General features: G+C 41.8%; 2 protein-coding genes and 2 long non-coding RNA genes across 4 annotated transcripts in view; 2 read left to right on the forward strand and 2 right to left on the reverse strand.

The window, feature by feature from the left end:
- Window positions 1–37,651, forward strand: part of ZNF407 (zinc finger protein 407) — a 456,924-nt gene extending 419,273 nt beyond the window's left edge. The window contains exon 9 of the mRNA XM_006121401.5: window positions 35,052–37,651. Within this exon, the coding sequence (XP_006121463.4) occupies window positions 35,052–36,265 (1,214 nt within the window). The 3' untranslated portion in view covers window positions 36,266–37,651. The remainder of the gene's footprint in view (window positions 1–35,051) is intronic.
- Window positions 37,652–75,343: 37,692 nt separating this feature from the next.
- LOC142827139 (uncharacterized) lies at window positions 75,344–112,467 on the forward strand. The gene is made up of 5 exons (XR_012901591.2): window positions 75,344–75,415; window positions 98,420–98,733; window positions 103,336–103,432; window positions 110,536–110,650; window positions 112,219–112,467. It is a non-coding gene; the product is annotated as an uncharacterized LOC142827139 (long non-coding RNA).
- LOC142827140 (uncharacterized) lies at window positions 98,586–103,157 on the reverse strand. The gene is made up of 3 exons (XR_012901592.2): window positions 103,013–103,157; window positions 101,131–101,211; window positions 98,586–98,722 (listed from the first exon to the last, which is right to left on the reverse strand). It is a non-coding gene; the product is annotated as an uncharacterized LOC142827140 (long non-coding RNA).
- Window positions 112,468–144,160: 31,693 nt separating the features above from the next.
- PTGR3 (prostaglandin reductase 3) overlaps window positions 144,161–144,179 on the reverse strand; it is a 9,405-nt gene continuing 9,386 nt past the window's right edge. The window contains exon 2 of the mRNA XM_006121399.5: window positions 144,161–144,179. This exon is cut by the window's right edge and continues 1,773 nt beyond it. The gene's annotated coding sequence lies outside the window, so the exon portion shown is untranslated.

The following is a 144,179-nucleotide window of genomic DNA, read 5'->3' on the forward strand; positions in this document are numbered from 1 at the left end:
ATGCTCCATCTTAGGATTTGCTTCGTATAATATATTTTACTTTATGTTTCTTTTATGTTACATCATTTAAAAGAGAAAACATTGTTATACCTCTTAACGTTTAGTTTTATTTTACAAAACATCAACAATCAGTAATACAAGCAATATATCCCAATTCCAAATATTTGGTCTGAGGGCTTGTCTACATGGCACAACAATGTGCAGTGGTTGGGTGTGAATTCTAAATCACTCCAATGTGCTGTGCACTAATTGGCCTGTGTTGCCTTCTGTTGGAGGGCATAAAAAGTTCCTGATGTATGTTAGAGAGCTTATAGTGTACACTAGCACAGTCTACACAAGTCAGTTAGTGAACAATATGTTGGTATGCCTTAAAATTCATATCCATTGACTGTGTGTTGCTCTGCTGCATATTTGGAATCTTGATATCTTAGGATTTGCTTTGTATAATATTTTGTACTTTGTTTCTTCTCACTAGGAAGAAAAGTATTCATGTTTTATCATTTAAAAGAAATTCATTACACCACTTAGTGTTTCATTTTATTTTTTTAAAATCTCACTAATGTAAGCTGGGGGATCAGAACAGTGTCCAATCTGTACAGTTTTGAGTGATTTGTTTAGATTACAAGCTAATTATTTTTCTCATATTCAGTAACAAAGACCTTAAAATAATTTGTGTGAAATTCAACATGCTGAAAAACAAATTTATCTGATGCCCTGTCATTTTCTCTCATTCTAGTGCTCTTTTTTAAATGCTTTTAAAGTCTGCGTTATTTCTTTTTATCACCTTTCTAGTCTATCAACCTGAATAAATGCCCTTTATTCCAGAAGTAGCTGGCTTCTTAATCTTGAAGCCATTGATTGGCTATTTTACCTTCCAATCTCTTGCTTCCTTTCCGGCTTACACTTAGGTGTTTTATGCTATGGTAGGTTGTACTGCATAACCCCTCCTACACAATCACTGTTCTCCACTAAGTACCAATTTGGAAAGGTTAATAGAGGTTTAAAATAGTGTATGTGATTGTCTAGTCTATGCTGGGGGAAAAAACAGTATTCAGTAACTAAGACTGTCTCAGAAAGCTCCTTCACATACATACTCGTGCTTCACATCTTAGCCCATATTCAGCAACTTTGTTTGTGTTTTCTCTTGGGCAAAAAATTTACTGTATCAGTGCTTTTATGTCACAAGAATGAATTGAATTCGTACCCTTTAGTGCAAACAACAATAGACAGAGTGGTAACCTAGTGGAAAACAAATAGACGCCCCGTCCCTTTTGGGGATTCAGAGAGGTTCAGAAAGATGGAGCTGACGGTAGAGAGGTGGCAGATAAAAACAGGCCGAAGCAGGAAAGAATCCTGCGGTCATTTATTACCATGCCATCTTCATAGTGTTTGCTGAACCAAGGTGCAGAGTAATGATTCAGACAAATGATGTTAATAATAATAGCTGGCCCTTTGGCAAAAATGGAATACCTAGCATTGCAGCATGAGACCTAATCAGATTCTCCAAAACTTGCTACAAAAGGATAGAATTTTATATCTTCTGTTTTTCTGTCAATTGATTCCCCTTGGATATGTCATCTTTAAAAGAAACAAAGTAATAAGAAATTCTTTTGAAACAAAGGAGACCGAGATTTTAAACTTTATTATATTTTTGCCTGTAACAAAACGATAGGCTTAAGGTATCTTAGTTATGAATATACTTTGATATAAATAATTATGGCTACTAGAAATACCATATTTTTAGTTATCAGTGACTACAGCATAGTAAGACATTTTCTGAAATTTTATTACAATTTTTTTCATCTTTCAATATTTGATTCTGTTTATATACAGTTCGCATATTTATTTGTATGTGTTTATATTTGGGAGGGGGAGAGAGAGTGAGAGAGAGACTCTTATGCAGAAAAATACTGTAAGTGAAAATGAAAGCCACAGAAATCATGGCTATGGATATTTAACAAGCATTTGTTGCTAATGCTGTTGACCTGGTTAATTATTTTGATCCCTTGCTACATATTTGTACATAAATGAAAGCTTTCACCAGAAGAATTTATAAACTGTTTTTATTTTGTCTGGCAAATTATACTGTTGTTTCATTTAAAATCATACCTGTATATTTGAGGAGTATAGGATGCAATTATTTTTGTAATAGCTGCAGTTCCATTAACAACATAGCCAGCATCTGTTTTACTCTAAACATCATCAGACTTATTAATTAGGTACATTTTGGCATCAATTTATCACACATGCTTTGACACTTTAGATACTTGAAGCATAAGCCATTGTGTATAATGCAAAAATAAATAAATAAATATGACTTGGAGTCACTGTTATACATCATCTGTAGGGGACAATTAAGTTGGCATGTGGGAGGTTAATGTACACACTTTAGTTTTCTTTGCTTGATTTGCTGTTTTCTTCTTCATAACTCTAGGTAAACAGTTTGTGCTGCCATTTAATGCACAGGTTAAGTGTAGTTGCAGGCTATTATACATCATTAGAGTAAGTAATATTCAGCTGTGGAAGAAAGATGGAAGCTTTTCACTTGTAGCCACTTGGACATTTCATTTTTCATCCTGTACGCCATTGCAAAAATTAGTTGTGGCAGGCCTGTTATAATTTATAGCCCGGTACCCTGAAATTAAGCAATGAATCACACCATTTTGGCTGATTAAATTTAATGCTTTTTCTGATGACATATTTTCTAAAACAATGCAGTTTATTCTAAACTTTGCCTTATCGGACCTAGTCATTTTTCACTTAAACCTGTGCAATGGATTGTACCAAATACAGTGCACTCTATCACTCGGCATCCTTTCTGCTGTCATGTGTTAGTTGTCTTCTAGATTAAAGAAACGGCCTTTTGTCACTCTTGCACCTTTTTCATTACAAAACACCTCCCATCATCCAGCCAAACAATTCAGAAACAAAACAAAGAGTAAACTGATTCAATGCAGCTTGACTGAGAGTGCAGTGCGTAATGATCGAGTGAGTAGAGACCATTGGATTGTGCCTCAAGCCTAGCATTCTATATCTGGTCAATAACAAATTTATTACTAATCAGATCCAATAAATAGAAAGCAGCATACATTTATTTTTATTTGGCAGCTTGCAGGTCAGAGCATAACAATAAAAAAGGTAAGTCAGAAACTGCCATACAAAAGAATATACTGTAGCTGATGTGTGCTGCCCTTAAAAGCTACTGTACATTACAACTAGACAGCTGGTCCCAATGAAACCTTGTTGTGTATGTCTGATTACCAGTGGGCATTGTATCCCACTTGCCTGTGGAATATATTAAGAATGCCAGTTCTTGAGTTTTGAGAATTCTGTTAGCTGAGATTTTTTGTGATGGGGAGCAGCATCACACTAGAATGGGATCTATAGGTATTAGTGTCAAGAAGAAGAATGTCTTGCTTGCCCTTTCTCCTGAATTATTGCATGGGTTATACAAAGACTGGGATGAGTTAATAGAAAACAAAGAAAACTAAAGGGGGGAAATCAGCAACAATATTGAGTTACGTGAATTTTAGTGCTGCCAAAAATAATATTTGGCTGTTTTCTCCCCTTCATCTCCACTCCAAGCACTAACATACGTAAAAGCACATGCCATAATTATTGCAGACATCTTACACCATGTAAAATTGAGACAGATAAATAGTGCATAGCTAATGTAAAGCTGACATTCGCCATCCAACAAAAAAAATGTACAAAGGAATTTTAGCAAAAACTTGATATTGCAGTTCATTACATGGATACAGTATGGATTACATGGTGGGGACCAGAGACAGGTAGTAATTAAAATGGGTGGGCATGTTTGATTGTGTCTAGAGTACAGTTCGCATCAATTGAAAACAATGGAATACATACATTTATTTGTCTGAGCCACAGTAGTCTTCATTATTATTGTATGGTTTCAGCTGATGGGGGAGGGGGGGACAATTTGCGACATGTAGAGGAAAAAAGAAACATACCTGCAGGAATCTGATCTACCTTTTTCACACTCAGGATAGGGAAAAATGATTTATTGTCTGTCCCTTGAATTTCTCTGAGCATTCTGTCTAAACTTTAAAAGTAGATTACATTTGCGATTAAACCTTAACAAATGTTGTTTTAACTAGACTGCAATAGATGTTATTGACAACAGGCTTTTTTTCCCCCCTCTCTCTCTGAAAATAACATTGGTGCTTAGGCATGCAATTTACAAAAATGACAAGAAAGGGTGGTACTTTTCCCAAGGTGAATGCAAGTTGACTGATTAGCTGGTATTTTAACTTAGATTCTTGCAAATTACAGACATAAGAAACCCTGCAATTTATATGTACTTTAGAAGTGAAAGCTTTAATCCCATGATTCATGAAAGTAAAGTGGTAATAATTTAAGTACCATATTTTATTTATCCCTTTGAGTTGTCAGCTGATACCAGAAGTATTTTCACTATTTTTGGGTTGCTGCCTTTGGCCACCTAATTGCTTCTTAGGAAGTAAGAGGGAAATTGCTTATATAACTACATGGATTGTCTTTGGCAACGTCAAACCAAGGCATCAATCAGTCCATCTGGGTAAAATCACAAGCTGACTCCGATATTGCTAAATATTTATACTGTCAAATACACACAGACATCCAGATGAAAAGAGGCATTCATTAGGAATTCTCCAGCTTGTCAGTTTAAAGATGTAGATTAGAGCAAAACCTCCCACTATGGTACTGAGTGCTCAGGAAAAGTCTATATTTAGCCATTCTGAGCAATAAATATCATCATATTGCCTCATTTAGGTAAATAGAGAATAAATATTGTCAAGATGATCTAGAGATAATGTAAACAGATCCCTGTTCAGAGTCTGTGTTACTAGGGTAAATTCCAGGACATTGATGTGCTGCTGATGCATTTTGGTTTAACCCTTTTCCTTAACCACATCCCCCTCCTTTTGTGATAACATTAAGATATCATTCCTCAGAGATTAGAAGTAAAAGAAGAAAAGCATTTTTAAATAACAGTGATTTCATGCAATAAGTGAATTATTACACTAATGAGTAGTTTCGCTTTAATATTTCCTTGGCATTGCTGAAGGCTGTTGCTGTTGGAAAATAAAGATATCTGTAGCAACACGGAGGTTCATTCCAGAGTTTAACATGGGAACTGACAAAGCCCATCAATCAGAAGAGAACATTGCAGTTCTAAGGTTAAGACATGATGTCGACAGTACACCAACTTAAGACTCAGAATGGAATTTCTTTTATAGCAATTTTACTGAGATAAGATGAGGCATATTGTAAGAATATGCTATGAAAGATCTGAACCCTGACAAAATCAAGTTTCTGTCCTTGCTTCAAAGTGGGTGGCACACACCAACTATTTAAGAATAAAATTTGTTCACTATACCGGATACGCAAAGAAAGCGGGGTGTGAGAATTTGTACATTTTTTAGAAGGCTCTTACTCTTTTTCATACAATTGATATCTTGGAAGTTACACAGAAAGCAAGTGGTAGCTGACATCAAAGTTTTAGTTAATTATACTAGATGATTTTTGAGATTAATAATTACCATCTCTTTTTATAACTAAATATCCATAATTAATCAGCAAATCGTAACGTGAAGACTAATTAACTTCAAACTCAAATCTTAACAGAAAATCCATATTACTATCCACCATCATTAATTACTATAGTAATCAAACTTACCCCACATGGGATTTGACATAAAGCTTTGTAGGTTTATAAACTAAGCTATTATCACAAAAAACATTTTGAAAGTAGCTTCAAAAAGCATTACAGATAACCACAGTATTTGATTGGATATTTAAGCAAATTTTCATTTCCTCTGTATTACATTATCAATAATCCACTCGTTAAACCTGGATAAGTAACTTCTATTTTCCCTTATAGAATCTACACTCGGGTTTTTCTCTTGTGAGATTACTGCCGTGATTTCTGTCAAAAGGATACATTTTTCAGTGTTTCTTAAAAGATGCTTCTTTTCTTTCTTTTTCTACAGTGCTAAGAGAGCTAGTTAGCTGTTTAAAAAATGAATTAGAAAAAGTGTGTACAGTGGTATTATTCACAAAGAGAGAGGAAAAATGAGGCTTTGTACTGCAAGAAACAGAGAAATCTAGGTCTATTTGATCCATCAGTGTTAAATGAGAAAATAAGGACAAAAATAGGGTTGTTATGCCAAAAAACACTCCATACAAATCTTATTTTAATTAGCATGGACATCACAATTGGAAAGATTTGAAATAGATTCGCTTTAATTTTTAATCAACGTGAAAGCCAATGGTACCATTGTAACAAAATGAAATCCCTTAGCTGTATTTCATTTAGAAAGTTAGGAGTTAAAATTGTGTCTAAAATCCACATTTCAATTATTTTATCACCAAGGATGCACATCCAATACTGTTCTTTTGTGTGGCAGCTGTAAAAATCCTAAGCAATTTTTACTGTCAAGAAAACTCTGAATAAATAGGGGCTGTTAACTTAGGCAGATATCTGAGGTTATTTGGTGGCAATCAAGAACTCACAGCACTTCAACTAATGGGTTATGATCAGAAACTGTTCCTAATAGCCAGCTAGACGGATCTGAATATGAAGATTTCTATAATTTTGTTGTCAGCTTGTGATGTACTCTAGTGCTAATTATTTGGAACAATTATGTTTTCCTAATAACAAAAGAAGAAGCAGTGAATTAAGCAGGCTTACCTTCAGATCTTTAGCTAACAGTTTAAATGCACTTGCCATTAAGAAATAACATTTCTTTTTCCTGTATTGAACCCTAATTATTTAAGATGCTTGTCTTTTAAAATCTATTTCTTCTACTTCTTTTAAGCCTGTTCAATGTGTCAGTTTACACTGATGACTTCAGTAACTAGTATTTTCTCAGTCTTAGGTTTATGCCTGTACCTCCCATAGACTGCTTACTTCATTTGGTTATTCAAAAACCATAATTAGTGCAGTAATTAACATGTGGATCCTTCAAAGGAAGACTGCTAGAAACATGGGACGTCTCTCATCATTCTTACTGATGTATGGATGATAAAGAGACTGAGGTTGAGGTGACAACAGGATTTGTATTATTGCACATTAACTGAGCTGCAGGGAAATTCAGACAAGACCTTGGTCCACAGAGTCTTTCCTTTTGAAAAAAAGTAATTATCCACACTGTTTCTATAATGCAACTAGGTGTTATCCTGCATTTGCAGCTGTCAAATCATTTGTTTTAAAACGTTTTTTATGTCTTACGATTACTTGAAAGTTTTGAGTTTTGCACATTATCTCTTAACCAATTACAGAAATGAGGTGCCAAGATGTTAAAAAAAGATATAATCCAGAGAACCATAACAGAGAGATTCTTTCTTGACAACTGATTTCAGACAATTTGCTGGTAATTTTGGATTGACGCAGTTTACAGTCTTAAAATTACAGTAATAAAGAAAAGGGCCAATTTTATTCAATTCCCTAGAGGATTTTTTTTTAATTTCAGTTTTCCAATAAGATGAATTTGTTGAGCTTTCAAGCCATAGTAAGCAAGTTGTTCTGCATTTAACCAGGATGTGCCTGACATAAAAGTGAACTAAATGCATTTCTGATATACCTATAGCTGATCGCTTCAGCTTCAATATATAATCATTTAAATTGGCGCATTATAGATATTCATATTTTTTTCATTTGGACTTTAACTTTCCATAACTAATGGTTCTCTTTTTCACACCGTTTCACTCACAGGCATATGCCAGAAAAATTCCATATTTTAACCTATAGGCTGCCCTTGGGAAAAGACCTCTATACATAGGTTATGACTTTATTTGCTAAAGAGGTCATTTGAAAAAGCCCTTAGGGTGCTGCTGACCTTTTGTCCCTCAAACTAGTAGGGGGGGAAACATAAAAGCAACTGCACAATAATCCCTGTTAGACAGGTGACCTTAAACCAATTCTATACTGTAAAGATTGCCTCCATTTAAACTCAAAATAGACCAAGAGAAAGCAAATTACAGGTCTTAATCTGTAACCCGGACAGTGTGAAAGATTACAGCACAATTATTTGACTGTAAATGAAAGTTTAATATATACAGGCTTTATTGCAAATGCAGATTTTCTAATATGGTCATTTAATTTAATTTAGTGTTAAATTATGTAGATTGTCCAAGTCTAAGGTACTAACAAAAAAAAAGTTCCAGGGCCAAAGTAAATCATTGCAGTTCGCTTTTATTTCAGTTACATTATGCTGATTTTCAATGTATTATGCTGATTTGCAAGAGTTGAAGATCTAGCCCTAGTTATTAACACCCCAAATTTGTAAATACTCATGTGTATAATTTTCTGGAAGCAAGCAGACCCACTCATTGAATGGCAATACTCATATGGGCGTGAATGTGTGTGTGAATATTTGCAGAATCAAGTCCTCAAATACAATGTTGAAAATTCTTTCTGGACAGATGTCTCCTTTAAAAAGCTAATTTGTCTGTCCTACTTAGAATTTTCTATTGGTTGATGTAGCAGATGGAATTGAGCAGCTATACTCAACACAAGATGTGGTTATATTGGATAATCATATCCTCTATAGCATATCCATTGTGAGTTATTCCAACAGTAGCTAAGAAATGTGATTTTCTTTATTGTTGTACAAATAGAACCTCTCTGCCAATCAGAATAAAGAGCTACTAGACTGTTCCCCCAAACAGTATAATACACACAATCTGCATGTACAGTAGATACTATTAAATATATACTAATCCCTTTAGATTTTGCTAATCAGTAGAAATACATTATGTAGCCTTCAAAATACCATTATAATTTATGAGTTGCAGTTTTGAACATATTTTTGAAGGTATCATCTCATAATTCAGAAGTGTGACATCATTGAGCACTGTTAATAATGGGTATTATGTCATACCCATGAATGATGAGTTTTTCAGAGGTTTTTAATTACTTTTGATTTTAAGCCATTCTGCCAGAATTTGGAACAAATTCTGATGGCAATGTATTGTGAACGGAGCTGCTCTGGTGACATTCAGAAAAAGCATGTACTCTGGTGGGTGAAGGAAAATATTTCAACCATTCTTCACGCCTGGTGGTCTAAAGGGAGGTTAAAGGAAACAGTTTCTGCTGACTGCTGCAGGCATTTAGTTACAGCTTTCCTTTTCTGCATCTAGGGAGGAGCTGTAAAAATTGTGGTCAGATCCATATACATTATATAAAAGAGAAGAAAAAAAGAAGGAAAACCAAGTCCATAATGGCCTTAGAGGGTTATCATGATGTCATTAAACTAATTTTAGGCAGATAAGTAAAAGCCACTATTTTAAAAATTGGTTTTTTACTAATAAACCAGTAAAATAAAAAGAAAGTAAAAAAGAATTTTAAATGACAACAATTAGACTCCATCAAAAAAAGGTACTAAATCAACACTCCCAAATTATTTTTTAAAAAACTATCCATTTGGGAGGGAATCATTTCAATGTCAAAATCCAAATAGCACAAGAATAATCATTTAAAATGTAACCTAATGTTCCCCACCTGCAAATATTAGGTTAAGCCAGGTGTAAACTTCCTGTGCTCTGTAAATGCATTAGGTTTCATATCATTATTTATATGCACAGAACACATATATTCCCTCATACTTAGACATTATGTTGCAATTATCATCAAAGTATTTCCTGTTCTATAGATAATTTCTTGTTATTTTTTTTTTTACTTATGCAAGGCAAATAAAATCCAGTGTATGTAAACCAATTATTTAACCAATTACTTCTATCATTGTAATCTGACAATTAGTGTTACTGCATCTTAACAGTGAAATCCATACATTACAGCAGTCTGATATTCTACACTGCAATACAAGTGAATAGATTAAATTTATTTTCAGTAGCAAGCAGAGAGAGAAAGAGAAAGGCAGAGGATGAGTAAAGTCCAATTTGTTCAACTATTTTCTTACTCTGTATTTATTCAGCATGTTATGTTAATTGTTTAATTCTGATAGTTAATGTTTTGTGACAGCTCTCTTGACAAAGCCCTGGATGAATAATGTTAGTTCTTAGAAAGTATGCACCAGGGAACCAGCTGATCAGTTAATCAATGCCTGTGTTAGACTCTTGCCAAGCTACCAGCTGTAATTTTGATCACTGTTAGGTGCTGATCAAGTGCAAGTTGATCTGGTTACCTATAATGTATAGTATACTTTTTCTTTTAATACACACTTTTGGGGAAAAGTTAAAGCACACACAAGTCTGCCCACATGATCAGGTTTATTTTGAAAGCTTAAACATGTCAGTTCTTCCAAGATATAGCTGTGAGCTGGAAGAGCATTCTGGGTATTGTCATGCAAATGAGAGCACCGAATATACCACTTTGCTTCAAAATTGCATTGCAGAGAAAAAAATCTTTTAAAACCGAAGCAGAATTATCCAGGCTAAATGGGCAAGCCCCATACAAGTTGTGGGCTCAGTTTTCAAAGATGTAAAGACCTATATGTAAAGTCCTAATTCAACATTTCAGTGTTCAGATTAGCATTTAGTACATTTATGCACTTAAATGCCAATATGAGCGTTTGAAAACAGGATGAGAATATTCCGTTAAACTTGAAAATTGGCCTTGTTATGTCTTCCTATGTTTTTCTATGTACCTGCCATAATGGGCCCCAAATCTGGGAGTGCTAGAAATTCAGTACCTCTGAAAGTCAGGCCCTTCTTATATTTTTATTGATTTATTTCAGTATAAACCATAAAAAAATGCATGGTTATACAAGATTGTAGGCATCCTAACACTCTATTAACATTACAGGAGCCGCACCCATATCCCAGGAGCATTCAACAGTTAGTTGGACAGAAACTGAGCCAATTGGTCATGAGAGAAAAAACACTTTTAACTCCTTTGTTGTTCTAGAGAACGTATTCTCAGTGCTCTCCAAAACCTCACCAAAAGTCCTTTGCTGCATGCCCCAAAGTCATCAAGCTCAGGCTATTTGGACTAAGATCCATAATGCTGGAGCCTTTATAGAACATACTTGGCCAGCAACCCTTCTCTTTTGTAAGGAGAAGGATCCAGCTTAAGCACATCTGTTGATAATAACCATTAACTCTGGCCTGGCAGAGAGGCCATCCCTCAGGTGGGCCAGTCTCAAATTATTTAGGTCTTTGTAAGTCAACCAAGGCTGTAAGGGTATGTCTACCCTAGCTCGTTAATTCGAGCTAGGTAGGCAAATCAGGCAACCAGAGTTGCAAATGAAGCCCGGGATTTAAATATCCCGGGCTTTATTTGCATGTTCCCGCCCGGTCTCCATTTTGAAATTTCACTAGCCCGAACTCATTGCTGCGTGTCTACACGCGGCAGTGAAACATTAATTCGAACTAACTCCTTAGTTCGAATTAACTGTTACTCTTCATGGAATGAGATGTAACAGTTTATTCGAACTAAGGACTTAGTTCGAATTACTGTTTCACTGCCGCGTGTAGCCGCGCGGCAGTAAGTTCAGGCTAGTGAAATTTCAAAATGGCAACCGGACGGGAACATGCAAATAAAGCCCGGGATATTTAAATCCTGGGCTTCATTTGCAACTCCGGTCGCCTGATTTGCCTAGCTAGCTCGAATTAATGAGCTAGTGTAGACATACCCTAAATGCCTTGCACAGGCCAGTAAGCAGCCAGCACGCATCCCAGAGAACTAGTATATTGTGCAACCTACAAGATGCCTTGCTCAGTAAGGGCACATTTACACTATGAGATAAGGTCGGATCTGACATGGTCGATTTCTGGATACCTGATTTGGAAATGTCAAAGGCCCGTGTCCTCACAACGGGGAAGAACTGAATGTTATCTGAAGTAGTGCGTTCCCATTAGTGAGCCTGCCGTCCAGTGCCCAATGGATTCAATACTCTGCTGTGATTGATTACAGGGGCTCATGTTAGCTGTATCCCATGAGGCACTCCTCTAGTCCCTTCTCTGTCGTGCAAGAGAAGGGGACACAGTATGCTCACTCCTTTTGGTGCCCGGGTTGCCCACACAGATGCCAGAGCACTGTGATCATGGAGCCCGGTGCACTGAAAAGCATCATCATGCTCATCGGTGTCGTGGTGAGCCCCATAGTGCTGTACTTCAAGAGCACATGCATGATGCTCCCCAGAATAGGACGAAAACAAAGCTTGGCATGGCATGGAGCTCCTGCTCAGGCAAGACCTGGTGCTCCTGCTAGCGCAGCCAATAGTCAATGCTCTGGACACAGTACAACACTGGTTCTGGCATCTTGAGACAAGCTCAGACTGGTGGGACCGCATCATGATGCAGAGATGAGACAATCAGCAGTGGTTGCAGAACTTCCACATGCACAAAGCGACTTTTCTGGAACTCTGCGAATGGCTTGCCTCTGCCCCGAGGTGCCAGGATACCTGCATGATCCCCTTCTGACCATGCAGAAATGCATGGCAATTGCGCTATGGAGCTTGCCATGTCAGATGGCTACCAGTTAGTCAGGAATAAATTTGGGGTGAGGAAATCTATAGTCGGGGCTGTTCTTGTACAAGTAGCCAATCAATAACATCCTGCTACAGAGGGTTGTGACTCTGGGGAACGTGGATATCATACTGGATAGCTTTGCCACCATAGGTTTCCCTAACTGTGCTGGGGCTACAGATGGGACACACATCACCATCCTGGCCCCTAAACACTACACCTCAGGGTACATCAGTAACAAGGGGTAATTCTCCATGGTGCTGCAGGTGCTTCTGGATCACAACGGCCGTTTCACCGACAGCAACGTGGTGATGCCCACATCTTTAGGAATGCCTGCCTCTTCTGAAAGATGCACATGGGCACTCTTTTCCCAGACCGGAGCATCAGAGTCAGAGAGGTGGAGATGCATATAGTGATCCCCTGGCTCATGAAGCCCTACACAGGGAGCCTGGACCCCAGCAAGGGGGAGCTGAGTAACAGGCTGAGCAGTTGCAGAATGGTGGTAGAATGTGTGTTTGGATATTTGGACATTTAAAGGGGAGATTCAGGAGTCTCCTGACCTGGTTGGACCTGAGCAAATGCAACATTCCTTTTATGGTGTTGGCCTGTTGTGTGCTCCATAACCTGTGCAAGAACAAAAGGGAAACTTCTGTTAGGGTGGAGGGGCTAACGCAGAGCACGTAGCCAGAGAGTTTGAGCATCTGGACACCAGCGCCATTAGGAGAGCACAGCAAGGTGCAGTAAAAATCAGACACACCTTGGAGGACAGTTTTATGTAAGGACAGCTTTGAGACTCTTCCCCGTGGCTCTCAACACGTTGCCCCTATATTCCTTGTGTTTCACTTTAATCCCCCACCCACCCCATCCCGGTAGTTCAACCAATAAAGTTATTCAATTAAAAGGAGTTTTTATTTGGAGAAAACAGCAGGGAAAGGACGGAACTAGGAACTGGAAAAGGAAAGGGGAGCTCAAGAATGAGAGTGGGACTGTCTCCCACCTCCCAAGGGCCTGGAGGCTCCACTCGTCTTGAGTCCCACCCCCCATGTCCTGAGGCCTGACTCCCCATGGGGATCTTTGGGGTGGAAGCCATGGGGCGGGAGAAGAGACCGGGGGGCCTCATTGGGGCAGCAGGGTTCTGGGAGGTGGTCCATTCAAGGCAGGTTGCAATGCACTCCATGACACTGGTCAGGGAGACAAACATTTTCTTGTGCTCCTTGACAGCTCTCCTCTCCTGCTGCTTGACAATCTGGTCGTGCCATAAATCTCGGCATTCATGCTGCTGCTTCTAAGCTCATTCTGGATGGTTTCATCCCCCCCACACCTCGATGAGATCCAAGGTCTCCTGGACACTCCAGACTGGTGCTCTTCTGGGCCCCTGGCAACTGGAGCTCATGGGAGCAGAAGTACTCGCCATCATCACAGTGTCCTACAGAATTTTGGAGGAACTCATATCCATGTGTGCCGTGGCATGGTGCTCACTTGCAACACTGGCCATCTGGGACAGGCCATTCTACTTTTCCTGGGGCTTTTTTGATCTTAGCGGGAGAGCAGTAGAGGCGGAAGCTGCGGTCAGAATGGACAGCTGCAGGAAGCCTCCCAAAAGCCAATAGCATCGAATTTTTGGCAATGCTGCGTCTACACTAGCATCACTTCGACCATGCAAGGTCAGAAATAGCGTTACTTCTGGTGAAAAGCAGGAGTACAGAAATTGACTTTAGCGGTCCCTGGTGGCGACACAACCGGCGTAGTAGTGTGAACGCAACATTTAGGAAATTGACCATAGGCAGCTAAATTTGATGTAAAGTCCTAATGTAGAGCAGGCCTATCTGAGGTGCTGCATTCTAAACCAGCTTCTGGGTGATATCCTGCCTCATTGAAGCCAAGAGGAATTTTGCCATTGACTTTAGTGAGGCAATGTGTGACAGGTGCTGAGTAAGAATTGCTGACTCTGCCCTCTCTCATACCAGTTCCCACAAAGGGGAGCAACTTGGAGCTGGCTAGGGAGAACAATTGGTAAATGGGATACAGATGTCTGTCCAATTAGCCAGGAGCTTTATAAAAGTCTGGGAGGACGTAAGCTGGGGAAGGGAGAGCGACAGCAGAGTGATAGCTCTTCCCTCTTGGGAGCAGTGTATGGTAAAAAGGTGGTGGGAGCACAACCTATAAATAAATGACACCAGAGGTTACTGTTGCCCAGGATCTTCAAGTGGCTTTTGTCAGCATAGCAGTGACAGGAGCCAACTGGGACTTGCAGCGCCCCACTACACCAGGATTTTGCCCTGGGTCTCTGGGTAACGTATTCCCACTATAAAAGGCATCTGACCTTTGAGGTAACAAAAGCATGGCTAGCAGTGGCACGGTCTGCATCGAAAAGAAAAGTTCACACACCCACAGCCAGACAAGTTTGATAAAAAGCTGTCGGGGCACTTTGCCATGCCATGTAGACAAGTTCTCAGATGTCCCGTAGGTACTTAAGTATGGATTTACGTGCCTAGCTTTAGGCATTCACAGCTGAAAATTTTGGCCTAATATTTGAAAGACAGAAGGGCTTCGTGCACCAGGATCCTCTCACTACACAGTCTGTGTCACAGTAACCATCCCTGCAGCCAAAGAAAGATGAATGTGACCACCTTCAGAACTGAAGCAGCCCATTCCTCAGTTGGCTAGAGGAAGTTACACAACTAGCTATGTTTCCTTTACCGTGTTCCCGTCATCTACCTGGGCTTCTAAAAGTACATATACACTACGGTTTAATGCCTGCAGCTGGGCTGTATCAGCTGACTCAGGCTATGGGAAATCTTTAATTGCAAGGTTGACGTTTGGGCTCAGGTTGAAGCTCAGGTGCTGGACCTTTCCCTCCCTTCCCGAGTTTAGGCTGCAGGCTGACCTGAACATCTAAGCAGCAGTCCTACAGAAAAGGACCTGGAGATTACCGTGGATGAGAAGCTGGATATGAGTTAACAGGGTGCCCTTATTATGCAAACGGCATTAGTAGGAGCATTTCCAGCAGACTGAGGGAAGTGATTATTACCCTTTATTTGGCATTGGTGAGACCACATCTGGAGTATTGCATCCAATTCTGAGCCCCCTTCCACTTCCCTCCCCCCCCCATTACAGAAAGGATGTAAATGCATTGGGGAGAGTCCAGTGGAGGGCAACAAAATAATTAGGGGATTGGAGCACATGACTTATGAGGAGAGGCTGAGAGATTTGGGCCTATTTAGTCTGCAGAAGACTTGACAGCAGCCTTCAACAACTTGAATGGGGGTTCCAAGAGGATGGGCAGAGGCTGTTCTCAGTGTGACAGAATGAGGAGCAATGATCTCAAGTTGCAATGGAGGAGGTCGAGGTTGGATATTAGAAACAACTATTTCACTAGGAGGGTGGTGAAGCACTGGAATGGGCTACCTAGGGAGGTGGTGGAATCTCCATCCCTAGAGGTTTTTAAGTCCCTGCTTGATAAAGTTGGGATTGGTCCTGTTTTTAGCAGAGAGTTGGACTCGATGACCCCCTAAGCTCTCCTCCAACCCTATGGTTCTATGATTTTACCACCCTGTAGCCCAAGTCTTGCCAGCCCTAATCAGCCCAGGCAGGCCAGACATGGGTATTAAATTGCAATAGAAACATACCTTAATATAGGATGGGCTGAGCATTGGACCACAGCATTTAACTCTTACCCAGTCTAAAAATCTCACTGACAGGTATGACTCCTCTATTTTAAAGTATGTTCGTTGTCAACAGACATGAAACAATCCAACATAGTGATATTTATTAAATAAAAGCTACTGCAATGTCCTTTGTATTTTGTTGCATGTTAGCCACTTATTAACTGCAAACTTTTGTAGAAATTAGGAAATCCATCTCCTTTTATTACACATTCAACAGCTACACCAGTTGGGGCAGATCATGCTGCATCAAAGAACTTGTTATACTGCATTGATTGAGTAGCAACATAGCACATTATCATCAATACATGCTTACGTAAGGAATATAGTCTTGTTCTCAGTCTGACCATGGAGAGGAATTTAATGCACTGGTATGACGATTTCATTAAAAAAACTTTTGTGCTAGAATGACATCATTTGACTGAAAATAAAAACTTGTTCATTGTAATTGGATAATGGGGGTTAATGGGAGAACTATCAATATATATTATTTAGATACAACTCCAGGCATCCAGTATATCAGACAGAACATAGTTTGATTCATTTTGCTGGCTGAGTTTGGGACATTCGCAGAAGTAATTGGCAATCCATTGCCCTGCTGCACTTAAACCCCTTGACTGCAAAAATGATGCAAAGTGAAGGTGGTTGAGGTTTCATAAAAACGAAGCATGGAGTGTGACAGACCCATCTGTGCTAGCTTTATAAAACAAAAGTGCCCAATTTTATCATCATTGCCTTTTGTTCTGCACAGTGCTATTATGAAGTTTTATGAATGCTTGCTGGTAAGAGTCTGTAAGCCTTGCTTTATCTAACTGCTTCATCTTCCCTGCTCCTTGTTCTCAGCTGTTCTTGCTTCCCCCACTCCCTCCCTGCCTTTTTTATATCCAACTCTTCTCCCCCCAAATTTTGACTGTGAACCCCTTGGCAATACTGTCTTAGCGCTCTGGGCTCAAAGGCTAACGTGATTTGTTTTTGAATTACAGCTCAAAAGTAAATCGCAAAGAAACATTTAATCAGATAGAAGAATCAAGGGTATGGCTTGTTTAAGTCCCAGAACCTGTAATGATTTTATTATATTGATGTCAGTTTTTATTATTTTCATGAATGGGTATTCCCTGCTTAATACACAATATTTGCATCTGATGAACCAATGAGTTTAAACATGGTTTGTATTAATGCTTTGTGAATTTGCATTCAAATTCATCAGAAGTAATTTTATTTGAAATCATACAGGCCTAAATGCAGTTGTTGTAAATCCATTTGGGTTGAAATGCCAGGATCAGCCCATTAATCTACTGAATTACAGTATAATTTTTGTTGTTTTGGGGTGGGGGAAGGCTGAAGGGAGTAGTATTTTTTGTGCAAATTGGCCAGAGCTTCCAAGCATAGGCTTTTCATTATAGAAACAGCCCCTTGAAGGGAGAATACCAAGGGAGGGTGGCAGTAGCTTGAGTGTGTCTGCTGATCCCAGCTGTGGTACTGTTGCAGGAGTCAAGGCAATCTCTCAGGCTACATCTAGACTGCAGGCTTCTTTCGGAAGAAGCTTTTCCGGAAGAGATCTTCCGAAAAAACATCTTCCGAAAGAGAGCATCTACATAGCAAAAGTGCATTGAAAAAGTGATCTACTTTTTTGAAAGATAGCATCCACGCTGAATGAACACTATCTCGCATTTAAGCTGTTATTACTATGAACAAAATGTCCACCAGGGCACCTGAGCTTTTTCCTCTTTGCTCTTCTTTCCAAAGAACTCCCTCTTTCCTGTCCACACACACTTTTTTCTAAAAGAGCTCTTTTGGGAAAAGGCTTCTTCCTCGTAGAAAGGGGTTTATCAATGTTGGAAAAACCCCTCCGTTCTTTCAATTTTTTTTTCAAAAGAACACGATTGCAGTGTGGACATAATTGAAGTTTTTTTCGGAAAAACGGCCATTTTTCTGAAAAAACTCCGCAGTGTAATCCTATTCTCAGATAACCAGATCTCAGACCATTTAGGGCTGTATAGGTTAAAACCAACCATTTAAATTCTACCTATAAATTACCAGGCAGTCTATGTAGATCATGGAGCAGCACTGTTAAATGCAACAGCACTTGATAAGCTAACAGCTACACTCTACTCTCACAGCCAAAAGAAATTGCATATAAATATTTGGTGGGAAGAAAGGAGAAAATGTTTTAACATCCAATAGAGCTCTTCACTGCAGGATTTTTAGTCTCTGAAGAACTTTTGATGCTTACGGGACCATTTCATTTCCATCAAGGTCAATACATTGAACAGGTTAAATTACCTTTAAGATCTTTCCTTTGGCATTATGGTTACCTGATTTGAAGGTGCAAATACCCAGTTTTGTGAGTGTAAAACTAAAGGGGGGTTTTGAAACTTTGACCCTTTACCATACTTGACTGATGTGGCATTTTCCATGTTACTATAAACTCTTCTTAAATGTAGTACTATAAATTGTAAATGTACTATAAACTTTTTTTATATGTTACATAGAGATATTTTCATTGGACAAAGTTACATTACTGAATAAGTCAATGTAATTTACTTTAACCCTTTTTAAAATGAATAAACCATTTGTCATTATTTAGAATAGATGACATTTCACATGGTATTGAATGGATGTATTTATAATGTATTCATTTAGTCACTCCACATGCTTAGGGCCAGGTTCTCTAGTCTGGATGATCTGCACAGGGCAAAAGCTACTTTATACCACATTTTTTGGTTACCTCACTCTACAGCAAGTCAAGGCTGGCCTGGCTTCTTGCTGAAGTTAAGCTGCCTCAGCCACCTGTTTGATATGCCCCAAGTTTACATATTCTCTGAGGTTCCAGTTCAGAAAATACTTAAACTCTTGTTTAGCTATAAATGTAAGCATTGAAGTCAGTGCAACTTAAGCACATGCCAGATCCCAATTCAGCAGTCCATCCCTTTCTTGAACACTTCACTGAAAAGGAATGAACTGCTGCATTGGGGTCTGACAATCTTTACCACTTGACTTGGTGGACTTGGACCATTTTTTTTCCCAGTTACACAGATGGTGTGATGGACACAGAGATGCCAACTTTATTTTTTTTTTTCATTTAGGGCTCATCTAGACTATGTGTAACAGTCGAAAGAGGATATGCAAATTCCACGGATATGCAAATTTGCATATCTTCTTCCGATTGCAAGAAAGTGAAAGTAGTTAAGACACAGCTTTTTTCAGCCGCCTTGTCCAAAAGCCACGTAAACCTCATTTTTTGAGGAAGAGCGGCTTTTTGACAAAGGGAGGGGGAGGTTCACCAAAAAAGCCGCATCTAAACTACTTTCACTTTTGAAAGCTCCGCTTTCGAAACTGTGATCGGAAGAAGGTATGCAAATTCCTACAGAATTTGCATATCCTCTTTCGACTATTCTGCATAGTCTAGATGAGCCCTTAGACAGAGATGAACATTGAACTACTCTCTCTTCGTAAAAACAGGATGGGGTCACTGTCAGGAAATCTGCACGGATACTTGGCCAGTGAAAAATTGGAGTACTTCAGTTCCTAGGACTGACAATCTAGCTCCTTTGTGAAAGAATGGTCTTATGGATAATACACAGAACTGGGGCTTGGTAGATTGAACTGGGACTTGATTTTCCTGTCTCTAATCCTTCCTGTGTGACCATGGAAAAGACACCCTTTATGTATTTCAGTCCCTTACATATTAAAGGAGGGTAATGCTTTCACAGGTGACAGAATAGTTTGAGGATAAAATCATTATTGACTATGAGCTGCACTGGTAGTATGGTGAAAGAGGCCATATAACTTGAAAGATAAATAGCACTATTTTTTTTAATGCACAGCTTTTCATTAGAGACGCATGTGCTCAGCACCTTTGAAAAGCAGACCAGTTTTTTTAGATGTCTGTGTATTTAGGAGCCTTGCCTTAAGTATACAAGTATTAATATTTTGGCATAAAACAGCATTCTGTTGTGAGAGCAGAACGTAGGCACAAAGGCGTGATGAAGACAAAATTATTTGACTTAAAACTGGATTTCCTCAGACTTGTCATTTTAGGTTACCCGTACGGTTACTTGTGTGTAAATGTCTGCATATATAATTTCTTTTTTCCTTTTTATAAAGAAATGTAATGTCATTGAGATAACTGTTCCTTTAGAGTCTTCCTGATTTCAGTGGAAGTATCTGAGGGGATGCCTGGGGTGTTTTAAGGATGCTTCAAGGTACACTGTAGTGCATCAAGCATAGTGAACCTCAGCAAATTTTGAAGTAGTGCAATATGCACTGAAAGGTATAGTTAGGAAATCTCCAAGTAACTCAGCCTAGTATTCATAATTGTTGCTGCGATGTCAATGTATGCTCAGAAAGGCTTGAATGTATAGATGATTGTTATGACAATACAGAGGCTTCTTTTGTGCATTTTGTCCATCTCTAATAGGACTAAGGAAACCACTAATTCACAGAATTGTACATGCTCTAGAAGACATTACTAAAACACCTCCTCAATTATTTTATGAACTGCAGTTTCCATTCTAGAACAACACTTGCTTTTGTGAATAAGATAATGTATTGTTTTAAATTTAAGAATAAAAACATTACATGGAAGCCATAGGTAAATTATAAATGAAACTCCTACAATAATGGATTATTTTAAAAAACTAATTTTCAGTTTGAAGGAGGCCAAAAAAAATGCTGAAACTGGAAGTCTTTAACAGGTTACATTTTCTTTAGAATCTTGTCTCTTTTTAGCACTAGTTTTGGAAATTTTTAGGCAAATGTATATATTTTCCTCTAAATCCTTATCTGTTCCATAGATCAATTTTTGTACCATATACCAGCAACAGTTCCACATGTTTTCATAGCTTAGCAATAAAAACACCTGAGTCCTTTATACATTACCACTAGTGATATAGTTTGCACTGGTTCAGCTGCACTGATATTGCGTAGAGTGACTGCATGTTTTCTACCATAGGTACATCATACAGCCCTTTAAGGGTTGGTACAGACAAAAAAAAAAAGGTAGTATTTCAATATGTGCTACAGGTTGGATCTCCCTGATCTGGTACCCTCGAGACCTGGCCAGTCCCAAATGAGGGAATTTGCTGGGCCAGGGGAGGTCCCCTACCACCAACCTCCCAGGACACTGCTTTTCCCTTCTGCTGGCTCCACTCCAACCCTGGTGCTACAGGTCTTGGGGCTTGGCTCTGGAGTGCTTCTGCTAGGTGGCTGGGGCTCTCCGAGGATGGAGCTCCCCAGCCACTGCAGCCCGCTTCTGTCCCACCTGGCTGGGATTTCCCAGGGTTGGGGCACCATGGCTGCCCTGCTGCTGCCACACCGGGTCAGGACTCCATGGCTGCCCCACTGCGCTGCACCCAGCTGGGGCTCCCCGGGACAGGACTCACCAGTCCCAATGGGCGGGCTCTCTCACCGCTGGACTCTTGGCCAGCCTGCATTCCCAGGTGCTGGTGTTCTCTGGTTCAGCAACATCCATGATCCTGCCAGACCAGAGAGTCTGGATTTAGGACCAGGGATTTAGGAAGTTCAACCTGTAGCTAAAATGCTTTAATTAACATGTTTTTAAGCACTAGGTAGTGCTTCATGTACACAGGGTTTGACATCATAACACAGGGCTAGCTACTCTAGGAGCTAAGTGGTGTTTAATAATGGGTAAGTAAAACATGTTTGCTAATATTAAAACACCACCTGTTTTCCTTGTCTAAGTAGGCTCTAGAAAGGGCCAGAAAAATGACATGACAGGGGTAGCAAGGATTGCTTGTCAATGGAAGTTGGCAGTTGGAAGTCTTGGGCAGATGACTGGCAGCCATTGTGTAGTCTTTGTCATGTGAGAAAGCAAGGCAGTCAGGCACCATATTCAAAGGGTATGTTTTAGTTCAGAGGTATATTGAAGATAAAGGTTAATTGGGTAGTTACTGAAAAGTAACATACCTTGTTTTACAGTGAAGGAAAATAAGGGATTTTATAGACCTACTCTGGAGGCAATGATAATCATCTCCTAGCTCCTGTGCAAATAACTTCATACCAACAGAGAACTAGTCCCAAATTGGCAGCTGGAGGGTCTAGACCACCAAATAGTCCTTCTCTTGCTCTGGTTTCCATTATACATTCTGTTCACATTTTCCTTCAGCTTCTCAACTGGAATTCTTTAGTGCCTCTCTAAAATCTGATTGTGTTCACACTCTATAAGGGAAGAAAATAATCCCATTCTCTCTTCAGGGTTTACACCCTTCAAAAACTCCAGGCTGTTACCACATCTGCATGATCCTTGGTCATCAGTTTGATGAGTAACATATATTTAGATCTTTTAACCTTTCCATGTAAGTCAGCCCTCTAATTATTTTCTGCTCTTTTCTGAATACGTGTCTCCAATTTGTCCATATCTTTTTAGTAAACAGATGCTGAGAAATGAATGGTATATTTCAAAATTACACTGGCCTTTTTTGCTGCCATATCTTGTTACAAACTCCAGTCTAATTTGCTGTCCACTGTCACCCTTAGGTCTCTTTCAGCATTATAGTTTTCTAAGTTTTTTGCTTGTTTTTGTTCTTTTGTTCTTTTCCCCTTCCAACTGACTATCTGTGTTTCAGACTGAGTATCATATTACTGTGTTATACTCTTGTTTCTGATTTATTTAGGTTCCTTCTATGTCCTTAATGGTGTTGGTAACCCTTCCAAATTTGGAGTAATGAACTAACGTAAATGCCTCTTCTCGCTCATCAATGACTAGAGTCATTTTATGTACAATGTTGCATGAAAATTCTTCCGAGCCACAATTCTGCAGCTTTGGAGCTGAGTAGAGAGGCAGCTAGGAGTAATAGCCACCTCGACCAGTGTCCCTGTGCACATCTTTGCAGATGCTGTAGTGAAAGGAAAGAACCCTTTCTTTACCTTCCACACAGCCACTGCATATGATGTTAAAAAATCCATTTCACCATCTGTCAGATTCAGCCTAAGATTTCCCACTCTGGCACCTAGCTCTGTGCACACTCTTTTGCTTAACTTGCTACAGTTCACAGTGCCTTGTGAGATTGAATAAGGCTTTTAGGGGCCATTGTAACTATAGCACAGAAAAAAATATAATGTCCTACCAAATCATCAGCAGACTGGTCAATCAGATTAACAAAATTTTCCTTGAAGGCTGCCAAGAAACTCACTGGTTTCATCCATCTCCAACAGTTGATCATCAAAATAGATTTTTCCCCTTTGAGATCTCACTTCATCTCATACTGAACCAAATACCTACCCATTCAGGACACAACTGTGTAGCATTGGGTCCTGCATTTTGGTTACAGATGCAGGGTTAATGGGTTTGTCCTTTTTTCAAATCATGGGAGGGTATCAACTTTGACTGTCAGACTGGATGATTGTACTGATGTGTTCTGGCTTTAAAATCTATGAATTATAAATGTATTAGCCACAGGCCTTGCACTGAGCACTAAGAAAGAAAAGAACTGAATCTTTGCACCCTTTGTTTCTGGGAATTGTTGCAAGCTAAAACCAAAGGAACCAAGATTCAACATCTTGGCCTTTGTTGTCACCTATTATAGTAATTAGTGCATGGTGTCATCTTTTTCTTGCTTTGTCTTTCCCTGTCCATTACCATAGAAACAGAAGTGTGATGAAATCCATTCTCCCCAGCAGGTGGGAGTATGAAAGGGTCATCTGCTGCATCTGGTATTGAAGATAAGAACCTTCGGCCCAGACTATAAAGTTTATCCTAACTAGCAACCTCCCACCAAATCTCAAATACCTTTGCCCAACAGTCACCCACAACATAGCTTCTCCTTCCCCACAGGTCGCCTCCAACATCTAAGTGGATGCTTTTGCCCGTACAATGTTGGTGAAGTCTGTAATGCTGAATGACAGTCACTGTGCATTCCCGTATTCAAATAATTCAAATATTTGAAATGAGACAGTTTGCTTAACTAGATAATGCTTTACATTGCTACTGTTGCTTTGAGTTTCTAATTTCTAGAACTATCCATCCTTTAAACTCCTGACAATGTAAATTCTGAGGAGTCTTGTCCTTGAAGTTACTACAGAGCACAATGATCAAAACTTATTGCTGATGTTTTTTGTTAACATTCACTGGTAACATCTTGGCAGAAGGTGACCTCTAGTACTGTCTCTAAACATTTTCAATTTACAGACTCAAGTATTTTTGCTGTCTTTGGCTCTCATTCTTTTGAAGAGGTCAGCCCTTTATGAATTTTCCACAAGAAAGAAGTTCAAAATGCCCTATAGACATAAGCAGCTTAATAGGAATATAGCTGTGATGAACTCACAACATACGATTCATTTTAATATTTATAGAAGAAATTCACATTGTTTTAAGTGTACACAAGCAGCTGCTGTCATTTGGCTATGAGCAGATGTTAGACCTCCGAAAGCTTCGCTGATAATTAAAATACTAACAGCTAGTGTTTTACCCCAGCTGCAGGTTCTGTTTACTGTAAATTTGATTTTAATGGTGCCTCTGTGCAGTTATTGAATAGCGGTTTGTTTTGTACCGTACATGCAAAAGCGTCTACAATGAAGACAAATGGGTTATTTCCTGCAATTTACTCCGGAAAGATATGACAATACTCTGTAACATAGTTGCATTTATAAATGAAACACAAATATGACTACCAACCAGTAAGTGATTGTTTCTGTTGCCTTACCTAGAAAAAATAATTAGGGAAAGTTACTGTTCTGTTTAGCACCCAACAGTCTCACCTACAACAGCTAGGCTTTTTAAGTGTGTCAAGCAGCACCCTCAAGCAATGAACAGGTGTTCCTGTTTTACTGAATGAGTGTGCAAATCAAAAGAAAGAAAGAAAAATCAATAATACTTATTGTTCAGTGATCTGCTAGAGTTGTCCTTTTCATCATTTAATGTTAAAAATATACTAATTCTTTTGAGATGTTTTATGTCGTGTATTGTGTGTCAGGATTTTTTCAGTTATATACATGTGCATCAAATACTAGAAGAGGCTATTCAGTCTGAGAAATTCGTAATCCTCAGGGCCAACATGACACATTGTGTAAGCTACCTGGTTAGTCCTTTTGGCCACTGAGACTAGTCATTGCAGTAAGCACTAACTTTGGCTATGTCTACACAGCATACCGTACAACAGTGTGGTTGTGCTACTATAGCCACGTACTTGTAAGTTACGCAGTGTAGCTGCTCTTTGTTGCCAGGAAACAGCTCTCCCAGTATCAAAATAAAACCACCTTCAACAAGGGACCATCCTCCAGGAAAGCATTTCCTGCTGACAAATTGCTGTGCGCACAGGTGCTTTTCATCTTTTTATACAATTGTCATTCAGGAGGGTGATTTTTTTCACACTCCCAAGTGACAAAAGTTTTAATGATGAAAGTGCAGTATAGACATAGCTTTTGATAAATAAATGTTTACAAGACTGCGCTCAAAGTGTATATGTACCTGAAAACCCATAAAATCCTGTTAAAATACTAATGATCGACAATGATCCATAATTCTGGGTTATTAAATAAATAAGATCTGGAATTAGGTCTACAAAAAAGCTGGATGGATGTACCAGTCACTTGCTACCCAAACACAGGACAGCAAGTCAAATTGTTTTAATACTTTTGGGTATGTCTAGACTACATGGCTCCGTCGATGGAGCCATGTAAACTAGTTTACCCGGCATAGGCAAAGAAGCGGGGATTTAAATAATCCCCGCTTCATTAAAATAAACATGGCCGCCACGCTGTGCCGACGATCAACTGATCCGGCACAGCGCAGCAGTCTAGACATGGATCTGTCAGCTGGGGAAGCCTTTGCCGACTGATCTCTTATGCCTCATGAAACGAGGTTTACAGAATCTGTCGGCAAAGCCTTCCCCAGCTGACAGATCCATGTCTAGACTGCCACGCTGTGCCGGATCAGCTGATCATCAGCACAGCGCGGCGGCCATGTTTATTTTAATGAAGTGGGGATTATACCGGGTAAACTAGTTTGCCTGGCTCCGTCAACGGAGCCATGTAGTCTAGACATATTCTTTGCTGCTGCCTGACATGCTAACTATGTCCACAAAATATCGTCCTCCAATTTGATCAAGCATAGGTAGTACAGTCTAAAATTTGGATTATGGTTTAAAAGTGCTGTTGAGACAAATGCATATCCCAGCTGCAGTTAAGGGATTGAAGCAGAAAAACTAGTTAGTCACTATGTCATTTGTTCTCAAACTGTGGCTAGTGTATGGAGGTTGTCTGCAAAGATCTGGCTGTGCTGACTCTCCTGCCTTGTTTCCAGCTGTTACATTGCATTGAAAGAGATAGCATGAACGCAATTGCAGCAGTTGCCACAAGAATGTAATATGGTCACAAATCCAAGTGGAGAGGATAACTTGCGAACTCATAAATGGGATGGAAAGAGTTGGTTTGCTCAATCTGAGAACAGTATGGAAAGTGGTCCACAAACATGTTATTATCAGACCAGTGTTATGTGAGATTCTTCTTTTTAGAACAGTATATTCATGTCATGATCAATGGAGGTTCTTTTGTGCATAATTGCCATTGTTTAGACCAGAGTGTGAAGATGTAAGATGGTGTGTAAAGGATTTTTAATTTAAAAACTGGATTTGTGTCCTTATTGTTTCTGAAAAGTTGGTTTTGTTTTCTCCTCAATTTGGTGAAGAACATCAAAGTAGTCTCAAAAAATGTGTACATAAAATGTGTATTCTCTCTCAAACTTTAAGGCTGTGTCTACACTGGCCACTTAATCCAGAAAATCAGCCGCTTTTCCGGAATAACTTGCCAGCTGTCTACACTGGCCCCTTGAATTTCCAGAAAAGCACTGACGATCTACTGTAAAATCATCAGTGCTTTTCCGGAAAAACTATGCTGCTCCCGTTCGGGCAAAAGTCCTTTTCCGGAAAACTGTTCTGGAAAAGGGCCAGTGTAGACAGCACAGATTTCTTTTCCGCAAAAAAGGCCCGATCGTGAAAATGACGATTGGGGCTTTTTTGCGGAAAAGCGCGTCTACATTGGCATGGACGCTTTTCCGGAAAAAAGTGCTTTTCCGGAAAAGCATCCTGCCAATGTAGACGCACTTTTTCCGGAAATACTTATAAAGGAAAACTGTTCCGTTTTAAGCATTTCCGGAAAAGGGTGCCAGTGTAGACGTAGCCTAAGTGTAGGGACAGAGATTTTAGAATTTTAATAAAGAAAGCCTTTTCCCTACGGAGAAGTAGGCACTAGAGGTAAACAAAGCCAAACACACACACAAAAGTTTTTAATCAATTTGCCTAAAAATTCCTTCCCTTCTGAATTGCTCAGCTCATACTGTTTGGCTGTCATTGCACTAGGTTCTTATTTTCCATAGATACTTCCAGGATAGATAAGATTTTAAAAAACAAGCAGAAAACTCCATCCCCAATTATTAGCTTAAAAAAAAGCATTTCAGGCAGTCTTTGTACAATTTAAAATAACAGATTAAGGCATGCTCTGCTTTGTAAGCCACCTTTAAGGTTAAAACATCATGTTGTACTAAAGCAATTGTTGGGAGACTTTGAAAAATCTCTAAACACGAGAGAGTTGCTTGAGGGGAAAATTAGAAGTCTAAGACAGTATTTTGAGTCTCAGTCTTAAGCACAGTTTTGCTTTTTAGGTTTAAAGTGACTTCTTAATATTATTTAAAGTGTGTTTTTGATATTTAATTTTTATGGTAATAAAAATGTCAAAAAGTGGGGGGGGATATGACATTCACATTGTATGGGTTTTAAATTCTTTGATGTATCTATATGTTTCTTGTGGAGTTGATGTAACTCATTGTATAGGGACCTGTTTGGACAACATTATAAGTATATACTGTCTTTCTGAACATAATAGCTTCTGCAGAGCCATTTTGGTTTATTATGTTCACACATATTTACATAGTGAATATTAATTGTACTCATTTTTTAGGCTACTTTGATGTTCCTCACCAAAATAACATACAAAATATTTACAAATATTTTGTTTAATCCACATTATAAATTTTAATGTATGTTTATAGTAACATCATGCCAATATATTCTAATGGCTCCTGTACATGAGGTTATATAACAGTCTTACTAATTTACATTATTTCATATCAGTGGAGCAATTAATACGAATACAAATGTTTATAATGACAAGGATACTTGTTGCAGATGTACATTAGCAAAGTTTCAAATGATAACCATTAGGATTGTGTTTAATTAGTTTTCTTATATTCTAAAAAGGTCTAGGCCAAAATGTTGACCAATTGCCTAAAGCTACTTAAATTTATCTGAGCCCATGCTTAGATGGTTCAATAAAAATGTCCATATTTTAAGAGCTGCTGAACACCTGCACTTCCCTTAAATGGTAACTTCTCAGCAGCTCTTTCAACCCTCTTTTATTAAGATGCCTAACTTTCATACAGGTGTGTTCACATGTTGGCTGTTATGTCTGTCCTGGACCGTAAGCCTGCATGAAGAGGGCTGGATTTGCATTTAAAGAGCAGAAATAAGTGTCTGTAAAAAGTCAAGCCAAACCAATTTTTGGTTTTAATCTTCAGAAATGGGGCACTACACATAAATTCAGACACTGCATTTCAATGAATGAAAATAGTGGTTTACAAAGAAAATGCTTTTATTGTTGTGTGTATCAATACCGAGTACATCAAGGACCTGCTCTATCTCCTATTAATCAGTGGGAGGCTTCCCCTGCATTTGTAAGGGCATTTGAATGGCCACAGATTATTCAAGGTTGCCTTTGAATAGTTGATATATCATACAATATATTGTACTAACATTTATACAAATTATTTTCTAAGAAAAGGAACCAATTCTTAGTGCAATTATTGCTATGGATTTGACTTGTAAAACTATTGGTGATGGCTGTTGTAGGGTTAATTTATTTATTAACTTCTAAAGTTCTGAAAGGTTGTATTTAATTGAATTTGTAGAATTTTTCCAGATTATATATGAGAAACACGTAACTTTTTGTGATATTAAAAGATAGCTCTGAGTTGTTAGCATTCTTTAATAATATGGCTTCTGTTAAACAGATGTTAAATATTTGTATTTGTGGATAAAGCACATCTTGAAATTAAAGTAGAAAAATATTAGGCATTGTTGAATATTATGCTCCATATCAGCCACTAAAAAAGTGTAACAGTATGAGGAAAAACAACTCAGTAAGTAACTGTACAAACACAGATAATTTCCACTGCCATAACAAAGCAGCCCGTTATTTCATTTACAATGTAGTACCTCATTTTTGATGAGCGCACTGTGAAGTGTAGGTTAGGCTTAGAGTCACGGTGTAAAACCACTTACGACAACTTTTGGAAGAGGCTTAGAAATCCAAAGGAACACACGTTAAGAGCAAAGTAGTGGTTTACATACAATATTAGCAGAGACTTTCCTAACACATTACGCATTTCTTTCTGAGACAAGTCTCTTTAATGCCATCTTTATCTGCTACACGATGCATGAAATCTACTTTCTGTTTTAGAACTGCAAATGACCCTTGACCCCTTTAGTAGAGACACAATGTGACCTTTCTATTGTCATCAGCTTTCATTCTCTTGAAAATTCTATGAATTTTTATTACAAGTTTTTTTAAACCAAGCTGAGGCTTCAACAAATTACTTGACACAGATGAGATGAAGTTGTTGAAGTAGTGTTAGATAAGTTTTACAGCCAGCATGTGTGCTGCTGAACAGTACAAAGCCAGTGTCCTACAATGTCATACACCAGTAACTGCTGAGCCTACTATTGGATAAATACATCATTTTATGGAACATTGATTGTTCTATAAACCCAATGGAGTATTATGCTCTATGATCAAACCATTTAGATTGTGTGTAGAGCACAGAAAATGCCATATTCAGGATGGTACTAAAAGTGCCATTTGTGTATTTTATGGATGTCATTACGGGGGAAACTTCTCTCTGTAGGCCCTGTTTACTGCAAAATTTTTTAGTCTGTAATGACATTTTTCATTCACAACGTATGCCTTCAAGAGAGGGGCCCTTGTTTTATTTGTTTCATTCGAGTTTACTGCACAAATCCTGTACATTTTAATTAAATGTAAGCTTAACAAAAGAATAAGATATTTATTCTGTGGGGGAAAAAATGACAGTAACAAAAGAATAACACAGACACACAAAAGAAAGTAGTCAGGTATTGAGCAAAAGAAAAAAATGTACTAAACCCTATTTGTGGTTTCCCAAAAGCATATTAAACATCAAAGCATATCTTTTAGCCATATTTGGGGAGTTTGTGGTATCTGAGAATTAAAATAACCTGGAAATATGGATTTAATGTCTTAAAATTTTGACATTTTCAAATAAAAAAAAATACCAGTCACCAAGGACTGCAGCTGATAAATAATGCCTCTGTGAAAATGACAGGCTTCTTTGGAGAGAAACCAGTTCTCTGATCATTGCACCCCTAAAAATGAAACACCTCTTTGCAATATTTCTGAATATTAGCTCTTGCATCATAGTCTTTTGCCCTTTGAATATCTATTTTGTGTATTTTTCAATTTGTAATGTCATTCAATCAGCAGCAGGTAGAGTTTTTCCAATATTAATGTAAATTTAGTTGGTGTTTGGCATGACAATCAGTACTTTCTCTCCTCCCCTTTCCCCCGCGCTCCCCCTCCCATTTCCTCTTCGTTTTTGGGAGGGGAATCTGAATTTAGTAACACAAGTGACTTGCTGCTTCATACAGTCTAGCAATGTGACATTTTCATTACACAATGTACGAATATGTTGAATAGCAGTGCCCATTATAGAGCTGTATTGTCCCAAAGTCATAATAGGATCTAACATTTGAAACATAGTTTCCTAAATATCTCCCCTATTTGGCTGCTCACTTTCAAAACAAAAGAAAACCTATAGAGTACAGTATACAATTCACATTTACCACAAAGATCACTAAAATTGAAGTTGATGTTCCCAGTAAATTCTTGGTACTAGTCCAGTAAAAATTTAAACTTGCAGTAGAGATTCACATTAGTTTAAATGACACTTGAACTTCTACATAGCTCAACATTAATTCATTATAGTTGAAATGGAAGAATCTTCAGTGGGTGAATCTTTTACAATCTGATTGAGGCTGTTACGTTTTATAGGAGCCATTTTTCAAAGCAATACTGACAGCACTCGAAGTTATTAAATTGCTGAATCAAAAGATGGACCTGCAATCGCATTTATGAACTGTGATGGAATAGCTGGGGTTGTGCCGAGCTGAGGTTAAGATGTTGGTGTAGTTAAGCTTCATCACACCCCTTAGTGACAGCAGTATTTACCCATGTAGTTTACTTTAATGGCCAGGAAGTGGCTTAACTCACCTCTGGATTCAAATAGATTAAGTAAGCAGTCGGAATGGCGTAATTATCAGTGCTGCAAGGAATTCACTGGATAACTCTACACCCAAGAGACTTCCCATTCAATTGCAGAGCAAAGACTTGAGTTGCATAAATTTACAGATACGGCATTTATTTTAAAAGCTGAGAACAAGAAGCATTTCTTTTTCTTTCCTGGACCTTTCCCTAAGTGTCATAACAATATGATCTCTACTCTACCCAAATTACCTTTTTCAAGGAGGGTAATGATGGTTCTACTTCCAATGAAAACTTATGATTTGTAGATTTAGTTTGATTTCATGCCATATCTCTCCAAGACCCATTTTGTATCATGTCAACAAAGAAGACTCCTGAGGGAATCAATTACTCCTATGTGATTATAAAACTTGGATGTGTTAAGATTATTTTGATAATTATCCTTTGATATTGATTTCTACCTCCTATTTTTCTCTTGTTTGAGGGTCTTGTGTGTGTCAGTGCCCACAGAGAGACAAACATAACAGGATAAATAACAGTGATACTACCATAGCTTATCCCTGCCAAAATTGAATTCAATAGCATGTGCCAGATCAATCATGCAATATCACTTGGAAATGCTCAACCGTTTAAATTGTTAATTTTCCTTTCCAAAGATAACCATTAAAGCTCCCTCCTGCCTTGCAAGCTAAGATGAAGAAGCTTGTCTAACTCCAGTTTAGATTCCTGAAGCTGATCTGCAGTCTCTCAGCTGAACAAACTTCATGCATGTGTTCTGTAGTGTAATTATCCTGCAAGAACTTTGAAGTTTTTTTTTAAAAAAAGGTTATCTATGGCCCAGTCTTTTGGACACAGGTATCATCTTGATCTGTATGAGATCTTGGCTGGATTTGAACCTTTGCATTTCAGGCTGCTGAGGCTGGTGCAATGTGCTGAGCACTTTGGCCCCAATCCAGCAAAGCACTTAAGCATGTGCTTAACTTTAAGAAATTATTCTCTTAGACTTTTAGCACATGCTGCAGTGCTTTATGGCACAAGGACCAATGGGCACAGCACTTGGGAAGATTACGCCCTCTAAGTCCAGATGTAGGAGCAATTTGCTTGGACTCTGAGGTGGAAAAACCACTGTGCCATTCATTAGCACCTACTACTTATTGGCTCAAAGCATTAGTAACTGAAAGTGAAGGTCTAACTCTGACATGTAAAAATGACACCTTCTTACACTACAGGCTTGCTCCTTGTATACTTACAGAGTCCTGGATTCTCTCTTCAGTGACAAAAATGAGATTTTACTGCTTTTTTGACCCCTGTTAGCCTTGCACAGCCCACACAACTAAGTGAGAGGGAGCTGTATTCTATTCCATCATCTACATCCACAGAAGATCCAGTCAGCTATACCTGTGCAATTGCACTGAAGGCAAGGGGGAGCTGCACAGCATCAGTGAGCCCTGCAAATCTGTGGATAGCTGCTTTGTGTTCACAGGCATCCGCAGTTGTCAATGCCGATATCTGCGGCTCATTTTTGTGGCTTCGGATACAACTTTTGTATCCACACAGGGCTTTAGGTGTATTTTCAAAGTGAGGCTGAACAGCTGTAACTGGGGAGTTCTGGCCTGCAGAACCTTTGTCATTGGTAGGGTCCTACCAAATTCACAGCAGCTTTTGGTCAATGTCATGGTCATAGGCTTTTGAAAATTGTTCATTTCATCCTTTCATATATTTCCATATGAAATATCATGGCTTTAAAACCATGAAGGTTCCAACCAAAAAGACCGTTTCACTTGTCTGTTGTAGGAGGGCTGCCATATTGCCACCCTGACTTCTGTGTTGCTGCAGACAGAGGCATTGCCTTCACAGCTGGGCAGCCGAAGAGCAGTGGGCAGCATAGACATGATAGTCACATGGTATGGGGGTGGGCCATCACTTTTTGGGGAGCCATCCTAATGGGTGAGCAAGTGTCCTGAGGTCCCTTCACATCCCACACTCCTGAGCATTGGGAACAAGGTTGCCAGAATCTTTGTAGAAATGGGGAGGGGCACAAGCACTAGAACCAGGGGGCCTTGGGTCATGCCCCCACCACTTTTTAAAATTGGTGTAGTTTGGGGGAGAAGGACATTGGTGCCTCCCAAACTGCAAACCTCTGACAGGAATGGAGTGGTGCCAGCAGGGGCCGTGTTTCATGCCTGGAGAGCTGATAACCACTCCCCAACCGCAAAGTGTAACAACTGCTGTTAGTCTTGGCCGGTCTGGGAAGGGATGGTACTTCCACTTCTCCTGCGGAGGGCCATTCTTGGGGTGGTCAGACCCAACTCTGGTAACCTTTCTCAACTGGAAGAAATTCCATGGCTGCTCCCTGTACAGTGACCCCTCCACCCATTCCTGAGGAGAGATGGAAGCAGGGTGCAGGATGTGGAGCTTCCTGAAGATGGAAGAGGTTTATGGACCAGCTCAAGCAGGAGAAGAGAAAGTCCTGTACCTCTCCAGCAGTGCCAGAACTAACAGCTGGAACCTGGTGCATAGTAAGAGTCCTGGCTGGGTTGCCCTCAGTCCTGCTCTTCCCTGTGGCAGACTTCCTGAGTAAGACCAGATTTCAGGGTCCGTGACACATTTTTCACAGATGTGAATTTTGTTAGGGCCCTAGTCATTGTCAGGAGGACAAGAACTTGCAATGGCTCTCAATATCTGGATAAGTTTATGGAGACAATAGTGGGGAAAAAGTCTTTTTTTCTTATCACTTGAGAAGCTTCTATATGGAAACAGTTAGAAGACAATTCTCATGCTAGCATTTTTACAGCATACATTTCTTAGAGTGAGGCCTCTGACTAATTAGACTAGTGAATAATATCAGTTAAATGCATCAGAAAAAGAACTGGGGTGGGGGAATGAGAAGGAAACTAATGCATCAAGACAAAGGAGGAGGGAGAAAATTGTTCTCCTTGGCCTTTGAGAATAGGACAAGAAGCAATGGGTTTAAACTGAAGCAAGGCAGGTTTAGGTGGGACATTAGGAAAAATGTCCTGTCAGGGTGTTAAACACTGGAATAAATTGCCTAGAGAAGTTGTGGAATCTCCATCATTGGAGCTATTTAAGAACAGGTTAGATGGACATCTATCAGCGATGGTCTAGATGATGCTTGGTCCTGCCGGGGGGGCAGGGGACTGGACTCGATGACCTCTCAAGGTCCCTTCCAGTTCTAGTATTCTATGATTCTATGAAAGACATGGCCATTACTTTACCAAGAAAACCAGAATACTAAAAAAGGATCTGTTGCACATTATCACACCCTGCTGTGCTTAAAGTAATACAGACAAATATGATTAATTACAAAAATAGTAGTACTGTAGATATGTGTTTCTTTTAAAGGTGTTAATGGTTTTTAATTGGATACCCTATTTATATGCTGCTTAACACAGAATGTTTTTAAAAGTAACAAATTCAGATTGTTAGGAGTCTGCAAAATTGTTAACAGGAGCAATAATTTGTACTTCTAAATAAATGAATTGGAAAACGTAAACTGTTTTTGTTCCATTGCTTATTACACCTCTCTTCCAATGAAAATTGCACAGGAAAGTTTTTTGTGTTTTAATTAGTGAACTATAAATATTTGCCACTATTCTGTATTAACAGACTATTTGTATTTTCTAGGCATTGTATCCAAGTCCTACGAATGCCGACTGAAGGGTCAGGGAGCAACTTTTGTAGAGACCACTAGTCCTTTCACTGCAGCAGCCCTGGAGGAAGTTTCTCCAGTTAAAGAGAGGGCCCTTCGAAGTAGCAGAAGACAATGCCAGTCACCTGAACAAGTGCAACAAGTTATCATTATTCAAGGATGTGACTTTGCCATTGATGCCTCAGTGGAGGAAACAGCCGCAGCTACCCTTCAGACTTTGGCAATGGCTGGGCAGGTGGCAAGGGTGGTGCATATCACAGAAGATGGGCAAGTGATAGCCACAAGTCAAAATGGTTCTCATATGAGTGGAATGGTTCCAGGACAAATACTCACTGAGCAGTTATCAAGTGGTGCAACTCAAGTGGTAGTGGTTGAAGGCTCTGTAGAAGGAACTGATATTGAGGAGGTGGTCCCAATAGATGCAGTTTCTGACTCTAGTAGTGCTGTAGTGCAACAGATAATGAGGCAGGAAATTTTAGATACATCAGAAGCTACAGTACATCCTCCAGACTCTTCCTCAGCATTAGATGCCCTCCTTTGTGCTGTAACAGAGCTGGGTGAAGTGGAAAACAAAACCAGATTCCTTGACAGAAGCAGGGCTAGGCACAAAGATTTGTTACAAATTTCAAATCAGGAGATATCCAATAATCCTAATGATACCCAGACACAAGAAATACACATGTTCCATGAAGTTCAAGAGACTCCGGAAGATATCGAACCAATGGAAGTAGTGACCCAGGTCATTCACCCATCTACTATAATTGCATCTCAGGAGAGAGCTCAAGTTGCCTTCAAGAAAATGGTCCAAGGAGTACTACAGTTTGCAGTGTGTGACACGGCTGCCGCAGATCAGCTGATGAAAGAAGGTGTCACTCAGGTCATTGTAAATGAGGAAGGAACTGTACATATGGTGGCTGGAGAAGGTTCTCAAATAATAATGCAAGAAACGGATAGCCATGCACTCAATGTCCAAAGTGAGCACATGGATTTAGTTGAGTCTGATGGAGAAATTTCACAGATCATTGTCACTGAAGAAATAGCTCAAGCCATGGTTCAAGATTCTCATGGCAACTTTTCTGAAGGTCCAACCCATTACATCGTAACAGAATTACCACAAGATATACAGGATGAGACGGGTGTGTACTCACACACTGTGATAGAGACAGCTGAGTCTCAAGAGATTTTGTAAGCTGGTACTGCTATAAATGCTGAAGCCACATCCCCTGATGGAACAGGAGAACAGTTAACTAGTATGGTCATTTATACAGAGAGTGGCTCCCAAGCAGCATTAATTCAGAGCCAGGGAGATAGTAATGAACTACAAGAAGTGTGAAGAATTGTTTCTTGGAAAATTAATAGACATTTGTAGGCACTATGTTTCCTGAACTTAATTTGTAAAACCTTCATAATATGATATTCCCATCCAGATACCAACCTCACTATGTGAGGTTAATGTCAGCTACTGGAAAAAGTATACAGAAAGGTATTATCTTCTTGTTTCAATGGACAGAAATTAGACCTAAGTATGATTAACAGGCATAATATGATAAGAAAATGGATAAAGACCCTCTCTTCCTTCTCCCCCTTCCTTCCCCCAACCCTCAGTGAGTCAGATATGATTCTGTTTTGCTTTGGATTATTTTGTGAGTTCAGGGTGATTTCCTGGTTTATGCCTTGTCTGTCTGTTTATGTGATTATGCTAACATTAATTTTTTTACTTTACATATACATTTTGTGAGCAAAAAAAATTAAAAATCAAAATCACACCATATGTTAAAAATATGAGGTGACCGTTTATAAGTAAAGTTAGATGCTACAAGTGTTGTCCTGACTTCTTCAAAGGCAGAAAAGCTGACATTTGATTTTCTAAAATCTTGCTCTAAAATGTCCCTGGTCAAAAACATCTCAGCATAATGACCCTTTTTAAATTTGTGTCTGAGAATCATTTTTCTTTAACTATAGTTAACTCTTTCATTGTTTTGCATTGGACTTTGCTTAAGAGAGTGCTAAAATCTACACTTTACAAAAGTCTTGATACTTGTATTAAGCAACCAAAAAACCCTCTCTTGGTTTAGAAAAAGCTTAATGCCTGTTACTTGCAACTTAATTTCAGATATAAGTATCTTGCATATGAAATGTGCATTTTGGGAAAACAATATTGTCACTGTCAATGTTTTGCTTTTCTTACAAATAGTGCTTCATATAAATACCATTTTGCAGTTCATTTTGTGAACGACTTTTTGAAATGCTAGGGGTTTTTTATGAAAATTCTGACATTGACATTAATAAGTAGAAAAAGGGTGACCTTGTATTTCTTGCTTAGACCAGAATGTCAATTATCTAGTTGTGTATACAATGCAACTGTTCAATGCAAGTTCATGTTGAAAAGATTTGTTTCCTGATACAACTGCTTTTGTTTCTTTTTAAAAAGAAATTGGAAATTATAAAATAGTAAGGGGGTTTGGTTGGGTTTTCAGGAGGGTTCTTTCAAATAAAATGTTAGCATTAAAAAGAAGCATCATGATGTTTAATATTAAGCAATAAACAACACTGGCATTCAGCAGCAGAAAACAAATGCTATCTGTTATGTTTCTGCATTTTCTTTTACCCTTTCTTTTACCCTTTCTCTGGCTAGATAGACAGATAAAGATAAAAGAATCTAATTTCTGAAGTGTGCCTCATGCATGCTTAATTGTCTTAAGTGTTTAGGGTATAAACCATGCAAACTCGAGAGATAACTGCATTTCTTATCACATTTAATATCTTAAAATCATCAAGTGTAAGAAAGTTGAGGAGAGGTGAAACAATAGTTTCTTCCTGGAGCAACTGTTTAAAAAATGTATTTTCAGAGGGAGTTGCATAGAAAATGTGCCTTATTCTGGGGCTAGACGATCCTGCTGGCTTTTCATCTTTTTCTTTTTCCTCCTAGGCATTAAGGTTGTATCTGTGTCAGACCCCCCAAAAAAGTAAATTTCAAGTTAGACACTGAGATTCATAATTAGCTGAGTTTGACTTGCTCGTCTTTCTTAGAGGTGACAAGCTGTTCACTTATTCTTAAATACTGTCTTCAGCAAACAGTGACAGGATCAACCTCCCGTTTGTTATCAGGATAAAGGTGACCTTTACAAAATGATGGCCCTCTGCAAGACTCTCACAGATGTTCAAAAACTGAATGTTTTTCAGTGGAAATATTTCTTCTTGATCATTTCTCCTGTTAACTGTAGCCTTTGGTCTTGCGGCTGGGATGCTAATTCTTAGCTGTGCTTAGCCCTGTATGGCTAACCTTTCTGCTGCAGTACAGGGTGTTGACACTGACATGCTGCAGTTTACCATTTGTGATTTATTTAGGATAAATATGTCTCAGGTGGCATTTAATCCTTCATAAAACCAGTGTAGCCTGCAGTGTCAAACCAGCAATCACATTGTTTGCACAATGAAAAGAGCAGACCTTTGCATAAAAAAAAAAAAAACCTGTGCAGGAGGTGTTTCTGGGCTTGGAAGGACTAGAAAGGATTCACTCGCCTACGGTGTTCTGTCATTACTTGGAAACCCAGGGTAACCAATACTTTTCTCTTAGTGCACAACCTGTTCAGGACACTGTTTTGGTGCACTTTCAAATGACTGTATAAGAGCTTTACAACCATGGCCTTGGGAATTAAGGGTAGAATTCATACCAGTACATATGGCTCACCCAAGGCCCTTCACACCAATTCTATCCATTCTCTGCAGACACAGAAAGCCTCACCTGCAGGAAAACTGTTACAATCTACAGGAGCGGGAAAAGGTTTCTTGAGCTCACCCAGAGTGTCTGAACTATGAGGAGGATGGAGACAGCGCCATATTCCGAGTGGTGCTGGAACTGTTTTTATAGTGGTTGCTGACAGTGGAAACCACATATTTGGGTTGTTATTACCACTTCAAGCCAGGAGATGCAGCAGCATCCCCAGCACCGCTACTTCAAGCACCTCTATACATCACTTCATGGGTCCTCCACCCTTTCCCTTCCCTCTTGTCCCCCGAAGCATGGATGCAGTTAATACAGAGACTATTCTAGCCCAAAGTTCAGTGATTCAAAGGGGGCCCTGAGCCCCTTAAATCATTGACACAGCGCCACACAGTGCACTCTGGGTGGTTCCTTCGCACTGCCCAGACCGCAGCACCCCCACTCCAGCACTACCTGTAGCACACTGAGAAGTGTGTGGTATGCTACAGGTAGTGCTGGAGTGGGCGTGCTGCGGTCTGGGCAGTGCGAAGGGACAAGCTGCCTCAGCCTCTCCCCTTCTGGGAGAGCAGAGACGCTCTCCTACCTCGTCCAAGGGGCCTGTGTAGCTATCGGCTCCCCGATTGTGCTGGTTCTCTGCATGGTCTTCAGGGAAGAATAATGCTTACATCCACTCATTTGCAAGAGTGCCCATAGCTACCATTCTTCCTGACTACTAGCTGCACCTCACTATGGAAGGTGGACAAGCCAGAGCCAAGAGTTGATGTGCTAAGGTTTGGCATGCCAGGTAGGGCTGAAGCCTCTAACCCTGGGGCAATTTTTACTTTTAGCAGACAATCTTGTGGAGTGGATCCTGCTTGTGAACAATACCAGTTACTCTTAATTCTTAAAAGCGTATTTTTGTAGTTTGGCTTGAAGCACTTAAGGTGGTTTTGCCATGGGGTAAAACTTGGAGCTTTATGAAGGCATTATGAGATCAGTTGTTAAAAACTCCATATTTATATATCAGACCTGACATAATTAGTTTTCTTCTGATAATAGAGCTGCCAAAGTTCTGCACTGGCTTTAATTTCTTTTTGATACCCATTTCAAATAGTTGTCAGTGAAGTTGGATCATGTCAACTGTGAAAGGTAATAAAAGCATTTAGAAATGCACTAAATTCCTGTACAAATAAACCAGAGAAAGGAAAGAATGCAAGGACTTCCCCTACATACACACACACCTCCACCCAGCATCTTAGAGTCAAATAGGCAGGGGCAGGGACTTTTGAAAAATTCAAGCTCCATCTTTTGGGCGAAATGAGAGCTAAAAAGTAGCTGGACATTGTATTTAGCAAAATTTTTCCTTTAACAAAAAATCAAAACAAGAAGTGCCCACAGCTATATACCATTCTGCCTGACTACCAGCTGCACCTCACTGTGGAAGGTAGACAAGCCAGAGCTAAGAGTTGATGTGCTTAGGTACGCACATGTGAATTGTGCATAATGCTGCAAGCACTGCTGTCATTTATAAATGCTGCTTTAATACCACAAATGTTCACTGCGAGGTCCTGGAAGAAATATATTTGTGATCCTTGTGGACAGTGGGGTCAGATCGTATCATCACTCTAGGAAATGCTACACAATGAAATGTTTTGCCTGAGGCTGGACCAGGACTGAACCTCAACTAGCATGGAGGATGCCCCCCTTCAGGAAAGTGTGAGAGTTGGGGTGGGGGGGCTTTAGCGGCGGACAGAACAGTACAGGGCTTGTGCAGTTGATTCAAACTTGTGCCCCAATAAGCAACTTTGGGAGGTGAGGAGGAAACCAGCATTCCCAGTTCTGTAGATGTCCTGAGCATAAATGCTGTAAACAGAATAAAGAGGGATGAGGAGAAAAGCCAGTCCTGAAATTTGAAACCAAGTTAGTTCTGCTGAGAGAGGATTAAGTACCAGAAAAAAAGTCATTCATTTGGCAAAATAAAAAAGAGCTGTGAGTTTTCACTTCTTTTACTGTGCAATATTAGCCCATAATTTAGGATAGCACACGGTTCACTTAAACAGCCTACCCCGTTCCATCTTGTTGAAGAATACAATTCGTTTTCTACTCCTCTAGGGTGATATCATTTTATATGAAGAAAAAAGTTAGCTCAGATGGCAGTTATACGTTTCGGAAGCACCTTCTAATCAGGGATTGGTGATTCATTATTAGCTTCAGCAGGCGATCCATCTGACATGTAAGGGGAAAAAATTAGCAGCTGTCACTGCATGATGAGTTAATTTCCTGATAGGCCTGACACTGAAAAGCCATTTGGAGACATGGAGATGGCTGATGAGAAAACCTGGCGCTGCTTTATAATTGGAGAGAAAGAAAGGGCATAGAGACAGAGAGAGATGGGGGGAGGAACTCAGACCAATCTACAAGTGGGGATGAATGTTTGTATATTTACTAAATAGGCTGCTTCACAATAACCTGTATTACAGTGTATATATACGGTGGCAGTTTTGAAACAAGGACTGGGTCCTCTCATTTTCTTGCTATGTGTGTGTCATTATTTCTAGTCATTTGCAGTTAGTATACCAGACGGTTTTAGTCTTACTTCCATCGGTGCATGTGGCGCACAAGCATGTGACTGGGTTGTTTTACGGTGACATTGAAACCTGACATTTTAGTAGAAAGGGGAGACAATGAGGCTATCCCTTTAATGGTTCCCGCTGCAATTTTCTTAATTGCAGCTCGAGATTTCAATCAATCATACACATATAAACTTACTTGGAATAAATAATGCTAAAACTTTCAAGGGTGCAATTGAAAGGATATTAAAAGATATCTATTTTAACGTATCCAGAAGATATTCTCTCTACGAATATATGCAGGTATATATGTGTATTCATCCCCTAGGTAAGACTATGTTAAAGAATGGTCATATGAGGCCAAATATGTCCCTGGTGTAACCTCAGTGGATTTAGCCCATAGATCTGAAATGGGAACAGCTACACAAGATCTTTCACAAGAATTAAATAAATCCATCATAAGGCTCTTAGAGAATAATTAATTTATTCCATGACTGCATGTTAAATACCTTTTACCACATTCTTTCAAAGTTCCTAATTTTAACAGATTTTCACCATCAACAACGGATCATTTGTACAATAGAAACATAAACAGGATAAACATAATAGTCAACTGGACCAGCCATTTACCTGTCTGAACTGATTTAGCATCTATGCAGGACATTTCTTGTTTATATTTGAATATTTCTTCCATTGGCAGACTGGTTTTTGAGGCACATGTGTGGGGACATGCACATGAAAAGGAGTGCATCGCAAAACTGAAATGCGATACATTGGCACTAGTGGTATTGAATTTGAGACATTGAACAAAGAAGCTATGATTACATGCTGCGACGTAGCAATGCCCTGTGCCATATCTGATATGTATTCCTGTCCTCTGGGAGAAACACATTTATTGGGGCTATTCCACATGGCCGTTTGTAATGCAGCACCCTGCCTGAGGGTTGCAATTAACTGAGCCCCCAAGGACTGTAGGGGCTTCAGATTGGCTGGGAGACCAAGCTGACAGAAATCACTGAAAGGAGCAGATGATTTTCCATCATGCTTTTGTGACCCATTGTTACTTGCTCCTGATGTTAATATGCAGCAAGTCTTTAGCTGCAGTGTCACCACATGTTGGCCCAGCTTTGGGGTGCTCCAGCCATAGTACGCTTGACTTGTGTGTAATCTCCCTCTAGTGCTTTTCCTTCCTGGAGGAGCTCTAAATAGACCTGGAAAACAGAAGAAATGACAACTCTTCTCTTGAACACAGTCACATCATTCATGACCTGTAGTTTGGAGAGATTAAACTGCATAAGGGTATGATAGTGAAAGTCCTCTGGACAGCTTCTTGGAGAACATGACATCCACTCAGGTAAGTAACCCCTTATCTGTCCTTTCCAGCAAGTGGCCATCCAGGGGCCTGTGCCCAAACCATGTAAGAGTGAAGTATGAAGAAACTGAGGATTAGGAGGAACAATCTTTTGATTCTCAGCCAGCTGGGAACAAGAGGTTTAAAAGCAGCCTCCTGGAACACAACCGATGGGAGCAGAGTTATCAGAAAACAAGGGCAGCAGTGTGTATCCAGGAAGCAGGTGAGTTCTCAGAGGTCACAGGTCATGCATGTGATTCTTGAATCCACTGGATGGTCTTATACGTGTTCATGCTCTCAGCATTAACGTGAGCAGGAAAGTATGGTACTGGGAGAATGTCAGGGAATTTGATGTCCACTGTAGGGAACCAAGGATCATGACATACAGTCATGATCTGTTAGGGGGCATTCTTGTTTGTGGCATGACAAGTGTTTCTGGCTCAAGGCATTAGAAAGCCAACAAACAATTAATTTGAAAGGAGATAATTAGATGTGGCCAGAATAGATTAGTTTATGTTGGCTAATCCAGCACCAACAAATAGCCTGTGGTTATCCATAGGACAGCTTTATGTCGTAAGTTGATGTAACAGGTTTCTCAAAGGGGTGCCTGAGTCTGGCCCATGTGAAAATTTCACTTGGAGTCCAGACTTAGTAAGAACCTGCAGGTTTGGCTTTATGTGCAAAGAGCAGCATAAGGCATCCAAGTATTATAAATGCAAGTGCTAAATCTTACAGGAGAAGCAGAGGAGCTATAGCTAATTCTAGCTGTGGCTTTTTAGACTGCCCCATACTGCATGGTGGGAAGACAAAGGCAACATGGTTCTAAGAGTAAAGATTTCTCTACTGATTAATCTCTGGAGCTGGAAGTGTTGCTCTTGGATTATTCTAGCGAGAATGGCAGAAATATTTTATGAGAAAAATTTTGTAGTGGCTGCCCAAAGGCCCAAAGTCACATTTCATTGGAAATGGAAAGCAAGCCAAGATATTCAGTGTTTATTGAATGCTAAAATTCAGCAAGGTCCATGTTGACTGTGTAGCAGTCCTTACCTACACACTGCTTATCCCTCACCTCTATACCTCACCTTAGCGATACCAAAAATGAAAACCCTTTGGAGAATTTCAGTTAGTTCATTCCCATTAATAACCAGGCTGAAAATTGTTCATTCGGTCCCATGGTTGGACTGCTCAGAATAATGCAGCAGGAACCATTGATGGCCAGAAGTGACTTTAAATCTCAATCTCATTCTCCTGGGATGTCTGGGATGTCCAGCTTGGTTTTGTTTTCACAAAGCAGCCTTTATTGCATGCTTTGAGGCTCACAAGGCTTTTCTCATTTGGGCAATCATTATAAATGTTTATTTAACAAGCAAAAAGCCAGCCAAAAAAACCTTCCACACTGTTATGGTGCACCATTATTAACAGGATGCCCTTCATAGATGCATAAAACTGGAAGGAATTTCATTAAGTCCAGTCCCCTGCACCCACTGCAGGACCAGGCACCATAGACCATCCCTGAGAGCTGTTTGTCGAACCTGCTTTTAAAAAACCCTAGTGATGAAGATTCCACAACCTCCCTAGGTAACATGCCCATACACCATTTTACAGGGGTTCTCCCACACTGGCACCCAGGATTCAGCTCTCCAACTGAGATGTTTCTAGTTCAAAACTGCTTCCAGAGTCACAAAGTGCCCCAGTGGTATCCAAATCTCCGAAGAATCAACCTGTCTCCTGGCCTCATGCTCACCTCTTCCTAAGACTCCACTGCCGTAGCTCTGGTAATAAGCACTGCCCCGCCTGGTCTGTCTTCCTGTGACCTCAGTCTGCAGCCATCTTTGGCATTTTGATCCTTCTCAAGATCTTGCCACTCTTGACTGAACATTCTCTGTTCATTCAAACCCTGGGCTTTACAAATAGGTTAGCATCTGATCTTTCTTTAGTCTTGCCTTCTCTGGCTGTCTGGTACCCAGACCACTACCCAGGGGATGTGAGTGTGATTAACTGGGTCTTAACCCTTGCTGGCCCACGATGGAGTTTCATCCCATCACAGACATCCAATCTGACATAGCTGGAAATGTTGCTCTCCCTCTTGAGGAATGTTCACAACCAGAGCGGTAGTACAGAAAAAGTTGCTGGCTAGGTAGGTCGCGACAGTCCTTTGTGAGTGTTTGCTTCCAAGCAGTGGCTCAGGGTGTAGAGATTCTCACTGTGTTGTGCATGGGGGGGAAGGCCTTGCTGAGGAAGGAAAGCTACAGTCCTGCCCCTTTTGCCACCTCACTCTGTGGAGACAAGCCCAGCCACCAGCCAGGTTACTGCCCCCCAACCCCTGAACATCTTAGGCCCTTAGTCTCCCCCATCCCAGCGACTGGTGCAGCCCCATATTTCCCAGGCGGAGAGAGCATTATGGCCCCAGCCCTCTAGGGTATCCAGAGAACCCCAGCCCCAACCATCCCAGCATGCCAGAGAGCCGGGTAGCATGTAGGCAGTTTTGGGAAAGCAATGCCTTCCTTTGCCTATGTTACCTGCCACCCATGATGACGTGTCTGTCTTGGCTTCAATGCCACTTATGCCTGGATTAAAGGGAATTTGACATTCTGTGTCTCAAGATGGCATAGTGCGATCTGTCTCCTTATGAGGCACAGAATGGCTATAGTGGAAGTATGAGCAGGGAGGGATCACAGCAGTGTTTGAACAATCTAGACTCCTTGTGGCTCACCTGGCAAGGCTTAAGTGACTTGAGGGGGAATTAGTTTATTGTGCCTCTGAGAGACGGATGTTGCTGGTCCAATTCATCACCATTGTTCACTTAGTCTGTAATAACTGGAATTGGACAGAACGGTCATACATATTCCCTGAGGCCACAGTAATCTAGTCCTAGTTTGTACTCCAAGAAGTGTGCAAAGAACTCAATACACAGCATCTATGGCAGACATCAGAAATCTTGAGCATGGCACGGAGGGGGTCACCATTAGCTGTCCTGCATCTACCAGACCCTAGATACTCAGTTTAAGAATCCAGATAGAATGGAAAGCCAAGTGCCCTATGTGTTCAGTCAGATCCAGGGGCTAGTTGCATTTGGGGGCGGGGAGGTAGTGAGATTGTCTGAGGTGAAACCTGGGACAAAGAAGACTCTTAAAACTCTCATAATCTGAGCATAAGGGTAGGAGTTAAGGGAAACAAGAAGAAAACTGCTGTAGAGCTCATAAGACAGAGCACAAATAGACGTTCAACCACTGAACATAGACTGTGGTTTGCCTGCAGGAATATCAAATGCAAAGACAGGCTACTGGCATCCTGGGGATTGCATCCATTCTGCCACCTCATTTTATCTGACCCAGCACAACTCAGCTCAGGTCAGGAGATTCATTCCAAGAGGGAGGGACCTGCCTTCATACAGATGCTTGTGTCACGTGCCACTCAGGTGAGAGAGAATGGGCTGGAACAGAGAACCAGGTCCATCCCTAATGGACTCTGGGGTGAGTGTGGAGCTGTCTTGCATTCCAAGCCTTTGCCCTGAGTTCACCCACCCTCTGTGGCCAGGACTCAACCCCCTCCACATATTCACCCCAGGAGCTGCACTGTATTGATGTCACTCCCCCCAGCGTGCCAAAGGGTTGTCATAGAGGGACACAAAATCCACTCCATTAGAGTTGCCTAACCCTGGTCTACTAGCTACATGAGAAAGGGTAGTTCATGGGGAAACAACCATCTGCCTCAGAATATTCAGCTGTGCAGCTCTTCTGCAGAATTGGTCTGGTGGCCAGGTTTGAGTCATGGGATTGTGTATGAGGTTCCTTGGTGCCCTCCCATCCCAGCTCAGCTAGTAACCTGCCAGATGTCAGAATTCACTGTTACCCTGCTTTGTACATACTGGTAATAAAGCTGTGGCCAGTGGGGCCACCAGACTTGGATGGGCCCCTAGGCAAGGTGAGGGGGCAGCTCTGTGCCCCCAGAAGGGGCGGGGCCTTAGGCAGAAGGGGCAGGGCTGGGGGCAGCCAGTCCTCAGTGCTGCCCAGAGCTTACAGCGAAGTGCTCCAGAGGCAATTTAAAGGGGTCCATGGCTCCAGCCACCACCCTGGGCCCTTCTGAATCACTGGGCCCCAGAGCAACTGCCTTTTGTGTCCCCCTCTTTCCCCACCTCCCTGTTGGTGGGCCTGGCTATGGCTATGGATATGGGTTGCACCCATCACTCACAAGATCGTAGAAAGATATGACAGTTTAATTTAGAAAGCCAACATTTTGTCTCCAGTTTTTGCTTTTGGCCAAATCAAAACACTTACCAAGGGGGGGAAGTGCACAGAGAATTTTTCCTATCCAGTGAAATGTAGTTTGGAGATGATCTATCTAATCTGTCCTTGTTTTCCTTTCTATCTGATCTACCTCTCTAGATATTTCTCTACGTGATTCACATTGTGCACAGGTATTTATATTGTGCCTATCATTGTGATATTTAGCCATCCATCATGGTGATATCTGGCCAAAGCCAAAGATTTTTTTTAAATGGTGGACAGAGTTAGGCACCTCTAGCAATATTTACGCAATCTCTGGTTTTCAAAAGCATGTCCTGGCCAGTCACTCCCATTGATACAAGCGGGAGCTGTGTGATGGTTGGCCCTTTTGAAAATCAGGCTATTGACTGAGAGGCCTAAATGTCAAATTGGGATCCTACCTTTAAGCACACATTTTTGAAAATCTTCGGCCCTGTGACTGTGTAGTCAAGTCTAACCAAATCTTGCTATAATGTGCTTTTACTGTGAAAGTTGCTTTGGTGAGAGCAGCACAATTTTTGAAAGCTATTTTGTCTTTTCCCATCTTGTATTCATACAACCTTGAATTACTTTGCACTGATTTCTCAACCACTTGGAATTGTAGGCAAAATTGGCTTTTTAAAAAAATATACGGGTTCCTCCCAGCTGCTATTAACCCATGTTCAAAAAGAGAGGGAAAATATCTTAGCATGGAAAAAACACACATGAGTGCACTTAAAAGGCAGGAGTACAGCCACTTTGAAGCTGACTTTTAGAGAGATGCAGATATTGTCAAAGAAGAGTATAGAGGGGGAATTTATCATCATCTGATCTCCCTACTAACTGCCTGCATTTACATGGAATTATGGAACCTTTCCTGCAGTCTTCGTATCCAATTGAACAATTCTCCTAATGCACATACAGAAGGCACAAAATCAGGTTTTCTTTCCCTCCCCCTCACTTTGCACAAATAACAAAGCAATTTCGCAAATGCATTCAGTTGCACACTCCTTGCTTGGAACAGCACAGGGTAAAATGGGGCTAGTATAGCGACCTTGTAAACATCCTGGATATGGAAAACTGCAGATAATATTGCATCATGAACCAAGAATCAAAATCACAATGCAGATTGTGCTCACCCCTACCCTCTTTCCTTGTGAAAGAGTGACAGTGCCGCAGCATGTGTTTGGGGAGGGGAGAGGCAGCCTAGTCTCATTGCAGACTGGCCCTAGGTCTCTGCAAGAGTATTCTTCATGCTGAGAGTGTGTTAGGAATCTCCCCTGAATCCTGCTGAGCCTCTCCAATCTGCCACTGCATTCTCTTGTCACTGGAGGTGAGGAACAAGCTCATGTTTTCTGCTCAGCATATGGTGGTAACTGCTGGTGTTTCAGTAGTTGCGAAATCCAGATGCCCAGCTCCAGGAGGATTTTCCATAGCTAGGGATAAGCGCACTGCTCTTTTTTCCCCCTCCACTTATCCTCTGTACAGAATTTATCCAATTTGCTTGTGACCTGAAACAGAACAATTCTGCTGCTTTACTGCTCTGTTGGCTTGGCTATTTTAACTTGCATGTGAGGGGCACCCCTACTCTGAACATGGACTCTGAACAAGGCCACAGCAGTATGATTTAGGAAAAGAGGGAGTATCTGATATTTCCAGAGCAAATGGGAAAACACCCGGAGAATTGCCAGACATGTTTTCATCACTAGGAAAGGAGGTGCCTCTGAGAAATGTGGTTTGAACTGGGAACTAGGTGAGATCTGTGCATTTTACCATCTAGAAGTGGCACTGGGCTTTGTAAGGAGCCGTCCCCTTGGTTCCCCTCATCACTTTTTATTGTATCTTTAATTTGGTGGGTGAGTTCAGTGGTCCTGGAGGTGAGGGACGGATGATGTTGGTCAGAGTCAGAGGAATTGCTGACAGGAGCTTTCCTGCGTAGTTCTGCCAATGCTCCTCATTCCCCACCTGCTATGCCACCAGTAACTCCACTTGTGGATCACTCTGCTGTAGAACCTGCATATCATGCTGGACTGTGACCCAACCCTGACTGGATTTATGATCTAGACAAATGCCTCCTACTGAACAGTAGGAGCCAGTTCCTCCAGTTCTTACCTAGGCAACAGGCCTGTAGGAGTCAAAGAGATCTGGTAACCAAACTGATAGGCCCTGGCAGCTTGACGGAATTTGACTCCAAGATTTAAAAGATGAAATACTAATGCTTCTGAAAAAATTATTGGCCCCCTCTTGTATAGAATTGTCTATGGATTACACAACACAACACAACACAACACAACACAACACAACACAACACAACACAACACAACACAACACAACACAACACAACACAACACAACACAACACAACACACCACACACACACACAACCACAACCACAACCACAACCACCGCCCCCTCAGGAATGTGGCTCCTCATCAGCAGTTTTCGTTATAAAACAATTATTTCTAGATGCTGTGGTTTATGAAGATTCCTGTCCCCACTCCCCGCCTTCACATTCCAGCACCTTTGTGCTACTAGAGCAGTGCCACGGAGGTAGTACCTGACTGCAGATGCCCAGTTGAGGACTCTAAGCTGATGTAAAGCCGGCTGAAGGGGCTCATACACCAACTCCTCGCACCATGGTGAGGGGCCGGGTGCAGCACAGTCCCTTATGGATCATATTGAACTGCTGCAACTTAGAACTTCCCCCAAGCTGCCATCATTTTTGTTATGACTGGAAAATATGAGAATCGGAGATTTGTGTAACTGGCTTCCCGGTATCTCCCTCCCTTCCATCCCATCTTGTAGCCAATAAGCACAGGAGTGAGTCTGTTCCTTTAATTAATGCCTTACTATCTATTTGAATTATCAGATGTCCAAAACAATAGCTCTGAAGGAGGTGTGTACTTTTCCCAATCATCTCACTATAGCATTAACTCTGAAATCTAATTATGGTAGCATTGTTGTCACAGTTCTTAACTATTTTATTGTCTTAACACATGCACCAGCTAATGTGCTTTTCCTTCATATTGGGGCAGCATTACTAGTAGGATGGCTGGTCTCAACTCTCTCTGAGCCCCCCAAAATTAAATCATTTCCATTCCTGCACACACGGAAACAAAAATGTATCCTCTTCCCAGTGCTAAAACTGGCTGCTGTTTTTTTGGAGCCAAACCCCAAATCCCTCCCACATCTTCTCAGGTACCAAATGTCCCCAAATCAGCTGCTAAAATATCCACATTTTTTTAGATAACTTCTTCAAGGCAGTTTATACAATTTGAAGAGAAAATGTGTAACTTGATTGAAAATATTTCAAAATGGAGGTTTGTATTAAATTTAATATCAAATGAATAACACAAGAGCTACTGTACTGTCTGTATTATTCATTTTCATATTTAATTCAATAAAAAGCTCTATTTTTGAATATACTTGAAGCTGCTGCAGAAATTTCAATGTGTTACAAGATTTAGGACATAATTGTGATGCAGGAATCCTGGGGAAGGCGAATTGTCAGAGTTCATAGGACCCTGAATTTACCATTATTGCTTGTGCAATGCCTTTTGAAAGAGGAGGGGTATAGGATTTCCCCTCATATGCAACAGTCCTCCTCTCTCTGGGTGGAGACAGATTGCTTGTGAATAGCAGGGCTGGGTAACTCTGGGTATGTCTACACTACCACCCTAGTTCGAACTAGGGTGGTTAATGTAGTCAATCGAAGTTGCAAATGAAGCCCAGGATTTAAATATCCCGGGCTTCATTTGCATCTTGCCGGGCGCCGCCATTTTTAAATCCCCGCTAGTTCGGACTCCGTGCCCGCGGCTACACGCTGCGCGGAGTAGGTAGTTCGAATTAGGCTTTTTAATTCAAACTACCGTTACTCCTCGTGGAACGAGGTGTACCGGTAGTTCGAATTAGCCTCATTCGAACTACCTACTCCGTGCAGCGTGTAGCCGCGGGCACGGAGTCCGAACTACCGGGGATTTAAAAATGGCGGCGCCCGGCAAGATGCAAATGAAGCCCAGGATATTTAAATCCTGGGCTTCATTTGCAACTTCGATTGACTACATTAACCACCCTACTTCGAACTAGGGTGGTAGTGTAGACATACTCTCTGAGAGTAACTTTTTAGGGAGCAAGGTTTAGAAATGAATGGCCATGCACTCCCTCAACACTCCTTACACAAGCAGAAAGCCCAAGAAGGGAAACAGAAAAGCAAATTCATATTTTTACAGCACCCTTTTTTCTAACAGAGTTCCAAATTGCTTCACAGAAGATTTTAGCATGTCTTCAGGTCCAGCTCACGGTGGGAACACATTGGTGCTTAGCCTCACTTGCAGAATGCTTCGGTGAGTGTATACAGCAGTAAATTGCTACTCCCTTTTATCAAGGTGCAGTATTCAGTCCTTCCTCTCATGTCACCTAAATGTGCTCTAACTCTTTTGGGGAATCTAATAGTGCTTTTGGCGCTAGAGTTTCCCCCATCCCTATATGTGTGTATGTGTAAAATATATGTATTATCACAAAAAGTTGTGTCAAAAGAACATTATTAAGGTTTCAAGGTCATATATTCAAATGCTAGGAAATGTCAAAATTGAGGCTGCCTGTGAAACCTTAATTTGGTCCCCCTGTGAATGCATTAGGATATGATCTCTAGTTATCTGATTAGATACTATTTTCCACAGTCAGTGCATGAAGAGACAGTGCCCACTAAATGAACAGCTATTCAATACTTTGTTTTTACCCCATGCCTTATTTATTGCATACTATTTGAACCCTACTGTGAAGAAAAAAATTTCTCCTGGGCTTTTCTACAATCTTCGTTATTATGGTATCTGAGTGCTTCATAAATGAATGTATTTCCACAACTCCAACCCTCCGTGAGATGAAAGGGTGATATTATGTCTATTCCAATTCCAAAGTGTGTTCCTGTTTCAAAAATAGACCCAGAAATCTGAAGGAGGCTTGATGGAAATTGCTTCTTTTAAAACATGCCTGAGATCCAGGGTGGGTCTCAGCTTCTCTCTATCCCCCCCAACCATTTGCTCGCATTACTGCACCTTGAGTAAGTAAAGAGTCTTTGAGACCAGCAAGAGAGAAGAAACCCCACTTCCAGGACAGAGACAGCAAAATAAATCATCCTCTCAATCAGACAACAAGGAGATTCTGAGTGTCTGGACAGAGACAGCTGATACTTCTATCTCCTCTGATACCAAGATCTTACCACACCATGTAAAAAAACCTTTAGCATGCTGCGTACCATGAAGCTTCCCTACACCCCACCTGGCATGGCACTAGAAATGGTACTGGAATTGCAATAGAGACCAAGATCTTAAAATTATTGTCCTTGGTACCATCATCCTCAGACCATGCTAAAGAGTAAAAACATAAGAAGCAACAAATGTTCTGATAGCACTTTAAAGACTAACAAAACATGTACATGGTATCATGAGCTTTCGTGGGCACAGCCCACTTCTTCAGATGATTGGAGTGTTTGATGTCCAGAACCAAAATTAAATAGGGAAGAAGGGGGGGCGGGAGGGAAGGAAAAACATGGGAGGAGGGGACAAAAGGACATGGAAAACCTTTAAGTACTATCCATATTCCTCTCTCAAGGGGACTTCCAAATCCTGAGAGGGATTTCTTGGTGATACTGACATGCCCCACTACGGCCAAGCTACTCCAGTATTACCATAAACTCTCAGTCACTGATGCCAATGCTATTGCCTGTCCCTTCCTGGCCTCCAGTAATAACATGACCAGTGTTCCCTCTAAGCTGCGGTGATCAATCAGCCCCGCCCAGTCAGAGGCTCAGAGCTCCTTGCTCAGAGCTGTCTGACTGGGTGGGGCTGATTAATCACCTGTGAAGCTGTGCTGCCCCAGAGCTTAGAGGGAACACTGGACATGAGTCCCAGTATCCACCCCTATTGCTTTTCCTTTGGACATTTTCTCACACACAGGTGTATTTGTACAGGATCCCATACCTTTCCCTTCCAGCATCCCAGGATAAAACCCCCAGCAGATGACTGACCTATGCAAGGTCTCTCCTTTGGTCCTGCTCTGTTTCCTTTTGCCCTATCACAGTGAAGTTTGTGGGGGGGAGTAGTTTGACTCTTGGTCCCCCTGTAATGAACATTTCTGCAGGGTGCCCTCATGCAAGAGGTCCTGCTAGAAACAACTACTGTCCCCTTTGGATCTGCTCCTTCAGAAGGAAGTGACAGAGGAGAAGGAGCCAGGCATAGAGGTGGAAACATCCCCTTCTCACAAAACCTCCTCACCAGATGACTTCTAGGCTTTTTAGGACCTCATGGGAAGGATCTCAGAAACCTTGCAGGTCCTACTGTTGGAGATACAACAATGGATCCTCACAGACAACTGTAAGAAACTGACTCACACATACCTTAACAGACCCAGTAGTCACCCCAAACATACCAAGAAATCTGTTATCTACAGCCAGGCACTCAGATGCCACATAGTATGTTCTAAGGAGAAAGCTGGGGATATACACCTTCATATGCTTAAAACTATCTTCATCAAATAACAATAGATTGTGTCGTAGAACTAAGCACCCAAATATCCTGAGCAACCCTGCTTCAATGCAGAAATAAAGCCCCTTCTGACTGTACATTCCTAGTTGTCACCTACCACCCCACACTGGAACCCAGAGGTGGTATCATCAAACAATTACCCCCACACCCGATGGGAACCACATCATGAAATAATCTTTCAGTAAAGCCCTCTTCTGTCCGTCAAATAATTCCCAACCTCTCCAAGTTTAATCTCAAAGTCCCCAGAGGCCAGAACACACCAACTCAAAGCAACAAAGATGCAAAACCGGTAGACAGCTATGGTGGTCTACTATGGTGCTGTTGTGGTCAACGACCCTTCCTCAACCCAGCTTTCAAGATCCATGGTGTCCTACATGCTACATACTTCATACTGCTAGGCCCCAATAACTGCTATGTGGGTGAAACCAGACCATCGCTATGCTTTTAGACGAACTCCAACAGAAAAATGATAAAAGGCAAAAGCATATCACCTGGGGGTAGACACTTTTTTACAGATTGATCACTGTATACATGACCTCTCTGTTCTCATCTTCAAAGGAAACCTGCATAACACTTTCAAAAGGTGAGCATGGGAGCTTAAATTCATAACTTTCCAAGATACTAAAAATCATGGACCAAATAGACTTTGGATTTATGCTTTATTACATCAATCTATAACCCAATTAATCAGTCCCCCACCCTCTATTCCCTTTGCCCCTATGAATGAAGACGTATTAATGGGCCACCTCACCTTGAATGGTCCTTTGAAATACATGTTAACTAGCTATTCTAAACAATCTGTTCCCCCTTGTATTTAGCTGTGATACTCTGAATACATTCCCAGACAGACATGAAGAGGAGCTCTGTGTAAGCTCAACAGCTTGTCTCTCTCACCAACAGAAATTGTTCCAATAAAAGATATTACCTCACCCACCTTGTCTTTCTTCCATTCTATTCAGTTGCTTCAAATAAAAAATTGCAGTAATTGAGATCAATCAGGCCCAATGACAACTAGCAAAGGAGTATTTAATTAATGAATCTGTACCATGTCTTCATTTGCACATGATCTCATCACAGTTCTCCCAAATCCTGTTTATATCAATTCTCTGAGTATCGCAGCTTGTGATATCAGCCAATTTGGAATTTCTCGGTCTGTAATAATAGTTCCTCAGACAAGGAACTCTCAGTGTAGTACAACAACACGTTTCTGAAATAAAAGAAAAATGAAAACATGAGAGCTTTCAACAAAGTGCAAAGGAAGTCCATTGATTTCTAAATGATACCATCTTTCCTGGCCGAGGAAAAGCTATGAAGAGGCAATTTGTTCAAAATCTGTTCTCTGTGTGTGTGCGCGTGTGTGCGTGCGCTTAAAGACTATAAATACATTTCTGTGAATGCTTTAAAATATCAGGTACTTTTCTACTTAGCATTGTACATTTTATGTCTGGGCACATGGGATTTATGAATATTTGGCTTGACTGCCTAAAGATTTCAGTGTGACATGATACAATATGTTAGAAACCTCTCACAGATCAAATATATAGTAGAAAAAGCCTTTAGAATTGAAGTTTATTAAAAACACATACATACAGTCTATTTAAAAAAAGATCACTGATGTTCCCTTGTTGCATCAATGCCAGAACATTATGTTTGCAAATAAGAATTTAGCACTACAAAGACAATGCCCTAGATTAACTAAGATCCCATTTCACAAAACCCTATGGCAATAGTCTGCAACATCAGTCACAGGAGAAGATATAACACAGACACATTTGTGCCCTCATGCAACTGAACTGAAACAAAACAAAGAGTGAATTAGACTGAATATCTTATTGCGTGCAATGTATTGCACAACAAGGCACCTTTGGGAATGTGTCACAGGGTTTGGTAAATTGAAAACAAAATAAACAGATCTATGGGAATAAATAACATCATATTAGATGCCTGCTACATGTAAACTGAACTGTATTAGCTTCCAGTTAGAGCCAGTCTCCAGCTTTTATACTATTGTTTTAAATATCTATAAAGAGGAAGATGATGGCAAAATCTTGAACTATTTATAATTTGGAGTGAGGGTAGAAACACAGCCACATTCAGTTCAGCATAACTCTGGGCAGACTAAGCAATTGTTTATGAATTATTGCTTTGCATACATACAATACAATATTCTCATTCCTGGACAGACACTGTGAATGGTGGGGGGGTTTTCTCCATGCAGTGGTTTCACAAAGCCTCTCACTGAGGTGAACGTTTAGTTGACCTTATCTATCTCTGCCTCGATGTGCACAGCCATCTTCATTGACATTGCTCCAGGAACTACTTCTCTCTAAAGAGACACTTGCCAAGCATGAGTAAATGTTGACTGGCCAACCTTATGCCATCCTAGAATCATAGAATACTAGGACTGGAAGAGACCTCGAGAGGTCATAGAGTCCAGTATTCTGCCCTCATGGCAGGACCAAATACTGTCTAGACCATCCCTGATAGACATTTATCTAACCTACTCTTAAATATTTCCACAGATGGAGATTCCACAACCTCCCTGGGCAATTTATTCCAGTGTTTGACCACCCTGACAGTCAAACCTAAGCCTCCCTTGCTGCAGTTTAAGCCCACTGCTTCTTGTTCCATCCTCAGAGGCCAAGATTAACACGTTTTCTCCCTCTTCCTTGTGACATCCTTTTAGATACCTGAAAACTGCTATCATGTCCCCCTTCAATCTTCTCTTTTCCAAACTAAACAAGCCCAATTCTTTCAGCCTTCCTTCATAGGTCATCTTTTCAAGACCTTTAATCATTTTTGTTGCTCTTCTCTGGACCCTCTCCAGTTTCTCCACATCTTTCTTGAAATGCGGTGCCCAGAACTGGATACAATACTCCAACTGAGGCCTAACCAGTGCAGAGTAGAGCGGAAGAATGTCCAGTAGCAATGCTTTTTGAGTCAGTAAAATACATATACTCACATCACTTGTGGGAAGGGATTAATTTGGCTCAGGGTGTCTATAAGGAGTACTGTAAAATTATACTAGCCACTGGTTCCTGATACAGTAATGCATAGTATGGTTATGTAAGTAGTATTTGTAAGTAGTAGTGGGTAGCCAGGTATTTCAATAACACTCCCGTATGTAATTATAGCTTCTGTTCTAAGAAGCCACCCAGGGGCACATTCTGCTCTAAGCTACAGTGATTGAAACCCCATTGAAATCAGTGGGCTTACCCGTGCTGAGGATTGCTTCTGGAATTCAGTCTTATAAGACCATAAGACTACGTCTACACTGCAGGCTTCTTGCGCAAGAGTTCTTGTGCAAAAGGTCTTGTGCAAGAGCGCGTCCACACTGCCATGTGCTCTTGTGCAAGAGTGTCCATGACAGTGTGGATGCTGTCTTGCACAAGAAAGCTCTCATGGCCATTTTAGCCATAGGGGTTTTTTGTGCAAGAAACCCCTGTTGCCCATCCACACTGCCTTCTTGAACAAAAGCTCTTGAGCAAGAGGGCTTATTCCTCATGGGGAGGGGAATAACTCTTGCGCAAGAAGCCCTCTGTTCCGATGCCTTTCTGTAAATTTACTTGCACAAGAACGTGTGTGCAGTGTAGATGCGCCACAAGTTTTTGCGCAAGAATGGCTATTCTTGCGCAAGAAGCCTGCAGCATAGACGTAGCCTAACTGTTTCAGGAAGAACAAAGCTAATGCTCTCTTGTTCATTTAGCAACAGTCCTGGGTGAAATTTGGCCCTCGGATTTAGATTTTTAGAAAAATGTAATTTTGGATGACATGAGAGGAATAGCGGCAATAATTCCATAATTATAAAAAATGCCATTGGATGCCTGTTTTAAACAAACATTCCCTTATCTTGTTTATGTCCCACACATCATCACACTAAAAAGGCATGAAAACTGAAAGGGCTGTTGATTTGTAACTAGAAGGAGAAAATTGGAAATGACCAATTCATTTATATTATTAAAGGCAAAAAGCCAATTTCCCCCCTTCCAGGTTGGCAGATTTGGGCCTCAGGTGAAGTGCAAAAAGTGAACTGATAGCCTAAGTGAAGAAAGAGAAAATGACACCTGGCCATTCTTTCCTGCTAAATAATCAAAGGTGGCATTAGTAGGACAGGTAAGGAATTCTGGGTAGAATGCTGGCTGCTTTGAGTTTTATTATTTAATTTTAAACAGATATGGTCCCAATTTCACAAGCCCCGATCATGCCAAAAGAAGTGAAGGGGAGGTGTGGGTGCTCAGCGCCCCTGAAAATCGAGTCCGTGTCCTATTTAAAATGACAGTGTTCCTCAGGGCTCAGGAAAGGATTTGGGTTTTATTCCTGATCTGCTGTGAGACCCTGAGCAAATCACTTCATCTCCCCATGCCTCAGGTTCTCCATCTGTAAAATAAAGATAATGAAAGTGACCTCCGTTGTAAAGTGTTTTGAGCTCTACCAGTGAAAAGTGCTCAAGTGAGACCACTCCAGCAGACAGAGGGTTATGGACAAGCCAGAGGAATCTTGTGCAACCCTGGCCAATCAGGGCATGGAGCAGCCAACCAATCAGGGAGAGGCTGGGCCCTATAAAACACTGCAGAGCTGAGAGGAGCTCACTCTTGCCCTGGCTATGAAGGGAGTAGGAGCAGTGCTGGGTAAGCTCAGGGTAGTGGAAGAGAGGCTCCAGGCAGTCACCTCCAAGGCTGTGATCTTGCTACAAGGGCCAAAAAGGTGCAAGGGTCACAGGGAAGTGGCCCAGATCATGAGCAGTAAAAGGGGGGGTGAAAGAAGGCAGGACAAGGCTGCTGCCAGAGGGTTCCTGGGTTGGGACCCAGAGTAGTGGGCAGTCCTGGGTCCTCCTCTTCCTCCACCTCTAGCAATCACAGAACACTGCCTTTACAGATGGTGGCTTGCCCCTGAGGAGAGGGACTAGACCTTGGCTTCAACTGGCCACAGTGGCAGGTGCGAGACTGACAACTGATGCCCCAGGAAGGGGTGAGAATAGAGCGGTCTTAAAGGGCACTGTCCTAAAGAGGACGCTGCAGTCCAGGGAGCTATGCAGGTCCTGAAAGTGAAGACCTCAGAGTGGGGAGCAGCAACAGGAGAGACACCGTCCAGAAGAGGGCGCCTTGCTGAGGAACAGAGCTAACTCCTGGAGTGACCAGCAGGAGATGCCACAGCAGTGAGTTGACCCTGCTATAGGGCTATATGAATTACTTGTTATTACATTCTAGGTTCAATTTATCCTATTTGGGTGGCATCTATCTTTTCAGGTTTGCATAGGCTACGTTACTGGTAAATGTTCTGGGATTCCGTACGACTGTTTTCTATTTTTGACGTTTAAAAATGTGTTGTCTAGAATGTTTGTGGGGCTCTGATGTCCCCCCACCCATCTTCAAGTTATGTGCTTTTACCTATTCGTAATTGAAGGGTCTTCCTCTCGAATACTGGAGGTTACCTCACAATAAGTTCTCTCCTTGTACCTACCATATGAACATACCCAGATGAAAATATCCCCCCTTCCTTTGTACTCTTGAGAACAAGGAACCTTCTGGTATTTTTAATTTGATTTTTCTATTCAGATAGATCTCATGGAGTGAGAGAAGGATGGAGCTGACCGTTCACGTAATCTCTACTCATTTTCTTTTGCTGGTTTATGAAAATTGCATTTTCCTGTATTTTCTTTTCTTCGAATTTTTTCACAATAGTCTAGAAGGGCCTATGTGGTACCACGGATTAGGCCCTGATTCAGCAAAGCAGTTAAGTGTGTGCAAAATATTAAGCATATGAATGGTGCCACAAGCTGCCATGGCATTCTCCAAATGGCAGAGATGACCATACGATGATCAATGATAAATGGTGAGGCTCATTGGCAGATGGACAGTGAGGAGTGCAGATGTTGGCAGCAACCAGCTCCTTGGGTCAAGCTCCATCAAGCTAAAACTGAGGCTATGTCTAGACTGCCGCTTTTTTATGGCAAAAGGTACACAAATTGTGCTCCGCAATTCACATACCTTTTTCTGATAGTTTTATCAGAAGAGGCTTTTCCGAAATTTGGCCTGTGCACACTGGGCCAATTTCGGGAAAAACCTCCTCTTTTGGAAGAGCTCTTCTTCATCGTGGAATGAGGAATTCAGAGCTTCTGAAAGAGTGCGTCTGCACTTCTGCAAAAAATGTTGGAAGAGCAGACGCGTTCCCTGGATGAGGCCAAGTTTTTCTGGGATACCTCTGGTATCCCGGAAAAACTCTGTAGTCTAGACACAGCCTGAGAAGCACTGGTCCACCACACAAGGGACATAAACATTGTGACACTGACCAGCTGAAATTACAGAAAACCTTCATTCTACAGTTGTTATAAAAGAGGTTTCAGGCACTCTCAGGCCTTCCTGAAGAAGAAGTGAATGCATTTGAGAAGATCAACACAGTGGGACAAAGTAATAGCAATTTATAAACAGAGCAGGCTACAGGCAGGAGAGAAGGAAGGTGGGGATCACACCTAGCACATGGAACACCACAGAAAAGAGACAAGCCCTGAAGAAAAAAGCTATAGACACAAAATCCCAGAAGCTAAAGCACAAATACCATGAGCAGTATAGCAAGGTGCACTGGGAGGTCAAATGCCTTCTGAGAGTGGACAAATGACATTTGGCAACACAAGCAGAGGATGCATCTGGGGAACTAGGAACTATCTTCAAAATGACATGGATTGTCAGTGGCAGACATCAACAAACACTCTCATTGGGGATGAACAAGGCCACCTACTAACAGAAAAAGAACAAGAAATGCCCTGGACAGAGTATTTCAAAGAATAGCTGAACAGGGAGCTACCTAAAAAGGAAGCCAACATCCAGAAGGCAGAAAACGATCTTGATATCTACATGGACAAACACATACCCCTCTCCCTTCCCCCGCAAACTAAGGAACAGATCACTCAAGCCATCAAATCCTTTAAAAAAGGGAAAGCTCCTGGCAAGGATATATTGAATCCAGAATTGTTCAAGTTAAATCATGAGTTAGCAGCATCTGTCCTGGCTCCCTCTACTCACATCAGTTTGGGGAAGGGGAAAAGTGCCAGATGAGTAGACCAATGGGGTATAGTGAAGATACCAAAGAAAGGTGCACTCAGTGATTGTAACCACTGGTGTGGTTTACACTTTTATCTTTGCCAAGCAAAATGTTGAGTAAGATCATAGTTCTGCATGTAAATCGTGTAAATCTGGCTCTGCTTGGGACCCTGAGGTCTACAATTCCTAGCCTTCAGTTGGAAATGAGTGCAGATACTAAAGTCCTAGGTCAGTGATTCTCAACATGTGGCCCAATCAGCACACAGCTGTGGCCCATCAGATATTTATATTGCATCCATATATTGTGTGGCTGCGGCCCACATAACACATAGAGAGCAGCCTATGTAGCCCAGGATGGTAAATAGGTTAAGAACTGTTGCCCTAGGTTAACAAATCCAGATTTTGCTATCTCAAGTTCTGTTAACCTTGGGTTTATGCTGCAGTGTAGACAGACCATCAGTGCTTGTGAGGGGGGGTGAGCCACCTAGAAAGGTGGCCAGGGAGGTTGCACATGAATTTTCTAGAGCCAAAAGTAACAGTGTGGCCATGGGAAAGGTCTCATGCTATCGTTTCTTTTATTTCAATAAAAGACTCCTAAACAGACTGACCCCGGCCCTTGCGGCTGAGAAATGCTGCCGTCAAATTACAATTGAATCAAAAGCTATGTTAGATCACAGGTAGAGATGAGTTTCGTCATCACATCACAGTCCCTCTTTTTGTCGCTCGTAAGCCCATTTTGTCCTGAGGCATGATTCACAGGCACTGACTTTTGGTTCTGCCAATTGGTGCTCCACCCCCACTGCACTCCGCAGTCCTACCCCCGTGCAGCCTTGTCTCCTGGGGCTCCACTCCTACTCTGCCTCTTCACATCCCAGCTCTGCCCCCTCCTCCTTCTCTTCTCCACCTCCTCCCGTGAGGCTTCCCCCACCGCTTGCTCCTCTCCACCACTGAAGCCTCTGGTGCTTCCTCCTCTTTGCCCCCTTCCCTGAGTACCTTCTGACTGCTCTCTTTTGCTCCCTCCCCTGAGACTCTCCCTCTCCCCCATCCACCCACCTAGGGTAGCCAACTGTCCTGGATCAGATGGGCTGGATACCATTGCTGTCGATGGCGTCTGTTCCATCTGGTTAGGAGAGTTGGCAACTCTACACCCAGCTTCTGCTCACTCCTCTCTGCCCCTGCCCCAAGTGCCTCTCACCTGCCACTCACTTCTTTCCATCCCCTCCTGCCTTAAGGGTGAGTGACTGGGGAAGGGGGCCGAGCAAGCGTTCAAGGCCTCAGGGGAAGATGGGAGTGTGGGTGGGAAGAGGCACAACACAGAGGGGCCACAGGGGAGAGCCTTGGGGCAGAGCACAGGTATGGCCACGATCTGTATTTTTTTTCCTGTGGATGCTTGAGCCCCGGAGCGCCCACAGAGACAGTGCCTATAGAGTGATTGACAGTCTCTTCTCACACTCAGGGCACAAATGGAGAGTTGCCAGTCTGGACTGAGCTGCATTGGCAGAGCAGGATTGGGAAGCTTGCCCAATGCTTTCCCACACTGTGCCTGGCTCATACCAATGTTAGTTGCCTTTCACGCTCATGGAAAATCAAATTCCCTGTTGTCTAAGGACCTGAAATTTAAAAGAGCAGAATTCCCTCTCCTCAGCAATGCAAAGGGGGAATATATTTACCTGTTTCATCCCATGTGGAAAGGAGAGTATTTCATTTACATACACAGAATGGCATCTGAAGTCCATTGCAGGTGTGTGTAGAATGTCATGACTGCAAGGAGCGGTTTTCATATTAATCAATATCTGCATGTCATTACAGAGGGCTCTTCCGACTCCAATATGGAAAATACATGCTTTCTGTAGTACGCACGAGCAACATACATAGGAGATGATTGTACTTCCAGACTGGGTTCTAGACACCACCCTTGTAATCTTCACCATCAGCATCCTCAAAGCACTACAAAAGCCGCCTGGTTTGAAAGGGAGGTGTCTGAAAGCATTACTGCTATACTCCGTATTGTACAGCAGAGCACCTCTTTCAGGGCCCTTATGTAGCACCGTATCGCGTCAATCTGCAGTGTGGAGACATTAATAACTGAATATGTGACATGATACTTCAAGGCCATTATACTATTTCATATTAATCTAGGTGGAGATGGAGTCTAGAGAGGTCACAAGGTTAATACAACTGTAATCCAGAAGGTATACTTACAAAGCAGCCTGGCATCCAGAGTTCGTTCATGAGAATAGCTTTTTTATATCCCTCAAGATAAGCCCACAGAAGTGCTTTCAAATGCTCTAACCAGAGCTTGGTTTGTGCCATGGCTGAGCCCCGGCCCCTCTCAGTTTGACACTTCAAAACCCCAGCACTTCACTGCTGCATTAGGTATGAATGTAAAAAAAAATTCTTGAGCTCCATCATCCTTCTCATTACAAATGCAGCACTAGCTCTCACCAAAAAGTATAAGGGCTCACAGACTGCAGTGCAGTCATGTTGAATGGAAACTCCTTCCACATCCCAGAATGAGGACTCCCAGCTTATTACCTGAAATGATTCTTTGGGGTAATTTTTTCAAAAAAGCACCTCCTTGACATAGGAGCCCAGGCCCTGTTTTCAAAAGTGACTTAGAAACTTGGGAACCTGTGTCTGAATGAAAATCTGGATACAGTTAAAGCCATGTACGTAGACAAACCCAGAATTGAAACCGGTTTAGTTAAAAAGCACTCGTATGCAGGAGGTGTGATATTTATTGAAACACTTGTCCTTAGGCTTCACAAAAGCAGTGTATGAAGAGCACAGCTAGGAAAGATTGCTCTCAGATTTGAATGCTAGTGCCAAAGAATTTACACTTCTCAATACTACTAGAAAGATAAATATTCATAAAACTTCTGTGTGTAAAGGCAGCACAGAGAATTCAAATATGTCTGCTAGGAATCTCTCTTATTTTTTCTTAGGTAGAAATAAACCTCCCCTCTCTCTCCCATTCCTTCTCTCTCCCTCTTTCTCCTTTTAAATCTCTTTTTTAACTTCTTGTTTTTACTGCTAATCATTTTTCCCTTTGCTAATGATGCTAACCTTAGAGCTTTCTGCAAACTGACTTGTTTCATGTCAGCTTTCAGTTCAGTTTTCCCTCTCGCTGCTCTGTGTTGCCCACTTTTGTTAAGACACAAAGCAGGTTTCAGTCTATTGAATGTCAGCTATTTTTCTGACGTGAATATTACTGTTGCTTATTTCAAAGGCATTTTCAAGCCTACAGTATATCTGCACAGATACTGCCGTTATTTTCTTCTTATCAGAATATTCTGCTCGTCTCCACTCTTTCTCTCCCCCTATGCCTTCCTATATTTGTGGAGAGGCCTCTGCTCTAATAGCTCTCATGAGAGTTGGGTGAGGCAGGTCTCTATAGAGGCCTGTTAATTTTAAAGAACAAGCTTTATATATTAATACCCCTGTGGCAGTCTTCTCCCACTGCAGTGGATAACAAAATGTATCCTTACATTTTATCTGGAATGGAACCAGATAAGCACCAAATCAGTTCCCTATTAGAAGACAGCAAGCCACATGATAATGAAAGTCAATTCCTAGACTCGCTCGCTCTCTGAGCCTGCATGAACACCCAGAACCAAATGTGGAAAAGAGTTCACACACCAAAGTAAAAAGAAAAATGTAGCCGTGAAGCAGGGATTAAGCTGTCAGCGTGGAATTTGTTGGGCCCTATTGCTCATATTTAAGTAGAAGAACAATGCAACCGTGTCATTCTCTGGTACTGATCAGGAGTCCTTTTGATCCATGAACCTCAGGCAGGCATGGCCATGCCTCCCGAATCCCCATGCGGTACCTGGAGGAATCTCAGCAAAGGTACGACGGGGATCGTTTATCATACCCCCCCTCATAGGAGGAAACAGTGCATGTAGGTGAGGAGGGGAAGTGAGAGGAGCTTACAAAAAGATGCACTTGTTTAATTGAAGTTGAGTTATCACCTCGCTTTTCTTGCTGTATCAATTTTATGCCAGGTGCTTTATTCTGATGACGACGATGATTTTATTGTCTGTGGAGCACCATTGTCTTATGTCAGATATTCTGAAGCTGTTTGTAATGAGCCACAGGGATATAATTGTAAGTGTAGTAACATTTGTACTAACGGGGTGACTCAGACCTTTCCAACTAACCAGGAGGAGGATTTTTGCAGCAGATAAAAGAATTTGAAATGGTAACTATTTAGCATAAATTATGCCTTTTGCCTTTGCTAATCACCTCTCATTTCAAAAGATACAGGTCTTACCCAGTACACCTTAATTTGACTGTGGCACTAATGCTAGATTCACATTTACCCAGCTGATCTGATGGGGAGGGAAAAATCCCTGCAAGTGTCTAAACCATTAAATTGAAATCAAATACTTGAGGGTTACAGTGGGGGACAGCTTGAGCTCTCTCCCTCTTCAGTCTTTCCCACCTTAAAAACAAATGGGATTGGGTTTTAATGGGAGAATCTGTTTTTATTTCAAATGTTAGTGTCCGTCCTGGCACCCTAGTTTTTCTCTCTCGCCCCCCCCCCCCCCCCAAGTCCAGGTGAAACAATTAAATAAATCTAACAAAGGGCTTTCTGCCAGGCTGCCTTTGGAAGTTTGCTTAAGTGGCCTTAAGTAAGATAATAAGCAAGGAGTGTGAAAAGAGGAGACTTTGTCTTTTCACATTAGCAGCAGCCCTGTTCAAGTGGCAGTATCTATGAAAATGCTGTTCAGCCTTTAATGAGACTACAGTGTGTTAGTGTACCAGTCTAATTAATCCCATATTTTCACACAGCATAATTACTGAGCCGGGGCTGAATTATTTGGCTACTGGAGGTGGAGCAGTGCCTGCACTGTCCTCTGTCTCTGCTCCTCACAATTTATTATGCTATACAGCAAGACACCATTGAAACCTCCTAGTATAGGACTATCTGTCATCTCTACATTATCAGTAAAATACGCCACCTTCCATACTGTGCTACAAGGGCTTTAGCAAATTGCTATTTTTATGGGATATGATAAAGGAAATGCTACCTTATGTTCAAATTTTTAACTGTCGGGTGCGTGGAATCTACAGTCTCACTTCGTGCATGCAGTAGCATTGAGGGCTAATTTGCATAGCTAAATTCAGGAACCCTCACAATATCCCCCCCCCCTTTGCTCCTGCCCATACTTGTTTCTAAAAGAGCTTTTCTTTCTTTCTTTCTTTCTTTCTTTCTTTCTTTCTTTCTTTCTTTCTTTCTTTCTTTCTTTCTTTCTTTCTTTCTATATATATATATATGATTTTAAAATATTCTAGCTAGAAAAAGAGGGTCACCTTTACACACAAAGAAATCTCCATTTCTTCATGGCTTTAGGCTTTTCCTTCCACCAGCATCCTCTTTTCCCCTCTCCCCAGTTTGTGGTGTTCATCAAAACATATTTTTGCACATTATTATTCACCTCTGATATACGTGATCTTGCCATTTTGAAAGTGGTAAAGCTCCCTCCCCTCCCCGTGCCCACTTCCCAAAGGATTTCAGGGAGATTTGTGGTTTAAACATTTACTCACTTGCTAGTGTTTCAGTGACTAGTTTAATGGAAGGCCAAACACTACATTAACTATATGGAACTGTTTTTAAATGATTTTTTCAACAAAAAAAGGGTTGTACCTTGTAAATTTTAAACCCACATTTATTAGGACACTGCTATTGTGTATGGTTTCCATATATACATGGATAGATATATGGTACATTTATGCACAGGCAAAGTGAGATCTCACAATAAAGAAAACCACATGCTTAATAGCACAAGGGGGAAAATTACTGCTGTACATTTTTAACAAACTAATGCCCCAAATGTCTGAGTTCTTTGCTACAATCTCTCTAAATCAAGTGGATTCAAGGAGCAATAAAAATGAATTTCATTACATCTTTGTTGATATATCAATAGAGTATTGGAGCTGACACTTTGAAGCTCTTCCATATGTGCAGATGGGAATTTGAACAACTTGTACTGCCCCCAAAATTAGAGATGCAGCATAGGATCTTTTTTTCAGTCCTCTTGGGGCAGCAGAAAGTAGCCTAAGTTCAGAGGTTAAACAAAGTTAAATGTTAACAAACTTCAGCTTGTCACACTTCACAAGGCTGGCCAAACTCGCATGTGTCATCACTTCTGCGAAACTGTGTCTTACCAGGTGGAGCTCCGAAAGAGAGAAAAGTGTACAAAGGAAGAGAGAAGTGGATAGGTTGTGTTGTAGGCGCATGCATGCGTCTGATGGACTTTCTGAGCTTTGCATGTTGGAACTCATTTAATGAAGTTGTATTTGTTTTAGCAGAATGAGGTAGAATATCTTCCTGGAAGTTCCTTGGAGTTCATTATGATTTTAATAATGATTCCGCGAAAGAAGTTTCCACAGAATTAAAAAACAAAAATTCTGACAAAGCACTGAGGCTCTATTAAAATACATAGTCTTCATTGGTCCAGGTACATACCGTATCAGCAGCATCTTCCTGTACTTAGACCAAGAGCTACCATGGTATTGCAACCCCTATAGAATAGCACATGCTGAGCTTCCAGTTGTCTGCTCCCTGCGGAGCTATAGATTGTGATCTGTATGTAGTTACATATTTGCCCATTTACTTATAAAATTACTATCAAAATAATGGCAGATGTCTAGCTACTGAAAATACATGCAGTGAGAATACAGAAATGGTGACCAAGATTTTAAAAAGTAACTCATGGTTTTTGGGTGCTCAACGTGAGTTACCTTCCCAGGGAGAAATTTTTCCAGAAAAGGAACAATCAGGTCATAGAAACATAGGACTGGAAGAGACCTCAGGAGGTCATTGAGTCCAAGCCCCTGCCCAAAGCAGGACCAACCTAACTAAATCATCCCAAATGCGCCTTTGTCAAGCCAGGACTTAAAAACCATTCTACCACCTCCCTAGGTAACCCATTCTAATGCTTCACCACCTTCCTAGTGAACTAGTTTTTCCTAATAGCCAACCTAGACCTCTACCACTGCAACTTGAAACCAATGCTTCTCATTCTGTCATCTGTCACCAATGATTACAACCTTTCTCCATCCTCTTTGGAACCTCTCTTCAGGTAGTTGAAGGCTGCTATCAAATCCCCCTCACTCTTCTCTTCTGCCCAAATCCCTCAGCCTCTCCTTGTAAGTCACATGCTCCAGCGCTCTAATAATTTTTGTTGCCCTGTGCTGGACTTTCTTCAGTATGGCCACTTCAGGGTCACTTCAAGTGTCTCAGGTTGGGTACCCAATAATCGAGACATCCCAAAGCTTTATTCATTTAGTAAAAAATTGGCCACTGCTTTCTTATATATGATTGCAAAGTGTCGTATCGGATATGCATTTGCACAGTGTGACGGTCTGATTGGAAACTAGAATAATAAACCTTCGTCTCACTTGCTGCATGTGGCTGGAATGGTCCACCTCTTCAAGGCCTTGCAGAACTTCACCCTTCCCTACATTTCTTCTCTCATCGCCTACTTCCTCCTATTGCTTGAGCTCCTCTCAGGCTGAGCTGCAAATACTCCTTTAGCCTTCTTTTCCCACTGTACTCTTTGCGTTTTTTTCCAAGGCAGTCTCATTTGCTTGCCTCTCCTCTTTCTTTGTGCACCCAGTCAACCTTTCTTCTATGAAGCTTTCCAGTGACAATCACTGATTATGTTTTTAAAAAGTACTGCTTTAATTTGGCCCTCATCTACTGTATTACAGGGGTTCCCATTAAAATGACTGCATGTCATTTAGAACTCAGGGATATTAAAGATGCTCCATTATTTCCCTGTATTCAGTAGGGCAGTATCTCAGTATGTGCTATTTCAAATACCACTGAATAGGCAAATGTTGGCTGGTAATGGCAATATCTGTACATGTTTGAATTGTATTATCTGTATGAGTTTTAGATTGAAAGCTATTTGAATGAGGGACTCCGTCTTCTCTGTTTCTACTGTTCTGAGCACCACATAACTATAAACTTCTCTCTTTTATCCCCCAAAGTATCAGATATTGCCCACTGTTAAAACCAGGCTACCAGATCTGATGGCCCAATGACCTGCTCCTTTGTGGCAAACCCTGTCTTCTTACAAAGTGTAAGTCAGATTAAGATGTTTCCTCTCCCGTTATCTTCTTTTGTTTTCCTGTCTTCTTTTATCCTTTCATATACATTTTCTTCTGTTTTTACCTTCGTTTCGCTCACAAAGCCAACTGAGCAGCACTGGATAGTACCAAAAGAAATGGGCATTTACAGCAGATGCAAAATCAACTGCCATATGTTGCATAAATAGAATATGCAAAAATGTATTAGAGATACTAGAATTTATCTTCACTTGATTAGGGTGTCCTGATTAACCACTCGAAGCTGTGGTCTCTGAGTGATGGGATAGTTGTCAAGTGTCTGTGCTCAGACTTCCAACCAAGATATTAATTGTGGTGGTTGTTTTGTGATATGGACTCTTTCGTCTAGAAATGTCCATATTTTTCTCATCGCATACAGACAACCAAGCTGTCATCAGCTGGTCATTCATATGGGTGCCACAGAAATAAAAGGTAGTTAAAATTGAGGGTTGCATAATAAAGCCCTGTTTTTAAGTAGTCATAACTTTGAAACATCCTTCTTTTGGGCTGACATTTTACAAGCATCGCCTTTTCTTTAAGGTGACTTTATGTTTCCTAGGCCATTTTTGCTTATTTAAAAATGTTTGTTTATTTTTATTACAAAGGAAAAAAATGATTGGTGACTTAATTTTGACCAGCTCCACAGATAAAATAACATAGCTTTGAAAGCTTCAGTTCATGAAGCTTTCATGAGGCACAGTGAGGAGCAGTGAGTGGAGACCACTTTAGGAACCAACACTACACAATAGAATCATTAATCTGGTAAAGTGCATGCATGGGGACTTGCAAAGTGACCTCATACCATTGGTAAAGAAACCAAATGGGAGGGTGAATCCCTCCCTTTATTTTCATCTTCAACTGGCTAGTCCACAGAAAGACTCTAAAATCATCGCCTGCAAATCTTAGACCAGGGCTACTCAACTTTGGAAGCCCCAGAGGCCACAATGATACTCACAGCACATGCTGAGGGCTGCAACGTAAGTATGGTTGCATATACATGCAAATATATATGCAAATAGCTTCTTTCACACAATGCTCCTGGCACCTCCTCCCTGGGGGCTAGAAACACTGACACCCTGAACCTGTCTGTGCCAGCCAGCCTGTGAACTTGTGTCTTTCAATGCTCACCCCGCCTGGGAGACACCTCGCTGTTGTGGAGCATGTTCCCAGTGGAAGCCATGTTCAAAGGATCCCAACCGCAGGCCGCATGTTGAGCCCCATGTAAACACAAACCACTCCACGGGCCACACACAAACGGGCCGTGGGCCACATGCAGCCCATGGGCCATGTATTGAGTAGCCCTGTCTTAGAAGATGTTCAGTCAAAAGGTGTCTGTCCAGGGACTTGGAAGTTAAAGGTGAGAGGGGGCATGTAGCACCATGAATAAATAAGACAAGGAAATGGCTGGAGGTGCTTAGGAGTGAGGGTTTTCTGCAGAGGCCACTGCAGAATTAATTAAAGACTGTTTCATAATGCATATGCATGAGGCAAGAGATTTACAGTTACATGTTCAACCCTAGTGTTGACATTTCTAGTCTTCTCGGTGTTTAACTGTGCAATCTCAATGTTGTTCGAATGTGGGTTTTTTGCATTAACTGCTGTTATCAGGGAGATGAGCTCACTGACACCCCTCCTACAATAGGTTTAGAGGTGAATTGCATAAAATAAGAACCCACACCTCGCTTTAGCCTTCAACCCTTGAGTCCCGTTGGCTTACATTGATTCCCATGCAGGATCACAGCCAAAGTGAGTTCTTTTTTTGAGTTAACAGGCATCAAACTACTTCAAAATAAACACTGGGCTTTTATTATTAGGGGCATCAAATTTCTCATGACATGTTCAACCTTTAAAAAAATGAATGATTTATTTTAAAGGTTGGATGTCTCACCCTAGAATGAGAACCAGCAACTGGAAAAAAACCCAACGCTCACTGCAAAGAGAGAAATTAGTGGAGGTGGGGGGAGGAAACAGGCTCATGTTAAAGTTGTGTGAAGAAATGAATGATTACAAAGCATGGTCTTAAATAAGCATGATTGAAATTAACCCTCTGCCAGTGGGGAAACTTGGGTGGTGAGGGGGCAAGTGAAACAAGGCTTTCCTGAGATTCTGTTTGGTGGGAGATGAGGGTTCAGTATAGAACTTGACCTAAAAGTGGGAGCCTCTAAGCAGTAGAAATTCTATTTTATATGAAACATGCTGCTCAGCAAAATAGAGCATCATCCATACTTCTAGCTGGAAGACAGTTATGTTTTATGGCTGCAATGCCATCAAATGATCCGTAGCCTATGGCGATAGGGAGGCACAGTGGCTTGGGAAGTGAGGTGCCTGGTGGAATATGAGGCCAGCAATGTTCCTTCTAATTTTTTCCATCCGTGTGTGGATTTTTTCCAACCATGTGCAGAATAATATGTACGTGCACCAAGCCATGTGAGAATGTGCAGAACCACTATAAACAACAAAAACTAGCTGTGGATGCTCTGCTAATCAGCTGGGTGACATTTGAATCTCTCCTGTGCAGATGCACAAGCGCATAGCTTACAGGGGACACTGGAGGCCAGGTTGGAATTTGTTCCCGTCTAAGACTCTCTGCTGGTAATTCTTTATCCTCTCCACCTGAACTACTGATATCCTCTGCTGCTGTTCTTACAGCTAGGAAAGGAAGGAGCAAGCAGATTCTGATATGGAGACCAGAACTGCTCCATGCTCTGCTGCACCTTTATTGAAAATCCCATAGAAGTTTTTAGAAATTTCTCTAAATGCCAACAGATTTTAAGAGGATGAGATGGCTTCTACAGGCTTTTAGAATAATCCTATATAACTCTATGCAGGTATCACAAAGTTAAGTCCCCAACTTTGGCATGTACCCAAGGGGCCTTCACAGGCAGCCTGGGAACTGTACATATGCTAGGAGTACATCTCACTACATCAGAAAGTCGACTTGAGCTATGCCTATCGAGCTATATGAATACTGTAGCTGAAGTTGACGTACCTAAAGTCAAGTTACCACGGGGGGTCAATGGCAGAAACTCTCCCATCAACTCTCCTTATTCTTCTTGTCTGGAGTAGAGTAATAGGGTTGATGGAAGAGTGATCTGTGGTCGATTTGGTGGGTCTTAACTAGACCCCCTAAACAGACCATGAGTAGATTGATCCCATGGCATCGATCTGGACTATAGCACAGATGTAGCTCAGAAGGGTTGCCTTCCTCACAGTGGAGAAGACACTAGACAGTGGGAAAGACCTATGTGGGTCTCTCTCACAGCAGAAGAACAGCATCTCAGAGTGAGTAAGAAATATCGAACTCCTTGAAGAGAGGGAGCAGGTTCAAGAAGGCTCAGTGCAATAAGACCAGCAAGAAATTTTGTGGAGGACAGTCAACATAACTGTGTGGCCATTGGGAGAGCCCAGCAATAACAAAGTGTTGCTTGTGACTGTGAGGACCAAGGGAACTGTTTCTCTCATCGTGTTTTTTTAAAAATAAACTAGATCCCACGAGGGCAATATTACTTGAAAGGTTACAGGATGAGTATTTGTGCATGCATTCATTGGAAAGTTACTCAGGGACAGAATCCTCAGTTACCTTCTATAGAATTTAAAAAAAAAAACTCTCTTAAAAAAGAGATCATTGTCTATTAAATTTTAGAGCATATTTTCATAAGGGCTGGCTACTGGCCTTGTGGCAAGTGTGGGGAGGGCGAAGGGGGAGGCAGGGAATATAGGATTCCCTGGCCACTGGTGATAGGAGATGTCTTCATTTTCTTGGTATTGGTGCCAGGGAAAGGGTTTGGAAATGAGAAGAGATTCAGTCTTGATGAGAGATAGACAAATACACTGAAAATCTCCTCCTCTTTCATTATAATGACACCATCAGAAGGCTATATATACACTCTAGTGATATGTGCAGTTACTGTCATACTTGCAAAGGATTCATAGCCTCATGTCCTAGCCCCTACCCACATGGGCACTGATTTTTCCCAGGCATCTGGGAGCTGAAAGAAAATAACACCGGGGATGCACTGGTTTTTTCCAAGTCTCTAGGCTTTATTTGCTGCTGTTCCTGTTGGGCTGCCAGTGTTCTCCCCACTCCTCCTTGCTGCTGTTCTCAGCTCTACTGACTGTTCTCAGAGGGCAGCAAGGATGGAAAGCTAGAACAAGAAGGAAGAGGGTCCCTGCTTCATCTGACCATCAATCAGTGACACTCACGGATGGGGTGCGGAGATGGGGGTGTGTGTGTATGAGAGGGACTTGGAAGGAGGAAGCAAAAGAGGAAGCCTCGTGGTGTGTGAGATGTTGCTGGAGAGATATTAGATGTGGCAAGGGAGATGCTAGGAACCTTTGGGTATGTCTACACTGCATCCCTAGTTCGAACTAGGGATGCAAATGGAGACAATCGAAGTAGTTAATGAAGTGGGGATTTAAATATCCCGCGCTCCATTAACATGTTCTCGCCGGCGCGCTAGTTCGAATCACAGCTGATTCGAACCAGGAAGTGTGCACCGGGACGCGTTAGTTCGGACTAAAGCCCTTAGTCCGAACTAATGTTACTCCTCATTGAGTTACTCCAAATGAGGAGTAACATTAGCTCGGACTAAGGGCTTTAGTCCGAACTAACGCGACCCGGTGCGCACTTCCTGGTTCGAATCAGCTGTGATTCGAACTAGCGCGCCGGCGAGATCATGTTAATGGAGCGCGGGATATTTAAATCCCCGCTTCATTAACTACTTCGATTGTCTCCATTTGCATCCCTAGTTCGAACTAGGGATGCAGTGTAGACGTACCCTTTCTGAGGGAAGTGAAGAGAGAGAAAGAGTGCTGGAAAAGGAAGCAGGCCTACTTTCCAACTTCAGCCTTACCTATAGACATATAGGTGGGCAGCAAAGCTACTGACAACCCCTTTGAAGAACATGCTGGAATGGCAGGTGTCAGGCTACCAGTCGTCTGCCACCTCTCCTGAAGACAGCTAGCAGTAGAGCATGCCAGGGTCTAGGGCACCGCTGAGCGTGGTAGGGTTCAAGAGGCCCACATAATCATTCAAACTGATCTTGAATGGTGATCCTTTGTCCTGGTTTTATCTGTATTTTTGCAATGTTGACAATGCGGGTTTGTAATGTGGTGGTATTGGAATAAAGACACATCACCATGGGTTGATCCAAAGTCAGGGTGCAGCTTATGGGGCAGAAAATGCAGAATTTTCTGGATTATTTTTTTTTTTTTGTCTGATAAGAACATTACAAACAGCCTGGAAACTCTCAGGCTTGATGTAGCAGGTTTGGGGCCATACCTACTACTGATATATAGAGTGCAGTGGGCACATCTAGGAAGAGATTTCCCTTGAGTGCCTGCAAAATTTCCGCACAAAGCAATAACGCATCAGCCTCTGAGAGAGACCTTCAAAAATCAATTTACTCCATGTAAGGTAATTCTGGCATTATTTAAAATACATCAAACTTGTCATGGAAGTCTGTGTCATTAAAACTAACTGGCACATTTCAATTCAGGATTGACTTTCCTGCTTCCTTTCAGCTCCCACTGAGCTTGAAAAAGGAAGAGTAAAAGATATTCCTGTCTTTTACATACAGTACTTAGATTTCTTGGATTCTAATTGACTTTTGTACATCTCAAACTGGTCACCTGCCATGAATTATCTGCATTCTTGATTTCTGCTCCTCCATTATGTTGTGTTGTCTAATTACTCACTTTATTATGCATAATATATGTACAATATTTCTTTTGTTACGTAATTATATTAAAAATACAATTCCTTTTGTGGCTACAATGCTATTCTCTTTGGTGGATTATTAGAACTCACTTTGGTACCAAAAAAATTGAGTTTATATCCTTTTGTTCTGGGAAATTTTCTCAACTCTTTTCATCAGTATGGTAAAGTAAAGAGAGGGTTGTTAAGTTGGCTTTAGTGTCAATATTAATGCAATAGCACTCTAGGAGATTATCCTAACAAGTCATAGCGTATTAGGCGCTTGGTAAAAGTGTTCTAGTTTAGATGGAGCTCAGGACTTGTTCTCAATGGTATGCCTTGAATCAGGAACATTTTGTGCCTCCTGTGGAAGGAGAGTACCTGTGCCTTTTATTTTAGACATTTCTAGTCCTTAATACTTTGGCCTTATGCTCCTGGTTACCATATGTGCAAACTCCTGTCCATTTGAACGCTCATATTACTTAAGTCTTGAATAAAATGCAGTGTAGTTGCTGGTACAATGTGAAGTTTCTGTAAATTAAAGAGAGTGAAAGCCCAAATGTGCTGCATGTTCCAGGAAAGCTAGCAGTGGAGGGCACTGAGCACAAAAATAACAATAGCTGTCTCAGCGACAGTGTGTTCTCATCTATAGATCTCGGTACTTTACAAAAGAAATAAATATCCCCATGGATGGGGAGGCTGAAGCACAAAAAGGTGAAGTGACATGCTCAAGGTAACATCAGGCTACTGGCTGATCTAGGAATAGACTCCAAGTCTCCAGATTCCAAGTTCAGGGCCTTGTTATCCGGAGCGTACTGCCTATCTGCTCTAAGCATTAAGTAACCCACCAAGTTGCTGTTAAATACGTACAATTCTCTGGCACTTCCTTGCTTGCCATAACTTCTCCTTCCTGTGACTTCAGCAGTATCCAAGTAATGGAACCCTTAGTACTTATGATGTCATAGAATGAGACATTCAAAAGGATGTTTAGCAAAATAGCTTATCCCAGAAGGGAGAAGGAACAGAGGAGGGGAGGCAGTTTTATTTCTGTGCTGAGTGCTCTCCGTTTGGTTACTTCAGGTATTCTATAAACACTCCTGACTTTAACTGTATTTTTGCTTTAGCTTTGCAGTCCCCTTTAAACTTACCTGGTGCTGTTAAATGCAACCGCATTTATATCAGGGAACAATCTACTTTGCTGGAACTCACAGGGTTTGCACCTCTGGCAATGAAAGCAAGACGAATCAAGGGCTGGGACTGGCTGAAATGAATATCATACGTGTTCTCCTTTCTTTAAAAATTCATACCTCAAGGACGTAATTTAAATGTTCCTTTTCGTTTTTGGGTTCACCTTTACAAAAGACAGTATTATAACACTGCTTCTTCATTTAGATTATGGCATAATCTGAAATATCTTGTATTTCTTGACATAGACTGTGGGAAGGTCTGCCTTTACAGTCCTAAAAATCTGAATTTCTAAGGAGGTATTTTAATACATCTTGGAACCTAAAACTACATGTATTCATGTCAGAGGGAGTGAGTGAGTCATAAATAAGATATTTGTAGTAAAGCCAAGCAAATTCATTTAAATATATTTCACTGAAGAATGATCTCCAACTCCTCCTTCAATTGAATTTTTAGGTTTTCTAGTTTTTAGAATGCCCTAAACTTCTGACTGCAGTGCTGTGCTTCCCAGGGAGTCCTGTAAGAATATAAAAGGCTGTGCTGCAATTCTTCTTTGCTGCACAACATTGCAGAGGAACAGGACAAACAAAACAGGAATGAGTCAGGAAAGTACAGCACACAAAGTATTCTTGTGACCTGATATCAGATCACAGTTGTCTGGAGATGAAAATGCAAAAGAGAAGAGAGATTACACAGCACAAATTCTAAAGGGTTCTCCCAATATAGTACATATGCACGTGTGTGCACGCATGCGTGCGCGCGCGCACACACACATACACAATCACTTTACGAGTTCAGGAGTTTCTGCTTTTTTTCAAAGATCACATCCACTGTTTGTGCATGAGATACTATATGCACTAATGTACTGTAAGCAAACACAAATGGCATTGTTGGACAAGAACATAAGCTTTGATAGAAAATATTGTTTGCTCCTGTTCCTACTTAGTTGCATATCTCCTTTCTTTGGAGCTTTTTATATAGTTATATGTATAGATATATTTAAGAACACGTAATACTTCTCTCTTTAGTTCCACTGTTTGCAATAGAGGCTACGTGCGATTTAAATTGGGTTTGTTCTGACCCCTGCACAAAGATATGGGCATTGTTAACCTCTGAAATAAATGAGTGCAAAATGGAATTACAAATAAGAATAATAAAAGAATAAATAAGAAAAGTGAAAAATGGGGTATTAATTCAAGCTGTGTCCTACATACAAATAACAAATGACCCAGTAGTGGGGGAAGCAGATTGCTAAATTAAAATCAACGTGGGAGAGATTCATTGTCCCCCTCCCCTTCTCCCTCCTCCCAGCTGCATGGATCTATGTTGGGGGCTTGGTTGTCTCCCTTCCCTCTCTTCAATCTACCTAGCCAGAGACTTCTCCCTGTTTGACAGCTACCGCAAGCCCAAACTGACAGCTCTTCAAAATCCGCTGAAGAAACCCAGCATTAATTAAGTCATTGCTGGACTGTAATTTCCTTGAGAAGTAAAAAATTCTCACACAAGAAAAGGTTACAGAGACCTTTTCTGTGTCAAAATTACCATGCTGCATGAATATTAATGCTCTTAATGAAGACAACCTTTGCTTCATCAAGAAGGTTCTGGAGCAGGTGCCAAGCCTGAAGTCTCACTCTGTGGATTTTCTAGTCTGGGGGAGTAGGCTCAATGCAATTTTTCCATTAAAATCAACATTTCCCATTTCCCATGATCACTTTTTCCCCCCTTTCAGATAGGAGGATGGGGACAGGGAGGGGGAATCCCTCTGCTTTGAAATCAAACATTTAAAGGTTTCATTCAAGTCATTAGTCAGTGTTGAGAGAGACAGAAAAGAATCTGGCTTATTTATACAGACTCACACATGAATCCATAGATCATAACACTATTCATGTCTGGGATTGCCCCAGGGTGCTGCTGAGCACATTTATTCTGGAAAGGGTTGTGATAAAATCAGCTATTTGGGAAGGGGCATATCCCGCCTCCCCCTCTGACACTGTGGGAATGCTACAGTGTTAGGGGAGAGTCTGGAGGTGAGGTGCGCTCCCTTGAATTCCAGGGAGTGTCAAACACAGCTGTATATGGTGGTGGAAGGGCCTTTAGGAGCAGCTGCTACAGGGATGCTGCTGGCCTCTCTCACGTCTGCCATCCTGGGGAGTTGCTTAAGGCACCACGGATGCTACTCCAGCTGTTAGGCTGTGTGGAGCCTGAGAGGGAGGGGAAAGATACAGCACTGGCTGTATTTGCCCCTAAATGAACAACACAGAGACATGCGCACATTATAGATAAGCATCCCATTTTCTCCTCCCTCCCCTTTCCCTTGAGCGTGACTCAGGCAGCTGGGCAAGGCTAAATGGGACTCCAACTAAAGTGTGTCACGGCCATGCCTTAAGCAGACGGAGGGTTCTTGGCAGAGCTTTATAAAGGGTTGGCATGCTGCTTGCAGCCTGTGCCGGCTTGGGGAGTGAAAGGCCTGGACGATCCCAAGTCTCACTGATGGCAACACAGAGTGACAGTCACAGACACATGGTGCTGATATTTGCATCCTAGCACTGTTCACTCCCGGAGCGCTTTGTACATATTACAATGCTGGGTACGTAGGTATTAGCTTGATGTGCTGGGTGAGGGAAACTGAGGCAAAGAGTTGCCAGGCCTTTCCCCTGGGCCACCCAGAAGAGTCAATATCCATGCCAGAATTAAAATTCAGAAGTTTTAAATCAAGTTTAAAAACATTTTTAAAAGTGCTCTTTAAACTGGAAGGCTCTGAGGTTAGATCCTTTGCAGCACCACTGCTTAACTCTGCTTCAGGGCCACTTTATGCCCCGCCTCCACCCACCCCAGTGTGATTGAGTAGTGTCACAGGCTGCTCTAATTTTTTACAGTTCCCCAAAAGTAGTGTTGGCCAACATTTCTGATACCACAGATTGGCTTGCCGCCACTTTAAACTCTATCGCAGAGATTATGGAGATCCCATGTCATTCCATAGAACAGTCATTCAGAGACACTGACCCAGAGGATTGCTGGAGCACAACATTTTCTGGTTATGCCACAGCTGCAATCCTAGCATAACACTCCTCTTATGAGGGAGTCAAGGAGTGGTTCTCGGAATGGGCGAAGTGGAGCTGGCTATTCTAGTCCTGGGCCACATGAAAAGTTTCCATGCTGGGTGAATCTTCAGTTGCCATTTTATGGCAGCTTTACAGCCTATTCCTGAGACTCACTAGGGGTGTGTCTAGACTACAGGGTTTTTTCGAAAAAAGTGGCCTTTTTTCGAAAAAAACGTCCCCTGCGTCTAGACTGCTGCCGCGTTCTTTCGAAAGTAAATTGAAAGAATGTGGCAGTTTTTCCGACCGCGGAAAACCTTGTTTTATGAGGATGAACGCCTTTTTTCGAAAGTGCTCTTTCGAGAAAAGGCGCAATGTAATGCAATCTGTGCGTTTTCGAAAGAGAACATCCAGACTGCCTGGGTGTTCTCTTTCGAAAAAGCGACTTGATTTTTCGAAAGTACTGGTTGTAGTCTAGATGCTCTTTTTCAAAAGAGGCTTGCAGTCTAGACGTAGCCTACGTGTAAGGGTGCAAAGCAGGTTCTGGATTTCTTGCTTCTATGTTCCTTGATCAGGCCATGAGTTCATGTTTCATTTTTTAGAGTAGTGGTTCTCAAACTTTTTGGCCCATGGCCCACCCTGCTCAACACAGACCTTTCCACAGACAGACAGCCAACCACCCATGATGACAAAATGGGGTCAGATGGGGATGGGGGTCTTGCTGGGAGGGAGAGTGCAGGAGGAGGCTGGGGAGGATGGCCAGGAGGGAGGGTGCAGGAGTGGACTAGAAGTGGGGAGGTCTGGCTGGAAGGGAGGTTGGGTAGAGAAGCGGGCTGGGGATACAGAGTCCCAGTCGGAGGGAAGTGCACAAGAGGGATGGGGATGTGGGGTCTGGACATGAGGAGGATGGGAGGTGCTTAGCTGGCTCCATGTCCCGCCCCACCCCCTGCTCCCATTGGCCATGATTGCAGCCAATGTGAGCAATGGGGAAAGCCTCCAGATGAGCAGTTTCCTGTGCTACCATTCCCCCAGTCTGCCTAGCCCCCACCCTCACAGAGGGAGGCCCGCACTGGGGCTCCAACCTCGGAGATGGGGGCAGGGCTGGAGCGCCAGCGCTGTCTCCCCGTTGCAGTAGTGAGACAAGCCCCGAGCCTGTGGCCCACCTGAAGATGGTCATAGATCATTAGTGGTCCGTGGACCTTACTTTGAGAACCCCTGCTTTAGAAAGCTCCTTCTTTGTCAGATGAAAACATAGAGTTCTTTGCTGATGTTTCAATCATTACTTTGTGCTAGAAAACATACTAAAAATGAAGGTGCATAATCAATGAAGGTGCCTAGAACTCTGGTTAACAGGCCTGGGCATACTGGGCATTCATATATGGTGTCAAAATACCTGGCCCAATATATACAAATGAATACAGTATATGAAATAGTTAGCTTTACAATGTGGTCATTATTATAAACATTTGCTTACTGTGAATTTTGGCAACATGACAGCCCAATATGATATACCAAAACTTTGGAAGATGACATCTATTATACAGGTTGTGATTGTGAGTGGAGGGAACAGGTTTTGTACTACCTAAGAAATTTCCCTAACCATTAGGAGTTTAAAGTGTACAATGTACAATAATTCCTAGAGAAATATCCGGAACAAGTTAGTGATTAGTGGCTGCTGCTACACAGGGGAAGGGGGACACAGGTAAAAGCCACCGCCTCATCGAAAACAGAAAATAATATAAAGATTAGCCATTCATTATAACTTTTAGTTTTGTTTATTAGCCATTCATGATCTAATAATATCTGTGGCTAAAATAAATCTGATTACTTTCTGTTGGGGCATGTAATGCCCTGTATATATTAAAAAGGTAAGCAGTGATATATATTTATGGCTGTTGATGTAATAGCTATTAGATTTATAATGCAGAGAAGAAACATAATTTTATTGGAAAGAGCAATGGTTCACAATCCTATTATTGTTTATTGCTGACGTCAGTGCTGAACTCTAATGAGAATCGTGTAACAACTGGAAACAATAAAAAATAAATGTCGTTTAGATTTGCAAGAAAATAGATCCCTTCACAAAATACTGAGTTTTAAAATCCAACTGTCAGCTGCTTGGGACATCTTGCTGCAGCGTTTGCTATGCAGATGGCAGCATTTGGGGAAATGCAAGATCTAGGACTCTTGTGAGGTACATAGGCCCTCATGTGTCCTGGCTGAAGGTGCTTAGAACTTCCTAGAATCAGGCTTTTATCTTTTCTGTTAATAAAATTAAATCCAAAGAGTTATCTGTGGTGCATGCCTCTTCAGAGGAAAGAGAATGTTAAAATTCAGCCTAGCTATGAAGTACAGTACTATGAAAAGACAAGACTAACAGGTAGCTTTACTTTCAAAAACAGATGAGAATTGTAGAGTGGTAGGGGAAAGGGGAGGAAAGAGCTAATAGTCAATAGTTACAAAACTGACTGCCTGAAGTTAGGGACCTAAATCCATATTTAGGTACCTGATCTAAGTATTTCATGTTAAACTCCCAAACACTGAGGTTCTGGAAATGATTGGAAATGTCAAAATTTTGCAAGCTCAAAGTCACCTAGTGAGTCAGAGCCAAGAGCAGAACTATGTTTTCTTGTCTCCTGTGAACTGTTTACACATTGCTTCCTAAAATGCACAAATTAGCTGACACAGTCTTATAAATCACAAACTTTACAGATTGGTACATTACAGGGTAATAGTATGTCCTGTAATGATACAAATATTTTGTTATAGGACATGGTGTCACACTTAAACTTCTAAATTTTTAAAGGGGGTTCAGTTACTGTATTGAAGCAAAATGCCTTCAGAACTAGCTAGATTTGCTATTCTAGCTGAAGAACAAAGAGAAAAATTTATAGAAGATCAAACAAATAAAAATTCATTGAGAAAGACAGTAAGTGATGTCAACTTACTAAGGAATTAAAAACTTGCATTTGGTATCTGCTTTTTTGTTGGTACCCAAGTATTATAAATAATAAACTACACCCAAATTGTACATATTATAAAAGCTGCATTTTTCTCTTGGGGTTCTGGTGACATGTACAAACCACTGAGTTTTACTCCCATGGTTTGTATGTTGTTGTCAAAACCGCTCCATAAAACAACAGAGTTACAGTACAGTTGGTGGGTAATTTATTAGGGGCTGGTTTAATCTTTTTGTCTGAAATTGTTTCCAAATTACTAGACAACCATTGCTCCTGGCTCCCCAGTGTTGTGACACAATCTCATTTTGCTTTAACTGTCAAACCACACTGCTCTCTAAATGCACTGAAAGAGAGACCATGGAGGGAATGTTTAATTTTCAGAGTATTGATTTGAGATGGTCCTCAGCCAACTTCACTGATTCTCTGAATTGTGGCATGTAGGGGTTGGACTCTGAATCTCAATCCAAGTTTTGCAGCTACTCCTTATCACCCAGTCTTCCGATCTAGATGCCCCGAGGCACTGGGAGATTCAAAATCTGGATCAGAAAATTATATCTGTGGTATTGCTCGGAGGTTCACTGAGGGCTCAGTGCTGTGAGGTGGAGCCAAGATTACTTTAGCACATTGTATGACTGGGCCCTTAATGCTCCTAAGAGTTTGATCAACTAAGGGCTTAATTTTTTTACTCACATGACAGCTCTTCTAATTACAAATCTGCTAACAGTTTTGTCCCCTGATCCGTAACAAATGAGGCTGGACTTTTCAAAAAAGACTACAAGGCCTAGGTGCCTAAGGCTATGTCTACAAAGCAGCATAATTTCAGAATAACTGACATTATCCCGAAATAACATAGTCTGCATCTACACACAAGCAGTTATTTTGACATATAGTCGAGCTGGAGGGCTGCTTACTCCAACTCCTGTAACCCTCATTGTATGAGGAGTAAGGGAAGTCGGGGGAAGAGTGCTCTAGCGCGAAATAACTGCTGTGTAAATAGTGACAAAAGTGACAAAATTAGCGTGGCTCAAGTTGCATAGCTTATTTCTAGTTTAGCGCTACTGTGTAGACGTGCCCTAAAAGAAATAGAAGTGGTCTGAATCAGTTGATTTGTTTCTGGTACATCCTCCCAGATAAGAACACTGTCTTGAAAGTGCACTCTTATCTGATAGACTACATAGACCAGACATATGTATTTATACCTGAACTCTTGCCATTAGTACTCAGTCACAGGTCTGCTCCAACACCACCATATTAATTTTCTACTGCTCTTCTTAATATGCTGATGATGGTGGTTCAAACAACACCGGGTTTGAAAGGAATATTTTCCGGTTTTCTCTTTGATTTTTCCATTTAACTCTTAAATAATGGAAGTTATGTTTTCAGTAGGGCCCAGTCCAGCGACAGGCCTATTGTGAACTAGGACTAAGGTGGGAGCCCAATAAAATGTCACCTCCCCTTGTGTAGTAGTCAATTGCGGAAGAACTTTGTACATGATAGCTTAGGGATGGTGTGGCCTGCATTCTTTCCCCCCTTTCCCTTTCCCCTATATCTGATGAGCCAGAAGCAAGTCTTTGGGAACATATGCCATTTAAGGTAAGCATTGTTGCCAGTATAGCAAGAACAAGTATAAGATAAGGTTAAAGGACAAGAACACATAAACAACTCTGTTTATCCTAAAGTACTGATCACGTAAACAGGGCCATAGGACAAGAAGAACCAGATCAGAACCAGATAGATAACTAACAGCTAAGCTCTACATCAGCACTAATGAGTAAGCCTTGGAAATTTCCAAACTGCCAAACAGGGCAGGAAAACTGTATTTAAGACTGCCTCAGAGCCTAGCAAATTGGACTTCGCCGATGGGCTGTGAATGCCAGCGCCTCGGAAACTGAGACAACCTCCCACTTCGTCCGCAGCCTACCCGGGGTCCCAGGCTTGCAGAAGAGATGTAAGATATGCCGCTTCTTTGTTATATTGTTCGTCCATCTATGGGGCACAGCTGTTAGCTGTCAAGAAATAAACTGTTTATGCTTGACAGATACCTGTGTGGCGTCCTTTGTACCTTGGGAACCCAGTGTCAGACCTTAGACTTACTTTGGCCGGCTACACCTTGAGTATGGTATTTTACGGGTCTATTTGGTTTTTGTACCTAGCTAATTAGAAAGAAAAAATTATTTAAAGAACTCCAGTTTGAGAGAGACAACTTACAAAAGTATTCTGATACAAATTATTTAATCAGTGGGGAGAAAAAGAAAAGCACACTATTAACTATCATTTCTACACCGATTTTTAATAACCACTCCTTCCATTGGTGTCTCGTGTCTGCTTTTGTGCTTCTTTCACCAATGAGAAGCTACTTTATGATGCTTATTATAAAAGATGACTTTCATATGTGTTGGCATTCCTCTGTTTAATTAACCTAATGCATATTATTATTTAAAAAGTTTTTCATTTGAGTTTCTCCCACCCCTCTCTGTCACAAGCACTGCAGAAAACTTCTGTGAGAGCAAAAGATGGATAGTTCATATATGGAGTTCCAGTCTGTTAGACCTGCCAATCTTTTGAAATATGTGTCATGAATTTATTGTTTGAAAGGGTGACTATAACCTCTGTCGAGTGTATAATGCAGTGATATGATGCTGCCATGTAGAAAGTGCTGATCTTCAAATCCATGGGTCCTTTGTATCTGTGATGATGGATTTGATTTAGTCCAAGCAGCAATTTTAGCAATAAGTAGAAATGGGCTCAAGCAACAGAATTCAGAGCTAAATTGCAATTTTTCCAAACTCGAGAAGTGTTTGGATCCTGGGCCTGGTTTCTACTGTTGTAGAAATAGGCCCAAACCTGGAAGATTTTCATGGATGTTTGGTATCTAAATATCTTTAAGGACTGGGGATGATGCTGGTTCTGAATCTTGCCTAAACTCAGGAATGTTCATATCTGGGCTTTTGGTTTGGATCCTTCTTTAGTAAATATCTTAAATGAACTTGGGCTAATTAGTTAGCTTGAGTGTATAACCCGCCATTGACTTTGAAGGAACAAACTTAATTTTTCAGGATAAACTTAAAAAAAGAACCAATAGTCTGGTAGCACTTTATAGACTAACAAAATATGTAGATGCTATAATGAGCTTTTGTGGGCACAGCCCACTTCTTCAGATGGAAAAACCTACTACAATCTATATATCCCATGGCTGGTCATCTGAAGAAGTGGGCTGTGCCCACGAAAGCTCATGATACTATCTCCTGTTTTGTTAGTCTATAAAGTGCTACCAGACTATTGGTTCTTTTTTTAAGTTTATCCTGTACAGACTAACTCAGCTACTCCCTGCAGCTTCTTCATTTTTCAGGTTAGTATGCAGAGCTAGCACATAGGGGCACTTGATTGCTGGAGTTACAAGTTCAGCTTTTGGCAGAGGCTCGACCCTGCAAGATGCTTGGCCCATCTGTGAAATAATGAGTGCCCTTAAGTTGCCCTGAAGTCAATTAACATTGAGGTCACTAGGGTTTCAAAGGATTGAACCCCAAATGCTAAGATCATTTCATTACGGCCCTGAATCAGGAAAATAGTTTGGCACGTGCTTAATTTACAGGCCATGGAACTGAGGCAAATGCTTAACATTAAGTTCACACTTAATTATTTTCCTGAATCAGCCTAGATCCCCAAAATGGTAATCACAGGTCTGTAATGCCAAGGCATGTCTCTCTGTGTCTCTCCTGCTCTTTTGAAAGTGAAGTCCAAAACTTAAAAGAGCTCTGTCCCTTTGTCCTTGACCCAGTTCCCTAAATATCACATAATGAGGCATTGAAGAGAGAATCACAGCCTTCAATGAAACAAAAAGAAATCACTCGGCATAATAGTGTTACCAAACCAACTTTCCTCACATGGTACATTCAGACTAAAAGGTGGAAAGCGTGCCTTTAGTGTCTATCAAAGACTTAATAGCGTATGTTTGGCTCCCCAGGAAAATAAATATCAAAGCGTGCTGCACAAGGGCCCCCTTCAGACACGTTACTGCCAGCCCAACAAAGCTGCACTGTATGAAAATAAAGAGTAAATTTATGACTGCAAAAAAGCCCCATATATGGTCAGCACCTAACCTCAGAGCACTGTTTATCATGCAACAGTCTGATACTATGGGCAAAAACTTTTTAAGAGACCAGGAAAGGCAGAGGGGGGCCAAAGTCTATATTTGTACATCGAGTTTGAATGCCAAATCCAAGCACTGCTCTGGGATGGATAACCCAGGGTCTACTCATAAAAGGCCTGAGTCTGATAAGAGTACAAATATTTTTCTGTATTCCATGTGGTGGGTGTATACCTTTTGATAGCTTTCTGAGATTACATATAATAAAAACCAGAGAGAGTAAATTGCTTTTTCTTTTACAGCTATGTCACTGCAAAAAATGTTTGCAGATTCAAAATCCATAACTTCTTGTTGTGAAGCACCTGGCATTATGTTCATTTTCATGAAGAGCTTTCATGTTTCTTTCCATGAGCGGCAAATACCGAAAGAGTCAAAGTGTTATCTGAAAAACTAGAAACAGTAGGAAGCTACATAGTGCAGTTATCTTGTCTTGAATTTGGCTGACTAAATATAGAGCTCTGTGATTGGCCAGTTTAGTACAGGTTGGTCCTCCCTGGTCCAGCACCCTTGGGACCCGACTGGTCCCAAGTGAGGGGATTTGCCAGACCAGGGGAAGTCCCTGCCTTCATGGCCCATGCTTCAGTCTGGCCCCAGCCCCCCTAGGCTCTTTAGCTTCCATCAGAGCTCCAGAGCTGAAGCCAGAGCTACCTGCCGTGCCACTCACTCCCCTGACATGGGGCTCCCGACTGAGTCGCTGCTGGATCATGGATGCTGTTGGACCAGAGAGTCCCAATTTAAGGAGGTACAACCTGTAGTGAGGCAAGTAAATCTGTTTTGCTTTGTATTGAGCGACTTGCACTTTGTCACTTAGGGTGTAATTCACATCTTCGTGGGGTTCCCACACTAGTTATACCTCTTTGCCCTCTCCCATGGGTGGTAGCTGGACAAGGCTATAGGCACATAGGCTATGCAATGAGGACTGTGCATTCTGGAGGGAGCAAATTTTTATGCCAAGGCAGATCTGTAAATGGTTGAGTCAGACAAACTAACACTGTATATGGAGTGTCCTGGTGGGCTGGGGATTATAGATTGGAGCGGCAGCCACAGAAGGGTTCTGCTGCTGCACGTTGGGCATGTAGCGGATAGTAGGGGTATAGCGAAGTGTCACCCTGAAAACTTATGTGAGCTAATGGCAAGCTACAGGAGACCCAAAGGGGCATTTTGCCCATGATTCCTGGCTCTGCGTACATATACACTGTGCAATAAAGATCACGCTTACTGTCAGGAAAATGTCTGGTGGAACGTAGCACAGGCTAAAAAGTCATGATCTTTGCTTTTCTAGGAAGTTGCAGATTTCATTTGTATTTGGAACCTGTTGTCTGTGGCCCAAGTCCTCCCAGCCTCACACCTTCCTCATCTGCATGCTGGAGGAGCTGCGTGTAGTGTGCTGGCATTCCCCACTCTAATCTCTCAAATATCAGTTCTGTATAACAACTGCATGAAAGTGCGGAAACTCTTACCATGAAAGGATTTCCCTAAAGGAAACAAAAGCTGCTTCGCTGTGCCTTCCTCCCTGCAGCATCCACATTGTCATTCTTCTCATTAGGCCTGACCTGTCATGCAGGCCCCTGCAGTATCACAGTGTAAGGTGACAGGTTTCCAGTGAGTGACAAAGGCTCTTTACTCAGTACAGAGCTCTCTGCCACTTTTGTATGGGGGAAAAGGCCCATTTTTTTTTCCAACAGAGCTTCTGATAATAGTATCTCACTCCTCGCCCTCTGCCTCTGTCTCACCAACGCCACTTGCTCTGTGCTAGAAATATGAAATAAGTCTCATTTTTCTGACACAACATATTAAGATCTTGAGAGTTTATGCCATAGCAATGTAAAATGAATAGCTCTTGGCACAACTGAGGCAAAGCACTCTGTTTGTTAAGAGAGAAAATTCTCCACAGACGTACTCTGTCATAATTTATAATGGCAACTGACAGCTGTTGGCATCAGGATCTTCTCTCTTCTGACCCCAACCCTACTTCTTTTGTCCCCTTTAGGACAGAGGCACATGTGCTGGGCTGGGGAGTTAAGAGAGGACATTTTGCAAATGCACTGTAGGTATTGGATCCCACTTACAGGTAGCTGGCATCTAAAGGAGCTCTGTTGCAGATAATTCCAGATTGTTACCATGTACAAACTACAACTGGTTGATGGTGAACTCTGAATTTTGAGTTACTGAGAGAAGGCTGCACTCCACATGCACTGAAAAGGAAAAGAAAAGGAAAGCGGAAAACATCCTATAAATACCAGATCTGAGTTATCTAGAATAGACTAGAACAGACCATAGCCTTTCATGGCAGATGTTACTTTTAATCACACTGGTATGAACTATCAAACCTGTCTGCAACAGATGAGCCCGCAAAAAATATGCAGAAGATTTTCAAAACTAACTACTAATTTTAGCGATAGAAATTTTAGGCACATGACTTAAAACCCCTGAACTTTCCTGATTTTTCACAAAGTACTGATCTTGTGATCCCTGAATATTGTTTGCAAAGCCCTTTGGGATAAGTAGGAGTTACAGAAATATAGAAATAATTAAATGACTTAGGCTCTTCTAAGTACCCATAAGAGCAGACAAACTGCATCAGTTCATAGAGTTCAAGTTATATATAGGCAAAAAACTCCTCTGCTTACTTTCTTTTGTTATGTTTAAGCTCTTATCCCTGACCTATCACAGTGGTATCTGGAGTGAGTTGGTACCTGCTAGAAAGTACAGCAGCTGAGTTTTCCCCTGTACGGTGCATTGTTTATCTCCGCTGTTGAGCTCTATTGGATAGGCTACACTTATTCTGTGTGCAAGACTTCATTGATGACAGTGGGAGTTCTCCACACAGAAGGATTGCAGAACATGTGATAGAAATCCATACTGCAGATAAGAGGTCTGCAGTTTGAAATGGAAAATTTTGCCCTAGGGAAAATAGAGATGATCAGTTCCTAGGGTTCTCCAGAGGGAAAAGAAATTATTAAAAAACAAAACAAAACAAAACAAAAAACAACCATCATAGCCATTGTCCAAAGAACCACTCCAAAACCTCCAAGCATGCTGAAGAGAAGACTAATTATTCTTAAGAATCTGAAACAAACATGCAATTTCCTTTGCAATACTATCCAAACCCACTTCCACATTGCAGAGTGCTGGTTTGAGGAATTCAGCATTTAGAAACTGCTTAGGAAACAGCATGGTCAGCTGCACCAATCCTATTGGCATATTAATTCCCATTTCTTGTGCCTAATTCTGTTTTCACTGGGCTAAATCTGAATCAACTCCACTGAAATCATTGGGATTAGACTGGTGTAAAACCAGTGTGGGAGCAGAATCTAGCCTGCTAGAAAGCTTCATGTGCCCTAATGGAATGCTGCTGCTTCTGCTATGTAAAGATTAGAGGATTTTCTCACTCAGGGCTAATTAAGCTACATAGTCCAGGAAAGCAAAATGTGTATCTTTTAGCTACTTTGTGCATAGCTTCAGGCTCCTTCCAGGAGTATGGTGCTGAACCCCACTCCCCCACTTTGCCCAGGAGTCCACGGAGGCTGTCAGTGGCCCTGCATATCTTTCTTAAAATTATTGAAAAATAATATGATTTGCACAATTTGTGGATCAGAAAACACAGGAAAGTTTTGGACACCTGTAAATTGACTGCATTTTGAGAGCTACTTGTCAACTCTTCCAGTCAATGTAACTTCCAGAGCTGTCCTTGAATAGGAATGGTCAAAATTTGGAAATGAGGTAGAAGCATGATGGGAAATGCAGAACAGCTGGAGATGTCACTAACAATAATTCCCAAAAGCACTGGCTCTTAGAAGTGCTACTTTTAGGAATCAACACAGATTTCTTTCTTTGAAGAGCCCCCCCATATAAAATTGGTGAAGACAATGCATAGTTGGGAACTTATTGAGGCTCATAACTACTGGGCTGGTCCAATTCCTCCCTGCTCTTGCACTGGGTCAAGTAAATTGAAAGGCCAACACAGATGTTAGCACCACAAATATTCAAGTTCCTCATAAAACTGGACACATTATGTATTTTGTTTCTTCCAATGAACATGGATTTTCAACATCCAGGGTGTGTCTAGACTACAGGGTTTTTTTTAAAAAAAAGTGTCCTTTTTTCAAAATCAAACCAGCTAATGAAGGGGGTGCTGTGGTCATTTTGAATAAATCCGACTATGACCAGGAGGCAACTAGACAACTCTCCAACACCACATTTTACAAACCTCTCTCCTCTGATCCTACTTCAGAATACCAAAAGAAACTACTCTGTTTCCTTAAAAAACTCCCTACCTCTACTCAACCAAATCCACACAGACACACCTTCAGAACCCCGACCAGGATTTTTCGATCTGCTTCCCAAAAATCCATAAACCTGGACATCTCGGACACTCCATCATCTCAGGTATCGGCACACTCACTACTGGATTATCCAGCTATGTAGACTCTCTTCTCAAACCCTACGCAACCAACACTCCCAGCTATCTTCAAGATACTACTGACTTCCTGAGAAAACTACAAAACATCGATAACCTCCCCGATAACGCCATCCTTGCTACCATGGATGCAGAAGCTCTCTACACCAAAATCCCACATGAATTACAAGCAATTAGAAACACTATCCCAAAGGATACCACTGCCAATCTGGTAGCAGACCAGTGTAACTTTGTTCTCACCCACAATTATTTCCAATTTGGGGGCAACTTATACCTCCAGATCAGCGGCACAGCCATGGGTACCCGCATGGCCCCACAGTACGCTAACATCTTTATGGATGACTTAGAACAACGTTTCCTCAGATCTCGTCCCCTTTTACCCCTTCTCTACTTATGCTACATCGATGACATCTTTATGATCTGGACGCATGGCCATGAAACACTGGAGACATTCCACAGAAATTTTAACAACCTACACCCCACCATCAATCTCAGCCTGGACCATTCTACATGAGAGATCCATTTCCTGGACACCACAGTACGAATCACCAATGGAAAATTAGACACCACTCTCTACAGAAAACCCACTGACTCCTACAGTTACCTACATGCCTCCAGCTCCCATCCAGGACACACCATACGATCCATCGTCTATAGCCAAGCCCTTAGATACAATTGCATTTGCTCTAATCCCACTGACAGAGACCAGAAACTTCAGGATCTCTACCAAGCATTTATAAACCTCAATTACCCACCCGGAGAAATAAAAAAACAAATTGAAAGAGCCAGACGAATACCCAGAAACCATCTACTTCAAGACAGACCAAGGAAAACCAACAATAGAACATCACTTGTCATCACCTATAGCCCCCAACTTAAACCCGTCCAACGCATTATCAATAAACTACAACCTATGCTGGAACAGGATACTACACTCTGAGAGGCTCTGGGAGACAGACCCATAGTCTCCTATAAACAACCACCTAATCTCAAGATGATTCTTACCAACAACCACAGGACTTACCACACTAAAACCAAGGAACTTTCCCTTGCAACAAACCCTGGTGCCAGCTTTGTCCACATATTTACTCTGCTGACACCATTATTGGACCTAACCAGGCCAGTTACAAGATCAAGAACACATATTCCTGTTCATCCAGAAATATAATTTATGCCATCATGTGCCTAAAGTGTCCGTCTGCTATGTACATTGGACAAACGTCTCAGACACTTTGCCAAAGAATCAATGCATACAAAACAAACATAAGACTCTCTCACAGAGAGAAAGCTGTTGCTTGCCATTTCAGCCAGACTGACCATTCCCTCAATGACCTTAAAACATGCATATTGCTTCAAAGAGACTTTAACTCCAGACTTCAATGAGAAGCTTCAGAATTGTCATTCATGCTTAAATTTGACACTTTACGTATGGGGTTTAAACAAAAACTCTATCTCACCCATTACAAAGATAGCTTCCCCAATTATCACCCTTAATGTCATTACCTCACAGAAACTTCCCTTATTATCAGCCGTATGTCATTATCTCGCAGAAACTAACCTTCCCCCCTCACCCGCTCTCTGTTCTAAAATTTGATTTGTCAATTTCACATGCGTTCATTTTTTTTTTATTGTATCACTTTGGTATATATGGTTGTGCCGATTTTCTTCCACATATTGATCTGAGGAAGTGGGTCTGGCCCACGAAAGCTCATCACCTAATAAACCATCTTGCTAGTCTTTAAAGTGCTACATAGTTCTGTCTTTTGTTTCAGCTAGACCAGACAAACACGGCTACATCTCCATCACTATTCTACATGGTTGTAGTCTAGACACTCTTTTTCAAAAGAGGCTTTTTTGAAAGTATCTTTCTAAAAAGCCTCTTTGAAAGAGGCTTGTAGTCTAGACGTAGCCGAAGACAGAGGTCTCGAGACTTTGAGGAATATCATCAGTTTTCCTGGATTTATCCTTGATGGAAATTTGCTGTTTTCACATCAAAATGACTCTCTTGCTATGACAATGACTTGAGTGAGATGAAGGCAAAACATATTTCCTTTCATAAATGTGACTGTTTATTTTTGCCATGGGTGAGGATTTTTTAATATCTCTCAACCATCAGATGAGAACACTTCAAGCCCTGGTTGAATGTTGATATATAAATATCATTTTGTATTTATGATTATTTTTCTGCCCTAAGAGTTTGTTCTCCTCTCATTGATCTTGTGTCATTCCTATCAGCGCTAATTAAAGTTACCTATCCAGGCAAGATAGGCTACTCTAGCAAATGACAAAGAGCCAGATTTTTCCCCCTCAGATATTAACGTAAAGCTTCTTGTTTATTGTGTGCAAGTATTTAAAGGTAGAATTGAATGCTAAAAGTTGAAGAGCATGAAGTGCAGCTATCTGAACCCTTGAGAAAAAGGTACACAAAGTGGATAATGGGTTATATTTTACAAAACCAAAACTCAAGTCTTAAGTGGTAAAACTTCTAGGCCATTAAGCAGGGCTGTGCTTAGACATACAGAGTGGAGACTGTTTAGGGTACCTTAATCTCTGAGCTTTTTCAACATTGTACAGGCCAAACTATGCAACGTTCTACAGGAGCCCCATCCTGCGGGGTCCTGAGCACTGCCTGCAAAGTGTTGAGTGTTCTCAGCTGCCACTGGCTTTTGTTGGAGTACCTCACAGCTTTGGGCCCTCTGGGAGAATACTGGCTCTTGCTATGCAACTAGCTGTCTTATTGCAGACACATAATCATTATCAATCAGTTATGTGGAAAAGAAGTCTTCCTACTCTGCAAATAAGTTAACTAGAAATCCGGCAAGAAGAACGTGAATAAACATTGCTTGAAGGGTAAGATGATCTATTTCTAATCATTATGTTTTTGTTGTATTTCTGAATGAGTGTTAAAATTTATCTCTGCAAAATGTCGACCAGAAAATGAACAAAGTCCCCATAATAGTTCTAATCCTTCTCCTTAATATGTGCACCAGAGGGTGCTGTGCTGTGGGTCTGAATGGGAATATTAAACATTCCAAAACACATTTGGAGTTCCAATAAATAATAAAAGGCAAAATGCCTTACAGTAGATTCTTGCTTCCCTTTAAAAGGAAAAACAACATCGTTTTAAACTGCAGCCGACTGAAAAAAAATAGTGAAATATGTGATGTGGTGTTTTACCAACTGTCTAAATAAAAGGTATAGTGAGTCACTGTGGAAAACAGAAAATCTTTCTTTATTTTAAGAGCTGCAGTTTAAGAGTTTTCTATGAAAAAGCTTCCTTTAGGTTTGTAACTTAAACATTGCCCATCTGCTATTTCCTCCCTGGTCTGCATTTACAGTAAATCTGAGATTTCCTTTTTCAAAAAATACATTTTAAAAAATGTATGGATTTTGCCAACCATATCTGTGCAGATAGTGAGAAGTCTAATTTAACTTACCAAGATTAAATGATAGTTTCCTTTCGACCCATATTGAAAGAGAGGAGGGCTTATTCTTTGGTCTAAATCTTTGCAATAGGACCTCTGTAAATTGTCCTTGAAAAGAAGGTGAATTGGGAACAGCATTCCTAAGTAGGACATGAAGCCACTTTCCAAAATCATACAGAAGAAAATGGGAGATGTCTCCAAAACCCATTGAAGGTCATGAAAAGAATCTCATGGTGTTTGAGATATCAATCATATGCTGTACTGGACCCTCTGCAGGCATCCGAGTGTCCTGAAATTAGCATATCTGTGAATCGGGCACATGCTTCTCAGTTATTTTGGTTTGATGCATAGCTTATTAGTTTTTGAGGCTCATGAAGACTTTTTTCATATAGACTCACTCTATAAAAGAGCCTGCAGATCCTGCATCTGGATTGAATTACCTGTACACTGGTGTACATCTCCAATGACTCTACTGAAGTTAACGCAGTTTCATTGATGAAAAGCAGTTTGAAATTATGATGAGGCCCTTTGGTTCCATCCAGAATGCTAATGCAGTTTTACAACACAGAACCTTACAAAAAAGAACCACAAGGTGCATTATCCTGGCCTCAGTTATGCCTGGAGTCTTGAGAGGAGACAGGAGTCACTAACACTTTAAAGATAGTGTATAAAAAAGGGATTAAAAGGAAGAACTTCTCCCAGCTCCCAACTTATATTTCTATCTCCGACTCCCATTATTAATGAAGTCATTCACTTTCATAAAAACAACTACACAAGTACTTCTAACCATACCTATAAAACTATTTAATGTACTTTTCGAAACAAGGCATCTTACAGCCATAGTAATTGCAGTTTTACTAGACCTTTAAATGAGAAGCAGCTACTTATTAAGTTTTGATATGGTGAGCTGATTAGACAAGTTAAACATAAAGGCACAATTTATGCATACTGTATAACCACATGTGTATGTAATTCAGTCCCAGCACTGATGTTTGTTACTCATTGTGATAGGAAATCCTGCTAGGTACACAGTTTTATGCCACTTACACGTTACAAGTAGTAAAGCGAAAAATGCTGAATTTTACAGGAAAATAATATTCATAAATCTCCTACAGTGAATTACAGTATAACTCAGATCTGTCTTTGTTTCGCTGCTGCTATGAATTCACTTCTATTGCCAGTGCAGAAACAATAAACACAGAGACCAAAGTGGAAACCACTCCCCTTGCATTTGGCAAGTGTTTATAGCCAATTTACAGCTGGACTCTCAAAATGGCTTCTGAAACTGCACTAATAACAAAGAAGCTCCTGCAGATGTTCATTCTTCTAGCAAATGGAAACAGACCCCTGTTCACAAACTTCTTATGTTCAATCTCCTTTTCCCAGTTCATCTGCCTCTGGAGCACCTCCTCAAAATGTATATTTGTTTGCCTTTTCACATATGGAATTGTCCATATACTAAAGAGCTCATTCTACATAGTTCTGGCATGTAGGATATTACCCTTCAAAATGGGCTCAGACTTATTTCTTCTTCTTCCTAGACTGGATTAACTCAGTATATCATGGAGTTAGTATTTCCTTTGGGATTTACTTACTTATTATTAAAAGCCAAATTCAGGGACTTTACTCTTCGACAATTTTACTCTTGTTAAAAATCAGTGAACTAACACCTATGCGAACTCCATAGTGACAGTGTCGAGAATCAGATTTACAGTTTTTAAGTCTTGGCTTGACAAAGTCCTGGCTGGGATGATTTAGTTAGGGTTGGTCCTGCTTTGGGTAGGGGTGGGACTCGATGACTTCCTGATGACTCTTCCAGCCCTAGGATTCTAAGATAATCATATACTTTACTGGGAAAACAATGTCCTTGATTAGGCAGAGTCTTCCCTCACTCCCAATGTCAGGAGAATGGATACAATTGTTCTCAGTCTCAGATGCAGCTGAGGCCACATACAGCTCAAGTGGAGATATGTGAAAAGGTCACCTGTGTGCTCCTCAGATCATGTGTACCTGGCCAGTGCCTTCAGGATAAGTTAATGGACTTTGAAAACTGCTTAAAGTTATAGTGGCCCAAATGGCTGAGCATAAGAATGTAGAAGTGAAAGTGACCTCAGTAGGTCATCTAATCCAGTCCCCTGCATGGAGGTAGTACTAAGTATTATCTAGACTGTCCCTGACAAGTGTATGTCTGACCTATTCTGAAAAACCTCCAGTGATGGAGATTCTACAACTTCCCTAGGTAATTTGTTTTAGTGCTTAACCACCCTGACAGTTAGGAAGTTTTTCCTCATGTCTAACCTAAATCTCTCCCTTGCTGCAATTTATGCTCATTGCTTCTTCCACTGTCTTCAGTGGATAAAGAGAACAATTTATCACTGTCCTCTGTATAACAACCTTTTACATACTTGAGGACTGTTGTCATGTCCCTCCTCTGTGTTCTTCTCTGCAGCCTAAACAAACCAAGTGTTTTCAGTCTTTCTTCTTCGGCCAAGTCCTCTAGACTGTCAGCTATTTTTACTGTCATCCTCTGGACTTCCTTCAATTTGTCCACAGCTTTCCCAAAGTGTGATGCCCACAACCGGGCACAATACTCCAGCCGACACTTTGTCAGTGCTAGGCAGACCAGCTGAGGGAGAGAGGGGGAAGCAAAAGATGCAACTGCTCCAAAGCCTGATGATTCAAAAAGCAGCGTCAGCAGCCAGAGCCCTGAGCCCTTTACAATTCTGCTGGAGCCCCATGCAGGAGCGGCCCTAGACGAGCTGCCGGCAACTGGTGCCTTAGGTGAAACACACGATCGGCGCCCCCACCTCCAAAGCCCTTAATGGCTGTTTATCTTGGTGCCCTAGGCGAATGCCTAGGTTGCCTGTATTGACGGGCTGCAACCGGCCCCATGTGGTGCGGGCTGGGCAGTGCTGAGGGCTGGCTGGGGGCACAACGCTTCGTGCAGTGCTGAGGGCTGGCTGGGGGCACAGCGCTTCATGCAGTGCTGAGGGCTGGCTGCCCCTAGCCCAGCTTCTTCTACCCATGGTCCTGTCCATTCTGGGAGTGCAGAGCTGGCCCTTCCCTCCCCCTGGTGTAAGGGAGAAGAGAAACAAGCCCATGTGTCTATCGGCGCTGATGGTAACTTACCTCTCCTGGTGGATGACAGTGCTGGGGTGGGAGATAAGTGGAGCAGGGGTCAAGAGGGGCTGACAGCAGCATGGACGGGCAGGCTCTGGACAAGCGCTCCAGGGTCTCCAGCTGCCAGAGTCGTGCTGCTCCCTGCTGTACTCCTGCGCCCCACAGCCTGTCAGCCCCTGTGATGCTAAGTAAAGTAGCAGATTTACTACTTGTCTCTTGCTTACATCACTCCTGGTAATTCATCCCAGAACGTTTGCTTTTTTGCCACAGTATTTCATTGTTGACTTATATTTAGTCTGTGATCCGCTAGAGGCCCCAGATCCTGTTCTGCAGTAGTCCTTCCTTGGCAGCCTGTATTAATGTGGTTTGACATAATTGGTTCTTGACAAATCCTTCTGATGGTTACTTATCATCTTATTATCTTCTAGATGTGTACAAACTGATGGTTTGATTATTTGCTCCATTATCTTTCTTAATATCAAAGTTCATCTGACTAGTCTATAATTCCTAGGATTGTCCTTATTCCCTTTTTTATAGTTAGGTATTATTTTTGCCCTTTTTCAGTCCTCTGGGATTTCTTCTATCCTCCATGAGTTGTCAAAGATAATTGTTAATGGATTAGAGATCTCTTCAGCCAGTTCTTCTAGTATTTTAGGATGTATTTCTAAAGGCATAGATGACTCAATGACATCTAACTTGTCTAAATAATTCTTGATGCAGTAATCAGGGATTCCCAAGTCACAAAGAAACTCCAACTATGTCCCCGTGCTTGCTACAAAAATGAAGAATCCCTTTAGATTTGGTGTGGTCGTCTTGAGGCCAGCTATGTTAGTTTCAGGATCACTTTGTAAAAAATGAACCACTGCAGGATGGGGATCAGAACCCATAATGTTTTATGTATTCGTATGTCTTGCTCACCTTGAGCTAGCATAATGTCAAAATTGCCTACCAAATTTACATGAAATTTGGATTTAAAATTAGCACTCACTCCATGCTAAAACTTACCGGTCATTGTTTTTATAGTTGTGCTAGGAAACTCTTTCAAAATCAGGACTAATCCTGAAAATGATGACAGACCTGTAAAGTAAAGTGGTAATAACAGGTGCTGCTGTTTCACAGCACAGCTACATGACCGTATACAATTTAGACAACACTTCTACAGCATGTGTAACAAGGTTTAGAGAGGAGAAATATTTTTTGATAGAAGTCAAGCTTGATAAAAGGGATGCATACTGTCATGCCTGAAAGTACAGCATTAATAATTAAGCCATGCAGTCATTACCTCAGGATATTATTTCTTAAATATCTCTTGAAAAAGCAATATGATTAACTATGAATTATATCGATTTTCTACCAACAACAAAAATATATAGAAATCGGAACTGAATTGCACTGTCCAATTTGCTGTAAAGTTCACTGTAAGTGAAGAAATTAATCAAAGCTACCAAAACCCCTTTTTATAGGAACATAAAATGTGAACTTCCATTTTTAATGAAGATGCATAACATTTTTATGAAGACTGACTAATAACACTGTAATGAACTGAAAAGCTACTGATATATTAAGAATGAAAACTTTGAGAGATGCATTTACTGTGTCTCTTATTTCAAGTCAGTGAGCAGTTTCTCTTACCTCTACCCACAGAAGAGAAAAGTTAAATGAAATTCTTATGAGCTCTATAAATTCATCTTCCTTGATGTGTAAACAGTCCATGGAACTTGGTAACTGTTGTGTTTTGTTTAAGTGCTCCACCCAGAAGTAATGCTCTTCCTTTTTTTTTTCTCCGCAGTGTGGGTCCCTATGCAATCTTCTCGACATCAGTCACCCTGGATGGATGGATGGATGGATGGATGGATGGATGTGCCTGACCAGTTTAATGGGAGGCACTGGAAGAGAGCTTCAAGGGAATGAAGGAATTTGCTTAGACACTGACTTCAGTGGGGAGGCCCAGGGTTGGGCTTGTGTGGTTCTCTTGTCAAGATAATTAAGTACATTTCTTGATTCATGTCCGAATTTCAGTGACATCACAGCAGAATTTTTGGAAGCCATTGCTAACTGGATAAGAGCCTTCATTAGAAGAGCTGGGTGAATACTACAAAAAAAGTGAGCATTAATTAAAATGAATTAAATATTAATCAAATGTTAAACTAATTTACTGTGACTGCATTCACACCCCTTTGGTACTTGCTTTCCTCCAACATTATAGCAAATGTGTTTACTGTTGGGAATATTTGCTGAAACAGTGAATTTTAAGTATATAACATTTTAAGCTTTTTAAGCTTATGTGAACAAAGCAAATTGGAAACGCCTAATTGCATGTATTTGCACCAGAGTTCTGGGAGTTATGTTTATCCAACAAGGAAGCAGAAATATACCACATGGTCTAGCTATCCAGTGAAAACAGCTTCTTTTCTAGGTATCAAATACTTTAAATCACTCACATGCAAACAAGCTACAAATGAAAAATAATTTGTCGATATTTTTCAGTGAATAATTTGGAATAAACAATTTGAGAAAATTGAAATCTTTCACTGGACTGCTTGCAAAGAGTGAAAGAGAGGAAATCTGAATAAAATATTTGTTAACAATTGAGATAACTTAATTAATGAGTCCCTTCATCTCACCCTTTTGTGTTAACCTTGAAAATTAGTCTAGAATGGTACTGGGAGCTGAGATAGGTTTTCTCATTTAAATCTTTTGTTTTAAAAAAATTCTTGGATCCTACCTAATCTTTTCCATGGTTTTATTTTACCCTGGCTTTAGATAACATTTAAAAAATGTAAGCAACATTTAAAAAGCTGTGATAGACTTGAAAATTGATGAGCAGGAAGCTGACTGCTAATCAACTTTCAAGAGTTTTGCATGGATGACACAGGAGTGTGTCTGAGCACCTAATTGACCTAATAATTAGTGGTTTGTCTGACACCTGTAAGTCATATCTAAATCAGGGTATTGGCTCTGATTTAGTGAGTCTTTTCCATGTCTCACTTCTATGATCTTGTATGTCAGTCAAGTTCTCAAAAATTACCTAGATTAGCATTTCTCTTTTTTAGTCATTCTATGCTCCACTTCTTAACTGAAAATATGTGATATAAGTCAACCTTGCATTGAAACACCCTAATTCCTAACTGCTTCTCTCTCAAAAACAGTGGGGGTTCATAGACCACAATTTGAGCGCTTGTCTATGCTACACACCTGGCTTTTACAAGGCTGTCCCTCTATCTGTCCCTCTACCACTGTAGCAATCTGATTCTTTCAGTCAGATCTTACCCATCAAAGGAACATGTACTATAGTTATATGTAAACTGAGGAGCTTTAGTTTAAAAAATGTTAAAATAATAGATAACAAGTAGTCCTGTAGTACCTTAGGGTATGTCTACACTGCAGAAAAGATCGAAGCTGCCACTGTTGATCTTCCAGAGTTTGAACTAGTGGGTCTAGTGAAGACATGCTAATTCGAAGTGACAGGGGCACTCTGGTCGATGCTTGTAGTCCTGCTTCCGCAAGGAGTAAGGGAAGTCAGAGGGAGAGTGTTCTCCAGGAACAGCACGAGACTGGCTGCAATGGCCATCAATGGCTGTGACATCATCATCGAGCGCCCGGGCCGGCAGTGCCCTAGGCAACTGCCTAGTTTGCCTAGGCTCACGGGCCGCCCCTAGTGTTCTCCCTTCCAGTTCCTGCAGTGTGGACAGTGCCAAAAGTTAAGGTACTTGGACTTCAGCTATGCAATTAATGTAGCTGAAATTGCATATCTTAATTTGACCTTATCCCATAGTGTAGACATACCCATAGAGACTAACAAATATTTATTAATTAATAAATAAATATTTGTTAGTATTCTATCTATCTATCTATCTATCTATCTATCTATCTATCTATCTATCTATCTATCTATCTATCTATTGTTTCATGAGCTTTTGTGGAAAAAAATGCTCATCTGAGGAAGTGGGTTTTGCCCACAAAAGCTCATACTATTAAATGTGTATTTTTGTTAGTCTCTAAGGTGCTACAGGACTACTCATTGTTTTTAAAGTTACAGACTAACACAGCTACAACTCTGAGATGTTTAAAATAATAGACGTGTGGGGAAAAGCCAGAACCTCAAATTTCAGTGTATCTGAATTTTGTGGTTGGGGTGAGCATTTTTAACCAGACCCCTACTCAGAGTCTGAATTTATGGTCGTGGTTCTGAGTTGGATATAGATCCAAAATGGCTTTTTTTTTCTGTAGCATTGGATGTACTATAAATTGCTACAGAACAACTCACCGTTTCAGCATTACAAAATGAGACTCTCACCTTTAATTCAGCCCTCAGCTCAACTTGATCCAGAGCCAAAGGCTGGCTCTTCAGTTCATCTCTGTCAAAATCCTGTCTGTCTTTGTTGTAACTAGTGTTACATGATTCCTATTATTATTTACTATGGTAATTCTTAAGGCTGAAACTGAGATCAAAGCCCCATTTTACTAGGCTCTGTACAAAGACACAGAAAATATGCCTACCTCAAAGAGTTGAAGTTCTGTGTTTTCCTACTGGAGGAAGTGTCGGTAAATGGACAGATCTAGGAACACCTTGAGGAAGAGCTGTGGAGGAAAGGGCGATGACAACATGCAAAGTACGGAGACTGAATTCTGTATCCTTGCAAAAAAACCAATTGTGGGGCTCTCCTGAATCTGGATTAAACATTGCATCTGAGGCACAGCATCAGTTTACAGAACCTCTGCAGCAGCTGGGAACCTAATACTGGCTCAACACAGCTTCAACACAGTCTATTAGATTTAAAGGAGAGAGGCCAATTTTTTTTGTTCTCTGTCCTAAAGTCTATTGGATTTGTCCAGAACATCCCATTGACAAAACTAGTAGTGGTTAAAAAGACTCTGAAACAACTCAACCAAATAGCATCAAAACTGCTAATCCCCAAGCAGGGTTTTCTCAGTTGCATCTGTTTGGGCCATATATTGAAAGACTTTTGTCTTTCCATTGAGATGAGTGTAGAATCCTTTATAAAAAAAAAAAAAAAAAAAGCTTGTGTAGAAAACAGAAAATCCATTATTTAAATTAATGATTTATTCCTTTAAAGCCGGTGTGGAATCTGTCATCGGCATGATAAGATGCATATTGTCCTCTTTCTGCATATAGCCATGTAGCTGTGCAGTATCTGGCAGTGAATATGAAAACATATCAATTTTTCCTGGTTTCAGGCATATCTCCCAACTCTGAGATATGGCTCACTTGTTTTTCAAATACCGCTGTAAGTAACTCTCAAAGGAAGAGAGAGAGAGAGAGAGAGAGAGAGAGAGTGTGTGCGCGCGCGCACACACACATGTCTGTATTACCTGATTGGCACTAATATTTGGGTTTGTTAAATAGGAAAACTGCAGCTGTCCTCCTAACACATTGTTGCAGAGGAATTGATCGTTAAGAGCCTGATCTAAAGCCATTGGAGTCTGATCCAAAGCCTGAGCCAACTGAAGTCAATGTAAAGGTTCTCATTGATGTCAGTGAGGTTTTTATCAGGCTCTTAGAGTCTAAATATTAAAACTACATACCCATGGTGAATTACCAGAACAACATATTCTGTGGGCAGGTTGTTGGATAATTACGTAATTATCTGTTACAGAGTTTCTTGCACCTCCATCTGAAGCATCTGCTACCAGCCACTGTCAGAGACAGCCCCTTATGCATCCCCACATACCCTGGATTGTGTCTGTGTGAGGTTATTCCAGTGGAGATGGGTCAGTGTGTTCCTCAAAATGCCATCCTCAGCCTATGATACTAGACCAAACCCCTTCCCATTTTGTCTCAATACTGGACAGAGGACAAACCACACAAAAACAGGACTGTCAGGCTTAAAACCAAACAAATGGCTTGCCCAGACTAGATCGAAGTGGTATGGCAGTTCCTGTGTTCTTTTTAACAACATGAATGATTTAAAGTTCACAATTTGTTGGTCCAAAACCAGGCCTATGCACCACTTAATTTCCACTTATTCCCTATCTGAATGCTTAAACAGTGCATGGGTCTCTTCCTGCCCTTCTGTACAGGTAGAATTTCACTTCTGGATGCAAAACTGCCCTCAGAGAGAGAGCTCAATTTTTAAACCAAGTTAACAACATATTTTATTTGGTACAAGCCAATGTTAAGTACAAACATATTTTCAACTTTCCTAATAGGTTGAGCAATGCAGGACTCTCTCGTTCGGCAACCTCCGTGGTCTGGCATGATTTTAGTTAGCAGTATGTCTACTTATCATGGGTGTGACCAAGTTTCCCACAGTCCCATAAAATTTGTTTACAGCCACCAGTCTTGGCTCTCACTGTTCTGTGCTGTTATTTTGCTCTAATTTACCCCTAAATGTCTTCTAAGAGCCCAGATAATACTGACCTCCAGTGGTTTGGTAAATTCTCTCGTCCGAGGGTGCTGGATTAGAGAGGTTCAACTTGTAGATTATTTCACTTTTTCCCTCTCAGAAAATATATCCTCAGTCACTGAGACAGAGTGAGTTTCTGTTGCTCCTTGCCATTTTGGCTAAAACTGCAGCACAGATTTTTAAATGTTTTCTGTTTATTTTATTGCAACATTTTGTGAAACCTTATGTTTGATCAGCAAACAGTGGGTAAACATTTTGCACTAAGATTAAAAAAAACCACCCCAGAGTGGTTTTCTCCAATAGCCTTTTTCCTATGCTGTCCCATTCTGTCTTACAGAAAGAGCTGATCCCTTTCAGCATAAGGAAACCAGAGTGATAAGAAGGGAGATAGCAACGTGGAATCAATGGGTCCCTCTTCTTCCCATATGGTTCAGGTTTGCATCTTGGCTGGCATAACACAATTGCTGGCAGACTGAATGTTTAGTCTGCAGAGCATAGCAGCCTATGAGTTGGGGTGTAATGTACATGTGAAGATGTTTGTAATAATCCACACTGGCTGAACGTACAACAGAAGTGAAGGCAGATGCAGAGAATACAGAGATACTGCATGAATCCTTCTGTCAGTACATCAGTGTCATTTCCAGGCTTTTGCACTTGAGAAGGCCTTTGGGGATAGGAAACCGCACCCATCACTGTGGCATAAATGTTTAGATTGCAGCAGCAGAAGTCTTGTATTCTGTTGCACTTCAGAGATACTTTGCATCATCACTTGGTCATCCTTTGAAATACAGGTGCTATCCTCTCAACCCCCCCCCCCCCCCCCCCCACTCCTCTACCCCCAACAGCTGCCTTGGTTATAAGACTTCATGGATAGAATAGAAAGTGCTCCCAGGTTGGGAGGAATATTCCTCCTCCCCCATCTCAGGAAATGACCCCACATAGCACAATGAGATTTGATAACTGGGTGGCTTTTGAATTGGAATTTGCATTTTCAGACTTAAAAGTTGGCCTCAGTGACCAGCGGAGGTCTCCCGTAAAGGAAATACTATAGTTTGATACAGCTGGCATTGCTAGCACTACACCACCTCTCTTCCCAGTCCCTTGGACTTTGGGGCTGTCAGGAGCATATCTGGGGACTGGAGTTTGGTTTGAATTCTAGTGCCATTGCGGGCTCCAAGCCAGGTGCAGTAGGTAGGAACTGGTTCCTTGAGGACTAGGGAACAACAAGGGTAACATCCGTTTACCTTTGTCCCTCCACCTGTCCTGTGAAACGTGATGGTTGCACTTTTCTTCACTCGGCACATAGTCAACCTGTGGGACTCCTTGCCAGAGGATGCGGTGAAGGCTAGAACTTTAACAGGGTTCAAGAAAGAGCTAGATAGATTCATGGCTATTAGCCAGGATGGGTAGGAATGGTGTCCATAGCCTCTGTTTCTCTGGTTGTGGGTGACAGGGGAGGGATTATGTGAGGATTACCTGTTGTGATCCCTCTCTCTGGGGCATCTGGTATTGGCCACTGTCAGCAGACAGGATACTGGGGTAGATGGACCTTTGGTCTGACCCAGTATGGCCATTCTTATGAAGATTGGATCTTTGTTTCTAATAGTTGTCTCTACTGACTGATCTAATGGCAATGCACCTTTCGCTCACAGATCAGGGATCTGGATATTTGGAGTCAAGCACCTTGGATTCATATTCTGATGTTCTCTTGTTGCTGCTATAGGAGTATTGCAGCACTCCCTTTTTACCTGCCTAGTGTTATTCCCAGAATGAATCCCTCTGACACATGTAACTGGAGAAGTGACATTTCAGTACCAGCAAACTGATCAGCATTTCTAGTGTTGAGATACCTTTTCTGCATGGAGTATTTCTGAAAAACATGGAGCTTGACAAGGACCAAAAGTCAATCCAGTAGATAGAGCTAAAGGTATTCAAGTGGCTGAGGCCACCTCTCTTTTAAGACACTTGAATATTGGCGAAAGGTGCACAATGAATGCACTTTTGGGATGAGAGAAGCGAGCAAGGTTAGGAGTGAAGGAAAGTACTGAACTACCATCGATTAGAGATACTCTCAAGCTAGATAACCAGAGCCAAGCACCTCGAAACTTTGGGTGGAGGACATGAACTCTGAACCTGGAACTAAATTTTGAATCTATTCCCAAAACTCCAAATTTTAAAATCCCTAAACATTTTTGGGTGCTAGAAATAACAATCCACTAATCTTCAGGCAAGGGCTCAACAGACCCCAGATTTTTACTGAGAAATAAGAACACTACTAGGGAGCTGGTACAATTTTTTTAGGGGGGGTAGGGGCTGATGGAAACCATGCATTAGTGTTACTCCATCAAGCTAGAGGCATGTGACAGCACCCCACACTCCACTAGTTCCAGAAGCATTGAGCACTATTGTAGTACAAATAATAATAACCATGACACATAACACAGAGCATTTCCTTCCGATTTTTGCAACTTGAGCCCATCTCTGCTTTCAAGATTCACAATTTGAAATTCTTTCCTTTTACCTTCAGCGCTGTTGGGCATTTTTGCCCTTCCCCCAAGAGGCTTGGAGACACTGTTCTTTGAGGCTTCATTCCCTGAATTATTTTTTTTTTCAGGTGTCACTGAGCTCCATTCATGGGTGGTGGTAAAAGGGGGAAACACAGAGATTCTTGCAGTTAGTTCAAACAGATTAAGAAGAGTTAGCTGCAGTTTTGCTGAAGTGGAGGAAATTCATTTTTTTTGAAGAATACATATAATAAAGATAGAACAAAGGGAATGAAATGGTGAACAGATGGGTGGGTGTTCATCAGTGGCTCGTGATCTGTGTGTGAACAGTGTGGTTTATGCCCTCCCTTTTTTGTTGTTGTTTTTGATGCATCAGGATGGGATGTGATATGGTATGACAGAATGTGTCAGAAACTTGAGGAACATTGAAACCCCCTTCGTTTTTGAACATCAAACTATCACTATCAATAGGAACAGCAACTGTTCAAAATTTGTTTCAGAACTGCCAAGAAGTGAACATTCACGGGAGAGAAAGAGGGAGAGGGGAGAAAAAAATTTCCCGGCTGTTTGCAAGGTGGACACAAATGCAAACGGCAGGAGGCTGACAACTTGACACATGTCTAATAAATCTAAAGCATGTGGAAAAAAGTCAACAATTCACTGTATGAGAAAGCATTACCAGGATAAAAAATAGCACATGAAAAAGAATAACCATGTAAATATACTCTCTCTCTCTCCCTCTCTCCCAGTCAGTAATTTAGCCCTTGGACCCTCAACTTCATTTTTTTTTAAATCAGAGACACTTGTTAAAAGCAACATCTGGGTTCTGTGCTGAGGATGCAGGGGCTCTGCTGCAGTAAAAATGAACAAGGTGCAAAAGTGGAGTCCAGTGAACAGATGTTGGAGACTCGCTGTGCTGGTGACAAAGGGCTAGAGTGCAAGAACCCTCAGCGTCACGGCTGTTCCTCAGCTCAAAGCAGGAAAGGTTTTAATTTGACAAGTAGGTTGGATGCAGGGAATTCACAGAGCTTGGTCAGTGCCAAACAGTTTTGGCCACCTACAGCATGGCCACACTCAGCCAAGAGAATAGCAGTTGTGGAGATTTCTACTGATACAGCTGCTTGATGCTAGGCACATACCAGGGAGTCCGTAAGAGGCTAGTTACCAAGGACTGTAAATTCCTTTGAGCAGGAAAAAAAAGCATGCAAGAGAAAATCACATTTCCAGTATTAAAATAATTAGGAATTTTTATTTTAGGTGTCTGGATTGATTAGTTTTTAAAGCTCCTAATCTTTTTTCCCCTATAGTTGGTATAATGTAAAATAGAAGAATGAAAATGAATGCCAAAACTAATGGCAATTCTCATATAAGCCCCATATAAACAGAAACATCAGCATTACAGTTATGAATCTTAATTTGTGCCAGTGAGCTAAGATGTGTATATAAGATGTGCTTTAAAGAAATATAGACATGCAGCACAGAATAGAGACTATGTGCAGTACAGAAAGCTGACATGGTCTCTCCAATTTATGAGAAAATTGACATAATTTTCAAAAAAAAAGAGGCAAAGCCACTTGTGAACTGGATTTTGCATAATGGGATTAATTTGGTTGACTGTCATATCAACTGTGCTGCAAAATGCAAGTTAATCACAACATCAGACTGATTTAAAAGACGAAAGAAAGAAGGAGAGGAAAAAGAAAGAAAGGAGAGGTGTCTCTTTCCTTGTTTGACTCTGCTTTCATTTAAAATGCATCCTGTTGCTACTGTATCTGCTGTAACTATAGCAAACAGTGTCAGCGTTCTTTTACAATGGATCCCTGGGTGAACTATCTCAGTCTGGCCTTCTCTCTCCCCATAAAAAAAATCAACAGCTCTCCCAGAATCATACTAAACTGCTTCCAAAGAATGCTGCCACTCTATGTTATTTGCCATTGCTCACCATTTGAATTGAGCAATAGAATTGAAGCAATGCTGAACATCTTGTCATTCAGAACTCAGTTACTGACTTCTCCTCCACTTACCCCCTTCTTCTGAGATACCAATTCTTAGCAGTTGGCTTCCTAGTGTACCAAAGTTACTACCCGTTTTTGGATTTCGCCAGAGCTGGCCCACAACATTTTGGCACCTGAAGTGGGGAGCTCAAATGACATCCCCATCCCCCCTCGCTTGGGCCAAAACTTTGAAAGGTCTCAATTCTCTGGGTCCTAGTGACGCCTCCCCCTACCCCCAGTCTGGCACCTGAGGCGGCCGCCTCAGTTCACCTCATGGTAAGGCCAGCCCTGGATTTCGCCACAACTTTGCTTACAGTACAAATAGCATCATTCTTCAAGAAGTGCTGCATAACATCAGAAAAAGGAATAAGTATTCATTAGTCATCCACAGTTGATTCCGTCTGTGTGTAAAGATATACGGGAAAGAAGAATGAAATAAACCTTCTCACAGACTCTCACGTTGTGTTCTTGGAAAAGGTATTGAAAACAGGGGCTGCACATGTACATGACACATCACTTAAGTCCTCTAGTTTCTATGGTTGCAGTGGATTTTGCTTTCAGGGGGCATCCCAGGAAGGAATTAATGCAGCTCAGTGCTTTGGGCATGATGGAATTGAAGAATTAGCTTTGGAAATTGATCCTACCATGATAGTGGTGACAGAGAACAAGGAATCAGGACTGCTGGCATGTCAGAGGAACTTACGCTTCCAGAGTACAGTATCATGTCAGTGATTTCTGAAGAACCTTACACCATCTCCAGGCCTATTACTGCTTCTTCATCCCTCCCTCCCTCCGTCTGTCTCAGCAAGCATTGCGCTCTATCCAGTACAGCACACTGACTAGGTTAAACAATTACGCTACACTAATTGGCCTGTGTCGGTCCTGATGAGAAAGTAAACAAACGCTGTGCAGAAAAGCTGAGACAAATTGTATCTAATTAAATTGATGAAAAAAGTGACAGCCCTCCCCCCAATAAGTAAGTAAATAAATAAATAAATAAAATGCACAAACGAGGCAACCCACAGTCTTGCAAACACCCCAGGCTTACAACTAGATGCTCCTCTTATCACATCTTGCACCTGCGAAGGAGTGGATGGGCCCCACAGAAAAAAAACACTGGTGGCTGTCAAGGCCGCCCAAGCTGCAGAGCCCACTAGGGCTGACAGTAATGATATCACCTCGTGTCAAGTGCTGTATTCTTTGTTTGAGGACAGAGAGCGTGATGCCTCATGTGGGTTTGAAATTCCTCTGCTTTTTTTTTAACTAATAAAATCAACGGTTTTGGGTTGTTATTTTTTTGATGGTCTGGGGATTTTTCTGCACAAACCTTGGCATTCCAGTCTGACAAAGTGTTACTGTCACAATGGTTGTGTCCTGAAGGCCTTTCTGTATGTGCCTTACCAGCATGAAAAGCATGTCTTCCTTAGGGTGAGGACAATAAAAAGGAACTTAACTTTTAACAATGATAGTTTGGTCACAGTAGTAGGCATCCTTGGAAAACTATTTTTATCTCAACTGCCTGAAGGGAGAGGGAAAGAGCAGAGCAGTGGAAATTTATCCCAAAGACAGAACTAAGAAAGCCAAGTATTGGACAGGGCGTTAAATAGAGAGCCAGGAAGGAAGAAAGAAGAAGGGAGTAAGCTGGATTAGGGTGAAGAAGGCCCTCGATTCCAGTCCTTAAGCCATGCCCTGAAGCAGGACACTGAACCACCTAAGGGACTCTGACCCCATCCCAAAGAATGTGGGAGGAAACTGAGGCAGGACATGGCAGTTAGGATCGTTACTGTTTTCTAAAGGATCGGTATGGTCTTGTGCTTATATGTATAAGTTAAGGAACGATAATGTGTTAGATTCTGAGCAATGCGTGTTGCTGTGTTAAATGCTATACTGGTCCCTTCAGAGAGAGAAAGAGTTACACAGCAAATCAGAAGCGCCACACCATGGGGTGGAGTTCTGGAAGAGGTTGTATTTAAGTGCAGGAAAGCCTGAAAGGACCAAATCCACCAGATTTGGGAGCAGACCCCCCATAGCCTTGTCCATAGCAGACAACATCCCCTGGGCCCTAGTGGGACATGTTGAGGAGTTTGTCATAAGGGAATCCTTACAGAGACTTCCTTCTTCAGACCATTCTCCTACAAATTTTTTCATGGGTAGAGAAGATATGGACCTTAAAACAAGCGTACTGGAGTTAATGGTTTTACACCCACTTTATAACCGACCACACAGTGTGCAAGGCCATGGAGAATCAGGCCCTATGCATTACGTATGTGTCAAGTGTATTGACTCTGTCTGGTTCAGGGTGTAAGATTCTTAGCTACAGACCTTGCAGCTTCCTTGCCTGTACAGCACAAAACCGACTGTTGACACAATAAATAGTATGACGGAATTATCACTCAATAGTCCCTTCAGGTTGAAATGTGTTACGTACCCCATCTTATGCCCACACCAAAGAACTGTTTGTGTTGAAACATCTGTAAGTTCAAAGCAAAAGAGTGTAGCTTAATTAATTATTGTGGCTGTTTGATGGAACAAGTTTTAATATATTATTATTATTATTAATAATAATAATAATTAATAATTAATTATGAGCATGACTTCCTGTATGTTAGTCATGTGTTCATGTTTGTCAAATTTTGACCATGGAGTATGCAGAAGTTACAATAGAGAAAGTGTTGCCCAGCTTTTAGAGCATGTCACTCAGCACTCTGCTCCCTGCAAAAAGCACTTAGCAAAGGGGAACAAGCCATATCACCCATCTTTTACTTATGGGGAAACCAAGGCTCAGAGCTGTTTCATGACTTTACTGTGGCACCTGACTCATGGTGTCATGGTGACTTACCTCTAGGACCATGCTGCTTCCTGGTGAGTAACCACCAGAGAAGTAATTGTTCTATGTGTGATTTTCTCATCGAGTTTCGACAACCAATTTTGAAAAAAATATCCTAATGCTTATGTGGTTCCTTATTGCACCTTCTCCAGCTGAACTCACTGGGACTTTTGCCACTGGGTTCATAGAATTATTATTATTTTGTATTACAGTAGCACCAAGCTAACCTAAGAGCAGAGCCATGTTATGCCAGATGCCAGCTATACACAATCCCCACACCAACAGCTACCTGAACAAGTGGAGTAGTGGTATTGTCCCATTTTACAGGTAGGTAACTGAGCCAGTAAGACTAAGGTTATAGCCACACAGCAAAATCTTTGAATCCAGCTAGTGTGAGTGACAGCAGTGAAAACTGCTTTGTGAGGGTAGTATACAGCCATCATAGACCCTGGATACATACTCTTCTCACAAGTCTTCTCTGATCCCTGCACTGCTCTGCCTTTATTGCTATACATACATACACTAACTAGATTCAAGTTAGCTCAGGTGGGCTAGCCCACAACAGATTTTGTTAAGTGACCAAAATTAGACAGGAAGTCTGTAAGGCTATGTCTACACAGCAGTGTTATTTCGGAATAACGTTAGTTATTCCGAAATAATATAGTCTGCATCTACACTACAAGCAGATATTTTGACATAATGTTGAAATAATGTTGAGCTGGAGAACTGCTTACTCCAACTCCTGTAACCCTCATTGTACGAGGAGTAAGGGAAGTCAGGGGAAGAGTGCTCTATCTCAAAATAAATGCTGTGTAGACAGTGCCAAAAGTCGAAATAAGCTATTTCAACTTAAACTACGAAATTAGCATAGCTCAAGTTGCGTAGCTTATTTTGCTACGTCAGTTGTGTAGCTTACGTCGAAATAGCTTAATTCGGCTTTTGGCACTGTCTACATAGGAGGAAGTTGAAGGATGAACACTCTTCCTCCGACTTCCCTTACTCCTCATAAAATAAGGGTTACAGGAGTCAGAGTAAGAAGTTCTCCATCTCACCATAATTTCGACGTTATGTCAAAATAACAACTTGCAGCATAGATGTGAACTATGTTATTTCAGAATAACACTGCTATGTTATTCTGAAATAACACTGCTGTGTAAACGTATCCCGACTTTTACCTTTGCCATGGACAATAGCCTCACTCTTCATACTTCTCCAGAAGGAAACAAAACTGGGGACAAAGTAACCCAGAATTCATTTAAGGAGAATGCTTGGCAACTTTTGTGTGAATAAGTAACTGATTTGTTGCTAAGGAACTGTTGAAAGGAACCTTTTTGATCTCCCATATGCTTAACATACTAATAATAAATAAACAAATAGCAATAATTATAACAAACCCCAAGCCTGTTGTATCTCCAGGTGGCAGGGTGGGACACATTTTGCATTTTCCTGCTGTGCATGGAAATGGTACTCTAAACTAACTTTTTCTTCGCCTTAAAATTTAGCTTAGTAGCAGTGGGGGAGCCTTCCCTTTCCAGACAGAGGATAAACAAGCAGACAGTAAATTTCCCCTTTGCCAGTTTTACTTGCATCTAGTTCTTCCTGCCTAGTGCAGTTAAGTTTTTTAGATACTTTACTTGCATTTCTAATTCAGTTATTCTTCTGAAATTTATTCAAAGGATTTATGCTTATGAAATTATAATATAATGCTGCCTATATGCCAATGAGCTGCAGGCAAAGAAAATAATTTTCTTCAATTTACAGTTATGAGGCTGGAGGAAAATGATGCCTTCTTATCACCTCTTTTTCTTTGTATGTCTCAGTATTTTTTTAAGTCTTCAGAAGGCAGGAACTGATGATGAATTCTTAAGCAGATCACACTGATAATTGTATTTCAGAACTGTCAACGCTGTGAAGACTGTCCACGGAGGTGTCTCAGTTCACTTGAGCTATTTGTGTCACTGCTTCTTCAGGAACTCAGCCCTCAATAAAACCCAAATCACTGGGGATATTGTTAAGTCTTGTGAAAGGATTATTAGATCGAAGGAAAATTTATGGATGACACTTTGTAACAATTAATCAGGAACTGTTGATGAAGTTACGTTGGTCCTTTACTCTTGAACAAAAAAAAATAAATAAAATAAAAAAAATCAGCCCCTGTACAAATTGTCAAATGGCCTATTTTGTCACTCTGTTTGATTAATGGACCATTTGGAGTCCCCAAAAAGTCCTAGTACAAATAAAAAAGAATCATAAATATTGAATAAGCTCACAGTACGGTTAACCTTGACTACATTCTGGAACATTCTTGGGCAAAACTTTGCTATTCTGAAAATAAATTGCTGTGGGGATTAAGAAAAAAAACAAATTGGAGATTTTGGAGAATGTCACCTACCCAACCTTGTCATTCTGATTAGCTTGCTGTGATAAATTAGTTTAGTTAGCTTTTGCAATCGGGTCAGAAACTGCTGGCACACTTCTGTGTTTTGCTGGTGGGGCTCCCCCTGGCCCACAAAAGAGGAACATGGTAAGAAGTAAAGAGCTTGGGCAGTTGGTGTTTTATATTATACACATTACTAGGGTGCTGACAGGTTATCATCCTAGTGCCCTGTGATTTATGGAAATGGAGACCAAAGCGTACTAAGAGCATGAGAGCTGTGGTGTCATAAGGTTGCTTCGGAAAAGGCTGGTCAATAGATGGCTAGTGATTTGTGTATAAGTGAATGATGAAACCTGAGTTTCTGCTGCTGTGTATGGATACTTCAGTACATATTCAGGACATGCTGTTGCCTTCTCTGCTGTCTCTCTATTGCCAGCTCTCTCCCCTCCTCCTTTCCTCGATGCAGTGGTTACAGCCCTCTCATGTCTGACCCATCAGTTTTGCTAACCTCTGGTGGTATCTAATATCACAGTGTTCTGTAATATTTTGTGTATATGCACAGTGAACAAGTAGAGTGCTGCTAACCTTAGTTTAGGCTTGATTTACCAAAGCACTTAACTGTACGCTTAACTTTAAGCATGTGAGCAGTCCTGTTACTATTCAGTACGTTAAGTGGGCCTTAATCAATGGGAAACAATACCTCCTTCCCATCCCAATTATCAGACCCTTTTGACAGCATAGGCAATAGGCTGCCCCACTGGCCCCAACAGGCTGACAGCTACGCATCCTAGTTACTAGAGGCACAAAAGCTGTATGCTTAGAAAGTGGGCTAACATTCTGGAATTTACAAACTATGAATGTAACATGGAGTAAAATAATAATACCAGTCATCCCATTAATTACACCCTCTCTGTTCTTCATCAGAATTAGAATGAATTGGGAGAGGGAATCTTTCTCCCACATGGAGGTGTTTTTTTGTGAGCCTCAAAGACTATTTTCTGCCTGTTTTCACCTCCATAAAGCAAAGAATGTTCCCTGGCACTTGCCATCACTATGTTTCAGATGAGAACTAACGATCCTGAACAGGGAAGAATTGGTTCAGAGAGAGCATGACACACATTGACATATGAAAAATTAGGGAAGGGATTCTGTTTTACTGCCAGGAGCTAGCCCTTTGGTTCAAACCACCCTGATTCAGCCGTCATTCTCAGCAATCCACCAGAAACTCTAGCTCAGAATAGTGGGGATCGGGACATAGTGGGAACAAATGGGCCTTTTCATACTTCTATGTGACATCACTCATGCGGGGGAGGGGAGTAAGGTGGGAGTTGAGGGAAAAGAAGGAGGATTGAGCCTTTCAAGCCCTATGGTGATGGCATCAATATGAATGACTGAAAAAGTCCTTATATAATTTTTGTTTGGCCAAATAGCATAGAAGCTGATGTTAAATGGGTCAGGTTTCATAGTCAGGACTGGGTTAGTCTGGGTCACTAGTTCCTGACAAGGGGCATCTATAGAAGAGGTGTTGATAACTCAGTATCTGGTACTTTCCAGTAAAGTCCATCCTCAGTCCACGTTCCTCTATGTAGCAGAATGGCAGGGAGCTATTGTGCTGCTTGTTTAATGTGGCATAAAACCCGAGGTTCCGAGTGCTTGCGGTTACTTGGGATGGCACTTTTTGTAACAGTATTTTGTTAACGCTGGTGAAATTAAAACTCCAGTACTTGCATTCTGTCAAAGTGATTCCCTGTATAGAATCACATAGAGAAGGTACAATATGCTTTACTTCCTGGCCTAGACTATGGTGGCTGGTTGCAGTGTGCTGTTCAACAGTGACACCTGTTTTCTACCTAAGCGGTAGTTACATTTCAGTGATGCTTGAAGTGATACTTGTATATCCCTTTGCTACCTCACAGGACGGGAGTGAGAACTAATGATCTTTAAAGTCATTTGAGAGCTTAGGATGAAAGCCATAGTATGACTGCAACGTATGATTACGGAACTTCTTTGTCTGAGTGATGTAGCAGTGAATGTATTTTCTCTTTATTAGAGAAGGATAGTATGAAAAACATAGAACTGGTTGTAATCACCAGGCTCCAACATGGAGGATGGTATGTAGCTAGATGTCCCCGAAACTCAGGAATGTACCCTCTTTTGTACCAATGCCTTTTTTTACCATGCTCTGGATGCAATTGCAACTCGCTAGTTTTTAAGAGGAAGCTTTTCCAGCATGTTTTTCAAACATGGCTGCCCCTTTAAGTTTGACAGAAAGCTGCAGTTGCAGCCCTGATGTAGCCCTTGTCAGCTGCTCCCAATCATTCAGCCAGTACATTTTCTTATTATGCTTTTCCTTTCACTTACCATGGTGGCACAGGTGTCTTCTCACAAGGCAAAATGGCACTAACAGGCTCTTAAAAATAAAGGAGAAGTTTAGTGACGTCTCCCCACCCTACTTGCCCCATTCACCACTCATGGCAAAGGCACACATTCTCATGACTGTTATTTCACTATTACCTCTGTATCTGGTCCTATGGTAGGAAGGGATGGGATCCACCTAACAAAGCATCTTCGCAGGCAGGCTTGTAAACCTAGTGAGGAGGGCTTTAAACTGGGTTAGTCAGGGAATGGTGCCCTAAGCCCTGAAGTAAGTGGGGAAGTGGGATACTGGGAAGAAACACAAGGAGAAAGGTGCAACGGAGGAGGACCCCTGATTCGCATGGAGAAGGTAGGGCAATCCGCAGCTATCTAAGATGTCTGTACACAAACGCAAGAAGCCTGGGAAACAAGCAGGAAGAAACAGAACTCCTGGCTCAGTCAAAGAACTATGATTTGATTGGAATAATGGAGACTTGGTGGGATGACTTGCATGATTTGAGCACTGTCATGGAAGGGTATAAACTGTTCAGGAAGAACAGGCAGGGAAGAAAAGGAGGAAGAGTTGCACAGTATGTAAGAGAGCAGTATGATTGCTCAGAGCTCCAGTATATAGAGGGAGAAAAGCCTGTTGAGAGTCTCTGGGTTAAGTGTAGAGGTGGGAGCAGCAGGAGTGATGTCATGGTCGGTGTCTACTTTAGACCACCAGATCAGGTGGATGAGGCTTTCTTCAGACATCTAACAAAAGCTTCCTGGTTCTCATGGGAGACTTCAATCACCCTGACATCTGTTGGGAGATCAATACAGCAGTAAACAGACAATCCAGGAAGTTTCTGGAGAATGTTGGCAACTTGGGCAGCACACTGGTAGATGGTAGATTCCAGGATCCTGACCAAACGAAGAAAGGAAAGCAGCAAAATACAAACCCTGGATTTCAGAAAAGCAGACTTTGACTTCCTCAGGAAACTGATGGGCAGGATTCCCTGGGATGCTAACATCAAGGGGAAAGGAGTCCAAAAGAGCTTGCAGTATTTTAAAGAAACCTTATTGAAGGATCAGGAACAAACCATCCCAATGAACAGTAAGAAAACAAATATGGTAGGTTTTAATTTGGCTTAGCTTGGCTTAGCAATGAAATCCTTGGCGAGCTTAATCACAAAAAGGAAGCTTACAAGAAGTGGAAACTTGGACAGATGACTAGGGAGGAGTATAAATATATTGCTCGACCATGCAGGGGTATAAGAAAGGCCATAGCACAATTGGAATTTCAGCTAGCAAGGGATGTGGAGGTTAACAAGAAACATTTCTACTGGCATGTTAGCAATAATGAGGTGGTCAGGGAAGGTGTGTGGCCCTCACTGGATGAGGGAGGTAAGCTAGTGACAGATGATATGGGAAAAGCTGAAGTACTCAATGCTTTTTTTTGCTTCTGTCTTCACAGACAAGGTCAGCTCCCAGACTACTGTACTAGACAACATACTATGGGAAGGAGATGGGCAGCCTGTGGTGGAGAAAAAACAGGTTAAGAACTATTTAGAAAGTCTGGACATACACAAATCCATGGGGATGGATCTAATGTATCCAAGGGTGCTGAGGGAGATGGATGATGTGATTGCAGAGCCATTGGCCAGTATCTTTGAAAACTCGTGGTGACTGGGGAGATCCCGGATGATTGGAAAAAGGCAAATGTAGTGCCCATCTTTTAAAAAGGGAAGAAGGACAATCCAGGGAACTACATACCCGTCAACCTTACCTCAGTCCCTGGAAAAATCATCAAGGGGGTCCTCAAGGAATCCATTCTGAAGCACTTGGAAGAGAGGAAAGTGATCAGGAATAGTCAACATGGATTCACCAAGGGCAAGTCATGCATGACCAACCTGATTACCTTCTATGGTAACTGGCTCTGTAGACATAGGCAAGGCGGTGGACGTGATATATTTTGACTTTAGCAAAGCTTTTGATACCATCTCCCACAGTATTCTTGCTAGCAAGTTAAAGAAGCATGGATAAATGAACTGTAATGCGGATAAAAAGCTGGCTAGATCATTGAGCTTAATGGGTAGTGATCAACAGCTCAATGTCTGGTTGGTGGTCAGTATCAAGCAAGGTGTCCTAAGAGTTCTAGGGCTGGTTTGGTTCAATATCTTTATTAATGACCAGGATAAGGGGAGGGATTGCACCCTCAGCAAGTAGGTGCGTTGAGAGGTAGATGTGTTGGCGGGTAGGGATAGTGTCCAGAGTGACCTAGATAAATTGGAAGATTGGCCCAAAAGAAATCTGATGAGGTTCAACAAGGACAAGTGCAGAGTCCTGCACTTGGGACAGAAGAATGTTAGGCACTGCTACAGGCTGGGGACTGACTGACTAAGCATTAGTTTGGCAGAAAAGGACCTGGGGGTTACAGTGGATGAGAAGCTGGATATGAGTCAACAGCATGCCCTTGTAGCCAAGAATGTAAACTGCATATTAGGATGCATTAGGAGGAGCATTGCCAGCAGATCTAGGGAAGTGATTATTCTCCTTTATTTGGCACTGGTGAGGCCACATCTGGAGTATTGCATCCAATTCTGGGCTCCCCATTACAGAAAGAATATGGATGCACTGGAGAAAGTCCAGCAGAGGGCAACAAAAATTATTAGGGGGCTGGAGCACATGACTTATGAGGAAAGGCTGAGGGATTTGGGCTTCTTTAGTCTGCAGAAGACAATAGTGAGGGGGGATTTGATAGCAGCCTTCAACTATCTGAAGGACTGTTCCAAAAAGGATGGAGAGAGGCTCTTCTTAGTAGTGACAGACGGCAGAACAAGGAGCAATGGTCTCAAGTTGCAGTGGAGGAGTTCTAGGTTGGATATTAGGAAGAACTATTTTACTAAGAGGGTGGTGAAGCACTGGTGACTTGGTGACCTCCTGAGGTCTCTTACAGCCCTATGATTCTATGATAAGCAAATGATCACCATGTAAAGGAGTTAAACTAAAGAGGGTGGATCCCTACAATCTTCTGTTTGGCTTGGGTAAATAAATGCACATGCTCCTTCCCATTCCCAAACATCTGTAGTCATGTTAAAATGTTTTACTCTGGTCTTATTTATACATGTTATTCTGCCACATTTCACACAGCATAATGCTCTATCCATGTTTTCCTCCTTTGCCCCCTCCCCTCTTTTTTTTCTTTTGTCTGCAGTTTGACACTATTTAAGCCCTGTTCTAGCCTCCTACAACTTTAGGCTCTGCTAATACAAAGACTTATGCAAACACATAAAGTTAGGCACACGCATAAGTGTTTGACGCACCCGGAACATGGCTAGCAAAATTGATTTGTCCTGAAAATTGCCAGATTTGCTCTGTAAGCAAAGGACAATTTTTTTCTACAAAGTTTTGAGGAAAATGAGTTCAGCTGTTGTTGAGTTATAGGGAATTAAGAAGCTATCCCTGATTTTGAAATGATTGTTTTATATTACTACTAGAAGATTGGCCTGGGGGCAGGGGACGGGGAATGGGACGGGGCAGAGGGGACTTGGAGGCCTTCTGATAGCGCTCCCTGGGCTAGACTCGGGCAGTGGGGGACACACAGGCCTCCTTCTGGCACACCCCAGGCCCAGCCCAGGTATGTGGGGGGTGGGGGGAATGCAGAGACTGCACTGGGTGGCCCAGCAGTTCTGGGTGGGACTTCCTGTGGGTTCTGAGGGGGGAAGAGTGAGGCAGCTCCACCCAGCCATGGTGATGCTCCAAGTGGGTGAGGGGTGCAGCATTGGGGCTGGCAGGGCTTCCTGCTCTGGTCTGGCACTGTGGCTGAGGGCGGTGGGGATTGGGGGTCACTTACCTGGGTCGGTGGTTGACAAGATGGTGAGCCCCATCCCCAGCTGGCCACTCCCTTCCTGGTGCGGCTGCCCACGGGGTCACTCTGCAGTATACCTGTCCCTTGTGCTCGCTGTCCCCAGTGCTCGCTGTCCCCAGTGGTGACTGTGAGTATTGCGTCTCTACTCTCTCTGCCCCCTCCCTTTCATATTATGGAAAACAGTTGAATTCCAGGCACATCCTGCCACAACCTAACCCTGACCTTGTTTTAAGTTAGGTTAAGAAGAAGCAGCATACTACATTTGGTGGCCCTAGCTGTTACCATTTAGGAGGAGTACTTGACTAAATGACTCATAGACAGACAGTTGCCTCTAAAATGTATGTATAGATAATGAGAGATTGCACTGTGTGTGTTGGAGTTTAGGGCCTGACCCTGCAAGCTCTTCTGTGTAGGCAGACCCTCCATGCATTTACAGAGTCCTGTTACCCCCTAGGGTTCTCTCAGATGGAGTAACTTGCAGCATCAGGGGAGAACATTGTGATTGTAATTGAGGTTGGCTCAAGTGAGAGAGGACAATATTTCAGAAGCAAGGTTCTAATTCTGACTCTGCAGGGCACTGTGCTTTATCTCATAATTGTTGCAGAATGGTGTCCAAGTGGAAGAGGAAGAATGGTCCAGTGGGTAGGGCCCTAGCTTGGGGATCCTGCCTGAACCTCATCCTTCTCACTTTCAAATTTTAACTCACTTAGCTTTTGCACATCCTCTATGAACCAGTGGGATGTCTAATGCATATATGGAGAGTGAGTGACATGTGTTTTCCTCTTCATAATGGACTGGAGATGGATGGTGTTTTGGGGACTGTCTGTGGAGTGTACAAGGTAATCGTTTGGCTTTGTGACTGAAATGGGAAAGAAGGGAAGTGAGGTTTGAGTCTCTGACCTGTATATATTGAGCAAAATATTGGTGTCTGTGGCTAGTTGGGTTCTGAGGCTAGTAGTGTGGAGGAGCTGGAGAATAAATAGTTTCTGGCTGGGTTTGTGGGCTAACCGTGGTGGTGAGTGGTCCTATGTGGAGGTTTGTCTGTTGATAACATAACATGGGTGTGAAGGTTTTTGGTCTATAGATAGAGGCTGAGTGCGTATGTAAGGAATGAGATCTGATCTACACTAGAAATTTACGTCAGTATTGCTGTGTCTCTTAGGAGTGTGAAATATTCACACAGATGGTTGGATCTAATCTCCAGTGTAGATCAATGTGAGGTCAAAGGGAAAATTCTCCCATCAGCATAGCTACCACCTCTCCAATCAGCGTAGGTAGCACCTAGGTTGTAGAGAATTATATTTTGGCAAGCCGAGTTAAAGCTATTTTTGGAATATGTCATGTGCTATCATAGTATGTGTGAATTCTTTCTGCATTTTAACTGTTTATTTTTTTAAACTCTAGTTATAACTTTATCATTAACAACCTTATATTCGAATGTACAGAGGCTTTTGTAAGTAATCTTAGGTGTGGGACTGAAAGCCATGAATGAAGAGAAGAGAGTGGAAGAGATGTAGAAAGAGAGGAACTGAAAACATATACATATATATTATCTGTTTAGAGTGTTTACCCCTTTTCGTCTCAGTTAGGGCATGTCTAATCTACACTGCATGCTTATTTCGAAATAAGCTATTCCAGAATTTATTTTCTGGAATAGCTTATTTTGAAATAGTGCATCTACACACAAAAAGCATATTGAAATAGCACTTAAGCTATTTCGAAATAGAGCATCCACTGATTGGATGCTAACTCGCATTTAAGGCCACCTGGAACCAATTCAGGCAGGGCATCAGGTCAGCATTTACTTCCTGAGGCTATCTGAGACGAGAGTTTAAAGGGGCCCCCTGTATAGCCATTTCTCAAGTTCTTTTCCTGCTTGCCTACCTCTCTGAGGGACAGCAAAGAATATTCCCTGTGTGCTTTGGTTGCCCTGTTGGACACCACAGCACTCCCAGCTATGGAGCCGGAGCTGCCTCTGGGCATGCAACAGCCCCTAACTGTCATGCTGAAGTTTCTGCGGCAGTTTCTGCAGGCTGCCCTCCTAGCCCTGCAGGAACGCAACCCCCAGCTGCTTGAGGAGACCCTCAACCTCTGTCTGGGAGCACAGCTCTTCCAGATGCACCCCACTGTGGAGCACTGCTCCTGGCATCTGGACACCAGTTCCAACTGGTGGGACCAGCTCGTGATGGAGCAATGGGACAACCAGCAGTGGCTCCAGAATTTTTGAATGAGAAAGAGACCTTTCTGGAGCTGTGTGCCTGGCTCGCCCCTGCCCTCATATGCGATCGGACAAACACATGCAACCTGCCATCCCCCTGGAGAAGCGAGTCATGATCACTGTGTGGAAGCTTGCCATGCTGGACAGCTACCAATCCATGGGCAACCAGTTTGGTGTGGGGAAGTTGACTGTCGGGGCCCTCATCATGCAGGTATGGCACTCTCAGGCTAGAGTCACAGGAGGGTGTGTGAAGTACTGGAATGGGGAACCCTAGGAAAAGGGAGGTTTGGGGAGAGGGTAGTGTTGGGGGGGGGGGAAGTCCCCTTCCCTGAATGATTTTTCAGTCCCACCCTCACACAGTCCTACCGGGAAATGGGCTACATAGAGGATGGCTCCTAGTGGGGGAGAGGGACTCGGCGACCTCCCGAAGGCTCTGGCAGAGAACAGTGATTCTCTGTTTTTGTTTCCTTCGCAGGTGGTGAAGGCCATCAACACCATCCTACTGTGCAGGGTCATCCATTTTGGCAACATGGATTCCATCATCATTGGCTTTGCTGCCATGGGATTCCCTAACTGTGGGGTGCTATTGAAGGCACCCACATCCCTATCCGGGCCCCTTACCATGGGGCATCTGTCTACATAAATTGCAAGGGCTACTTCTCCATGGTCCATGCCCATCAACCACTGCGGGTAGTTCACTGACATCTATGTCAGGTGGTCAGTGAAGGCGCATTGTGGGGGGGAACGGCCTACTCCCTCATGCCATGGCTCATGAAGCACTATACCAGACACCTTGACCCCAACAAGGAACACTTCAGCATCTGGCTTGGCCAGGCCTGCATGGTTGTGGAGGGCACCTTTGGGCATCTCAGGGAGCGTTTCAGATGCCTCCTCACCCAGCTGGACATAAGAGGGTGGAACATCCCCCAGATGGTGGCCATGTGTTGCGTGCTCCACAACATATGTGAGCAGAAGGGGTTCCTCCCTGGGGGGGAGCAGAGACAGGCTGGGTCAGCAGGGACTTTGAACAGCTGCACACAGCTGATATCTGGCAGGGTCATCAGGTGGCGGTGCGCATCTGGGAGGCCCCGAGGAAGAGTTTCTCACACGGACTCCAGTGACAGTCTCTATGGCCTCTCCACTAGGGGCCTGTGCCTTGCCCTTCTCTGCCTTTCCCCCTATACCCCTCTTTCCTCCCCCCCTTCTCTGCAGAGACAATAAAACTAACATTGTTTTTTTTTAAAACCATCAACTATATGTGGCCTTTATTTGGGATCAAAGTAACTGGAGAGGGGCTGGGGAAAGAACCTGGGAGAGGAGAAGGGTGGGAGGGAGGGGTGATGGGAAACTTTGAGGGGGGAGGAGAGGTTCAGATGCTGGGGCTGGGGTGGGAGTGGCAGCAGGAGCAGGAGCTGGCTCTGTGCAGGTGAGGAGAGACAGAATGGCTGCACACATGGTGCAGCCCTGCTGTACCAACTCCCTCCAGGTCTCTCTCTGACATTGCATGTCCTCCTGGAGCCTCTGGTCCAGTGTTTCATGCCAGGCCTGGAGCACAGGGATGTGCTCCCACAGCACTTCCTCCCCAGGTGGTGTAACCCAGCTCCCTGTGCAGCTGGTCCAGATGAGGAGAAAAGAGAGAGGGTTACTCATCCCTGGAGACACTGTCCCTGAGGCCTTGCCCTCATCCAGGGGCAGATGACTGTTTTGCGGGGCCCCGGGCAGTGTAACTCCGCAGGGCCCCCCTTTGCCACGGCACATGCGCGGGGCTTTTTTAAGCGCGGGGCCCGGGGTGGCCGCCCCGTTCGCCCTGCCCTATATCCGCCCCTGCCCTCATCTGTGAGCTGAGACTGACAGTTCTTGGGTCAGATGAAGGTGATGTCTTGGGAGCAAGGCCATCTGTGCCCTGGACAGTGGGCCTTTTATTACAGAGACCCAGATATGCCTGGGGAGCAGCCTCTCCCCTCACATCCGGGGGCAAGCAGGCATGGGAAGTTGCTGGCCACACCAGGCTGGCTGGGCTTCTTTGGTGCCACACACATTCTGGGTCCAGCCGTGGTATCGTCCCAAGGGGAGAGGGCTTGAATCCCTGGCCACGGAGGGAGAGGAGGTCAGGGTGTAGGTGGGGAAGTGTGGGTGAGTGGCAGACGCTTCTGTGCCTCGTTGCACTGTCCCCAGGAGTGGGTGCTGCCTCCAGCATGCAGGCATGCCCCTGTGCTGTGTGCGGCACTCCTGAGTGGGTGTGTGTGGCCATGTCCCCAGCCTCCTTCTAATGGTGCTTTGTCATGGGAGGGTGTCCCACCCAGATGTCTGAAGAGTGGCCTGCCTTCCCAGACCCTGTGAGCAAGAGCCATGGGGTGCTCTGGTGCAGCCTCCTGGGGCTGCATGGCCCGGACTGGTTCTGCATGTGCATCCACATATACGGACTGCAGTATGATTCTCCAGGCCGAGAAAGCTGAGTGTGGACTGTGCCCCAGTCCCTTGCCGTCCGCCCCCTCCTCCCTGTCTGTGTCATGTACCTAATATCACTCACCTGATGTTCCTTCCCTGGCCTCAGAGGATGCCTGGGACACATCCAGGCCATGGGATACCGGCTCCAGGGTCACCATGGTGATGGTGCTGGCTGTGTTGGGGTCCTCCTCCTCCCCATGTCCAGCTCTGCTCCCTAGGTAGGTGACAATGGGCATCTCCAGCCCTGAATCAACCACCAGGCATGGGGAAGGGGCTGCACTACCTCCTCCCCCTCAGATATGGTGCAGATCCATGTAATAGTGGCAGGAGTGGAATTCTGTCCCAGAGCGGGAGCTGCGCTCCCTCACCCCAGAATAGGCCCATCAGAGCTCTTCCATTCACACTGAGTACACTCCAGCCTTGGATTTCAGAGACAGAAACAGGAAGCTATTTCCAGTTGCAGCACTGGGTGCTCCTAGTAATTCCAAATCTGGGCTGGGCACTTGAACTGAGGAAAGAGACCATCTCTCCTATGCTCTAATTGACATCCCTGAAGGCCTTCTGGAATACTGAGGAGGATGCGCCTGGTTTGAATAAAGAGGGAATCAAGGGTTGGAGCTGCAGAAGGGTGCAGAGGTAGAAGGCTGGGGAAAGGGACTGGGACAGGAGGCCATGGGGGAGAGAAGGAAATTGAGTCTTCTCTGGGAGTTGGGAGAGGACTGAATGTTACCAGCTGGGAGCCAAGGAAGGAAATGCAGGACTGAAATTGCAGGAGGAGCTGAGGAGAGACTAGGACAGGATGGGTGAGAATGGGTTTGAGAATCATTAGGGTGGGCGGAGAAGGAGAAATAAGGAGCTTACGTGTGGGAGAAGGACTGGGACAAAGAGGTGGGAGTTAGCAGAAGTTCTGAGCACTTGCAGCTGTAAAAGAAATCACTTAGAGTTGTGCTTTGAACATATAAATTGCTAAAACCTGAAAAATCAAGTCATATGTATTTCAAATTGGGCGTTAAAATTAGTGAACACTTTTAACAGCCGTGTGCCTCAGTTTTTCATCTTTAAAATATGGATAATACCACCCCCTCCTCTCACAAGAGTGTTGTTAAAATAAATTAATATTGTGATGCTCTCATGCTACAGTAATGAGTGCCATACGAATTCCCCAGGAGGAAGTTAATAATGTTGTCCTCAGAGCAGGATTTCAGTAGTGTGCAGTAAATAAAGCATGGGCCAAACATTGCATAGTGAGGAGAAAACATAATGTTGAATGCAGCTCACTGAGTATCATCCTTCCTATGCTCTAAATGAGACAGGGGGCGTGTGGAAAAATGGCATGTGATAGAGTAACTAAAAACAGTATCATAAGGCAAACATTCAAGGGAGCCCAGCTGAGGTTGCAGAGGCCACCTTAATTTTAGCATTTCCTAAATTTGAGAGCCTGACTTTGCGACCTAAGTGTTCATCCAAAACTTTATACTGTTTGCAATACATGTACCATATTATTTTCAATTTTTCACCTCCTCACTCCTAAGTGCCAACTCTGTAAGTCACCTAGTAAAAAACTATGACTAGGGCTCACATACCTGTTGAAATAATAATAATATATTTATACACTGAATATCTGTCTTACTTATGACTGAGAGAACCCAAATCATGTGTGTCAGAAGATTCATGCATTAAAAAGTGAGAACCGAGTGGCTTGTGGAATGCTTAATAAGCTGTACCACACTATTATATGATGTGCAATGACTTAGAATAACACAGTACAGTATATGTGACTAGAGTTAAACACAATGCACTATATACAATGCAAAGTTTGTGTGGTGCAATCAAAATATAATATTTTCAGCTGTAAATAGTTCCTAACAATACATCTTGTGAATGATTTTTCCTTTCCATAGAGAGAATCTCTCGAACTGTAGAGCTTGGATTTAGACTCAAACTTGGCCAAAGATGGGATTTCTAGTTTTTAGTACATCCCTTCTTTCCCAAGTCTGTTCTAGAGGAGTGCAGGAGACCTGTTTTGCACAAATAATTCCTCCTCCCCCTCTTTTTTTTTTTTTTCATCTGAGGTTTTATCTCTAGGACAGACAAAGGCTCTCTGTTCCCCCTCCCTTCCTATAAAAATGGCACAGCAAGATCTTTTAGGCTCATAGTCACTAAGCTTTCAGCTATGATGTCACAATACAGCCTTCACCTTCACATCGCCACATGAAATGTGCATATTTCCTCTTTGTAAATAAATGGCGCCATGTTGTTAAGCAAATTGGCAGCAGGATTTTGCTTTTGAATTATATGTAAAATATGCTCTCCTTTCTTGTCATTTTGTTTATCATTAACAGCCATTATAATTTCTCCCCAGTGGCAATTACATTGATATCCCCATATCTAAATCAGAAATGACAGTGAAGCAATTATACTATGTTGACTGGACATTACCTAATTTTTAAGTGACACTATTTTCCCATCAATGTGATTATATCCCTTTCTAATAAATAATATAACAGAAGATCTACATAATAGCAAAATCCTAAATATTAATGCATTTCATGGCAAACACATTAATGTGCAGCTTTACATATTAATCTCAGTAAACAAAAATCATGTTTATGTTCTCCTCTTCATACACTATCATAGTGACAGCTTACTGCCACTCTGATTTTATTCCTTCTCTTTCTTGGTACCATGTTCTATTGCCTCTGGTCATCCTTTTGGTAGTAAAAGAGGAAGGCAGGTCATATCCATCTCATAAGAAGAGAATAAACAATGCTGCTGGATAACATAATATTATCATTCCCTTCATTGCATTCAGGTCTGCATGAAGGGACTTGGGCATGTGCAATAAACATATGTGTGTGATAATGAGATTGGTGGTGGAAAGTCATCTTGAAAAGACAAGGAGCAATTAAGCTTGCTTACTTACACAAGTTAGAATGACAAGATGCCATTGCTGGCCCCACTCATCCATATAATAGGTTCTTCTTCTCTGCTTAGCTATATTGGGAGAAGCATCTCCTGTCAACCTTCTGCCATGACTCTACCATAAAACAATCTGCCTTCCTCCCTTTTATATACAGTTCATTCTCCCAGTCACATCAGTGTCCTGATTGCAATTGACTGGCTGGTAGCAGGCACCTGAATTAAAATACTTTAAGAATTCAGAGCAAAGTCCTCATTTAGATGAATGTTTATTTGTATCAGTGTACTCACTTGTCCAATTTTAATTGAATACTTAAAGATGTCAGGGGGTATGCATGCTGGTTTCCCATAAGTATTTATTAATGCAATGTGTTAAGTCAACAAATAATGCACCCTCTCTTTGCCATGCTGAAAATTTAAACAGGATACCTGGAGTGCTTGTGATGGGAGTGCATCAGCCCCAGACTGGTACACCAGCAGTTAACTCTTCTCTTTTAGTGCCCAGCTCTCCTGGGCATCTTCCACTTGGAGCCAAGGTATAAAAGACCTCAGAGCAGCTCAGTCTGAACTGACTGCTAGAGAAGAAGGAGATGCATTGCTAGCTTCAGGGAGTAGACCACCTTCACTCCAAGGCTTGGAAGCCAGCTGAACGGGACCATATCCTGATATACAGACCGGGGAGACATCACAGGGAGTGGACAGACTGGAGGGTCACAGAGGCCAAAGACTCCAGAGACTCAGGTAGGACGTGACCAGTGTTCCTTGTAAGCTGAGTGCTTGGGTGGCCGCCCAGAAGAAATTCAAATGCTGCCCAGATGAGAGCACTCACAGATGGCAGCATGTTTTTCTTCTGGTGGCGCACAATTTATTGCACACAAGGATGGAAAAAAATTAGGAGGAACATTAGAAGTGACCCAGGGAAACTTTGTGGGGAAACGGTGATAGACCTGGATAAAGGCTTGCCATATTTCAGCTGGATCCCTGCTGAGCTGGTGCCTCGTGAACTCACCACCAACAGGGCCCAGGATCAGGACCTGGTGGATAGGATCAGCCTGAGTCCCTCTACCCTGCTATGATGCACTCTTGGGTGGTAGGTCAGCTTGCCAAGTCTATTGACTCTCGCCATTAGGACACATTGTCCTGACCACAGGGGCTACAGTATTACCTCTGGCCAGTGGTCCATACTGCCCTGACCGCAGGGATTGTTATATTGACTCTGGCCTTTTGGCCACACTACTCTAACCCTGACTACTATTCTGCTGACTCTGGCTGATAGGTCGCACTGCCCTCCTGTCAAGGATGGTAGTAAATGACCCAGTCCCTGAGCCGCACTGCCCCAAGATGTGGAGCACCTTCTAAAATTGACCACAGGGCCGCATGCCTCTTCCCCACCTCAAAGGGTTACAAGGTATATCAGCCCTTTAATGATGCTATTGACAATGAGAGTGGTAAAACTATAAAAAGATGTGATAGTACTAAATGAATAGCCATTCTTATGCATCTTGACGGGAATGATAATGCCATCAATTAGAGAAATTGGCCTCTGAGTATGTATCATTGAAAAGATGAATAAATAGTATATCTAAAGTTCACTGAGTGCGTGGCTGTAGATCTGAGTAATCTGTAATTCAGTAAGCCAGAGAATGGCACCTGCAGTCATACTAATCCTATGATTGTGAAATTCAGAAATGCGTCATCCATTTTTTAAGCTGCTTGATCCATTCTGAGCATGACAATAGGGGCTCGTCTACACTGGCCCCTTTTCTGAAAGGGGCATGTTAATTTCACAGGTCGTAATAGGGAAATCCGCGAGGGATTTAAATATCCCCCGCGACATTTAAATAAAAATGTCCGCCGCTTTTTTCCGGCTTTTAGAAAAGCCGGAAAAGAGCGTCTATACTGGCCCCGATCCTCCGGAAAAAAGCCCTTTTCCGGAGGATCTCTTATTCCTACTTTGAATAAGGAATAAGAGATCCTCCGGAAAAGGGCTTTTTTCCGGAGGATCGGGGCCAGTGTAGACGCTCTTTTCCGGCTTTTCTAAAAGCCGGAAAAAAGCGGCGGACATTTTTTTTTAAATGCCGCGGGGGATATTTAAATCCCCTGCGGATTTCCCTATTACGACCTCTGAAATTAACATGCCCCTTTCGGAAAAGGGGCCAGTGTAGACGTAGCCAACATGTATCTTGCAGTAGCCATTCAGACAATGCTTTGTCATCTAATTTCAGGATGTTGCTCTCCTCCTTCTAGCTGTTGGCGGGTCTATGTAATGTAACCGGCCTCTATGCCTCTCTTTACACATGCAGTTATAGCCCAAACCCATAGCAAGGAACAGACCTGGCAACCACTTACAAGGTACTGTTTCTCATTTTCAGTCTGAGTTTCTTTTATTATCTCTGGAATCTTCCTCATTTCCACCCCCCCCCTCTCTTTTTTTTCTTTACATACCCATTAGTGCTATGTTGTTGATGAAGGACAGAACTACAGCTAAAGACCTGCATTTATATGGAAATGTATATAATCCAGCACTTGTAGTTTTCCATTTGACTTGTTTGAGTTATCTTCCCACATTACGAATGTAAGTATTCCACCAGGGTCACATCCACACTGAACGTTTTTTTTTGAATAAGCTATTCCGGAAGAAAAACTCAGAAATAGCTTATTTTCAAATAGTGCATCTACACAGCAAATGCTCATTGAAATTGCGCTGAGCTATTTCAAAATAGAGTGTCTACACTCATTGGAGGCTGAATTGCATTTAAGGCCCCCCGGGAAGTACTTCAGGCAGGGCATCAGGACAGCAGTCACTTCCTGTAACTGCTGTCTGAGGCTCATGCTTAAAAGGACCCCCCTGTACATCCATGTCTCAGGTTCTTCATCTTTGCCTACCTCCCTGAGGGACAGCAAAGCCTTTGCTTTGCCTGCTGTAGTTGCCTTTGCAGATACCTCAGCACTCCTGCCTTAGAGCTGGACCCACTTCCAAGCAGCCGACGGCTCTTATATCGCATGGTGCACCTCCTGCTGAAGCTTCTGCAAGCTGCCCTCGTGGCCCTGCAGGAACAGGACTCCCAGCTCAAGGTGGGGCACCTCCTTACCTCTCTCCACGCGCTGCTCATGCAACTTGACTCCACCCGCCTTCCCCTGCACACCGTGCACCTCTGCTTCTGGCAACTGGACACCAGTTCCAACTGGTGGGACCGGATAGTCTTGGAGTGGTGGGATGACCAGCAGTGGTGTCACCATTTTCGCATGCGGAAGGCCACTTTCATGGAGCTGTGTGAGCAGCTTGCCCCTGCCCTCAGGTGACGGGACACTCCATCCCACCATCCTCCCCCAGCAGTGGGTTGTCATCGCCCTCTGGAATCTTGACACACCAGACAGCTACAGATCCACCGGGAACTAGTTCAGCATGGGGAGATCAATCATCAGGACTGTGGTCATGCAGGTATGGTGCTCTTGGGCTAAGGAGGTTTGTGAACTGCTAGAATGGGGTTCCCTAGGGAAGGGAGTGGTGGTAGAATCCCCCTCCCTGGGAGGTTCTTCAGTTCCGCCTTCACAAAGCCCTGCTGGGGGATAGGGGCAAGTTGGGGTTGGTGCTGCAAGTGTACCCTCGTGTACAGGCTGCTGCACCATCCCCAGGCTGAGAAGGCCGAGTGAGGAGCACACACCTGCCCCTTGCCCCTTGCCCCTGCCACCTCCCCTCGTGTGTGACTAGGGAAAGTATTGGCACTCACCTGATGGGCCTTTCTTGGCTTTTGACGATGCCTGGGAGACATCCCGGCTGTGGGGTACTGGTTACATGACCTCCTGGCTGGTGGGTGTCGAAATGCTGCTGGCCTCATCTGGCTCCTCCTCCTCACTGGCTCTGCCTCCTGGGAGGGCGATGACAGGCATCTCCAGCCCTGAGTCCATAACGAGGGGGAGGGAAGAAACTGACGCAACTCCTAGGATGTGGTGGAGCTGTGCATAATATGGACAGGCCTGCAGTGCTGTCCCAGAGTGGGAGCTGTGCTCCCTGGCCTTAGCATAGGCCTGCCTTAGTTCTTTAACTTTCATGTTAACCTGCTCCTGGGTGTGACTGTGGCCCTTGTTGTCCAGCCTGTCATCCATCCAGCTGTAGACATCAGCATTCCTGCTCCTGGTGCAGAGATCCTGGAGGTTTGGCTTCTCTCCCCAGACCTCAGTGCAGTCCAGGATCTCCACACCAGACCAGGAAGGTGTGCTCCTCTTTTGTCCCTGGGCAGGGTCCCAGGAGCTTGCTGCCGGCTCCGTTGCAGCTGTGGAGGGCTCAGTGGGAGCAACAGGTTTGCTCATGGTGGCTGCCAATGCTGGTCTGGCAGCTGCTCTGTGGTCATGGCTGTCATGGCCTCCAGTGTGCCACAAGCCCTTTTCCCTGTGGCTGCACCTGTAAAGCCTGCAGAGGAAGGGGGACTATAGAGTTCTGATGAGTGTGGACAGAGTGGCAAGCAAGGCACCTGTGGGATTTCCAGGAAGCCTCTTATTTTGAAATAACTCCAGCTTCCCTGTCTCTACATGCCCTATTCCAAATTAGCTATTCTGAAATAGGCGTTATTCCTCATAAAAAGAGGGTTACAGAATCCAGAATAAGATGCCCATTATTTCTATACTATTTTGAAATAACAGGCTTGCTGTGTAGATACTCACAGTTATTTCAGAATACTGTCTGTTATTCCGAAATAATGTTGTTGTGTATATGTGCCCAAGAAGGGCCAAAATCTGTCCTTAGAGTTGTATGTAGGCCAAATTGTACATCAGCAGCAGCTGTATGAAAAGGATGGTTGTAATAAAGAAGAAACCCAGAACACTGAGGCTACGTCTTCACTGGCATGATTTTCCGAAAATGCTTTTAACAGAAAAGTTTTCCGTTAAAAGCATCTTTGGAAAAGCGCATCTAGATTGGTAGGACGCTTTTCCGCAAAAGCACTTTTTTTGTCCGTGGCCAATCTAGACGCGGTTTTCCGCAAAAAGGCCCCAATCGCCATTTTCGCGATCGGGGCTTTTTTGCGGAAAACAGTACTGTGCTGTTTACACTGGCCCTCTTGCGCAAATGATTTGCACAGGAGGGCTTTTGCCCGAACGGGAGCAGCACAGTATTTCCGCAAGAACACTGACGATCTTACATGCGATCGTCAGTGGTCTTGCGGAAATTCAAACGGCCAGTGTAGACAGCTGGAAAGTTTTTTCCGCAAAAGCAGATGATTTTGTGGAAAAACTTGCCAGTCTAGACACAGCCTGAGGGTACGGCTACACTGGGGTGGGGGAGGGGTTCTGGAAGAAGGTATGCAAATTGCACTCGCATTTGCAAATCTTCTTCCGACTCTTTTTCCAGAAGAAAAAGATGCCCTATTGGCTCGTTTACATGGGGCCAAATGCTAGAAAAAAAACCTCTTTTGGAAATCCCCTTATTCCTAGTAAAACGAAGTGTACAAAGGGGGCTTTTCCGACATTTGGCCCCATGTAGACGGGCAAAATATTGGAAAAGCTTCATTCGGAAAAAGAATCAGAAGAAGATATGCAAATAAGAGTGAAATTTGTATACCTTCTTCCGAAATCCCCCCCCACACACACAGTGTAGCCGTACCTGTGAGAGAGTCTGATTAACATAGTGTTAAACCTGTTTCATGCTGAGATGACTGAAGACATGGGAATAGGGCATCCATTTCTGATTATTGTTTCCTGTATATATGTACTATGTTAGGTCAATCAATCCCACCATGACAAGTTTTCCGCTCTTAAGGTCTTACTATATGGTACTTCCTGATCATAGTTTGTGAATATGGAATCTACATTATGAGAAATTGGTTCTGCCTTTTTTGTAGTGGAAACTAAAAGTTCTCCTTTCTGTTTAACTCCTCAATTTCTTTTTTGTTTCACCTACTGCAGATGATTGTTAAATTTTAAAAAATATATTTTAACAGGCATGTCAGAAAAAAGACAGTTATATTGAAAATGGGTTGCCAAAGCCTAGAAAGATCTGTCAAAATACTTCTCATTTCTTAAAATACTTGTAAAGAGTTCATGAAATATGGTGGGCTTCTTATTATTGACAGTGTATAGCCTAGTGAGGGAAAGCTGGTGGTTTAGTGGAGTGGTAGATGAATAAAAATCTGTGGCCTTCTTTCACCTTTATCTAAAAGGATATAATAAGTGACAGTAGAACAAGTATCTTGGACACACTTTACTCTGGAAAAGATCTTATTATCACTCAGAATGTAAATAGTGGGGTAAAACAAAATGTTTGTTGTCTGCTTAATGAGACATTGTTAGGGCATCCTTCCCTCTCATCCTTTTTCCTGGCCTGATGCAAAGGTCAGAATCCAGTGGATGGGAGGATATTTAGAGTACTGCTGGGAAAGCATAAATTAAAAGAATGACTTAATTATATTGCTTTTTGCCTCTCTGGGTCCATGTGGTTTGGCTGGCTGTGTTAGGACACCTTATAATTTGAAGAAATTCTGTGTACAGTCAGCATAAATGCAATGCTATCCAAATCACTGTTAACCTAATGTTGGCCGTTAACATTGCAGGAGACCATGTATGTAATTCCAGTGAATGACCTGAATGACAACGCAATGAAGACTGAAATGCCACTCTCTTCCTTTACTTTGTGGGCCTTAAACAAAGACTGCTCCAGATTGTGTACATTCACTGAGAGCCAAATGATGAAAGAGCAGTGAATAAACTTAAGCTCGTGGTCTGCTAAATCTTTCCAGCCCCGTCCTGTGTGCGTGTGTAAATATACATTCTTTTTCCTGAGCTTTTTGAATAGTACTTGAGCCTCCTTTCCACATGCAGTGTCTAAGGGTGTGGCCCGATTGCAGGCAGTCTGTATTGGGAATTGGCTCACACATGCTTGCTTGTTTCCAGCTTCAGGTAAATCAAACAAAACTCCTATGGCCAAAGTGAATGCCAAAGCAAATGGTTTCACATAGCCAGAGTTCAAACTATCTTTATAAGTATTTATGTTGCACCCATCCTTGTGGTGTCTATATGATCAGAGAGTTATGTGAAATAAAAGTCAGGCAGAGTGACTTGCACATTTAATTCTTCCCTCTGATCATGCTACTTGAGTCCATAAAGAAAGAATTATATATATATATATTGTGTTGAAGTGTCATAGGCCATCTTACCTATCTTACTGGAAACAAATGCAGAGAGCTTGATCTAATATTGCTGATATTTACCATGAGTATTTTACTCCTTTGCGGTGTTGGAACTAAGGTCTGGGCTGCAACACAAGAAATGAGTAATATAACTCACAGTAAAGCTAATAAATGTCAGCGTTTGTCATTTAGAAACTTGTGACACTTGAATATTTTCACTTGAGGATGGGACCATTTCCGAGTGATGATCAATTTTTGCATCAGAGCACATGATTTTGCATGTTGAAAGGAGAAACAGTGTTGTGTCTCCTACAGATGCATGCATTTGGGAGAGCGGGGAAGAGGGGACAGATGATAGGAAGCAAAACTGAAAATCCCTTTATGTAAAATTTTGAAGAAATGCTAGATAATTCACATGCCTCTATCCACCACTTAAACTTCTTGAAGCCCAGTGGACTAGTTTCTTAGAATGCACAGCCCATACTTGTATGGTAATATTATTGAGTCAGACTATGTGCATAAATGCTATTCAGAATAAGATTTCAAGAATTATTCTGCTGTCAGTGGCATCCATTCCACTTCTCACTGTCTCTTTCTCCAATAGTTGGGACAACTTTCTTTCACTGTGCTCCCTAGCACTAATACGGTTGTGAATGAAGCCTATCCTAGCAATATTACAAATCTGGCTTGCAAGCAGGCTTACATTCAACTGGAGTTGCCTGTAGCAGAGCTCTGATCGATATTTTCAATGCCCTTTGAGTTTTTATAGCATGTTGAGTGTAAGAGTGGACATGTGGGATTCTGGGAAATAGTCTATTAGAATGTAAACCCTACTTACAGGTGTGAGAACTATTTTCAGTTTGCATTCTGAAGTTGTATGATTATACAATTGTGCTGAGAAATCAGAGGAAATCTGATGAAGTTTTACTGTGTCCCCTCACCTTTTATGAAGTCTGGACCAGTGTTTTTGTTGAAAGCCATAGCTAAAGTGTACAAGTAGCATTAGAAGTATGTAGCTGAAGAAGCCATAGTCTTTATACTTTCCTGTCTTCGGAGAGTAATTTTACTACAACGAAGCAGCATAGCAACTGATCTTACTATCATAACCCCCCAAATCCACATTCCCCTTAGTAATTAGGAATAGCCCCCTCGCCCCAAAACATTCTTCTCTGCTTCCTGAACAGCTAATCCTTTATAGAACTTCCTTCTGGGGAATCTGGCCATAGTCTCCATCTTTGCCTCATTAGTGAAAGAGGAGGGGTAAATCAGGCTGGGATTAATCCCCACCTTGCTAGTGACCAGGAGGGCTCTGCAGGCGGTCATAGGTTGCTTTAAGCCAACAATTCCATTTCCAAATGTAAATTCCAAGAACACACAAAAAGAATTCTGTAGTGACTAGTTCCCTGGAGAAGAATGGGGCTCGCTCCAAAACCTGATTACGTTTGCTGTTGCTGTTTGTTGTGAAATGTGTCAATGGAAAGAAGCTATATGTGTCTATGTGAAGTTGAACATTTGTTTGTTATGCATGACTTCAAGGAGGAAGGAAGCCATAAGAAGAGTGTTAAGAGTGTGAATGCTTGGAACCACATGTTTGTGAAACAATCTTGTTGAATTTAGGACAGAGTTTTCTCATGTTGTCATAGATGTGTGATTAAAATCTGCCTCTTACCACCTGGTGAACTCATGTGAGGTAAAGCATGGGCCTGGATTTCCTCCTGTCAGCTGAGCAGTGCTGTCCTAGATATGCTTTTTTTACCCTGGCTGAATAGTCTACCGCTTTCTCTCCATCATGCTATATTTTGAGCCTCTTGCTCACTTTATAGAATTCAGGGATTCTGGTTCATGCATCAAGAACCAATGCTTAGCTATTCTTTGCAACAGCAATTTCAGCTTCTTGAAAAAGAGGGTGTTTGTCTCCTTCTTTGCTCTATGACCCACATGTTGTGACTGTGGAATCTGTCAGCCTCCCACAAACCAAAAAAAGAAGCAAGGCAAAAGAACAAGCTGACATACAGAACCACAGCTTTAACAGATAAAATTGAAGAGACAGTATATGAAATCAGCTAGGTTGAAGTTTTCAATTCCTTCTCCTCTCCGCCCCTGTGAATATGAGAATGTTGCACATATGTATGTTTGAGTTAGAAAGTAGTGCATGTTTTTGTGGTAAATGTGAAACTGGAGCTGCACTGTCTACATTAGTCATAAATCTTGTCAAAGTCTGTTGCACCACTTATATGCAAATCAAGTGGTCTGTGATCCACAAGGTTTAGGCACATTAAAATAGAGGGATAGCTGATTTCCAGAGTTAACTCACATATACTTCTAGTAGAAAACTGAAAACCCTGAGAAACTCCTGGCTGCCTCTCCTGCTTGCTTCTCTTCCAGAACACCTGGTTTCGCTCTCCAATTTGAAAGAAAAGACTTTAAATAATTTAAATTTTCTGTGTTTTTTTAAAGTTGGGGGAGGGAAAATTAATCTGTTTTCTACTTTGAAGTGAATTCTGACAACAGCGATGCTCAAGAATTCAAGTATTTTCTTCTTTTGTAGCATCTCAGGACAGGACATCTCGCTAGCCTCTTCTAATGTATTTGATGATACTTGCATGTTTTTTGCTGCTGTCGCTGTAATAGCAGTGCTGGTAACTGTGAGCATACTACAAGCCTGAGATTTTGCAAACTGTCCTGAGGGAAAATTTCATAATAGCTTGAAGTTAGGCAGGTCTGCGTCAGAACTGGTTTTCTCCAGCCCTTCCCTTCACCCCATGCTCCAATTTGCTTCTGACCCCACTTTCACAGCAGTGCTTCCTATGGAGTTATTGATTTACACTAGCACTGTACAACAGCACACTGTTTTCCAGCTCATCATGATAAAAAACCCACAGTGACTAAATTTCACTTCCAAATAATAAATACAACATACTATATTTTACCTACTTTCTTCTAGCTACTGGTGGCATGCTTAGCATACTCAGAAAGAGTGCACTATGCTAACACTATGCAGAGGTTACTGTTAAAATTATACAATCCCAAAGGGAACATTCATTACAGCTTCAATGAGGGATTACACATAGGTGTCAGGGGGCAAATAAGCCAAACATGTTTCCAGCATTACCCTTGTTTAACATTACAGGCTTTCCAAACTCGAGATGCAAACAGATTGCCTGCCAGAAATAGTCATTGCAATAATCCCATGTAAATAGAGGAATATGGTCATTCTTTTTAGAATGTTTATTTTCCTTGTGCCAATAAGACGTGATAGACAATGCAGTTCTGTGGAATTCTCTGGTCTTGGGTGGTTGGAATCACTTGGCTTTTTGGCCTTGTGCCTCAAAGCCCACCTGAGGCATATTGTAATCAGCCAGAACTGAACTGCATAGCAAATCAGACTGCTTGTAGAAACTGCATAAACTTTGCTTCTCTCCATTTTCCTTTGTGAATTAGTCCTTTAAGGGTATATTTTTAAAGACGGTGTATAGGAGGTCTGTGCACAAATCCCTTAACACAATGAGATGTATATGCCTGTATATGTTCTTTGACTCATTTTGAATATGGTTCCTCTAATATCAGAAGTGACTTGGCCTGGTGCATGCTTGTTATGACTCCACTACACTCATATTTGTATAGGATAAATATTTCCTGCTTATTTCCTAGAGCTGGTCCATGTGGCAATATGGGCTCATGACTAGACCCTGGCCAAATTCACAGCTATGAAAAATGTGTCACAGGTCGTAAAATCTGTTCTTTTGGGTGCTTTTACTCTATGCTGTACTAGTAGATAGCATGACTGAGAGCCCAGCTCTGCAGGCATCAGCACAGAAGTAAGAAAATTCACAGTAGCTTGAAGTTAGGCAGGTCTGTGTCAGAACACACAAGTAAGAGTGGCAGTTCCATCCCATGTCATCCTTACTTCTGTGCTGCAGCTGACAGCAGTGCTGCTCACTGCACGCGTGTGTGTGTGTGTGTGTGTGTGTGTGTGTGTGTGTGTGTGTGCAGTATTGTTGCCCTTATATCTGCCAGCAGCAGTGCAGATAAAAGGCAACAATACTGCACCCTCCATAATCATTTTGCACTCCCCCAAACGCTTTTTTGGGACAGGATCCCTATAATTAAAATACAATGGGATAGAACCGTCACTCTTACTTCTATGCTGATACCTTTAAATCTGGACCCTCAGTCAGCAGCCACCACTCTCCAGCCACACTTCTCCACTGCTGTCTTCAAAGCTGGGTGGCCAGAAAAAGGCAGTGAAATTTCAGATCGAAGTAAGTGAAATAATGAAATGTATTGTTAAAAAAAATCGTAGAACAGTGCAATTGATCAAAAATGGACCATGAATTTTGTAGGGCCCTACTCAGAATCATTCTTCTCTTTGGGGACAAACCGGTTAGGGGTTGTGTGCTTTTCCAGGGGGTGCTCAGTGCTCTCAGGTCTACCTCACATAATCAGAAGCAACATGCCGCAAAATACTTGGTGACTGGAAACTGGAATTAAAGTGTGCTTTCAATGACCACAGGATAAAACAGTAATTTTAAGGAAAGCTGCACTTTTCCTTGCAAGCAAAAAATTTTTGGCTACAGAACAAATGCCCAGAGACACGTTGTCCTTTATCCAAGCTCATATACACCACTGCAGTAGTGGCTAGTCAGTGGAACCGCGCTCCAAAAAGCCTAAGACGGGACCACTTAAGGCCATTAAGTGGCCCTACATCAGTCCTTTTGCAGGCCTCGGTAGCGGCAGAGCCATAATACTAAGTGCTACAAGGATTCTTGGCTGATCCAGATTGTGGAGCATCCCTGGGGAGGCTGCCATAAATCAGTGCTTCCCCTGGCTAGGGTCAGAGCAGCATCCTCACAGTACAAAGGGAGCTTAAAGTCATGACTGTCCTGCTCCCACCAGGATTGCCTCCTGGAGATACAATTTCAACCCAAATCCATGGGAAACCTAAGGCCTGGGAGACGGATATAGCTCCTGCTTGCCTGGATTCGGCCCCTGAGGCTCAGGACTCTCCTCCACCCCAGCACTGGGGAGCCCACACTGATGCTCCAGCCCCACTGCCTCCCACCATCTCCACGTGGGGCTGGAGCACACAAAAACTACTAGCCTGGGCCCCACAAGGCTCTGGCATGCGAGGGGAATGTCTTTCTCCATTTCAGTCAAGGGCCATGTCAGTGAGGGTTTTGTTTTGGCTTTTTTTTTTTTCTAACTTGTGCCCGCTCTCCCCCGCCACTGATTTTTCTGTAGGTCAGCACCTCCAGGCCAACAAAGGTTCCTCATTCTTGCACAAAGCAAACTTTTTAATGTAATTGCATTATTGAAAATAAAACTTGCATTTCTAACTAGCTCCAGATTGCATTTATGTCCATAATAAAGAATGATTTTTTTTATCAAAGGGAAGAATGATGATAATTGGAGAAAAATGCATGCTGGGTGCTGTTTTTCTAATTTTTCTATGTATGAAGCAAGCTATTTCGTACTTATCCAATATTTATGAAATCCTTCTTCTAATCCAGAGGGAAGCAGCCAGCCACACCTGGCAGCTGTTTTTTCTTAAGCCTGGACTATACCTAGTTTTTGTGTTTGTGTCAGTGTGACACAACGGATAGTGTTTTCTGCCCCAACTGTGTAAAAAGCTCAGCTTATATTATATTTATACATCATACATCAGGATGTATGCATAAGAGAGCAAATAACATGGTAGTTGAAAAAATTAGCAACTCCTTCTCATCAGTTATGATGCAAAGTACCCACCCACATCCAGTGAACATGAAGTGGTAAGTGAAAAGGTTAAAACACTACACAGGTACAGATCCTGTGGCAATTACAAATGTTACTGAAATAAAAGCCAGAAACAGGAAGCCAAAAAACAGGTCCCTAAGGCAGGCATATGTCTTAAATGATATCATTTGTCAAGTTTCCAGCATCATATGGTTGTGAACACAAAAAGAAGTTCTGTGTTACGCTCAGGACATTACACACTCATTAACTGGAATGTTTCTGAAGTATATAACATAGGATTTTCATTTAATAAAAAGCAGCTCCTTGCCGTTGCGCTATATGTAAAATAAATTCTAGATACCCTAATTGCCTTTCAAAGATGTTCTACCCAGTTTTGGATAGGGTATCTTTCTCTCCCTCTCCCTTCTTTAGACCACAGCATAAGAATTTTAAGCAGAATGTGTTATTGCCACAGATTAAAAACCATTTTAGAATCTTTTGGATATCCTCTGAAATGTGGATTTTTGCGATGATGAAAATAGAAAGCACTAATGCTGTTATAAGAAAAATGACCTATAGGAACATCTGTTTATTATTTTTACACATGAGGGGAAAAAAGAGAATTAAGGGAGAAAAATATAGAACAAAACTACTCCTCTTCAGCTGTTCTCTCCAAAAGAATTAACATAATTGTAATTAATTAGTATAATCCCTCTATTTATCCACACACTAGTAGTGCATTAGAGTTAATATACAAGCTCCCCTTTCACTCACTGCCCTGCCAATGACCTTAAGCCTGATGTGGAAGGAAGACCACTCTCCTTAGACTTGAGAAATAATTTATCCACCATGATTGTTCAGTCTGGGCCCCCTCTCTAAAACCGAGACTGACAACTGTGTTGAATTATGGATGGTACATTTGTAGTGTGTACAATGGTTTGCAAAAGAAGGTGCTGAGACCATCAAACTCGTTGCATTTAACATTGCAGGCTGGGTTTGAACGATGATCTGAAGAAAAACAGACCCCTTGCTGAGTCATGACCTTCCATTTTCAAATAATTTTTCAAATATATTTTTGAGATTGTGTCTGATTGAGAAAACAGCCTTCTGTTTAATCTAAATAAAACTGCACAGTTTTTCTATTTGTAAAAACACATTACATAAGGCTATTTTTTAGTTTAATTTTATTTTACCTGGGATTCCTCCCTCTCCCACATTTCAGGATTTAGCATATCCCCTAAAAACATAATAAATTTCTATTCTTTAGCTTAAGGGATCCATCAGTTAAAACGTTAGTCTTTCATCTTTATTACCCTCCCATTAAAATGAAAGAAACCGGGACTCACTTCAGTTTAGAAGAAGCAATTTAGTTGGTAATGTCCTTACTACGCATATCTTTACAAAGAGAGAAAGTGCATTATTGCTTATATTTCACACATCTATCTGCATAAGAAGCAACTAAACCTTTCAGACACATACTATGTTAAATTTAATAATATTCTTTGATTAGATTATTTTATTACATTTTTCCATTACCAGTCATTTCCCATACACATTTACATTCATAAAATCTGCAGGTTTTTGTGCGTGCTTATGTTAACGCAAAGCAAAGATTTTCTGTTTTGCCACAGCTGTTAGATCTGAAAGGGACAGATTAATAACTAACCACCACATTGGACTGGGTTTTCTTGTACATTGCTGCAGTAACCCTTTGCTATAATGAGGACACAAAGAGCCTCACATCAGACTGCTCCTCTTCTTCATAACTCAAAAGCGTCACAGTGGCAACAGCCTCTAGTGCTATTTGTCTTTAGTGCAGTTGTGACACTTCGGCATGATCCATAATTTGGCAGCTATTTACCGTGACATTTCCCTTCAGTGCAGCCATAACATTCAGTGAAGCCATTATTTGGTTCCATTTACCATATAAATTGTATTGTTGTGCATGCATGCTAGAAGCTACATTAGGTACCTGAAAATGAGTAAATCTTGTAAAATAGATACTAACAGCCATTCAGCAGTGGAATTTCTTTACTCCTCAGACTGAGAGAGGGGGAAAAAAATAGTGTTTTCAAATACGGTTTCAAACTTTTCCCTGAGCAATTGTAATTATTTGTATGTATATGACACGGCAGCTATAATTAGCCACTTATTTTAAACCCCCCATAAACCACCAAAAACTGTAACCCAATAGCAATGTAACTTAATTCAACAAGACATTCGGAGATTCCAGCATAGCAATTAATTATGGAGCATCTTTGTACAACGTGCTGAGGGGTACAGTCCTGTATATACAGTCGGGGTATGTGTGTGAGAGAGAGTCAGAAGAAAAAGAAGCATATAGTCAGCCCTTCATTAAATTTCTTTGTTGTTTTCCATGGAAATGTGTATGTGTGTGCACGAGCATGCATGTGTGTATAAGGAGAATTCTGTCATTATCCTCAACAAGCAACGTTAGGTTCGGTCGTAGCAAATTCATTTAGAAAAGTAAAATTAGGTTGTAGCACCAGCAACTACAGCTTGAGCAGATGCTATTATTAATATTATTATTCAAATCCCCACTCTTTGCATATAGTATACTTAATACTTCCCAGGCACATGTATTATTATTTTTAATCATTTAAGTCCCCACTGTGCACACAGCTTTTAATACACCTTTTTTTGCAAGCATATTAAGTGTATTGTTGTTAATCCCTTGCTGTGAGTTTAGTTTCTTTTCCTCATACATTCAGTGTCCTAGCATTATTTAAACCCTTGCTGTGCACATGCCATATATATTCTCTTGTCCATCTAATACTGTAGGCATTATTTATATACACAACAGCTTGCTTACCCAAAATGAGTCTTATGCCTATTGTAGCCAATTCACAATACATACTTTTGAAATAAAACAAGGGAAAAGTTGTCTATGTTCTCACATACCTGAGAATTATCACCAGTAACAATAGAGAAAAGATAATCTGTACGTCTCAAATACCTGATCTTTTCCCCCAGATAAAGCTGCTCTTTTCAGTAATCTAAAACAAGCAGTAATAACTTATCTTAAAAAAAAAAAAAAAGTGGTGGTGAGGGGAAGGGGAGAAATCCCTGACTATTTTGGATTCATTCATGAAAGAACAATCATACACATCTTAAGACATCTCCTTAAACATTCTGGAGAAGTATGATAAAAATGACAAAGCAATTGTGATAGCCAACCTAGACATCAAAAGTGTTTAGAATTAGTAAACAGGGAATTAAGTTCTGCACATAAAGAAGTTGAACTTCAGTAATAACATTACAAAACATACTGAGGTGCTGAAGAGTAACCCAAACACTACAGCTAGGACCAACACAAATAATGTCACATTTTAATATAAATATAGGAATGTGCCAAAGTTGTGTCTCTATTTCCTTATCTTATTTGTATTTGTGATGGAGCTTGTGGCAGTTAATCTTTGGTAATGTATTTAGAAAAGTAGTAATCGTTTATGAAATCCTGGATGTCATATATGCACATGGTATATTACTATACAAATCCTAGGCCAAAATGTTCAACCTGGGATGACTAAAAATAGGCACATAAATCACATGAACTTCAAATGATCAGCACTTCCGAAAATCAGGGCACCGAGTTAGGTGAATAACTATGGATTTTGGTACACATCTGTAGGTGCCCAATTTGAAAATATTGTTGTTCATGGCCCTGCTGCAGACGGTTAACAGGTATGGTTCCTTTTCTAGATTTTGTATCAGTTAATACAGATCTGAATGGTTTTCTCAGACATATATATTGCACACAGATATGCATATTTTAACTATTTTAAAAACACTATAAGGGACCAGATATATTGGAGTAAAAACCTGTCACATTAGTACTCTCTAACTGATCTTGTAAGGATTTGAGGGCTTTTCTGTCATCAAGCTGGATCTCTAAATGTTAATGTACTTTCTGATTATGAAAATAATTTTTCAAAATAGTAATAATAAAAAACAAACCAAGAAACCCACACTACCATGGTAACTAGCTAGTAGCAAGCTACATGGCTTGACAATCCCTAGAATGTCCCTATAGAATAATCTAAGCTTGCCTGAACATAAGAAAAAGCAAAGAATTTTAAACTGCAAAGACTGACACCACTCTACCTTCTTCTGAAAACCCCCAAACAGGTGAACTGATACTGACGTTCAAACATGGCAGAAAAGGAAAGATTTTTTGCTGGATACTAATCCATAAACCAGCAATAACAGAGGTAAACTATCAAATTACAGTCGGAATGCACTTTTAAATCATAAAATGAAACATGATTTAACTTTTCTATGAGTTCCAGGTATGTCAGCATAAGTGAAGCTGCCAGTGCTCTCAAAGTCCATTAAAATTCTCTGACTTCCATGGAGGCAGCAAGGTCAGGCCCTAAAAGTGTAACTACTGTAATGAAAATAAATGTACAGTAGGTACAGTTTAAAAGCATCACTATTTTGGAAACAGTTCACTGTTACCATAGGTTGAATTCCCATTTTATATACAGGTATAAAAACACCTCCTCAGCCATGAATAATTTTCAAAACAGAACAATCATTTTAACTGAACCCACTGTGTAAACTATTCCCCAGTTATGTTTTTATTTATACTTGAGATGTGTATTGGGCACAGAGAATTTAAACAAAAGACCTTGCTCTTTGCCATAAGGCCTAAGTAGTAGCATTAGTAAATATTACTACTAACTTGGCTATGAGAAGTTGTACCAAATATTCATCACTGTTTTAAATATATTAAAATATACTGCACCTCTATGAAAGAGTTAAGCTACAGGAAGTGTAACAATATGAAAAAATATGACAAACACAGAGATAGCTTTCTGCATTTTATT

The sequence above is a fragment of the Pelodiscus sinensis genome, chromosome 2 (assembly GCF_052426305.1).
Source record: "Pelodiscus sinensis isolate ZL-2025 chromosome 2, ASM5242630v1, whole genome shotgun sequence".
In the NCBI taxonomy this organism is placed as follows: Eukaryota; Metazoa; Chordata; order Testudines; family Trionychidae; genus Pelodiscus; species Pelodiscus sinensis.